Raw genomic sequence first — 144,179 nt, 5'->3', positions numbered from 1 at the left:
AAGGCTGGAATAGTTCCTGCATCAAATGAAGGTCTGCCTTCTGAAATATGAAATGTGCTGTGATTGGTTAGCTGGGCCAGTGTGTGCTGTGGTTGGTTAGCTGGGCCAGTGTGTGCTGTGATTGGTTAGCTGGGCCAGTGTGTGTTGTGATTGGTTAGCTGGGCCAGTGTGTGTTGTGATTGGTTAGCTGGGCCAGTGTGTGTTGTGACTGGTTAGCTGGGCCAGTGTGTGTTGTTATTGGCAGCACTCGGCGCCTGGTCAGGAAATGTCTTGCCCCATACCATAGCCACCTGCAAGCTTCAGTGTAAATATTGCAAATTAATTTGAGCGTGATTTAAACCTGAATGATTGTAACCACTCTTAGCATACGCTACTTTTAAAAAAAACTTAATGAAGGCTCATTAAGGAACATTGTGTATTCCATGCAAAGGGGCGGGACTATCTGTTTGACTGACCAATGGCAGACAGCCATTATTTGAAAGTGAAAGTGACTTGATTATTTCTATCATTATCAAAAAAAGTTAGAGTTTCCTTTGATGACTGTATTGAGAACATTATTGTTTGTGATTTGACAGCCACATTAAATGCTGAGAAGATCTTGGAGTGTGTGAGGATCGTCCTGATTGGAAAAATTGGAGTGGGAAAAAGCGCAACCAGAAACACCATCCTGGGACATGATGTGTTTCAGTCAAGGGCTAGCATGAAATCTGTTACCAAGATGTGCCAAAGAGAGAGAGGAGACTCCTGTGGTGGACACACCAGGACTCTTTGACACAGCCATCAGTAATGAAGAGATCCAGCAAGAGATTATGAGATGCATTGAACTCGCAGCTCCTGGACCGCATGTGTTTCTGCTGGTCATCGCTGTCGGCCCGTTCAGACAAGAAGAGAGAGAAACCCTTCAGCTCATGAAGATGACCTTCGGACAGAAAGCAGAGACCTACAGTATGGTGTCGGTCACAAGAGGAGATAATCTCATAGATCAAAGTATTGAAGACCACACGTGCAACAACTGATCCATGACTGTGGAGAAAGATTTCACGTGTTCAGTAATAAACAGAAGGATGCTGGTCTGGTTGTGAGTCTGTTAAAGAAGATGGATAAGATGATGTGGAATAACAACCCCAGTTTCTAGTGGCAAAATGTTTCAGGAGCTCAGTAAAGAGAGAGAGAAGAAGACCAAAGAACAGATGGAAGCCAATTATGAGTCTGAAATAAAAAATAAAAAAATTAAAGACAAACTAGAAGAGAAAAAAGGTGAACTGATGATTAGAGATCTGCTTATAGAGAAACTGGAGAACAAAGTGAAATATGAGACTGATCAACAAGACAAAACCTTCATGAAACCAAGGGAAGAGACTGACTCAAAGAAAGAGGAAGAAAACATGGACTTGCCACAAACAACTGAAGGTCAGATTGACACAGAGGAAAATAAACTTCTGCAACAGCAAATAGAGGAATAAACACAGAAAATGGAGGCTCTTATTAGGCAGTACACGGAGTTTACAGAGAAAATGAATGAAAGAAATGCTGAAACCCCTTAAAAGAGAAAACGTAAGAAACCCATGTGTGTTTCACTAACAGACATACCTGCACACACTAAGGACATTTGGTAACTAATAATCAGATTTTTATGTTATATGTTGATTAATATCAATATAATTTATTTATTAATAACTACATTTATTAATCTAGTTCTAGTTTAAAACTGCCGGACGGTTTTCTGACACTTTGCTGAGTGGAAATCACTATTGGAGGCAGCTGTGTGTAAAAACAGAATGGCTGCAAGTACTTGGTGCACTTTTAATACCCCAGGGAGTCAGTCCCACAACTCTCTGCTCTTTTTACATCAGGATTTGGCCTATGAGAGAAGGACTAGGCCATTAATATGGACATTAAGGACATTAATATGACAAGCCCAAAGGACGTTAATGTGGCAAGCCCGACAGTTCCGGAGCGCCCTCCAGTGCCCGCTCCTCAAAAGCGCCTTCCAGAGTTTGCTCCTGTGTCAGCCCAGACCATGCCTTTTCCCCCGATCCAGAAGAGGAAACTAGGGGTGAGGATGTCGGCCCAGGCCCCAGAGTTTGCTTCAGTGTCGGCCCAGCCCCAGAGCAAAGCCCAGGAAGGGCTACCGATCCCCAGTCAAGCCCAGGGAGGGCTCCTGATCCCTCGTTAGGCCCAGGGAGGCCTCGGAGGCTGCTCTACCATGGCCTCCCGAGTCCCTAGATCCGCCATGGTGCCCCGAACAGGAGGCCCACTGTCCTGTGTCTGTCCTGAAGGACCTCCGGACCTCCGGAGCGCCCCCCCCCCCCCGTTTGATGTTATACAGTGTGAGGACATGCCTTCCGGAGGGGTGCATTATGTCAGCCTTGTGGACTTGTGCTTCCTTGTTTTACCCCTGTCTTAGTTCCTGTTTTCCTTATTTGGTCATGTTTCCTGTGCCTGTCATTGTTTAGTTGATTCCACCTGTGTGTCCCTTGTTTCCTTGTCATGTTGATTTCATACCAGGTGTTCCCCGTCTGTTCTAATTAATCCCAGGTGTATCTTGTCCCCCCACCCCCCCCACCCCCCATCTTGTCTGGTGTTTAAATAGTGTTTCCTCTCTTTAGTCTAGCATCCGGTATTGTGTTTTCCTGTTTCCTTTGGATTGATTAAAGACTTTGAATTGTACATTCCCTCTCCTCGTTCCTCGCTCCTCACAGTAGCATACCCGTGACACTAACGAAGACCATCCACAGTTTTTCAAGAATATTTTCTCTTTGTTGGTACAGAAAGGTGAGGGAATGTATTTAATTGGTGGAGACATCAAGTGTGTATTAGACAGCAATGTTGATAAGTTACCAGCAGAAAGGGGGCCACAGGCAAAAAAAGTGAAAGTTGTTTTAAGAATAATGAGAGAACTAGGTTTGACAGATGTTTGGCAACACTTGCATCCTAAAGAGAAGGATTTTACTTCTATGTCATGGTGTGTTCATGTGCATGGTAGTTATACTAGACTTCTTTTGTTCATCTACAACAGATCTACATGGTGTCAAAGAATGCCAAATAGATCCCATAACTATATCTGCGCCAGTTAGGTTCAGGAGTATCAAAGTCGTCATCTGATTGGTTGAATTCTACAGAATTTCTGGGAGACATGTGTGTCACGTTCTTTAACGTTCCGCCTGGAAACAAAGATGCCGTGGCACCGATCCCCCTCATGGAAGAAGAAAGCCGCCGTGCTTACAACTGTGACAATGAGCGCTTATCAGGATCTGCTAAATGCTGGATTTTCAAGAATATGTGAAATATTTAAAGTCCGAGGCACAGAATCTTTAAAAGGGATGGTTCACTGTTTTTTTGGCTTGATTATGTTTATGGGGTGCAGTCTAACATGTGTTTTATGCCTAAACAACATATAAGTTGTAATATTAGGCTAATTTTGGATCTCATAAATTATGCAAATTATATTAACTCAGATGCAATCATTCAGTTTCTAGATTTTTACAAAGCGTTTGATACCATTGAACAAAAATTAATATTTTATACTCTAGAGTTGTTTGGTTTTGGAGAGAAATTTATAAAAATGGTTAAAATTATATATAAGGATATTAATAGTTCTCTTACAAATTGATACTTCTAACAGATTTCCTATGAACAGGGGAGTTAGGCAAGGTTGTGGAATCTCCCTTTCTGTTCTCATTAGTCGTGGAATTACTCTCTTTAAATATTAGAAATAATCCTGATATCAAAGGATTGACCATTTTTTGATCGTGAGATTAGAATTTCACAACTTGCGGATGATACAACCCTGTTTTTATAAAACACAAATCAGGTTGCAAAAGTCCTTGAAATCATTAATCATCACCTTTTTTCGGAGGCTTCTGATTTAAAATGAAACACTCCTAAATGTGGAATCTTTTGTTTATTTGATAACCTTGAAACCTCTGTAAATAATATACCTATTAAAGATAATGTGAAATATCTCGGCATATTAATATTAATATAACTAATATTTAACAACTGGGATCTATCCTTCCTTGGTAGAGTTCTTTTAATAAAAGCAGAAGGTCTGTCTCATTTATAAATTCTGTGTCCCCAACAAAGTGAAAGAATTACATTTAAAGATTTTACATAATATCTACCCCACTAATGAGATTACATCCAAATTTGGTAATCCTCAATTGAATTGTAATTTCTGTCATTTCAGTATTGAGTCTATTGATCATCTTTTTTTCAAATGCCCCCTTGTTAAGGAATTTTTGTCTGATGTGTCAAAATGATTTTCTTCAATATTCAATGTAAACATTGATTTAACAATGTGTGATATATTTTGGTATTTTTCTCATTGTAAACATAACACAGAATAAATAGGAAATGTTTTTATTTTATTGGGAAAATATTATATTCATAAATGTAAATTTTCTTCAGCATTCCCAAAACTACATAATTTTCTTGGTGACTTGAACTACCTAATTATAACACTAGAAAATATAAAATAAAAAAAAGTGTGAAATTTCTGAAACTGTATAAAGATCATAAAAATATTTGTGTAATTTGTGACATTTGTGTAATTAAAAGGATGAGAAGTAATTAATAGTCTCTTACTGGCCTCTGTATACAAGCTCGCCAAAAAAAAAAAAAAAAAAATAAATAAAACAAGCCTTCCAAATATAAAATATTTTAAAAATCACGTTATACAGACACTTCATATTTAATGGTATTTTATTATTTTTATTGCATTTAATATATTATACTTTCAATAAAACATTTGCAGTGTTTTTTTTAAAGCTATTTTTATCCATTTTAAGCCTGTTTTTGTTGTACTTACACACTTTTGACCAGCAGGCGTCACCAGCGTGTGGCGCTTCGAGCGCTTCGAAACAGTGAATCATTTTGCGAAACAATTGGTTCAATTGATTCGAAGCTTTGAAAAGCTTCGTTTCTACCATCACTAGTTTGAATCATTACAGCGCTTCTTCTTCCTCTTGTATGGCTTTTTGCAAACATGAATAAATCATTCACCGCCACCTATTGTGCTGTAGCATGAACAGGTTTCATATTATATTATATTATATTATATTATATTATATTATATTATATTATATTATATTATATTATATTATATTATATTATATTATATTATATTATACACTATAACTAAATTCTTTTAAGTTTTTATCTAATTATATTATAATTAATTGCATATTATCTAATTATATTTTATTTTTATTCCAATTATTGAAAACGTTTAATCAGTCAACACATATCTTGTTATATTATGTTATATTTATTATATGTCTAAATAATCTGTGTTGAATCAAACTTGGCTGCAAGGAAGTGGAAATGAAAGGGTTGCTTGGTCTTATTCAACACAAGGGTTTAAGTTAGTTTACATTTTAAAAAAATATGCAATAAGATATAATTAAAATAAAGAAATTAATTAATAATAAAAAATATTTGAAGATGAATAAATAATAAAAAAAAAGATTATACAGTATAATGAGTAGAAAAAAGTAATAAATGTAACAAAAATCCAAATATGATTTTACACATACTTATAAAAACATGTTTTCACCCTTAAATTGGGTCTTTAAACATTAAAATATACAGATGCTGTCTTATATACTTATTATATATAGAGCCTGTGGCATCTAAAAGACTGAAACCCCCTTGCTTAACACATTTGATCCCTTAACTGTGATTAGTATCATCAGTCCTGTTGTTTTTAGCCTCTAAGTCTGAACATCTGAGTACAGAGCAAGGATATTTTTATCTTTAAGGCACTAAAGTCCTTTAATCGTCTGTCTGCTCAAGGCCCAGTATAGGGACAGTTCAACATTCAGAACATGGGATGAAACTATTTAAAATGAGCTCCTGTTCACTGAATTTTGAAAAAGGTTTGTAAAATAACTAATATGACTGATTTCAATATAAAATACATAACATATGTGACCCTGGGGCACAAAACCAGTCATAAATAGCACGGGTATATACTGTACGGGTCAAAATTACAGGTTTTAGTTTTATGCCAGTAATCATTTGGATATAAAGTAAAGATCAAGTTCCATTAAGATATTATTGTGTAAATTTCCTAAATATATTAAAACTTAATTTTTAATTAGTAATATGCATTGACTTCATTTGGATAACTGTAAAGGAGATTTTCTCATTATGTGGATTAATTTTTATTTTTTTTTAGCACCCTCAGATTCCAGATTTTGAGATAGTTGTACAACCAAACATGATGTATAAATAAAAACAATCGATCCTTATTTTGTGGGCTTTACTTTTTGACGGTTTCGTACTCCAGGCTCACATATATTAATCAATGTATTAATATATCAGTTAATGAACCACCCGTAAAACTATCCCCTAAAACGAGATATTTCTGCGCACGCGTGCGAGGCGCGGGTCGTGACGTCATCAGCGCGCGCCCCTGGGCTTCAGTCTGCTGGCCTCCGGAATGGGCAGATATCACCAGCCCACATCAAACCATTGATCTGTAGCACGAGCTCCACCGAGAGTCTGTGTTTTAGCACGTCGTCTACACGATGCCATGCGGAGGTGAGTGTTTCCGTCGCGGCGCGGCTGGAGAAGCGTGTGTTCGCGTCTGTGTGGAGCGCGATTAGCCCGCTAGCGGCGCTCCGCTGGAAACCCCAGCCCCTCGTTTACTCCTGCTTTATTCTCAAACACGCCTCGAACCGCAACATTAGCTCTAACGGACTGAAACGAGCGCACCAAACCTATTTCTACAAACGAGTGATTATAATATGTCCCGTGTGAAATGTCAGGCTCGTGAGGTTTCAGGTTTAACAGCAGCTGGCTAACGCTGAAAACATCTCTAACCTTCGTGTCTCTGCTTTACTCGATTCACTTCAGCGCGATGTCATTACTCACACCCAGAACACACAAATGTGCTTTATTGTGGTTTTAAATGTGTCTCATTAGCGCGTTTGAATGCTTTTTCGCTTTTCTGTGTTCAGTTTGATAGTGTCAGGATAAGGGCGAAGTTTCCGTTTCATAGAAACTTTTCATTTTTGCTGGTATTCAGAGACTTTTGTTTGCTTTGTGAAATTGGCGACTAAAACGAGATATTACTGTATTTATACATTAGGAAATCCATTTCTGTACACTTGGCACTTTTACTTAAGATGCATTTGCACCTGAAATGTGCGATTTTCAAAAATGTTCAGTTTTGTGGGGCATTTTATGGAAGAATATTTTGTCTAATCATATCAAAACCAAATCTGTCGTGTGTTTATATCAGATGCTTTAAATCAAAGCTGCACTAAACCCATAACTAGATACGCTTAGATTAAAATATACCAAATTTGAGATACGCTTAGATTAAAATATATTGGTATTAAAATATACCAATAAAATTGGTATATTTAAAATATAAATAATAAAATATACCATATTAATCTAAGATATGCTTAGATTAAAATATGCCAAATTTGAGATATGCTTAGATTAAAATATGCCAAATTTGAGATACGCGTAGATTGAAATATGCCAAATTTGAGATGCGCTTAGATTAAAATATACCAAATTTGAGATATGCTTAGATTAAAATATATTGGTATTAAAATATACCAATAAAATTGGTATATTTAAAATATAAATAATAAAATATACCATATTAATCTAAGATATGCTTAGATTAAAATATGCCAAATTTGAGATACGCTTAGATTGAAATATGCCAAATTTGAGAGACGCTTAGATTGAAATATGCCAAATTTTAAACAACACACAAAAATGACAAAATAGCTATTTTTTTTATGGTTCTCAGTTTTGGATATTTTCTGATCTGCAAACATGTGGACCCCGGCGTATGAGAATGAGTGTCTGTTTCTTTAAGAGAACATGGACAGAAATGGCACATGCTTTTTCTGTTTTGCACTTGAATGTGCATTTTCTTTCTCTTTATTGAATTTACTGTGTGTTATAAATCACAGAAGCATCACGGGAACAATAGAGTTAGCCTGGAAGAAACGTATTTTGAGTGCTTTATCTTTTTGGCCTAATTCTATTAACTGTTATGGCTGTTTTTATGGTGATTTATTTATTTTTCTCCTGTGAGATACAAGGTTAAATAATATTATTTTATATAAAATGGTTATAGTAAGAAGTTTGCAAAATCCCTCTTTAACTGCATTAACAAAGTGGAATGTTATTTGTCATGTAGATTTAATTTTGTAGTTTATTTATCTTGTTGTCTTGTTTGTGTGGATATATTTAGGCCAAACTGGAAGGCATGTTTGAGGATTTCCTCGGTAGTTTCCAATGGGTTTTTAGAAAAGTGACCTGATTTGATGAGTAAAAAAGGTCTGTGGTTAACGTTACTCTGACTTCCACATTTTGCTCTATAGTATAAACGACACGCAGTCATACCGCAAAAAAAAATATGTTTTCATGTCTTTCAATGGAAAAGTTTGACAGTTTGTAACCAGCTTCGTAATGTTGTGACGTTAAAGTTTATGTGCCACTTTTTGTAAGTTTTTGTTTTTTAAATGTTTTTTAAATTGCTATTAAAAAAAAAAATATATATATATATATATAATTATATATAATTTTTTTTTTTTTTTTTTTTTTCCCAGTTTTAGTCATTTTAATGTAATGTTTATGTTTAATTTGCGAAATAAATAGCTAAATTGGGTTGTAAGTGTATATTGTCCAAATAGTCTGAACGGAATCGAACTCTAATATATCTAAAGGTTTGAGTCAGTGCTGATTGTTGTTATCTAACACAGGTTTTCAAACTAAGAAATAAACTGCGATATCTGGGTGCAGGTAACAAGGAGAAAGATAAGGCTACACAGTGTTCATTATTCACATTTACTACTGACATTGCAATACAGAGCTGGTTGAAAATTGACAGACTTGTCCTTTAAAAATGTGAAATGAAAACTAAATAGCTATATTATACATATTTTTGTATATTGCTGCAAAATTGCTATTAATAAGGTACTTTTTTACACTGTATGTACTCAAAGTTAAAGCAAAATATTTGAAATGTATAGAAAATGTGCAATATCTGTGTGATGGGGGCACGGCTGTCTGCAGAGATTACCCTTTAATACTGTGAAATGCAGTCTAAATTGCTATATAACTTATTTGAAAATGTGTCCTTTTGCACATTGCTGCAAAATTGCTTTAATAAATATGCCACATTTTGCACAATATTTACTAAAAATGTATATATGTGTGTGTATATATATATATATATATATATATATATATATATATATATATATATATATATATATATATATATATATATATATATATATATATATATATATACACACACTTTTTTTTTTTTTTTTTTTTTTCACAATATCTATGTGACAAGGCTGACAGCCAATGCAACAATCTCAAAACCTGCTGTTTTATTGGCCTGGCCTATACATCATTCATTTAAACATATGATAACACTTTAGTATAGGGACCGATTCTCACTATTAACTAGTGTCTTAATAACATGCCTATTATTAACATATTGGCTGTTTATTAGTACTTCTAAATAGGGCTGTGCAAGAAATCGAATACGATTTTCATGCGCATCTCATCAGTAAAGACGCTCCTGTGATTAGTAGTATATCTCCAGCACGTGCGTTAAGATCAGGGTTGTCAGGTTTTCACAACAAATCCTGCCCAGTTGCTTCTCAAAACTAGTCCAAAACTAGCCCAATCGCGTTTCCAGGAGGTTCCCGATAAAAAAATGTATCCCGGGGTTAAAATATACGTTTTTTTGTCAGGGTTGGCTTGGTAAAATTCTCATTTTAGGGGCTAAATATCACGTTATTGGTATTGGGGTCGCTTCAACCCATGAACATGAAAAACAACCACAGACTTGGCAACACTGGTTGGCATTTACTACACAGAGCTGTAATTCACTGACAATCTACACAAAAATCGATTTTAAAATCGCAGGCGATTCTTTGTCGATTTTGAAAGCGATTTTGTGTAGCTTGTCGGTGGACTACGGCTCTGTGTAGTAAATGCCGCTCCACCTGAACCAGTGTTGCCAAGTCTGCGGTTGTTTTTCTTGTCCGTGGGTTGAAGCGACCCCAATACCAATAACGTGATATTTAGCCCCTAAAATTAGAATTTTACCAAGGCAACCCTGCCAAAAAAAACTTATATTTTAACCCCGGGATACAATTTTTATCGGGGAACCTCCTGGAAACGCGATTGGGCTAGTTTTGAGAAGCAACTGGGCAGGATTTGTTGTGAAAACCTGGCAACCCTGATCTTAACTCATGTGCTGGAGATATACTACTAATTACAGGAGCGCCTTTACTGATGAGATGCGCATGAAAATCGTATTTGATTTTTTTGCACAGCCCTACTTATAAAGCACACATTCTGCATGACCATGTTCTGCATCCCTAAGCCTACCCAATACATAAACCTAACAACTAACTTGCTTACTATTAATAAGCAGCAAATTATAAGTGTGACCAAACATATTTAGTTTATACATGATTTCTTTGTGCATTCAGGTAAGGTGATGGAAGAGGCCAGCGGGAGGGTTTCAGAGCTGATTCCAGTGGTGCTATTTCCACGGCTGCCAGGCTTTGTCCCATCCTCTGTTCAGTAACAGCACCCGTTCTCATCCCGGATCACCATGAAGCCAGTCCACGAGCGCAACCAGGAGTGCCTCCCTCCCAAGAAGCGGGACCTCCCTGTTAACAACAACAACAACAACACCTCTACCAACAACAATAACAGCAGTAGCGTCAGCATTGGGAGTGCAGGAGGAGGAGGTGAGGATGCCCCATCTTCACAAAGCTCTGGAGCGAGCGGAGAAGGTAGTGGTGAATGGGTGCGAGCCCAGCCGAGCGTGCATTATGGGGTGGAGGGTGCCGAGGGTCTTGTTGGGCTTCCCATGGATCAGTATAGCATGCTTTATAAAGTAGCTCTGCCCGCCGGCACCTACTCCCCCACCAATCTGCACCCCGTTCTCAGCCACATTTCTCCTGCCTACACCGTTCCCTCCCCCTACCCTCCGCTCTATGCCCAGATCCCTCACTCCTCCTTGCAAGAGTTTCCCTTATACGGTTCCCTTACGGTTCCCTACGCCATGCCTCCGGGATTCGTTCCCAGCACTTTGATGCCACCTCAGTCCGCTATTTCCCAGCCGCACTCCATTTCCCACCTGGTTCCGTATCCATCAGTCATTCAGGAAGGAGTTGGCTCTTCGCAGCAGGTCTCGACCCATGCATACACCAAAATGGGAGTTCCTCTGGTGCAAACGGCGACACAAGCGCCGCTCGGGACTATAGGGATGCTGCCTGCCGGGGAGCTCAGCCCGAGAGCTTTGTACTATCAACCCACCGTCAGGGGCGTCCAACCACAAAGAGACCTGCACAGCAGCTCCATGGAGCAGGAGAGGGAGGTGAATGGAGGGGACAGAGAGCACGGAGGCAGGGAGAGCCATCAAGATGCAGTTTATTTGGCCAGAAGCACACAGCTGCTGCAGGCCACTGAGCCCCAGCAAGACAAGAGCTTGAAAAGCCGCAGGCTGGAGGGCAGAATGTCACCAGGACAGAGCAGCACACCGGACACTGATCTCGAGGTGAGGGAAGGATGGTTTATTATCATAAGCTCACTCAGAGTTTGCTAAAATAGTGGCTAAATAACTATTTGAAACGGGGAAGTGATTTCAGAGCAAGAGCAAGTTATTACAGTATCACCAGGAAAGTAAATAGGGTGATGTTTTGATTTCATGGTGACTTCATTTTCCACATAGCATGACTTTTGAGTGTACATTAGAAAAGCTGAAAAGTGTGTAAAAATGATGGGGAAACTTGAATTCAACAGAATGAAAATCTTTATCTGGCAGTATTTCTGATGTTATTCATTTTGTATCACATTTCTAAATCCATGTATCAAAATCAAATCTTTGTCTGATCTATATATATATATATATATATGAGGAGAGCCCAATTAAACAAATAACAAAATGATTAATTTAAATTGCAGTTTTTAAACGATTAATTATTTTAGAATGAATGTGTTTGCTGGGTACCATGAAAAATCTTTTAATGTTGTTATTTTCCTGTTTAAATCAGATTTTCTGGATTTTGGATCTGACTGTGCCAGTGATATTTTAGCATTATTATAAACTATTATATTTCTTTGAAATATTTTGAATTAGCCATAATTTTTGTATTAAATTTTAGCTCAGGTAATTTTGTTTTTGTTTTTCTTTTGTCATTTTTATTATTATTATTATTTTTTAATACTTCTATTTAGTCTTGCGTTATTTTTAGTTTGGTTTCTGTTTTATTTATTTTATTTTATTTCCCCATCTTTTCGTTTAGGTTTTTTTTTTGTTTGTTTGTTTTTTAACTAAAATTTATATTTTACTTTTTATTTCAGTTTTATTTCAATTACTGACTTTTTAGTTAACAGTAACAACACTACACTGGATCTGGATCATATAGCCTATTAGTTCTGTGAATGTCTCTTACTTCATCACTACTTAATGCATTTTCAGAATTTTGCCTTTTTTAAGTCCGCACCAGTTACACCACTTCCTTCCTTTATTAGCTGTTCTTTGGGTGTGTTAAGGATTGAGTCACTCAGGCTACTGCTTCTTAGAAAAAACAGAGATTGTTTTTCGAATTTATATCAAAATCTCTGAGTCCAGTCGCTTTCGAGCTGGTGCTGCTTTCCAAAAAGCAATTTCCCATCCAAATTCTAAAATAAAATGACTCTTTAAATGTGGTTCCTTTTCAGGTACAGCAGGTGGTCGGACGACTTGCCTCTCCTGTCCACGGCATGAGTCGCAAGGAAGCAGCACATGTCCCTCTGAACCTGTCTCAAAGCTCTCAGAGGGGTCGAGAGACTCAGGGCGAAGTCAGAACACCTTATGCATCAAATCCAGCTGAATCTAGAGCACATCAGCAGCAGATTGTTCAACAAGGCCATGCCGTTATCTTGGCCAATAGGCAGCCTATTCTTGTGCCTCTGGACTACCATCACCACCAACAGCCACAGCAACAGCAGCAGCATTTTCAACCCAACGATGTGGCCTCAGCAGCAATCGCTGCTTCTCCTGCTGCATATACTAAAGCCATGGATGCAGGAGCATGTCTCCCGGAGAAGGTGGTGGTGGATCTGCCTCCCCAACAGGGGCAACAGCCCTCTCAGCAAACTCCTGGAACATTCCCTCAGGCTCCTCTGCTGGAACCCTCCGGCCCATCGCACTTCATGAAGGGCGCCATCATCCAGTTGGCTACCGGAGAGCTCAAGCGTGTAGAAGATCTGCAGACTCAGGACTTCGTGCGGAGCGCAGAAGCAAGCGGTGGGCTGAAGATCGACTCGAGCATGGTGGTGGACATCCGCGCTAGTCAACAGCGGCCTGGTCTAGTGGCGCTGCATTTCAACGTGGGGGAGCAGCAGAACAAAGTGACTATAGATGTTCCCCCCGAACACCCGTTTTTCGTTTTTGGCCAGGGCTGGTCGTCTTGTAGCCCGGAGCAGACTGCCCAACTGTACGGCCTCACCTGCCACCATCTGCAAGTGGGTGACGTCTGCGTGTCTGTGACAATGCAGCAGCAAGCCGCGTCGCAGCAGAAACCACCTCAGCAAGTTCAGGCCCGGACTCCCACCAAAGTCAACTCCACGTCAGGAGCCCCACCTCAACCCATGGGCCCCCCTGCGCCCCAACACACCCCTCGGTCACAAAGCCAATTAAAAATGGAGCGCATCCACCGAGAGAGGGACCGGGAGAAGGAGGAGCCCATGCAGGTCGGGGGTTCGAGACATGTCGACGTGCCCCCAAAACCGAACAGGACTTCAGCAGAGCACACTCGGAGCCAGAGCAACTACTATTTGCACACTGAGGGTCATGCTCCACTGGGAACCGGAGCGGGAGCCTCTTCCGTAGCGGCGTCCCAGAGGCGCTGGTCTGCCCCTGGCTTCCAAAGATACAGCTTCAAGAACGAGGAGGGAGGGAGTTTAGCATCAGCTGCCACCTCTGGCTCCTCTCGGCTGTCGTTTATCCCTCAGGAGGTCAAGCTTTCCATCGAGGGTCGCTCGAACGCCGGGAAGTAGCAGACAAAAGAGATTGTCCATGGGAGCGAAGTGTCAGTCGGGCGAACAGATGCGAAAGAGGGAGCGTGGTCGGAGGGAGAGAGAATGTAGCCTCAGAATGTTTGAGATTTTGCACATATTGGAAGATTCCCGCTGCCGCCCCCTTCTTCGGTTCTGGTCTCGAGCAGAGGACTTTTGTGTCAGGTCATAGTCAGCGTTCACGATGATCTGCATGGGCAGCTTTATCCGGTAAATCACGTACCAAAGCCTGCGTCGTCTGCGTGTTCCTGTGGGTGAACTATCATGTTTGGCAGTGATCACTTGCGTGAAGAGATCTTGCAGTTCCTCAAGTAGATGTTTATTTCAGAAAGGCCAGGGATAAGAATGGGATACAGCCATAGAATCTTGACAAGCCTTTACAATAATAATAAATATATATTTTAAAGAAGGACAAAAGAGGATAGATTGCTCAACAACTTTTTTTTTTTTTCCCCTAAATGACAGGCTCTTTCTCTCTAAACGTTGACTGTTTCCCTTGTTGCGCCGCCAGGCTTTTGTTGGCTAAGACCTTAAAACTTGGACAGTTTTTAATGCGTGTCTCTCTAGAGGTGTGTTTATCCTCACTTTCCTACACTCTCCTCCTCTCCCTGCCTCTTCTCAGGGTGCTTCTGCTGAGGAATCCTTTCTAGTCTGGAGTTTGAGAACAGTTGCCCAGCGTCGTCACATCAATCAACCGATCCAACAATCTTTTTGCAATCAGGAACTATTTCCAGATGAAGTCTAGCATGCATCTTAACAGTTGCATTAACAACTCCTCAGAGGTTTTTAGTTTTGATTCAGCAGTGGTTCTGAATCTGCATTCCAGTTTCAATGTGATATCTCCTCTCCAAACCATTGGAGTTATCATTTCCCAGAAAGGCCGGCCTAGGAAAACCATCTCCGAATAGTACCTCATGGTTGGAAGCATCCTTCAGTCTGATTATTAACATTATTAACTTATATTGTTGTGCTCTTTTCCTGGATGGTGTCAGCCAAAATCAGCCCTGCTTGCGAAGCTGAGACCAAATGCAGAACAGGTTCTAGCTGTTTGCGAATGACCTGATCCTGTGGAAATGGATTATTGCTCTGAAGCATGCAGGTTTAAATGAAGTCGTCCCGTGGAAGCGTAGTGTAGAGTCACTGCTGTTGGGTGTGAACTGACCCTGCTCAGTTATCAAAATCAAAGCAATAGTTGTGTCCGAACACATTTTTCTTGTTTACTTTAATTTTTTTTTAATCCCATACAAGACAGATTACTCCTTGTATTTAAATTTTTCTATATGCGACAGTTGCAGTCTGTATGTAGAAACGTTTTAAACCTTATCCTATGCTTTTCTTGATTTTCTAAGATGATGCAGTTTTACTTTGTGATAATCCTCGTTCTAACAGTTACTACAGGAGTTGATTTAAAGCATGCAATTACCCTTAAAACAACACCTCTTTCATTTAGGTAGGTTTTCTTTCTGACTTTAGTGATGACTAATATGAAGGCACACTTTGAAATGGGGCTTTTCTAAAACACCCACTGATTAGGGTGTTCAGAATCAGCTCTTGTACTTCGTAGAACGATCTTAGCCCCTTATATTGTGTCCCAACCAGGTATAACACAGTAAGACAAGCGATTAAAAGTCATGCTTGAGTTGCAGTGTGTTGCGTCTGCAAAAACACATTTAGCAACAGGACGCTTAGTCTTTTGCATTTGTTGGTTTTTATTTTTGTGGCATTGTGCTCGGTAGCTCCGCCCACTGTTAACCTCAGTGGTCCAAATTCGTTCCATAGGTTTTGACAGGCAGGCATGTTTGGATGGACAAATTCACTGGGAACTTGTCTCGAAACAGCTCTTCTCTGGAAAGAGCCTCATTAATATACACTTTCTAATCTGTACTGAGGTTTCTTCTTTGGTTTTTGTAATTGGTGAACTCTTGTACAGTATTGCGTTCTGCCTCTCTTCTTGGCAATATTACCCACGAGTGATTTTTAAAACTTGTACTGCAGGTCTTGTATTGCACAGATGAGTTCAATTGATTCACGCTGACTCTTTAATGGGAATCAGATATGTTTTATTGTTTTTAATAATGAAGGGAAAATGTTTGTGTTGTTTTGAAGTATTCCGTTTCGTTGGTGGTTTTGGGCTCATGAGAAACTGACAGGCAAGGTAGACACTGTTTACAGATTAGCCAAGAGAAAATGCTGCAGTTTCACTTTTCGTAGTTACTGAACATTTTCAGACGGATGAAATCATGACTTAAGTGCAATTAGACCAAATATTATAAACATTAGGAAACTCATGTGTTATTTCAAAACAGCATTCCAGAAAGAGCCTGACATTCCCACTTTTTGTTAGTTTTATGTTTTTTTTCTTCTTTTTCCCTATCAATATTTTGATGCCACTTACATATTTGTCAGATGCATATTTTTATTTCCATTTCAGCCCAAGTTCTTTCATGAGACCTTTAATATTTCTCTGCGTTGTTGGCTCTTGGCATTGCTGGGCTGTCTGTGTTTGGACCAGGATTTAATTGAACTCTTTTGGCCTCTTCCAATCACTCAAAGCTTAAGGAGTAGATTATTTTTATTTTTTTGTTCTTTTAGGTAAGAAATAAAATTATTTTTTTTATATATAAATGTAGCGCTACGCTAGCATTGGTCCAGTTAGATTTCAACTTCCTCAAAACTGCATCGACCTCAACGATACCACATGTCTGTGAAGTCCTTAGACCTCTAATGTCAAAGAGAAGAAGTTTGGAAGGGGTATAAACAAATTATGACGGCTAGTCCCCATTGATGACGACCCTGGTATAAACCCACCTGGTTTTCCGGCATTACCAACAAGTCTGATTTAAACTAAATGAAGAAGTGGCAGTGTGTGTATCGAGTTTAACAGTATTTGGTTTTGATCACCTTAAATTGGTTCAAATCCATTTGTTGTTTCCATTTCACAAGCATCATCTGTTAGTATTTTGTTTGAAGACATCCTGTTCCTTCTTAAAATGAGTCCCACTTTCATGCTATTTATAATCTGGTCTCAAATCTAGTTCATGTTATTTCTTCCTTCCTCTGTCCCCTTTGTCCCAGAACGATATGGTGGCACTTTGGACCCCTATAAGTTCACAGAGGACATTTTGTTATAGTTCACGTTCAGCCTGGTGCGAACTGTCTAAAAGGGCCACAGTTGCCACCTAAAGCCTTGTAGACAAATTAAATATCATTCCGACCAGGAAAAACAGCTTAAACTGGCCTGAGCTGGTCTTCTGGGCTCAAGCCAGTTGGTCTGCCAGCTTGAGAGGCCAGCTTCAGCTGGTTTAAGTTATTACATTGTTCCTTCACAGCCATGGATAAATGATGTGTATAATGGCTCTGTTATTCAGAATTCAGACCTGCTTCATTATTTTAAGTATTAGAATTGAATTGAAGCAATACTTAGCAGATATGATAATGCTTTAGCATGAGCTATGCAGTAGAGACTCAGTCAGCACCCTAATGCAGTTTCAATACTCAGATCTCACCAGAAGTCAGCTGCACGTTCAATATCGCTGCACAATCTGTGCTTTTCTAGTAACCCACAGGCTCTGTGACCTTTTTGGTAGTGGTAAGTTATCTCACTACCAAGTCACATAACCCGAAGCTTATCTGATGTCGCTTGTTTGGTGCTGTATGTTTTTTTGTATTTGTCAGCAATGGTGCACTGTTCTCGGTCTTCTCAAATGCACTGCCTTACCAGCCGTCTCTTGTCGAGATGAAATCTCCAATCTGCAACCTTCGAGCCGGAGATGGACTGAGTACGCTTTCATTAAGAACTGAGCTACTATCATGTGCACTGTAAACAAGGAGAGTTGATGCTATGTTTGTGCCTTCCCAATGTCTTAACTTAACTCTGGTCTGTCTTATTAAGCTTTGTTCTCTGGGAGAGTTGTGTGTCTCCATTTTAATGTCATCACGTTGTATATATCTCACAGGCTTGAAAACCCTGCTGTGCTGTTGAGGGCCATTTTGATCCTATCTAAACATCAGCGCGAAACTTCACGGCATCATACATACTAGAATTAGAGATATTACAAAATAAATTTTAGTAGTAGAGTGCTGCAGTGATTATTTAATTTTGAAGGTCAACCTGAAAGTTCATCACCTTGGTTCCCTCAACAAAAACCCAATAAGATTTTTCCATTGGATTTTGGATTATTGCAGAAAATAAGCTCTGTGACCGACAACAGTTTATGAATCTTACATGTTTTGTTCATCATAAGCTTCATAAATGAACACGACTTTAATGAATTTTGAAACCTAAATCCAATTGCCAGAAGTATAAAGCTAAACGTAGGCTATAAGCGGACTACACTCATAGCATGACTTCAACTTCACCACCATTAAGCTTCAACATTTTGAAAGTTTGAGTTCGAATAGTTTACAAGAACTCCATTATAAACACACCAAGGCTGTAAAAGCGACTAATGAGTAGATGAGTTTACTTGTTTGGTGTGATGATATTTAATTTATGAAAAACCACTGTAGTCCCATTTAGATACTTGTTAACATCTGACTTTCTTTAAGACAAGTAAAAGCTTAAAAAAAAGTTACTGATTGATATGTCATAGAATAAAACATGAACACATCTTGATCTTGTGTTCACCACAGACCTTATTTCAGGCATTTAACCAAAAACCTATTCAAAAAACCCATTGACTTCAGGACGATGTAACCATGAACCTGCATTTTTAGGTTTTGGTCTACAGAATTGCGTCATCCCTGCAGCACTTTGTAGTTTGGTTAATGACGTAGGATCAATTTTAGGGGGGAAATGTGTAAAATGTGACTATCAAGCTGTGATTTTTATCATTCAGGGTAAATTTGATGTTGTATTTTCAATGGTAACAGCACAGAAGGGTTTAGCACAAGCTACATTCCTATAGATATTTCGTGTCTGCATTTCCTTCCCTCTACGGATGTGTGAAAATTAATCAAATCATGTCCTTTCCTCACCTTTGGGTAAATGTCAAGTAAAGCGTCCTTTTTGAAAGCATTTAATCTCCCTTTAATGATTAGGGCATCTGCATACTAGATAAACACAGGGTTTCATGTGGAAAGAGTTGGATAAGTTGAAATAAATTGGGAATTTATTTTCCAAAAAGCACAAGCAGTCCAGCTTGCAAAAGAGTGCATTGCAGTTCAAATTCAGGTTTTGGTCACATCACATGGCACTTGCATGATGTGATGATTTCCCATTGAAATCAGAGGATATTTCTAGAGTGTGCAGACGCCCTATTCTTTTTTGCATTTAGGGAATCCCGTGTTGTTCTTCCACAGAGCCTCACCTAATCATGTAACATAGATGTTTATCACTTTGATGCAATGAAATGTCCAGCACTTATTTCCCCTCACCTGTAGTGTTACGATAAATGTTTTGCCATCATATTGAATCATTTGAAACCACGTAAAACAATCATCCATTTGTATGCTTGTACAGATATGAAGATAAGTTTTGTATAGTATTAGCTTGTCAGTAACGCCTTAAGATGTGCACCGTTCGTAAACGCTGTGTAGAAGTGACTCCCCGCTCTGCAAGGTCGTACGATTTCACATATGTTGTATTGACTGTGGACTCCTCTGTAAAGGTGGCTCGGGTTGCTCACTGACAACAATTAGTGACGTTGCACTTACTGATTGTAAGACGATATTTTTGGGACTAGCTCATAATGTGTATCTTTGTTGAACACAATGTAAGCTTAACATACGTTCGAAATCTTTAATGTTGTATTTATATTTTGCTCTTGTTAGGAGGGCAGAAGTGAAGTGGTTCGAGGAAGTGGGGGAAAGTTAAATTTATTGGAGTCGGTGTTAGAAGATGCTGCGTATAAAGTGAGATTATCTGCAGTTATTGAGATAGTTTTGGCTGAGAGTCCTGGGAAAGTCCATTTAGTCTCCCTGTTGACTTTCGGCACGAATGGCGAGTTTTGAGCTGACATGTCATAGTTTGTGAAGCGTGAGAACGAATTAACCCACTTGAGGATAACCATCTGGGTTACGGATGAATGTGCAGCTCAGTATCAGTAACATTTCAGTGCGTTATAGTGGTATCATTGCTTCAAATTGATGATTTTTTTTTTTTGAATGTATATATTGTTTTGGAAGGCTTTATGAAGCTAACACAGACAGAACTCAGTGGCACGGCAGGCCAGAGTCAGTAATGTCGGCTGAAATCAGGTTTCTAACGGTTGCAAGGTTTTAAAGGAGTCATTATATACTCTCGAATTTGTCATTGTACTTCTTGGCACTAAGTGACACTGCTTTTTATGTGATGTGTGACCAGTTTTAAAAGAAATGGCATCTTTGTTTAATGCATAAAATCTGCAAAATATATGCAATGATGTAAGTGTAATATTCAATCCTCAAGTATAATCCAGGTTGTATAAACTTTGTATAGTACATTTTAATATCGTATGGCCGTACCAATATGTATTAATTCTTCTCAGAAGCCTTAGAGTCGTCTACCCAAAGTGCTCCCTTAGACTACCCTACACCTACCTGAACTTTACAAAGCATTAATAACTATATTTTGTTGCATTTTTATTTGTACCCTTTTTTGAATAAAATAGATTTGTACTGTATATTTGTACCTCTCTGTGAACTACTTAAGGCTGTTTTGTTTCATTTTTGTTTTCCTGTTTTAATTCTATGTAAGGACACAAAGATATTGTATTTTTATTGTTACAGCTAACTTCTTGGAAACATTGCATTTATCATGTTTAAGTAAACACAATATAATATATATATCTATATAATATTAACATGCTGGCTTGACGTCTGTTTTTTCACATGCGTTCCATTCAATTAGTAATTGTAATGAATTCCAAATAGAGTTGTAAAAATGCATCGATGCACCTGAAGAATACAATGCAGAGTTTAATATTAATTATGATTACAATAATACCCAATGTATATATTAATACAATTATTAAGCCTTGAGTCTGTGTATATACAACTTTGTGTTTTGCCTTTTTTTTTTTTTTTTTTTTTTTTTTTTTTATATTCCGCAAGGGGTTAAATTATTTTTCAGCATGCTTTCGAAAATAATTAAGATAAATGAATCAATGTATTGTGACCAAATTTCAAATGAAATGCATTATATCAACTACAGTGCATCTTTTTATTACAGTGGGGCCTGAAAGTCTGAGACCATTTTAAAAAAATGCTCTGTTGCAAATAATATTATCAGCATGACAATTTTTTATTACCAGATTTTCAGTGTGGTCTCAGATGTTTTAATCTCACTTTACATATGTATAGTTTTTTTTTTTTTTCAAGAGAAAAAGACAAAAACATACTTGTAGCAGTAAAGTCAATGTTTATTCCACATTCTGTTCCTGCTTTTACGATGAGCTTTCAGTCTGTTAACCCAATAACAGAGCATGGCTTTCTGAACAGGACCATTTGGCGTTGTGACCTTGTCACTTTTATTAAGTTTCATTCATTTTGGCCTTTTAGATTTGTAAACATTATCATGAAAATATCTAGATGGACTGACAAAAAAGGCAAGTCATTACTGAACGCCAATCCTTAATGAAAAGCTCGCATAAATGCATTTAGAACATGTAGTTTATAACATGCAAGTTCCATTTCCAGGGGTTTACTGACTCATATGCACAAACATGTAAAAGGAAATGGTTGTTTAATACATAACATGTCACATTGCAATGCATACCACTAAAATTACTAGTTTAGGAATGCAGAGTAAAAAGGGGTTAATGTTTGAAAATACTCTTTTATATTTTATCTTCAAAATAGACAATGCATCCTGCCAACATCTCGATTTCTCATTGCATCAGGATGGGTTTCCACATCTTTGATGCTGCTGTATGAAATAACTCGGTGCTTTATAATGAATTTCAGGGAATTGGTCATAAAAATTGCATTGTTCTTCCTGAATGTGCATACATCAACGTCACCTCGCTCCTTATCAAGGGAGTAACTGAAAACAAAGCTAAGGATGGATCTGGTGGTTGAGGACCAATGGCTTGACTGTCAAGAGTTGCCTGAGGTTTGTGATCTGGAGCATTTGAGTCCATTTACTTTCATACCAACTGCATAGTAGTAATACAAAGTTTCTTGAGTACAGCTCTCAATTGCATAGTGATGCTTCATCACATGTACATTAAATCCTTTCTTTTACTTAAGGAGCCCATCATTAATACGTCACAAGAGCATAAATGCGGGACCAGTATCCGGTTGCCTTCAACTGTGCGGGAAAGCTCAGCTGCTTCACTTTGAGTATTAGAGGTATCTCTAAAGAAGGTTATGACAACATTGTGACTTTAAAACACTGAAATGTGTCATTCACTGTAGTAATAAATAAATACATTGTAATAAGTATTGGAATGAAATATAAGACATACATATCATACACACAAAGTCTACCCTGTTTTTAAGAGGTACTTACAGATGTACAGTGGTCCGTTTTAACATGACTGACCCTTTCGCCTGATATGAAACACTGAGAAGTGAGTAAAGTTTCAAGGTGACGTGTGTAATGTTCTCTCAACTTGTAGAGTGGTTCTCAAACTGTTGTGTGCGAGTTTAGTCAATAAAAAGACTTGAATAAATAAAAGCACCAACACTGAATTAACCAACTAACATAATGAATTGACACTCATTTTATGCTTAAATGTTTGTTTTCAAGTGTACCTAAACGTTCGGTCCAATTTCTTAGCTAGCAAACAGTCGGCTCATCAGTTTATTAGCTAAAAGAAATGATCATTCCTATAAAAAGGAACAAAACAGCCGTATGGAAAATTTACTGTTGCTCATGACAGAATCGGTGAAAAGGGCATTGAATGACCCCGTTGAATATGATTTGGTGGTCTGCTTTTGTTGCTTTACTCTTGAAGTGGTTGACCCAAAATGTTTAAGAACCACTACCATAAACACTGCAGTGCTTTTGTTTTGTAGGTTGGGCGTTCCAACATGTCAACTTCTGAATTGGTAAAATTTTTGGGAGGAGTACCTGTTTGGTGAATAATGGAAGACAGGGGGCAGTGTTTGGGATGCAAGTGTTATTTTGGCCATCAGATGTTAAGCAGAAATTACACACTTCACCTTTAAATTAGTGTGAAACGTTTGCGAATGTGTCTTTACCTTGTCATTTAAATTTTTACATACATATGCAGCGTCATCACTGCTTCATATAGGAGGGATTTCTCTCTGGAAGTGTTCGTCCTGATTGTTTCATTGTACATGCATTCGCTAAACCTTTACATCATTGCACATCTCATAGAATTAGCACACAAATTCATTTAAATCATTAAATATAAAACCAAAGCACAAATTTCCAGTGACAAAGGCAACAGTATAAATTTGTACACTACTTATGTTGCCACAGAGATCGAGCACAAACTAAGTGCCTCACCATTAACAACAAGCATTCCCAGGTCCAGTGCGGGACCACACTGGTTTAAAGAGGTAACATATGCGTTATACAGTACAGTGACAGCAGCAGAGGGTAGAGATTAGTTGGTTAGTTGAGACGTCATGGAGTTGCGTAATATCCATATCAACATTTTGGCTCAGGTGAGGAGTTTGCAGTCTGAACAACAGAAAAAAGGCCAATGTGACCAGTAAAGGTGAGTAAAAGGTAGTATATGATCTGAGCAAGTGGGGATGATAATGAAGAACGAGGAAGAGGAGGTCTCCTGCTCCTCTGTGTTCTCAGGAGGATGCCGGTGATCCACACCATCCCTGAGTTCCTAGACAAATATCAACCCGTGTAGCATTGTTATAAGGTATAAAGCCTTTGGGAGGTCAGAGAAGTGTGTCAAAGGCTGCATTTACACTGCAGGTCTTGATGCCCAAATCCGATTTTCTGACTATATCCGATTTTTTTGATGACCCGCTTACATCATCTTTTAAAAGTGACCCGTATCCGATTTTTGCATTTACACTATACACTGCTGAAACTACCAAACGTAGACGTTCTGACTCGGAAAAGGAAGTAAAACAGCACGAAATACAATGGATGCAAATGCAAATAAAATTATACAGTGTTTTGCTTTCCATAATATATGGAAAAGTCAACAAAAAAAAAAAAAAAAATCAGCAAAACATTGGTCTCGTACGGCGGAGAAAAAAGCGCTTAAACCATGCCCCCCTATATCTCGTGAAATGTCTTCAAACTTATTTATTTCTGTAACAACCCTGCATTTTTGCCTGCACTGTCTCTTCGCCCCAAAGACTTAAAAGACATGAAACCTCCGCATTGCTCCACTGTGTGTATCCTTCGTCCTCTATCACGCCTATAATAAGTCATGTGATCTCAGTTGGTGGTGTCCACCTGAGTTGACGTCACTTTTTTAATGACGTACGACTCGCATTTACTGGGGAATATCCGATTTGTGTGCTTACATGGCACATGCCAAATGCACGTATCCGATTCATATCCGATTTATTACCACATATGAATGAGGCCTGAATCCGATCTGAGAAAATCGGAATCCATGCGTTTTTTTTCCTGCTTACACGTTCACCGGTCATATCCGATCTGTGCCACATGAGCGGAAAAAATCGGAATTGGGTCACTTGAACCATGCAGTGTAAATGGGGCCTAAATGTGCTTTGAAATGGATGCTTTTAGTATTTAACAGTACATCCGCAGAAATGACCTTCCTCTTTTAAAAAAGGACAAAGTCTCCAATTGAGGCCTTGTCCCAAATGGCACCCTTAAGTCTTTCATGGAGTTCACTCTTAAGTAATATAATGCCACACAGACTGTCAGTTAGTAGTCCGTTTTCAAAGTCTGCACCAGGTTGGGCTCAACTAAAGGGTGCATTGAGGGACACAGTGGTTGCAAAGGTGGTATCCTTGTAAATCTTGACAAGTAGGACAACTTATGGTCTATATAAGCAAAAACCACAAGCCCACTTAGATTTCAGCATTTGGGTCAGCGGCTCTTAAATGCCATTTAAATAAAGTGTAGCTGTTTTGGCGAACATGTAGGGCAATGATTATACCAGGGGTGTCCAACAACATGAAGAGTTTACCTCCAATCTACTCCAACACACCTGCCTGGGGGTTTCAAGTAACCCTGAATACCTTGATTAGATGGTTCAGGGGTGAACTCTGGAGGATGAACCCTCCAGGAGCAGGACTAGTGGACCCCTGGACAAGAGTGCGTGATGGCATAGGGAACATTGAGTCAGTATGTAGACCAGCACAACCCGTGTGGTTCTGGTCGAGGCCACAGGTGTGACTAGGCCATGCAAAGATCCCATGGTGAGGTAGTTGGTTCTGTGAGTATGAGCTAGTAGTGACCCAATCTTGGGTTCTGGGAGGTGAGCCATAGTTGCAGGTAAACTCCAACCTTTTAGACTGGCAAATTTGAACAGTAGGCTGAGTGTGGAGTGTGGCTACACGTCTCACTCCTGTCACTGTAGGTCCGTGTGCAAACAGAGAACCTCGTTCTGGAAGGATCTCACTGCTCCGAAGAAAGACGGTTAAAAGTTTGAGCCTTGAAAACAAAGACAAGTCTCCTGAAACATGCTTACTGAGAGGGTTTGCCCTTCAGTGAATGTCAGAATTTCTTATAAAAGTTCAGTTAATTATGTAATATTTTACAGAAATCCATAAAGGGTTGTTCACACTGACAGCAATTAAATCATTGGAGCTTGGCAAGTCGGCATGGTCTTGGTCGCTAGTAGGTGTTCCTACTTGACTGATGGTGATTGTGGGACTCTGGTGCCGCAGGCTTCTCTTTTCTCTTCTGACTACCAGATGGGAACATTATCTGCATGATGCCTACTCTTCATTTGATTTTTCACTGAGATCATAGTTAAAGGGATGAGGCCCCCTAGAGGAGTTCTTTGCCTAGCTTTAGTTTTCAGGATGTTTATTTCTTCTTGCTGTTGACTACTCAAATCCGCCACCCTTAGTGGTTCAAAGCAATTGCCTGGTCTATCCTGTAGGACCACTTCTGTACTCAACTACAATATCCAAGTGTATCAGGCAGCAGAACATGTGAACTTCATTGTCTACACTCCCACTGGTAGTCGCCATTTGTGTTGCTGCCTGTCTGCATCAAGTTGAACTCTGGACAACATTGTTGCATTGCAACCCATGGTCTTTCGTGTTGCCTCAAATCTGTCTTTGAAAGTGAAAGACATCTGGTGCCTGTGTCACTGCAAATCGCTGTCAGGGTGAGCACCTCCTTGAAACTGCAAGACCATAACCATTCTCATCACAACTTTGGTCAAGATGGTTATTCTTCAAGAATGGCAAATTCTTCTCAATTGTTGGGCTGAGAGGTGTTTGGAGCTGTGCTTGTTAGGGAAGCTTCATAAACAGTCCATTGTCCATGGAAGGGACAGACATGGGAAAGGAAAACTGGAATAGACTCATATCAGCAGTGAGCGCAGCCATCGCAGCAGGGTCATGCTCGATCTGGTTTCTCAGCGATGGGTCGATCTTCTCCAAGCGCCGCTTTAGCCTCTTGGCCTCCCTCTCACGGATTAGTCTTGCCTGCCTCTTCTCGGGCGTCTCGTTGGCCCGCTTGAGTCGCATGGCCTCGCGGTCTCGCTGCAGACGGCGTGCCCGCTGTTCATCCGTCTCCTGCATCCTTTGCATACGCTTTGCCTCACGGTCTCGTAAGCGGCGTATCTCCCGCTCATCTGGTGTCTCACATGCCCGCTTGGTCTTCTTGGCCGTTCGTTCCCGTTCAAGCCGCTGCATCCGCACCTCTACGGGTTCATTCTTCCTACGGATTGCCCATTTCCGCATGGATGGCGACTGGGCATCCACAAGCTGCTGGTAGGCTACACAGCTGTTGCAGACCAACAAAACCCCAGCCGGGTACACGGGCATAGGGTTCATAAGGTCTGGAAGAGGCGGAAGTCCCGTACTTTGAGGACTGAGGCTGTCAGGGAATGAGGGAAAAGGAGGTGCAGAAGGGAGAAGACCATCTGGCAATGAGGTCAGTCCAGGACCAGGATTTGTGTTTGGGTTAGTCATAGTGCTTCTGGGTAAAGAGTCGGACATGGCACAGGCCTCGCCCTCACTGTTGATCTCTATACTGCTTGTGTCGAGGAACTCCTTCAACTTTTCCCTACAATTTCAGACCAGGAAACCATTAGAAACAACAATGAAGAACAGCACCCTAGTAAAATCATGTCTTGAGTAAAGAGCTGACCTGTTGAAGTTGTTAGTGTCTGTGAAGCGAGCCCCACATACGGCACAGTTGGACAGTCGGTCCTCTGAATGGATGAGAAGATGGCGACCAAGAGAGCCTGGAGAACTGAGAGCTCTTCCACAAACAGGACAGATATAACTCTTACTGCCACCCACAGCTGTGTGCTGATGAAAGTAAATAAGGTACAAAGAGATTTCATACATTAATTCTTCTCAAATGAAGAGACTTAAAGAAACAGTTCAAAAATTCACTTTTGTTGTTCTAAATCCATCTGAATTTCTATCTTATAATTTTAATTATATGTACCAGTCATTGTTTCCAAGCAATTACAATAGGGACTAGAGCTTTCAAGCTTCAAAAAGGTAAGTAAAAAGTAATCATATCATTTGATAAGTCTCCATTCATTATAATTGGTTTGAAAAGAACAATTAGTACATAATTCATAATTTCTAGGGGTGTAACGATTCCGTCGTTTTCTCGATGCATCGATTACAAACCCTGATGATGCATATGCATCGATCTTGAAACATGGATTTTGAATCATGAATCGATGATTTCAGACGGTAATCAATTTTAGACCCTAAGAATCAAAAGAATCGTGATTTCTATAGTGATTCAGTGCTTTCAAAATATATACACATTAAATTACTACAAGCACAAATTATTGGAGACCTTGAACAGTGTTCGTGCCCTCGCATCTCTCCTTCACTTTCCACGTTCCTTTTCGTCTCACGCACAGCCACGTCCACACAGCTTTCAAGGTATTCTCAACCGCAGATGAGCTCGACACATGTGCAGTACCACCTACTTGACTTGTGCTCTGTCTCAACATTCACCTCGCACATGCGCTATTGTACGTGCACTGTCCGCGAGATGACGAAAATGACGTAATGTGGACGATGCGTGGATACGGATGACCTAAGTATACTTTGGCCTTTAGTAATCGTAGCCGGTAATGCTAAAGTGAAGTAGTTTTATTTTTCTGTAGTTAATGGCTCCTGGTCATACCGACGACATTACCTGAGCAGTCGAAGATTGCACATTTATTGCATGGACGGAGCAGTCTAAAGCATACGCACAGTTCCATTGAATGATAAATGTGTTTTAACAATGTTGTTGAACCTAATGTACGAAGGACACTGTTAAAATAACCACAGCATTAACAACAACCTTGAAATAAGACCGCAAGGTTTATCTGATAATCAGATGCATGAAAGTAGCATTTGGTGCTATAGCAAACAGACATCGGGCGCGTTTTCTTTCAGAATCATCATTTGCTGATGGAAAAGAAAAGTTAAATACTATAGCATTTTATTTTATGAAAAAGAGATCAAGTTTTCGCACTGAAGTGATCTTGCACTCAAAGAACTTAAGAAGTGCCAGGAAATGCCAAATATGGACAAAGGCATCTATTGCTGCAGCTTAGCTAAATAAAAAGCAGAATCAACTGGTAAAACGTTAAGACAATAAACACAATTAATAAATAATTTATGAATGATGCAATGCTAATTGACATATTACAGTACAGAAACTGTCAAGTATATTTTCTACCAAATTTGTTGCAAAAAATGTAAATTTTGTAGTTTATAAAACAATCATAAAATTAGGGGAAAAAAATGATAGATTAAAAATGACTGATTACTGTCCAGCAGTGTATTTGTTTTCTTATAGCAAATTCAAAGTAAGATAAGAACAGAATTCCTTGTAAAAATAAATAAGTAGTAATAATGCATACATAGGCCTACATAAAATTATTGTATTTGACATTTCTGTCACTTCTGAAATAATGGCTACACCCCAGATGTGACAATGTTAGTCTATACATAATACTTCTAAAGCTCTTTTTTTTTTAATCTTGGCTTACATAAATTTCTACATATGCCATGTCATGCCATAGCATCATTAAACTAGCATCTAACAATGCACAAAAGTGTTTCTCTCTCTCTCTCTCTCTCTCTCTCTCTAACCTATGGTTCTCTAACTGTAAAGGCTGCTGTGTAATTTTCCCCCTGACTAAGCCTTTAAGAATCTAAGGTGAGCATTTAAATAATCCTGTGAATGCATTTAAAGAATGCAGAATTGAATCGAATTTAATTTGTGAATCAAATTGAATCATTCTGAATTTGCAAATATCATTCTTGAATCAAATAGAAAACCTATGAATCATAAATTGAATCGATTTGCTGTCTACCCAAAGATTCACAGCCATAATAATTTCCTTGCATGGAAGAAAGAAAGTATTACAGGTTTGGAATGGCATGTGATTGAGTGAATGACGAAATAATTTTTATTTGAACTTAGAATATATTAAGCAACTTTTGGATAGATTTTTGCCCGGTTTGCAGTATCTAGGAGCCGAAAATATAAAACATGTTGTGAGCCGATTTTAGTACGCATACAGTTTATGTGTCACTCTTGCGTGAGTTTGTTGTTCATGACTTTAAAGTCTGTTGTTGTGTGATCTCCAGTTGTTTAGTGTATTATGCCTAGTCTTTGTCAGTAACAGTTTACAAAGTGAGCAACTTTGTCGCCTGTTGTTTTAGTCATATTGTGTATTCCAGCCTTTAGGTGTGCTTCACAATCTGCACATAATTGATGAGCTCTAAATGCAGTTTGAGTGATTTGATCACAAAATGTTTTGGACTCCAGTACACATGTATTTAGCACTGTCCACTTGTGATTGGATCACCCAAGATAAATCTTAATACCAGGTTTAAAAGGAGTATAAAAGATTCAATAGGCTTAGGTAATGGTGTCCTCACCTGGTAGACGTGTGCGATGAGCTGATCTGGGCTACTGAACTCCAGGGAACAAAGAGGACATGCAAAACTGCTCCCCTGGTCTGTCCCCTCCTCGTTCTCCTAACAGACATAATGCACCAACAAACAGTTAAAACGATGAGTAACGAGGCTTATAGTCTGAAATGTAGTGTAATTTTTTTTTTTATATCGTATGATTGCACACAAGTGACTATTCCCTGAAACTGCTTATGACTGTAGCTGTGGATGACTGATGCAGTACTGGTGTGGTATGGCAGACAAATGAATCCATAAGCCCTCGTGACTCATTCCAACTGTCGTGTCAACTGGGTTGCTATAGAGCCATGAGTCACCCAACAAAAATATCTATCGACCCTTAAAGGTGCTGTATGTAAGATTTTGACTCTACTAAAGTATAAACATTATATAAAAGAAGCACTGCATATAAATAAAAACAATACCTACCAACAAAAAAATAAAAACAAAAAATAATTTTTTTTTTTACGAGTTAAACTAAACTGGAAAAATTTTGACAGCACTATATATATATATATATATATATATGTCCAATGATAGCCTCTTCCAAGCTCTCATCTCAATCCAGGGACATATATATATATATATATATATATATATATATATATATATATATATATATATATATATATATATATATATATATATATATGTCCAATGATAGCCTCTTCCAAGCTCTCATCTCAATCCAGGGACCCACTTTATATTAAGTGGCCTTAAAGGGATACTCCACCCCAAAACGAAAATTGTCATTAATCACTTATCCCCCATGACATTCAAATAAGTAAAAAGCTTCAAGTAAAAGCTTAGTTCGTCTTCGGAACGCAATTTAAGATATTTTGGATGAAAACCGGGAGGCCTGTGACTGTCCCATAGACTGCCAAATAAATAACAGTGTCAAGGTCCAGAAAAGGTATGAAGGTCATCATCAGAATACTCTGCCATCAGATGTGCGATCTGGGTTATATATAGCGATGGGGACACTTTTTGTAAGTGAAGAAAACTAAAATAACGACTTTATTCAACAACTCCTTCGTCAAAAGTCTCCTCTGTGTCTCTCCATATCCCAAGGATGCGCTGTTTCTACGTGTATTTAGCTTTGATTTGAAAGAAAACAGAGCATCCTTGTGGCGCGGATGATACAGAAGAGCATACTCAGCATAGGGTGATATGAGAGACACAAAGGAGACTGTTGACAAAGGAATTGTTGAATAAAGTTGTTATTTTTGTTTTCTTCGCTTACAAAAAGTGTTCCCATCGCTTCATATAACCCAGATTGCACATCTGATGGTATATTTATCATTTAAAATACAACTTTCATACCTTTTATGGACCTTGACACTGTTATTTACTTGGCAGTCTATGGGACAGTCACAGGCCTCCCGGTTTTCATCCAAAATATCTTAAATTGTGTTCCGAAGACGAATTAAGCTTTTACAGGTTTGGACAACATGGGGGTAAGTTTTCATTTTGGGGCGGAGTATCCCTTTAACTACTAGGCCTATGTACTTGCATTAAAAAATAAGTGCTTATTGTGTTCATACTGTATTGCAAAATTCTTTTGCTGCTATTGCGTTGGGATTCAGGTAAGGTTAAGGACAGGTTTGGTGGTATGGGTAGGTTTAAGGGTGGGTTAAGGAGCAAGGTGTAACTATAAATGTAATTACAGAAATTCAATACAGATGTAATTACATGCAGGTATTTTTTAAAATGCAAGTACAATGTAAAAATACAATAAGTGCATTGTACCAAATGATTAATTTAAATGCAAGTACATATTAGTTAAGGCCACTTAATACAAAGAGGGACTGAAAAAAAAATGTATTTGTACTTTACGATATAAATATTTTGCATTTCTATAAATGGGCCAAAAATCACATGAAAAGCATGCAAAGCTGGTAAAAAGAAAAACAATTTTCAAAAATATTGTGAAAAACAACATATTAAAATATGGGGAATGTTTTAATGTAATTTCAAACATTTTACAATCTGTTTGTGAGTTATTAAAATTAAAAAACTGGTCAAAGCTCTTTTTTTTTTTCTTTGCAAGTTATTTTACAGTAAAAACAGTTATCTGAGCATTGTCTGTGACCATGCTGTCATGCATATCATGATAAGAGAAGAATGCAAGATAATCACACAACCATCTACTTCTTGCATTAAACCTCCATCGCTCACCTCTTTGACGTCATCATGTAGTATGGGGCCGTGGCTGCTCTTATTACTCGTCATGCTGTCATCAGCAGAGGCATTTGAGTCGTCGTCTTTATCAAAATCACTATCACCGTCGTCTGGCAGCATAGGGGAAAAAAGTTAGTTCATAATGTTATCAATCGCTCCATCACAGGTCACCTTGCCTTTATGTCTCAACACTGCAATCACCAAACAATCTCAGCTCTCTTCCTGATTTTTTTTAAATATATATTTTATGTGCAGTAAGCAAATATATAAATAAAATCATTCATGAGTAGTGTGTGTCTCACCACTTGTGCTATCTTGCTCTTCAGGTTCCTGCGAGTTGTTGCTATGGCATTCCCCGTCCTCAATGAAGTCCTCTCTAGCATCCATCTCAAAAGTGTGCTGCGGGCCGGACAACCCAATCGTGTGAAAAGGCCCTGTGAGTGAAACGACATGGTCACTGAGAATGCCACTATTTTCAAACTAGTTTTTAAAGGCTTTCCTGCTTTGGTTGCTAGAGCATTGCTATGTAGTTTCTAGGGTATTTTGAGAGTTTTTGTGCATTTCTGGGTGATTGCTAGGTTGTTGCATACAGGTCCAACTCAAGTCGCTTCTTAAATATAAGACTTTTTTGTTGTTTGTCGCCAAATATATAGATACGATTTGAGGCATTGTCCATGACTGTTATTACTTCATGCTTTTTAAACTAAAAATTACAATTATTTCATGTTGCTACAAACCTGTGGAACACAAAAGACATTCAGGAGAATGAATCATAAATACATTAAAATTCAGTGGGGGGTCCAGTGCTGTTTAGACCCCAATGTTCTTCAAAATATGAATTTTTTGTGGCTTGCATGAGTGATCATGCAAACATTGTAAATTATTATTTACGCCAAACTGTTAGAGGGAACTAGGCCAAAAGGTGGCTGCAGGAAATACCTGTATTCTCACAACAAATAATGTAACGGGTATCTAGTGTAAATCTGAACTGTGGTTGTTTCTATGAAGAAAAAAACAAGTATCACTTTCTATGAAGGATGTATTTCTAATGCGTTATAAGGGTATGCTTAAGGCATTATAATGCATGCATACTGCCTTCTGTATGATGACTTATAACACACAATGAACACGTTATATCCACTTAAGTAATGTATTATAAGTCTCATATCTATCAAGACAAAGAAAGTCTTGTAAACATCCAAAGGCTTTATAATGTGGCCATAATATGTATATTTGACCTGCTATAAATAAATAAATAAATGGAATCGTCTTTAAACAGCCATGAATGGGTTATATGACAAATTTGCTTTAAACATTTTTATTAAGGCAGGAAAACCACATTACCTTCTTTCAGATGTAAATGAGTTACCAGTAACCTCAAACTTATGCATTCAGATACTTTTTATAAATATAACCAAGCAACTATATTGTGAATAAGATACACACTTGTAACACTCTCCCTTAAATTGCAAGTATTTAAATAATAATAAACTAAACAAAGATTTTTAATTCAACGTTCTGTCATCTATTATTCAATCATTTTTCCAAGTGTTTTAGGTTTTTGCTGTGGTATCCTTTCACTATCTATATCGAGATATTTTAGTTATCGAATCAAAGTCATCATTTTGGTATTGTGACAACACTATGTTACTATTATTTATGAGATAATGCAACATATCATACATTCCATTTGTAACCATTATTTAACTGCATCAGTTAATATGAACCAACAATGAAAATAGCATTAATACATTATTAAAATCAAAAGATGTATTTGTTAATATCATTAAATGGATCCAAGCAGACAAAATAAAAAAAACAATTGCATTTTTTTAACTAACAAGTAAAGTCTTATAAACATTGCAACTAGTGTTTTGCTTGAAATGCGTTAATTTGCGTTATAATGAATACCCTTATAATGCATTATCAGTAGGAAAGTGTCACCACAAAGTATCCTAGCTGTACATCAAAAAGCTCAAATCGGTATATTTCTCACTTAAATATTGAATTTTAAAGAAAAGACGGACCGCATCAACAACAGAGGCATCAGAGGCCAGAGCTGCGGTGGTGTTGTGTGATCAGAACAATAGTTGATGCTGCATTAACACATTACAAACACGCACACCAACCCCCACGATACACGCTCAACTCAACATACACCGCAGTCCCAGAGGAAACCGCCTGCATCTCCTGCCTCTAATGTGAGAATCATCTCCTCCAGAAGCACTCCATACGCCCACACGGAGATGCTTTTCCCTCTGCATGCATCCCATTACTCCAAACACCTTCTGCCAAGCTGCTTTAATCAGTAACATGAACGGCAACCAGCATACGAATAGATCCAGGTTTTATGCTTTAGAGTGCCAGTGCAACACGATACAGTGTTCTGGAAGGTTGATGAGGTGTTGCTATTGTCTTCATAATTGTTGAAAGCGTGTTGCTGTGTGGTTGCTGGAGGGCCAAGTCTCAGATATGACTCTGATTTTTCGACCTGTTTTATCAAGTCTGATCTCTCATAAAAGTAACACCTGATTTGGCAAATTGACCTTCTGATCTCCCAAATCTCTACTCCATTTCAACAGCCGTGTATATTATTTCATACCTTCTCAAAATCTTTGAATGATTCAGAAAAGATGAATCACTCTCTTGCCAATTTTGATATGGAGATCAAGGTTAGAGCCATGATTTAAGGGTATTACTACAGCACACAGTGAGTGTACATTAGTAGTGGTGAAAATAGGTTGTTTCATTAAGATACAACTTGACACTGATTTTCTAAACCAGCGATACAATATTCGCCAACACCTCAAAACTTGCTGCAATATGATTACATTTTGATAACAATCAGGGGCCTCGTCTGATATTAAAATATTATATACCTATTTTACACAACCAGTTACAATTTCTTTAACTCACAAATGCAACCAAAATATAACATGGACATTTAATTAAACTCCTGTATCTAACTGTGACAAACAACAACAACAACAAAAATCAATCCACACAAGGTCATCAATCGTCTGATGACAGCTTGGTGAACAATGACGAGTCTTTCAGGCTTATATGCTCTTGTATCCCTATTAGGACACAGACAACCAAATAAGGTTCTCCAGTTGTTCAAAAAAAAAATACATTTATACAGAAAAAGAAATCTTTTTATGCATTGTATAGTCATTTGATCAATGCATTGTTTTTTTTTTTTTTTTTTTCTAGAATCCTTATGTTCTTAATCCTGATGTTGGTAACCAGACAGGTCTAATGACCCTTAATTTGCATTGTAAACTCCTAAAAATAAAGTTGGGTTTTTTTGCCATCGATGGTTTCATGAAGAGCCTTTAACATCCATGCACTCTTAAATATAAGGCTTTCAAAGGATGTTTTTGCAGCAATGTCACAGAAGAACCATTTTGGGTTCCCGTTTCAGTGAACACATTTTAGAATTACATTTTCTTTCTTTTAATAATCTAAAGAATGTTTTTTGCGATGCAACTTTTGTGCAATGGAAAGGTTCAATAGAATAAAGAACCTTTACTTTTTGAGAGAGTGGAATCTTTCCATTCCACAAAAGGTTCTCTTTAGTGGAAAAAGTTTTTTTAGAACCAAAAGTAGTTCTTTTATGGCACAGCATGTGAAAACTACAACAACGAACCGTTGACTTAAAACGCAACGTTTACATGACAACGTTTTCAGCCAAAAACGGGAAGCTTTCTATGCGTTTGTTTACATGACAACAACGTTTTGGGGACTGAAAACGCATATTTTCGAAAATGGGTTTCAAAGTACAAGTTTTTAAAAATGCCACCATTGTCGTTTCCGTGTAAACACCCAAAACATGAATCTTTGAAAACGGTGACGTCATGTGCATGCGTAGTGTTAGGTGTGTAGACATGTGCGTGTCAATTTTAAAGTCAAGTGCGAACATCGGTTGTGTGTAAACGTGGATCATTTTGAAAACGTTGTCGTGTATACGTGAAACTTTTTAAAAACACAATGGAAAAACTTTTGCATTTTTGACTACATCGTTGTCATGTAAATGTAGATTAAGAGTGTATGTACAAAAAAAATCTGAGACATTGCTCAAAAGAAAAAAAAAATAATGGAACGACACGAAGGTGAGTAAATAATTACCAAATTTTCATTTTTGGATGAACTATCCCATAACCCTACAATCTGATTTTATAATTATATTGTGAAGAACTTCAGCAAGCTTTAGTCTACATGCCTTTCCATCTGAAAAACAGCAGCCGACGGATGTAATATTTTAAATCAACTACTAATCACCAAAGCTTGTGAAGAGTTTGCACCCCATTCTTTCCCAGCATCCTCAGGATGGTGTTTGGGAGCATCTACAAGGACAGAAGACTTGCGTGAGGGATATCGGCGTTAAACTGTTTAACGGATACAACAGAGCGGCTCCGCGGCAGTCAGGCCGTGATTGATGCAAGCGTGTTTCCCATCCCCCTCTGCCAGTTCTGTCTGTACATCTGTCTCTCTCCACCCTCCCTCCGTCTTCTCCTCGCTCCCCCCTCTGTGTGCCACTGTGATGTTATCTCAGAGTCTGTGTGTCTGTAGGCAGGAGGTGACGCAGTGTCTGTCTGAATCCAGACAAAGAGACAAACTCATCAGCCAACAGACGCGGGAGAAAGGCTGAAGTCATCGGAGGGGGGTGGGAACAAAACAGACAAAAAGAGACAAACTTAACTCGGATGACAAACAATGAGAGCGCTCCTGAATTCAAACCATCCCACAAGCTTTACAAACCCACCAACCCGACAGAAAACAGTACAAATCCTGAGAACAGGCCGGGGACGGGGCCCTCGCACGCTGTCTAGTTTGGTGGGCTGGAAGAATAGTCATAGACAGACATCAGATAAACCCAGACAAGCAACTCAGGCCTCACTTTGCCTAATTGAGAAAAGCCAGGCATGATGGAAGAACAGATCAGTCATAAACGTTCCCATGGAGTAACATTTCCCAAAGTGCGCCCCACTGTGTCTGCTAGAGTCCCAATTCAATAACAGTTTAAGAATAGATTCAGTAACATTTAAGTGCCGTCAAACGATTAATCGCATCCAAAATAAAAGTTTTTGTTCATGCAATATAGGTGTGTACCGTGTATATTTATTATGCATATATAAATACACATTTATTTTGAAAATATTTCATTTAATTAATCATTTATTTTATATATAAATTTTTAATATATAAACAACTTTTTTTTTCTTAAAATTAAAGTAATCCAAAATAAAAGTTTTTGTTCACGCAATATAGGTGTGTACTGTGTATATTTATTATGCATATATTTTAAAAATATTTAATATAATTAATAATTTATTTTATATATAAATATTTTTAATATATAAACAAATTTTTTTACTTAAATACATGCATGTGTGTGTGTTTATATATACAAAACAAATATAAACAATGCACTCGTGTGTTAAGTAAACAAAAACTTTTATTTTGGATGCGATTAATCGCTTGACGGCACTGTAACATTTACAGTACTGTCTCTTTTACTTCCATCAGCTTTGAAAATCTTTAAATCATTAATATGAGACTCACAGTAGATCCTGGAAACTACAAAAAAATGGTGTCGGATTTACTTTGAAACTATTTTTGCTAGTTAATTTCACAAAATATTACAAATAAACTGCAAGTAACTCATTTTTACAGTGTAATGTGTGTATATATGATCAAATATATATATTTTATATTATACATATATAACTTTCTTTGGTCCAATCATGTGACCCCTTAATAAATGATCAGTTTTATACACCGCAGATTGCTATGAAACAAGCATGACCTTTCAATAACACTGTCTGCATCGTAGCCAACACACAACTTTCAAAACATCTCTGAAGATCTGCAGATCAACCTGAATAAAAGATTAACGTTGACAGTAGCATTGCAATATATCATGGAGTATGTGTCTCCCAATAAAGAGACAATCACAAACAAATATATGCTGATAATGTTTAATAACATGAAGTTACTGGGTTTGGATGAGAGCCTCAACAAATCTGAAGCTGAACTGAATCAATGAGGTTTTGGTGATCATAACCAAATGCACTTTGGAATATTTAATGGTGATTTATTAAAAGTGAAATTCAATAACATTTCTAAATAATAATAATAATAATAATGTCAGGAAGGGTGCAAGTCAGTTTACTCAATCAGGAAACCGGTTAATTAATTTTAATTAGTAATATGCATTGCTAAAAACCTCATTTGGACAACTTTAAAGGCGATTTTCTCAATGTTTTAATTTTTTTTTTTTTTGCATCCTCAGATTCCAGATTTTCAAATAGTTGCATCTCAGCCAAATATTGTCCTCCTAACAAACCATACATCAATGGAAAGAATGGGAAGACTTAAAGAAAGCAAACAACCCAGTGCCACACTGTATCACGATTACGTAAATGAGAAGTGTTTACGATACCTGGGATACCTACAATTCACTTTGAAAGGGTTGGTCTGTTTGCGTCTGGACATATTACCCCCCGCTCCAGGAGGAAAGCAAGCCGAATCTCTTCTTTGATCCGACCGATGTGGAGACGCTTTCAGACAACAATCCCGCAAACAAGACGCAGAAGTGAGCAGCAGACGGCTACATTGGCCGGCGCGGTTCGGTTCATTTGATTAAAAGAGAATGAAAGATCACTTCTGCGCAAACAGACATCGCGCGCGCGTTCATGTCGAGAGAGCTCGGTTTCCAAACACGAGAGAAAGATGAGCGGAGCTGATGTGAAAGCCGGAAAAAAATGCACTGCAGAGACTCTTCACCTACGTGCATTTTTTTTTCAAGCGATGAGCTGAGAAGAATGACTAATGTTATCACACACCTCCCACTGTGTCCTTCAGCGAAACACGAGTGTTCCTGTAGGGGGCGCTCCGCGGCTCACGAACCCGCTTCACCGTTTAAATGCATTCAACTCTCATGACGTGTTTTGTTTATTTAGAAACGTGTAAACGTGGTCATTTATATATATTTTAATTTGAATGGTTTTTTACTTGATATACAAAGGGAAGTGTGTAATTCCGCAGCGTGTTCTGCAGAAGAATTATTAAATATTTAATTTATCGAGTCAACGCTGTTTGGTTCCCCCTCAACAGCGCGGAGAAAAGTAACACTCGCCACGTGATAGTTTCCACGTTGAGGCAATCGCTTCTGTGCACCGACACACAGCTGAGAAACACTGTGAAAAATAAATGTTATATATTTCTACGTAGTGGCAGCTATATTTAATCTATTTTAAACCTCCTTTGCGCTCCACACAAAATTATTTTATAAACACTGAATCTGTTCGTTGCACGTGTGGTGGATAGCAGTTCGCATAATTCAAGTAAAATAGGTTTTGAGGAGTCAAACAGGTTTGTCTGCCTTCGCATCGCCGCATTTGACCAATTAGCGATCACTTCCCAGCCGTTTTTCTCCACCCCTCTTTTAACTACAGGTTGTGCAGATTACCTTTCTAGCAGTTTTTCAGTTTCTATGATTGGAAGCCTGTTTGGTTTGTAAAGGAAACAACGAGATGCATTGTGGGATACACATACGTGGATGTGGAGGACAATGTCGTTTTTTCTTCAGTTATATGTATTAAAACAACAAATTTATCCATCCATCCGTCCGTCCGTCCGTCTGTCTGTCTGTCTATCTATCTGTATCTATCTGTCTATCATCTATCTATCTATCTATCTATCTATCTATCTATCTATCTATCTATCTATCTATCTGTCTGTCTGTCTGTCTGTCTATCTATCTATCTGTATCTATCTATCTGTCTGTCTATCTATCTATCTGTCTATCATCTATCTATCCATCTATCTATCTATCTACATACATAAATACATACATACATCACCAACATCAAAATAACAATCAAAATAACAATGAGCTATATATCCATCCATCAATACACACACCAATATATCTTCTATCTATCCATCTATCCATCCATCCATCAATCTATCTTCTATCTATCCATACATCCATCTATCTTCTATCATCCATCTATCCATCCATCCATCCATCTATCCATCCATCCATCCATCTATCCATCCATCCATCCATCCATCCATCCATCCATCCATCTATCATCCATCCATCTATTCATCTATCTATCTATCTATCTATCTATCTATCTATCTATCTATCTATCTATCTATCTATCTATCTATCTATCTATCTATTCATCTATCATCCATCCATCCATCTATTCATCTATCCATCTATCCATCCATCATCTATCCATCCATCTATCCATCTATCCATCCATCTATCTATCCATCTATCCATCTATCCATCCATCTATCCATCTATCCATCCATCTATCCATCTATCATCCATCCATCCATCCATCTATCCATCCATCTATCCATCTATCCATCCATCCATCCATCCATCCATCCATCCATCCATCTATCCATCTATCTATCCATCCATCCATCCATCTATCCATCCATCTATCTATCCATCTATCTATCCATCTACCTATCTGATTTAGAAATGTAGGTACACGTAGTTACATGCTTTAGTAATACTAAACTACCATAAGATTAGATGTTGCCTAGTATTCATTCAAATTAAAATAAAATTAAACTTTTTTTTATATGTGACTACTTCTCAGTCAACCAAATGCAATAATTAGGGGTATAAGAATATGTTTGGTAGGCTTACTATATAAACAGAATGCGTTTTTGTTACTGTATGGCAAACTATTGTTGTGAAGAGTACAAGCAATTCTTGATTTTTTTCTTTCTTTTAGATTCTGCAGAGGTATATTTTAGGCTACACTGAAAACAATAAGATAACTGAAACAATGAGGACAGACGTTTACATGAAATCTGCAGTCAAGAAAAAAAAAAAGATGTCCCGTTTACTGTTGACACGGACAACTTACTATAAAAAGAATGTGCACAAAACACGAGTAATTTGCTTAAATGAATAAGAAATTTAAAATGAAAAATAATTGTTCAGAGACGTAAACAATTAGAATGAAGAAAAACTAATCATTGCTGATAATTCATAATTTAATTATTTATAGGCTAATTAAATCTAATAAAATGTTATTATAATTATTATTATTATATTGAAAGATGCTATAATAAACAAACTCAGTTCAGTTGATTCTCTTCACATACAAACCCGATTCCAAAAAATTTGGGACTTGGGACACTGTACAAATTTTGAATAAAAACAAAATGCAATGTGGAAGTTTCAAATTTCAATATTTTATTCAGAATACAACATAGATGACATATCAAATGTTTAAACTGAGAAAATGTATAATTTTAAGGGAAAAATAAGTTGATTTTAAATTTCATGGCATCAACACATCTCAAAAAAGTTGGGACGACCATGTTTACCACTGTGTGGCACCCCCTCTTCTTTTTATAACAGTCTGCAAACGTCTGGGGACTGAGGAGACAAGTTGCTCAAGTTTAGGAATAGGAATGTTGTCCCATTCTTGTCTAATACAGGCTTCTAGTTGCTCAACTGTCTTAGATCTTCTTTGTCGCATCTTCCTCTTGATGATGCACCAAATGTGTTCTATGGGTGAAAGATCTGGACTGCAGGCTGGCCATTTCAGTACCCGGATCCTTCTTCTACACAGCCATGATGTTGTAATTGATGCAGTATGTGTACTGGCATTGTCAAGTTGGAAAATGCAAGGTCTTCCCTGAAAGAGACGACATCTGTATGGGAGCATATGTTGTTCTAGAACTTGGATATACCTTTCAGCATTGATGGTGCCTTTCCAGATGTGTAAGCTGCCCATGCCACACGCACTCATGCTACCCCATACCATCAGAGATGCAGGCTTCTGAACTGAGCGTTGATAACAACTTGGGTTGTCCTTGTCCTCTTAAGTCTGGATGACATGGTGTCCCAGTTTTCCAAAAAGAACTTCAAATTTTGATTCGTCTGACCACAGAACAGTTTTCCACTTTGCCACAGTCCATTTTAAATGAGCCTTGGCCCAGAGAAAACGCCTGCGCTTCTGGATCATGTTTAGATATGGCTTCTTTTTTGACCTATAGAGTTTTAGCCAGCAACAGCGAATGGCACGGTGGATTGTGTTCACTGACAATGTTTTCTGGAAGTATTCCTGAGCCCATGTTGTGATTTCCATTACAGTAGCATTCCTGTATGTGATGCAGTGCCGTCTAAGGGCCTGAAGATCACAGGCATCCAGTATGGTTTTCCGGCCTTGACCCTTACGTACAGAGATTGTTCCAGATTCTCTGAATCTTTGGATGATATTATGCACTGTAGATGATGATAACTTCAAACTCTTTGCAATTTCTCTCTGAGAAACTCCTTTCTGATATTGCTCCACTATTTTTCACCGCAGCATTGGGGGAATTGGTGATCCTCTGCCCATCTTGACTTCTGAGAGACACTGCCACTCTGAGAGGCTCTTTTTATACCCAATCATGTCGCCAATTGAACTAAGAAGTTGCAAAATAGTCCTCCAGCTGTTCCTTATATGTACATTTAACTTTTCCGGCCTCTTATTCCAACTTTTTTGGAATGTGTAGCTCTCATGAAATCCAAAATGAGCCAATATTTGGCATGACATTTCAAAATGTCTCACTTTCAACATTTGATATGTTATCTATATCCTATTGTGAATAAAATATAAAAGTATAAAAAAAGTTTATGAGATTTGTATGTAGCAGGGTGAAGTGTTACCTGTGTTGATTATTGGAATGGGAGAGTCATCCTGTGGAAACGTTGAGCCTATCAGCGTTCTGCTGTCATGATATAAAAAGAGGACGTTTTTGTCACTTGGGATGCGTTGTCACCCGAACCGCCCCTTTACGGAAGTTGGCACTTAACGAATGGGAGAGTATCTGGAGTGCCGCCTCTGCGTTCTGCTGCTGTGTAGGCTGCCCCTGGCTTTGAGCTCGTCAATGAACTTTGTTGTTTTATTAGCGACTGTGCTGTACCGTGTTCGAACAGATTTGAGTGACAGGATCAAGGGTTTCACCTTTATATTATGAGACAAGATGCGCGTCTATTGATTGTAACGCACTGCTGCCTTGCTTGGGCTGATTCCGGTCGTCTTTTTGTTGGAGTGAACTTTTTTTTTTTTCTTTTTTAGCGAGCCTGGACGATTCCTCGCCAAAGAGTGAAAGTAAAAGCGTGGCTGTTTCTCGTTTGCCCTGTGAGTGTGCGGGCGATCGTGGCCTCACTTATTTTTGTGAACTGACTGTGTACTTTTTTGTTCTCTTATTTTACTTTTTTTTTTATTTCTGTCCTAAGGAAGGTGTATAGAGGAGGGGTTAGCCGCTGTTTAACGGGGTTCACGTTGAGTGTTGTGCTTATTGTGTGACCTTACTTCACCAGAGTGGGTGTGTGTGTGGGTATTAAGCGTGTTGTGTGTGTGTGTGTGTGAATTGAGGGTCACAGCAGGCCATCTCCCTCCCTTAAGCTTTCTTGTGTATTTGTATTATGTTGTATTCATTTTTTTTTTATCATTGAAGTGTTGTAAAGTGTTTATTTTTCTTTTCTTTTGTTGACACGTGAATATTTAGCCCTTGATGGTAATGTATTGATGATTTTAAATTTTGTATTGAATAAAGCTGCTTCATCTTTTTGTGTACTCCCAGGCCCTATGTCTCTCTGCTCACCCATTTTTCGGTAACGAACCTGTGCGCCCCCCTGTCTTGGGGCTGGCAGTTCCCGGTATATATACCGGGTGGCGTAGTTGAACGTTGTATAATTGTTGTTGCTTTATACAGTTCCTTCCAGTACCTGACGCCACTGGCCACATTTGGCGTAGTCGGCAGGGTCTCCATATTTTGGGTGAGCTTGTATTTTGAGAAGTGAGTCTGGGAGTGCTTTTGAGGCAGTATATTTTCTGTTGGTATTGTATGGTTGAAAAATTATATACATGTACATTTCTCCCCCCCTCTTTTTCTTTTCTCTTTCTTTCCTAAAGGCAAGGCAGCGGTGTGTTATTTGTGTAAAATCTCCTCGGTGTTGTGGTGAGTAGTGATGGAAGGGGAGTTACAAGAATTAAGGGAATTGGTAGCACAACTAAAGGCTGATAATGAGAAATTGCGCCAAGAACGTGTATGTGCTCCATTGTTGTCAAATAATGGTGTTTCTAGTGTTGCAGAGGCTCCCGCCACCGTGTCCCAACCCGTGAGTGCTGGTGCCACCTCAGCTGAGAGGTTTGTGTTTGTACCTCGTGATCGGCGATGTCCAAAATTTAACGGCCGGGCTGGCATCAGCATTGACGAATGGGTTGAGGAAGTTCAGGCGTGTATGCAGGTGCGCCATCTTTCTATTGCTGATCGAGCGTTTTTTGTATTTGACCATTTGGAGGGGGAAGCACGGGAGGAGATTAGGCATCGACCTAGTGTTGAACGAGGGGATTGCGATAAAATTATTTCCGCATTGAGGGAATTGTATGGCTGTTCTCAGTCATATGTGGCTCTGCAGGAGGCATTTTTTTCTCGTAAACAACGTGAGGGGGAGACCCTATTAGAGTTTTCTTTAGCTTTGATGGGCCTTTGGAAGTCTGTTGAAGAAAAGTCCCCTTATGCTATGCCAAATTCAGAAACCCTTGTGCGTGACCAATTTGTAGAACATGTGATAGATAGCGCCTTACGTCGTGAGTTGAAACAATTGGTACGTCGCTTACCCTCCTCCAGTTTGTTAGAGGTCCGTAGTGAGGCTCTTAGGTGGGAGAGAGAGGGGTTGCCGGGGGGTGATCGCCGTCGAAGCCAGTCGGTTCCTTTGGTTCCCGTTATGCAGTATGGGGTACAGGGGGGATCATCGTTAGATGCCCGTGGTGCCTCAATGGTTGAGCTAAGTGAGTTAAGGGATCTGTTGAAATCACAGCAAGCCCAATTAAATCAGCTCTCTAAAAGTGTGACTCGGCTCCAGATGGTGGCTGAGTGTAGTCAAGCCCCTCGTGCACGTAGTCAATCTCCACACCCACGGAATCACTCTTCTCGCGGCAATACCATAATTTGTCGACGGTGTCAGCGACCTGGCCATTTTGCCAGGGAGTGTGACGGGGAACGTGTTCCTCCTCACCCTCCATCTTCTCGTATGGTCCCTCCTGTGGCTGGAGGTGGGCAGCCTTTTGCACAGCAGTTGTCGGAAAACTAGCACCCGCCGGGCTGCAGAGTCACAGCTCGGTTGGGGTAGATGGTGGCTCAAAGATTCTTCAGGGTTCTCGTTCAGTATCATCTTTAATGTCGTCATGTCCCCATTTGGTAGTTTGCATTGGTGGGGTTCAGGTGCCCTGCCTTATAGACACTGGCTCCATGGTTTCTACAATAACGGAGAGTTGTTTCTTACAAAATTTTGAACCGTGGGGTCAGGATCGTCTTCGGTCATGCCAGTGGTTGCAACTTCGTTCTGCCAACGGGTTGGACATCCCCTACATTGGTTATATGGAGTTGGATGTCGAACTCTGTGGCAGGTTAGTGCCAGGATGCGGGGTGCTGGTTGTCCGAGATCCTCCTGGGGGCTTGTGTTCCCAGGCACCGGGAGTTCTGGGAATGAATGTTCTCAGCCGATGTTACCAGGAGCTCTTTGGGCAGCATGGCTCTTCTCTTTTTGAATCTCCCTCATTGGTTAAGGTACCCAGTATTGTAACAGAGGCATTTCAATATTGTCATAAGGTATGCTCCCAGTCTTATTCTACTCGTGCGGGGTCAGTTAGGGTACGCGGTCGTAGGGTACAACGCATCCCAGGTGGCATGTTACAACTAGTTACAGCAACTTGTTCAGAGCAGTTCTTGCATGACACTGTGCTTTTTGAGCCCCCTGAATCTGGCCTGCCAGCTGGATTGTTGGCTTCACCATCGTTGGTGCAGGTAAATCGAGGTATTGTTTCGGTGCCAGTGGTGAATGTGGGAACCACTGACATTGTGCTTTACCCACGCACTCATTTAGGAACTTTAACTAGTGTTTATGTTGTCAGTTTACCATCAGGGGTTACGGAGGTTAAAACTATCTCTGCTACCGTTAAAGTGCAGGTCTCTCATGAGTTGCCTACGGTTGAAGAGCAGATAAAGGCTACTGATTTGTCTGTGTTGTCACTGGAGGATCAAGAACGTGTTCAGGCTCTGCTCTGGCAGTACCAGTCGGTGTTTTCTGTACATGAGGGGGATTTGGGGTGTACTACCCTGTTGTCGCATGAGATCCCACTGATGGATGATACCCCAGTTCGGCAGCGGTACTGTCGAATACCCCCATCGGAGTATGAGGTGGTAAAGGCCCATATCAATATGTTGTTGGAGGCTAAGGTGATACGCGAGAGTTGTAGCCCTTACGCATCCCCTATAGTTCTTGTCAAGAATAAGGACGGTAGTCTGCGGATGTGCGTAGACTACCGTCAGTTGAATGCGAGAACTAGAAAGGATGCGTTTCCTCTTCCTCGTATTGAGGAGTCATTAGATTCACTGACAGGGGCCCGTTGGTTTTCCACCATGGATTTAGCTAGCGGATACAATCAGGTCCCTGTCAGTGAACAAGATCGGCCTAAGACTGCATTTTGTACGCCATTCGGCTTATTTGAATGGAATCGCATGCCTTTTGGCCTTTGCAACGCACTTAGTACATTTCAGCGTTTAATGCAGCGTTTATTCGGTGATCAACAGTGTCAGTCATTGTTACTGTATCTGGATGATATTGTAATTTTTTCATCTTCAGTCAAACAACATCTGGAACGACTGGAGCTTGTTTTGAGTAGGTTGCAGTGCGAAGGTCTTAAGGCAAAGTTAGAGAAATGCGCTTTCTTTCGTTCGGAAGTCCCATATTTGGGTCATGTGATTTCAGCCGATGGTGTTTTCCACCGACCCCAAGAAGATTGAGGCTGTGGCCCAGTGGCCACAACCTACTAGTGTGTCAGAGCTTCGCTCCTTCTTGGGCTTTGCGAGTTATTACCGCCGTTTTGTGGAGGGGTTTGCTAAATTGGCAGCCCCTCTACATCGGCTGGTTGCAGAGTTTGGTGGCACAAAGTCTCGGAAGAGAGCAGAGCCAGGTTTTGCAAGTGGCTGGACTACCCACTGTCAGAGAAGTTTTGAGAGTTTGAAGGGTAAGCTCATTTCTGCTCCGGTGCTCTGTTATGCAGATTTTTCCCTCCCTTTTATTTTGGAGGTGGACGCTAGCCTGGGTGGGTTAGGTGCAGTCCTTTCCCAGGAGCAGGGTGGCAAAGTAAGACCTGTGGCATATGCAAGCCGTGGCCTAAGACCCACAGAACGTAATATGTCAAACTATAGTTCTATGAAACTAGAGTTTCTGGCATTAAAGTGGGCCATGGCTGAGAAATTTAGAGAATATCTATTAGGCCATAAATGTGTGGTGTATACTGATAACAATCCTCTCAGCCATCTGACCTCAGCTAAATTGGGGGCTACAGAGCAGCGCTGGGCATCACAGCTTGCTTGCTTTGATTTTGAAGTTAAGTATCGGCCTGGGAGGTGTAATAAGAATGCAGACGCCTTGTCTCGTCAGAATCCACCCGTACTGGAAGTGGCAGGTAGCCTGTTCCCAGGTACAGGGGTTCCCGCTTCGGTACGTCAGGCTGTCGCTGTACCATTGGCTCCTGTTGCTTGTCAGGCCATGGTGACTGCCTTACCGGGTCATTCACTTGATCATATCGGGGGCTTACAAGAGGCTGACCCAGTAATCGGTGAGATTCTGGGGTTTTGGAGAAAGCAAGAGTTCCCTGGGCCTCTTGAGCAGCGGCAGCTTTCACAGGCTGCTCTAATTCTTCTTCGGCAGTGGGACCGCCTGGTGGAAAAGCAGGGAGTGATTTATCGTCGAATTTTTCGTCCTGATGGTGGGGATGAGATTTTGCAAGTAGTTCTACCTTCTGTACTGCAGCGTGACGTGTTGCAAGGGTTGCATCAAGAACACGGGCACCAGGGCATTGAACGCACTACTGAGTTAGTGCGTCAGCGGTGTTATTGGCCTGGTATGACAGCCAAGGTGGCACGATGGGTTCAGGAGTTTGAACGATGTCAAGTGGCCAAAGACACTGAACCGGCTGCCCGTAGTTTTATGGGACATTTGCTAGCGTCCCGGCCAAATGAAATCTTGGCCATCGATTTCACGTTGCTTGAAGCCTCTCGTTCAGGCTTGGAGAATGTTCTTGTAATGACGGATGTGTTTACGAAGTTCACTCTTGCTGTCCCTACTAGGGATCAACGGGCCGAGACTGTAGCACAAGTGCTGGTGTGTGAATGGTTCTATAAGTTTGGGGTACCTGTACGAATTCATTCTGATCAGGGCCGAAACTTTGAGTCCCTTCTGATCCATTAATTGTGTAAGCTTTATGGGGTTGAGAAGTCTCGCACTACACCATACCACCCAGCTGGTAATGGTCAGTGTGAGCGCTTCAATAGAACATTGCATAACTTATTGCGCACCTTACCAGTTTCAAGGAAAAGAGACTGGGTGTCATGCCTCCCTCAGGTGCTCTTTTCATATAATACCACTCCACACCAGGCCACAGGTGAGTCCCCACACTTCCTTATGTTTGGTCAGGAGCCGCGGCTCCCCATCGATTTCCTGTTGGGCAGAGTGTCTGAGCCAGTGGCAGGTGAGGTGCATGAGTGGATTATGGAGCACCAGACACACTTACAAGTAGCCTTTGATGGGGCAAGAGATCGTTTAAAGGTAGCCGCTGATCGTCGGAAAACATATTTTGATCTGCGGGTCCATGACGCACCACTTGAGCAAGGGCAGCTGGTTTATCTCCGGGAATGTGGAAGGCAGGGCCGACACAAGATTCAGGACTTGTGGAGCTCTGTGGTGTATAGGGTGATAGAAGCGCCTAGGGTAGGTGGCTCGGTTTATACTATTGCACCGGTGGATGACGGGGGTAAGATCAAGCGGGTTCACCGGTCATTGTTAAAAGTTCAGGTTCAAGGGAGCCCTGTTCAAATACCCCGTGTCGCTCATGTGGTTGAACCAGAACAGAGTTTACAGGATAGTTTGGATGAGGTGGACTTGTGGGTAGCCTTGCCAGAGTCATCTCAGGCAACTTGCGTTCCTGTCCCTTTTGAAGGGTCAGTTGTGTGTGAGGGAGCTGTGGCTATAAATGGGCCAGGTCCTCCTTGCGAGGTGGAAATAAGTCAAGGTTCAGCACTAGACTTGTCAGTTCTGAGTCAGCCGCAAGAGGCTGAGGTTTTGCCTCGTAAGTCAAGGAGGCCAACAGCTGGCCAACATTCAAATGTTCATCATTTGCCCAGAGCAGTTGGAGAAGCTGCAGAATGCATTAGGGTGCCCTCTGGTGCAATGTCTAGTGCAGTTTTAGCTGTTTTTAGGCCATGGGATTGACTCCAGGTTTGGGATTTATCGTCGGGACCACTATTCATAAATTATATAAAAAGATGTAGCAGGGTGAAGTGTTACCTGTGTTGATTATTGGCTAGTGTCATGTGAAAACGTTGAGCCTATCAGCAGTCTGCTGTCATGATATAAAAAGAGGACGTTTTTGTCACTTGGGATGCGTTGTCACCCGTACCGCCCCTTTACGGAAGTTGGCACTTATGAATGGGAGAGTATCTGGAGTGCCGCCTCTGCGTTCTGCTGCTGTGTAGGCTGCCCCTGGCTTTGAGCTCGTCAATGAACAAACTACTGCATGTTATCGTTAGCGACTGTGCATAGTACCGTGTTATGAACATCTTCAAGATGCGCGTCACATCTTCCGATTGAGTGACAGGATCAAGGGTTTCACCTTTATATTATGAGACAAGATGCGCGTCTATTGATGTAACGCACTGCTGCCTTGCCTGGGCTGATTCCGGTCGTCTTTTTGTTGGAGTGAACTTTTTTTCTTTTTTGGCGAGCCTGGACGATTCCTCGCCAAAGAGTGAAAGTAAAAGCGTGGCTGTTTCTCGTTTGCCCTGTGAGTGTGCGGGCGATTGTGGCCTCACTTATTTTTGTGAGCTGACTGTGTACTTTTTTTGTTCTCTCTTTATTTTTTTTTTTTTTTTTTTTTGTCCTAAGGAAGGTGTATAGAGGAGGGGTTAGCCGCTGTTTAACGGGGTTCACGTTGAGTGTTGTGCTTATTGTGTGACCTTACTTCACCAGAGTGGGTGTGTGTGTGGGTATTAAGCGTGTTGTGTGTGTGTGTGTGAATTGAGGGTCACAGCAGGCCATCTCCCTCCCTTAAGCTTTCTTGTGTATTTGTATTATGTTGTTTTTTTTTTTTTTTTTTTTTTATTGAAGTGCTGTAAAGTGTTTATTTTTTTTCTTTTGTTGACACGTGAATATTTAGCCCTTGATGGTAATGTATTGATGATTTTAAATTTTGTATTGAATAAAGCTGCTTCATTTTTTTGTACTCCCAGGCCTATGTCTCTCTGCTCACCCATTTTTCGGTAACGAACCTGGGCGCCCCCCTGTCTTGGGGCTGGCAGTTCCCGGTATATATACCGGGTGGCGTAGTTGAACGTTATATAATTGTTGTTGCTTTCTACAGTTCCTTCCAGTACCTGACGCCACTGGCCACATGTAAATTATTTCATTCCTTTTTTACTCACAATTTGTTCAGTGTCCCAACTTTTTTGGAATCGGGTTTGTCAACTTAATACTTACAGAAGATAATAGATATCAACTGAATAATTTGCCTTGGCTTCAGAGCAGTGACAATATTAGGCTATTACAAGATTATCTATTTTACAATATGAAAGCAATTATTTGACTTCGGAAACAACACGCTGTCTTTATAATATCATTGTAAATTTTCTCCCACAATGTAAATGTTTTTTTTTTTTTTCTTTATAAATGGAAATAGCTGCTTTTATATATTAGGAAGATGGCTAGGTCATTATATTTGGGGGTCCTTGGCATCAGATGCTGTTCTATGGGGACTGATCATTGCGACACTTGTTAGAAACCTCTGTAGTGGTAAACCTCGCCGCAGATTTACTCCTCAGCTCGACCGAAGGACCCCTGGTTTACTCAAGAGCCCCAGCTCGGTGACTCCCAGAGGAAGAGCCTCAGCACTGCGCGGAGTGAGCGAGCCGCGGACCGAAGCACGGCTCTTTAGGCAACTCATCCGCCGAAATGACACGTAGCCTAGTGCTAAAACCCAACTATACTCCACTGACATAACACGAGTAAAAACATACTCGTGCATAGTATCACGAGTTTCCCCGCGAACATAGCTCGGGATTTACACAGAGAGGTGGCTAGAGCCTCTTGTTATATGTGACCCTGGAGTCATATAAGTAGCACGGGTATTTAGACCAGTGTTTGCAAACAGTGATGACGTGTTTGTGGGCGGAGCCTATCTATATGGTGGCAGAAAATTACCGTCTTTATTTTAAGCAAAAAATCATTAGGTACAGATCATGTTCCATGAAGATGTTTGGTAGAATTCCTACCGTAAATATATCAAAACGTCATTTCTGATCAGTAATATGCATTGCTAAGAACTTAATTTGGACAAGATTTTTTTGCACCCTCAGATTCTCAAGTAGTTATATCTCAGCCAAATGTTGTCCTGTCCTAACAGAGCGTATTTATTCAGCTTTCAGACGACTTTTCTGAATGCACCCTTATGACTGGCTTTGTGCTCCAGGGTCACATATTACTTTATAATAAACCACGTCTGTACAAGCCACCTGACCGCATGTTTAAACCCATTCTCTCTTTTTGATGCACGAACACGGTAATAAATGTTGGCGGTGCTCACATCATCATTCTCTCGCGCTGCTGTCTGGAGCAGGGCGCACCTTCTCACATCCGCATTTGAAGATCTGACCATCAGTCATGTATCCCTCCGCCTGCGGTAGAAGTGCTGAGGCTGGGGCCGCCGCCATTTTGAATGTCTGGTCCGTTCCTCCTTCCGTCGAGTGAGAAGGCTGCACTTGTTTTCTGGTATCGTAACGGCTGGTGAGTGTGAGCTCGATTTAACCGACTGAACGACTTCGTACATGACCGTTGAGCTCGGCGCGGTCAAGCCGCTCGGGTTTATTCGCGTTTGCGCGGGTTGACTCTGGGCTGGATAGGAAGTGGAGCGCACAGGCTAATGCTAATGCTAACGCTAACGCCTGTGCACCGGGACGCTGTCATAAGCTGAGGCGCTAACGGTCGCTCAACAAAGCTGAACTTCCACAAGCGGCGTGAGATCCCAGTTACACTGTAGTTTATAAACGTTTCAGTGTGTTTAAGATAGAGGTGTGTGTTCAATCCTCCGTTAAATCGACGCTCGATTCGAGGCCCGACTAGACTCCAGGCAGTTAGCAACGGACACACGCAGCACTTCATTCACCGACATCACGGAGGAGTGACACAGGTATTCATTGCTAGTTAAAACGCTTAGAAACGAGTATCAATACTCGTGGAGAGAACTGAAACGTACCTGTGTTTTAGGACAGCCGAACGCCCCCCAATCTCACTGTTTATCATTGAGCTTAGCACTAATGACGCGACAGCGCCAGGGGACGGGTCCAGAAACAGCACACCTTCATCAGTCTCTCTTCATGTCCCGGAACACACGGTCCAGGTGCTGTGTGAGGACACGGTGAGGTGGTGGAGGTGTACGGTGTCAGTCTTGTGTGTTTGAGGATGTTTGGTCACCGGGTGGTTTCGAGGGAGATGTTGAATCGTTCTCTGTTTAGTGCTTTATACATCAGTGCTGGCGCGTCTGTGCAGCCGTTGGTTTGTGGTGAACACATGAAAGGCGAGTTGGCATCGCTTCCTTGTGATTGTGGAGTAAGGTTACAGAAATAAAGGAAGTGATCGTCTGTAAACGTGTCCTCCCGCTCCCTGCTGCACACTGTGTGATTCCCTCCGGCCTTAGATCTGCACCCTGTCCTCTCCAAGAGCTGTAACTAACAGTCTTTTTCTCTATCTATCTATCTATCTATCTATCTATCTAATTGTTTTTTTGATTAGTTGACTCATCTAGCAATGTCTTACAGTTAATATATGTGACCCTGGAGCTCAAAACCAGTCATAAATCGCACGTTTATATTTGTAGCGATAGCCAAAAATACATTGAATGGGTCAAAATTATAGATTTGTGTTTTTTTGCCAAATCTTGAAACGTTTTGTTCCTTCGGCAGATCAAAGTAGCTGCTTGAATATCTGTATTTGAATTAAAAACCGTATTGTAAACTCTGATAGCTGTAGCGACAGCATCATAATGATTTATGATTTATTAAATAAATTAGGCCAATCGTGGCACAAGTTTATCAGCTAGATATTTGAACCGTAACTTTAAATGTGGAGGTCACCCATGGCAGCTCCAGTAGATCTTCAGATGATTTCTCCATCATACGTCGACACCTAATAACACCTGAATTATTTCTTTATGCCCAGACTTCTCAGTATCTACGAACCGTTGCTCCTAAAACATCCCACTATATGATGAAATTCTCAGTTATGCTGTTGGCAGGTCATTTACTGTGAATAATGTTTTAACAGTTCTTTACACCTAAACAGTCTCTTTCTCAAATTTTGTTCCACTCTCTTTAACTTTTTATTCCCCTGCTGCTTTTCTTCATCACTTTATTGTGCACTTTGATGCAGAGCAGTACTAATTGCTGCGACTGTCCTCCAATATCCATATATTACTAGTATTGATTCTACTAGTACTTTTGTTATTGTCTCTGCAAAGTGATCCGATAGTGAGCCGTCTGTTTTTGGTTGTGGTTTTACTACTCATTATTTGTGATGCACTGAAATTCCAGGAAATTAAGATATTCGACCAAAGCAGCGAAAATATGGATTTTCAGTTTCAGCTGAAATGGTTTTGGAGGGCAGAAATCACTGTCTGAGACGGTTAGCACTTTTCCGATGATGCTCTGACTCGTCTGTTTCGTGCACATGGTGTGGATGAGCTACGAGAAGCGAGCGTCAGCAGCGTGGACGCACTTCGCTGTGAACAAACATTAGGGTAGTGCGGCAATATGTAAAATTTGTTTGGCTGAAATATCGTGAGGCTATGACTGGGAACACGTCACTCTGAGCAGCATACAGTGTTCAGTTCCCTTTATTTGACTTTGGTGTTGACTTTATTATATGAATACTTTAATTTTGGTTTTATAAAAAAAAAAATGGTGCATTACTACTAGTAAACATTCATCTTCTAATAATACTTATTAGATTAGAGGCCTGTATCCTATTCTCTGATCTCATTTGGTGAGAGTTTTTCTATTTAGTTTGCAAGTGAAGCTTGTTCTCCAGGTCATCTCCTTGAGGGGGTTGTGCCATTGTTTTGGTTTTCTCCGAGTTTCGAAGCACTGCTTCCATGTGATCAGACGTGACTCTCTGGAGGCAGGTGTGAGAGAGATCCTCGCTATGTGTCGATATTGTCTTTTAATACCTGAATGTAACTCTCTCAGGCCCGCAGTTTAAATCTATTAAGAAAAATTGTTTCGTTTTCCATTATCGCAACCTATTAGTGTTTATTTACATAGTGATTTGATTATCATGCTACTGTCAAATACCACCTTCTGATTTTAAACCAGTAATTAATTTATATATAACTAATAAGTGGCAGAAAGAATGGGATGGAAATAAAAATAATAAGCTGTATGAAATAAACCCTAGTATAAAAAGAAGTAGCTTCTATAATTTTAAATCAATGATCAAGTTGTGTTCACTAGGTGTAGACTGGGGCATTTAAGACTTACCCATGGGTTTTTATTAATAGGCGAATTTCCTCCTTTGTCTTTCATGTAAAGTTCCTTTGACTATTAAGCATATTTTGTTGAATTGTAATTTTTATGATGCTGCTAGAAAACGCTTTTATTCAGAAACATGCTTGCATGGAATATTTGAAAATGTACCACTTAAATGTATTTTAGATTTTTTTATCTTATGTTAAGTTGAAATGTTTTATATAATGTAAATCTTATGGATGATACTGAACTTTTTTGCCATGTAAATAGCCATGATGCTAACATGGCGTAAAAAACTTAATAAACAAACAATCATGCTACTGTCCCAGATAGGGTGAAATATTATTATACAACAGCCACTTTTGTAGTTTTAGTCCATTCTGGTGTCTTTGAGCTAAAAAGATTCAATTGTAGAGTCAGATTGTATCAGCAGACTCTTCTTTTAAACTCTCTATTCAAAGCAGAATAGCTTCCCCGGTGCAACAGATCTCCTTAAATCACCCGTTTACCAGAGTCTCCCCGAAGTTTGCAGTTATATGCCTTTGGCAGGAGACCCACAGTGCAACAGAGCTCTTATTATCTAGGAACGAGACGTATGGAACGTAAAGCTGACCTTGGAGAAACTATTCTTGCTGCCCCACCTAAGGTCACCTTAATCCCTCTATTGTACCTCTTCTGTCTTCTAAGCAGTGAGCTATAAGTGGAAGAGCGTGTGTATGAAAAGCAGTCCGGCTTCTTTCTGAACGTTGTAGTTGAATAGCGTGCTTCCCTTCACTGTCAAGGTGGATCATGTGGCCTCGCGTGATTCAGTGGCTAGGTGTGTGTAGTCATGCTTTCGTAATGTCGTAAAGGGGAGTTCCTCATTCATTCATCTGTAAAGGTTATGGCAGTACTGATGTCTCAATATTGGATGCTGAATCACAAGCCGTCATGAAGCTGATGATCTGCTTATACACGGCCATGATTCACAGTGTTCGGCTGCCAAGCTCGTTGGAGGTGGAAACCCATCGTCTTGAACGCAGACTGCCATTACATTTTAAAACCAGCGAGAGTAGCTGGGAGCCGTACCGGGAATAGCAAGCACTTTCTTGTCTCGCACTTGTTCCCTTGATTGAGCCGTCTAAGCAGCAGCGTCATATCCAGGAGTAGGCCTTAATTTAATCTTCTCTGTGCTGTGCGAACTAGTATAGAGGAGAGAAGGTCTTGGGGGAGGAAAAATGCAGCCAATTCAGTGTAGATCTATCATAGTTCTGCAATGCATATTTTGATAAGAGTCCCACTCTTAAACTTTCGGATGGTTTATTCTACTACTTTTATCTTCATAGCTTTACAGTACACTTTTTATCCAAAGCAGCACTAATTATTGGGGAGGTCCACCAGGAGCGATACGTCCTTATGTGCTGCTAAGCGTACAAAGCAGTAGGGTTTTCTGAGTAACTGTAGTTGTGAGATTTCGTACTGCGGTAGCAATCTACTACATTGACTTAAAGTGTTAGTGCGCTCAGAATTAACAAATGCAGTCGTTTACTCACCCTCATGTTGTTTCAAGCCTGTTTGCATTTTGTCAGTGAGAAATAAAAGATATTTTGAAGGTTTTGGACCCCATTGACTTTCATTGTGTTGACAAAGAAAATAATTAGATGTTTTCCAAAATATCATCTCCTGTGCTCCACATCTATACAGGTTTGAAACTACATGAGGGCAAGTCGGTTTATTTATTTTTGAGTGACCTACAGCTTGATTGATCATCTTGACTGTCAAATCACTACCTGTGTTATACAATCTGTAGTTCTGGTAAATGTAACGTACCAGCAGAACAACACCCTTTAGCTGTGACTGACTATTTTTTTAACAGTATAGCAAACCTGTTCAGTGTGGACTATGTATATATTTTTTTTTATTTGGCTGAGCAAATGATATACCAATTATTTCACTGCAATTTTTGCTTTCCTTTTTTATTGTGATTGTATGCATGCTGTCTGTGCAGAAATCCCACCCCAACCAGAAGTTTATAAGAACTCTTGTTTGCAGCTTAACTTAAGCCAGGGCCACTAATTGCCCTTAGCCTGCATGTCATCTGCATGGAGAGGTTTGCTAATGCTAACATAGTGCTAAGTAAGCTGAAGAGGCACTTAGAAATGAAGTATCCTTTCCTCAAAGAAAGAAGACTTGGCTTTCATCGAACTGGCGGAAGACCAAGGACTGTGTGCAGGCATCCGACACACAACAAGAGGCTAGTTACTTATTGCTGGAGCTTATTGCACTGGAAAAAATCTGAGAGCCGAGATGCTGGTTTGAGTGTCGTTATGTGTGCGTCAAAAAAACAGTATTTCTGAACCTTTCTGGGTTTATTTGCTTCTTGCGTTTATACAATTTTGTGACTAATATCTAATTTAATAAATGATTGTAAGTGCTCATTTTAACAGACTCAAAACTCTTTGACGGCCAGTTGTTGCTTTTTTAAATTTCAAATATCAAATTACATTGACTTCTCAAGCCCTAATTTCTAATGCTTATTTCTATACAGATTTTATGACCTCATATTAATTGAGACAAAATGGAATTTTTGTACTTCAAATCACACAAAAGTGCCATTTAGAATTCACTAGTGAAGACAAAGAGGTTTAAAAACGGGGAAAATGTATGTATCAAAAGACCCAAAGATATATACTTTAGGTTCATATCGGTTATAAACCGCAGTATTGATATTAAAAAACTTGGAATATGCCCATTTATTATAGTTTCTGAAAACAAATCATTCTGGTGCATTTTATAGAGTCTGTCCTATATATTTTTATATTTATGTATTTATTTTACAAACTGGTTTTGCAGTCATAACAGTAAAGAGTAATATTAATGATAGCAAGAATATTACTTTAGCTGTCGTCCTTTGAATTTCGCTTTTTAAAACCATAAGAATGAAAATGTGTTTTTGGCAAAATTGTGAACTTGAGATAAAGGCCACTGCATGTTTTATATCTTGGAATAACACTTTGCTTTTATCACTGTGACACTGCATATTTGTCATTAAACAATCTTCTTTGCACTATCCGTTCATTTGCGACTGTAACTTTTGTCCTGCTGGGAGATGCTGAGAATGTCTTTGTTTAGCAAGTAATTACTGTAGTTCCTTTCTGGTTCGAGCAGCTTAATTAGGTGCTGCATGCTAACAGATTTAAGTGCAGGCTCCTCTGTGATGGAGAGCCAAAGCAGCTCTCATCTCTGCATGGAGGAAGGGAGCAGTATTAACTTTGCGTTGCGTCTTGGCGCTGTATGTATGTGTGTGTGTGAGATGGATCTCCTGGTGTGATTAATGTGCGTTCTCAGAGCAGTAAACCACTTGTAGTGCTCCGTCTTTACAGTGCCACTGATTACTTTCTTTTGCAACTTACATTTAATTACAAGGTGACCTCACACTATCCATGCACTCCATTACGGCATTGCGACGATCTTCTCTTTGTGTGGGGTGAAAGTACTGTACTGTTTGAACTTGAATGCCATGTCCATTCAACCTCAGTCTGCAGGATGAGTCATTTTCTGTTCAGTCTGTATATATGCTCCACGTTCATATATTTAACTGCTCTTTTTGCCGCAAAGCTGTCCCTGCACATCCTACGACACCTTCCTACAACAATCCAGAGAGGGTTTTTGATAGATGAGCCTTCTCTTTCTATTTGCAGCCCCATTTCACTCCTTCCATGGTAATAACCATCTAATTCTCACTGTTTATGAGCTGAAGATCGTTTTTCTCATGTGTGGCAGGTGTTAGTCTGACCTCTACTTCCTGTGCTCTCTTTACCTGTATATCTGCATTGTTATTTGCCTTAATTTGGGATGCTAATATATGTTTATTGGGTTTCTCTTTTGATTAGATGTCAGGTATAATTTTTGGAAAGCAAAAGATAACCAAATTAACTTCAACATCTTTATTGCATAACGTCCCTCCTACTGTGAAGTCAAAGTTTCTTTCAAGTGCCCTTTTCCATATTGGTTGCTCCAGATGTTTGTGTTAGCGCTGGATTCATGTTGAATGTTGTAGAAATGGGCTCACGCAGCTGGGCATAAATAGGCAGTCATGTAATCTTACCACTTTATTTGTTCTCACTTTTAATTTTTAATCAGCCTCCAGTGGATTGAAACCTGATTCTGTTGAAGGAATGTTATTCCACCTGCTTGTCACATTGGCTGATAGAGCTGATTATGGCAATACCCTGATGTCTGCCTTTTCCAGACTGTCCTCATAGAAAAGATGCCCACATGTGCTAGTCAGTTATGAGATGCTCGGCGTCCTTTGGGATTCTTAGAGCTCTGCAGAACGACTGATCAAGAGAGCGCTCTGGGGTGTTGTGCTTAAATCATCTCACAGAGCAAGAACAATTACCCTATTTACATCATTAACATGGCAACGCTTCATTTAGATTTGACAACTGGTTGCTGTTATGGACTGTAAACACTAAGTTATTAGTTAATGTCATGAGAAAAGCATGCTTTATACAAACAGAGATATCATTCATTAAGCTTAATGTCTAAAGGTCTGAAAAGATTTTTTTTCATTATTAAATGGGGGATGTACAAAATGCATAATTGTGCAAAATGCATAATTAAAAAAATCAGCTAGTGTGTTGCTTGAATGTCTAGTCAACTAATTGGCCTTAAGGTGAGCCTATATAATTAGGCAGGTTTCAGATTCATCTGTCCCTATTTGGATGCATTTCTTAGGGAGCGTTTATATAAGACCAGCTGAGCCCAGTGAACTGTAGATGCATTTTTAAAATTATGTTAACTGGAAAATGTTTTAAAAACAAAGCACTCGTGTTGAGATGGTCCCCAAAAAATGTCTGAGATGCAACACAATGAAAGTTGTTCTGAAAGAATATGGATGTCGATATGGTGCATTTAAAGAGGATTTAAAGGTGCAAAGGGGTTTAGTGTGAAAACTGTATTGCAGGCATTGCATCCTGTCAACATCTTAAACATGCATTACACATCATATTATTATTATTATTATTATTATTATTATTATTATTATTATTATTATATAAAATATACTAGGGCTGGGCAATAAACGATATTGTATTGTATAAATTGTAGAATTTATGCCTAGTAACGATGAAGCTCTGATTATTTTTAGTCGATATAGATTAATCTAACAACGGATCTCACAGCAGAAATAAACACGTCAACAGCCCAGTCAGTGCATGTCATTAATAAGTCTACATGTTCTGCTTATCTCTGTGTGAATGAGTGGTGTTATTTTGTCTACTTCACGAACACTGTTTTCAGTGTCTGAGGATGTGAACACATGAACATCATCTCCAGAGCTGCTCTGAAAGTCACTTCACAAGTTTTTCACAGGTTCATTTGAGAAAAACTACCACTTAAAACTGTGAATTTGTTTCATGTTCACTTGATCTTATGTTGCTCTGGCAAACGCAAGCATTGTGTGAATCATCATTTGTCTTGGCAGATATATTGGCACTGCTGTGACACTCCACTGGCTGACACTGTGCTTCCATTACAGAGGATGCCAGCTCCGATCAGACTGCGGGAGCTGATCCGGACAATCCGGACGGCTCGAACCCAGGCCGAGGAGCGGGAGATGATCCAGAAAGAGTGTGCTGCCATTAGGTCATCCTTTAGAGAAGAGGACAACACATACCGCTGTAGAAATGTGGCTAAGCTGCTTTATATGCACATGTTGGGCTACCCGGCACACTTTGGCCAGGTGAGAAAACAGTATTTCTGAAATGATAGGAATCTTTAAAAGGGCTGCAGGAAGCGCCCACTTTAAACAGACAGAATTTTGCAGTGTTTGATGGACAAAATCTCCTTTTCAGCTGGAGTGCCTGAAGCTGATTGCATCACAGAAATTTACAGACAAACGGATAGGATACCTGGGAGCCATGCTACTTCTGGACGAGAGGCAGGACGTCCATCTGTTAATGACAAACTGCATCAAGAAGTGAGTGAGCCAGGGATCTCATCTTGTTTCAGCACTTCCATGAATCACAGCTGGCTGTGTGATCGGTGGGAGTTTAATGTGACCGTTGTAGGTGGAGAGTGTAAAGTGCAGGTTGATGGGGATTTGCTTCCTGAGTGTGAGGGCATCTTAAATTGCTCCATCTTTGTTCCATTTAGTATCTCTCGAACATCTTATTGCACATCTCCATTTCTTAAAAAAACCCAAACCAGTGCCCCACGTTGATGTAATTGCCTCTTGATTTTTCTTGAGGACTCATACCAAAATTATGACTGAACAGGAAACAATTGTGGTGTCTTAAGCATCGCTTAAATTTGATTGTTTCATGCTCTCAACAACCAGTAATTCACAACAAACTGTGGTCAGAACAAACCATATTTTATGCATTTTAAGCAACTTGCATTGCATTCGGTATATACATTTTTATCAGTTTTTATCAGGAAGCTTCCTCAATTTTTTTCCATTTCAAAAGTAGAGTATTTTCTTTTTTTTGTCCGAACTATTGAAATGCATTTAATTTTAGCACAGTTCTCCCCCGCAACCCACCCATTGAGAACCATTGCCTTAAATGATCGTATGCATTGCTGTGCATCCTCATCTAATCTTCTCTCTGCAGTGACTTGAACCACAGTACACAGTATGTGCAAGGACTAGCCTTGTGCACCCTGGGCTGCATGGGCTCATCCGAAATGTGCCGTGACTTAGCTGGAGAAGTGGAGAAACTCCTCAAAACGTCAAACTCCTATCTGAGGAAAAAGGTATTTCACACTCCTTCACAGCTGAACGTGGACTTCATGTCCAGTTGGATGTTGAGCTCTGAATGTGTGAACGGTTTTGACATGAGCTCTTCGCCCTCAGGCAGCTCTGTGTGCGGTTCACGTCATCCGCAAAGTCCCGGAGCTGATGGAGATGTTCCTGCCAGCAACAAAAAACCTGCTCAGCGAGAAAAATCATGGTGAGAGCTGCACTCTTTAACCTTTCCCATAGGTCTCATTTTATTGGCATTAAAAATGAATAAACAGATGCATCGTTCTTACTTGGCAGAACATTTTCATCGTATATGCCTTAACATTATTGAAAAATGAGTGCCTGTTAAATAAAAATGTAACTAACTTAAAGAGTTTAGTAAAATTTTGCCAGGAAAATTTGTTAATGTTAAAAATCTTGTGTGATATAACCACAATGAATGCCAAGACAGTGCAAAACTATACACACACACACGCACACACAAACTATACAAACAATACACACATACAATGTAAGAAACATAATAAAAACTATGCTGCAGTAGTAATAGGAATGTGGACTATGAAAATAGAAGTATAGACTACTGTATGTATATCGTAGACTATGTATAATAAAGACTATGTATATCTATATATGCAAGGATAGAGTAGGAATATAGAATGTGAAAAATAGAAATATAGACTATGTATATATCTATACATGCAAATGTACAGTAATAACTTGCGTGCAAAAAACAGTAGTGCAGTAACGTGCAAATTGAGTGCAACTACATAACAATAGCAGCAGTAACAGTAACAAATGTGCAAATTGAGATGAGGCTACAGGAGTAATATTAACAAATATACAATGGTAGTAATAACAGCAATAACATTACAAATGTTCAATGAGATGAAACAATTTGAACTGACTGTTCTCTGAGATGGATAAGATTGTGTGTGTTTGTTTGCTGGTTTTTATTGTATTTGTTATACTGGTATTTTTCTTTTATAGTTTTTGCCATGAAAATAGCCTTTGATGCTGACATGACATTAAATAAATATATACTATACTAAATAAAAAATTTCAACTTGGAGGTTTGATTTACGGTTGATGCTGCCAACTTCTTAAATAGGAAATATTTTCAAGAAAGGTTTTTTTTCTAATGTATTGTTCTAAGCAAAACATGTTTTCTTGGGAATATTGTTTAAATTGCTTATGGACAAAAATGTGAAGTTGACACTTTCATGTAAAATTACTGTCAGTCCCTCGTTAAGCATTAGCAAACTTCAGCTTTTTTAATATGTTCCGATTTAAGTCAGTCTTTCACGTTCAGCAACAACAGGAGAATTTTTTATTTTTTTTTCATTTCCCTAATGTAAACTAACTTGCTCATGAGTTATATAATGAAATCTGAAAAGGAAATCTGTGTATTGTTCTGTGTTTTGTGCAGGAGTTCTCCACACGTCTGTTGTTCTGCTCACTGAAATGTGTGAGCGAAGTCCTGACATGCTCTCTCACTTCAGGAAGGTACGTAGCCAAGCGTTCATGCCTTGACCTTCAGCAGTCACCTCTAAAGCTGTTTATGCACCACGTTAGCCACTCTGAGACAAAAGCACTCTTATCTGCTGCTGATAGCGTTGACATGACTACTGAAATGAGATTGTAGTCCTTACTGAAATCTGGATGCTTGTCCTGGATTTAGCTGCTGTTGTGTTTATCTCACTGGGAGATGAATACAGGTTCTTCCTCTCTGTATATCTGCTTCTCCTCTTCCCACCCCCAGCCTGATCTACTGTGCCAGCACGCCCACCTCTCATGCTCATAACCGTAGCATTATGTTAAGCTATTCTCTGAAAGTGACTCTTTTTTCCAATTCCCCCCTAACATCTACTTCATATTTTTTCTGTCATTTGTCTTCGTTACAATTCCTGCATTGTGTTAGAATGAGAAGGTAAGAGGACATTCTGGTTTCATAGCTGGTGCATGCTTAAAGAAAACAAACCAACAACAAAAAAAAAGTCCCATCATCATGGTCACTGTAGATGTAGTCCAATATTTTGTTTTGATGTACTGTTTATTTTGCAGTTGTTGTCATTTAAGTGTTTTCTTTTGTGTTTATTCAGGATTACGTAGGCCTCATATACATTTTCACTTGTCCTGCGTTTACCTTTAGATTAATTTCTCTTTCATACGGTCATTATTGGGTTGTGGTTTTTCCAATATGTACATTAAAGTGGGGGCACATATGAAATGGAGACTTTTGCCAAATTAATAAGGATCATATTAATACACAGAAAAAGTACCAAACAATTAAAATAAACACTGACATGCTCTCCATGTCTTAATGTGTAGTAAAAACCAATCTATTGGAAGATGATCAACTCGGGGTGCCTACGTGTGTTTACACTTACTGACCCTTTTTATGTGCTGTCCTGTTTTGAAATCTCTACGACCCTGCTGTAACCTTGCTGATAGTCTTTAATTTCTTCTCCCATTGTTTTGTTTCTAGCTGGTTCCACAACTTGTACGAATCCTGAAGAACCTGATCATGTCAGGCTACTCCCCTGAGCACGATGTGTCTGGCATCAGTGACCCTTTCCTGCAGGTAAAGACACATCATCTCCTGTCAGTGTTGCTCGATTTGAAAGTCCCCTAGGTGATGTTGGCTCTTCTGTTTTGTTATTGAATTAGACACGCTTCCTTTTTCTAAAACCAGGGCTGCAAAGATAACGTTTATTCCAGTTGTAGTTTTGCAATGGTAGCAAAATTGCACTCTCCCATGACAACTCAAAATTGCTCTGCGCTTTACTTAAATGATTCATCTCAACGTGCGATCAACTTCCTGCTTCCCTTATATGGGCTGATCTGTGAACATGCAAAATGAGGCAGAAAGTGCCTTTCATTTTTTCTTTTGATTGGCTCAATCCCTTTTACCACACTTAGGGTTGTCACAGAGACATTATTTTAGGACACCGTTTTCAATATGTCATGCAATAGAGATTTTCTGAGTGCCATTCCATACAATAAAATCTCTTACAACATTATTAATGTTGCAGTAATTTTATAATGTACCTCATGCCAGCAAGTTTGCAATTTTTTTTTTTTTTTTTTTTTTTTTGGTCCGATGCAAGATTTTGATTACATATGAGGTGATAAAGTTTGCAATCCTTTGTGCACATATGAGGTGATATAACTGTTCTTTATACCCTAAAGCAATCTGATGAGCTCCTCTGGGCCACACTGTGTCTCTTGGCATTTTTAAGTGCGGATATTGAGGCTACTGAGAATTCTGGGAAAGGGTGATGATGATTCTAGTGAAGCTATGAATGACATTCTTGCACAGGTAAGCAGTCCGATTAGATCCACTTCATAACCACGTAACTTTCCTTTGTACCTTCTAAAGATTTCCCATCAAATTATTTTTAATAGGTTGCAACAAACACAGAGACGAGTAAAAATGTAGGCAATGCTATCCTCTACGAAACGGTTCTTACTATCATGGACATCAAATCAGAGAGTGGACTTCGGGTGAGTGTTGTTTAGGTTAGCAGTGCTGTGTGAGTGGTTCAAAGGTGTGTGCAGAAAGTGGTTGAAGATGCTGTTGTTTATGTTATTACAGGTTTTAGCAATTAACATTCTGGGACGTTTTCTTCTCAACAATGACAAAAACATCAGGTATGTGACGTTCATGAAGTGGTCAGCGAGAAGCAGTTTAATGCTGTTCAGTGATGAAGACCTTGAGTGATCCATCGACTGAGTGTTTCAAATGTTGATCTCATTGTTTCTGACATCAGCTTTACTGTGGACTGTAGCTCATATCATGTGCTGTCCACTCTAGACTTGATTGTCAAAATTATAGGGCTTTGACATTATTACTCTTCCTGAATCAGATATGTGGCATTGACCTCTCTACTGAAGACCGTGCAGACAGACCACAATGCTGTGCAGAGACATCGAAGCACTATCGTGGACTGCTTGAAAGACCTTGATGTGTCCATTAAAAGGTAATTTATGTGCATGGATTTATACATCACATACAGCATAAAAGGACGAGTCCCACTGATTACGCTTGTCCTTTTCACAGGCGTGCGATGGAGCTGAGCTTTGCCCTGGTTAACGGCAACAACATCCGGGGCATGATGAAAGAGCTTCTGTATTTCCTGGACTCCTGTGACCCTGACTTCAAAGCGGACTGCGCATCAGGGATCTTCCTGGCTGCTGAGAAGTAAGGCTGTTTATTGTGAAATCATGCAAATCATGTTGTGCACAAATCATGCGAGAGGAAGCACCAATGATTTCCATATTCACAGCAGTCATGTTTTACGTCCTTGCAGCCCTTTTGAAAGCCTCCAGTCACTTATTAAGAGTTAAAATAGTGTAAAAGCCTAGTTAAGTGAATCTGATCAAATTCAATAAGCAAGCCCTTGAAAAAATAAAGAGCTGTTCAAGTAGAGCAACTCCTGGCTGTGTGATGATAAAATGAGTGATCCATCGGCAGAAGCTCATTCTGTTGACACTTTTATATCTGACAGCACTAAAAGGGATTTGGTTAAGAGTGTTTTAAAGAGTTTTACTTCATTTTATGCTTTTTGCCTTGGTGGCTTGGTTTTATATTTAGTAAGCTTTAGACTGCTGGTTTGCACACATATCTAACACTTTTTTTATTTTTATTTATCGCAGGTATGCACCCTCCAAAAGATGGCACATAGACACCATTATGAGGGTTTTGACCACGGTAAATGTCTTGCTTTCATTCTTTCTCACTAATAATCTGCTTTACTCCAACTATTAAATTAGAACACATTCATGATTATTTGAGTTTATCACGTGATGTAAATTTAAAGTACACTTTTGAATAGACTGTGTTTTGTAACGGTTGCTGATGAACTCTTGATATTGAGTATAGAATGTGAAGAATGATCCTCTGAGAACATTTCTTAATCTTAGTCTTGGTGATGTGTGTTTTGAGTTCTGTATGTCATTTAATGCCCTTGTTCCACCAAAATGGTGCTTTATTCGGCTCATGCCGAAGCCAGTTCTTTGCAAGACATCTTTCTGTTTGCATTTCTACTAACTTGAGCCAAATGATGATATAACCTTCCCACAAATAAACACAAGTCTTGAGGACATTTTAACATCCTTTCCAGATTGAGTAGCAGTTTAAAATTGGTTTAAAAAGCCCTTCTGATTTACTTTTTTTGTTGTATCTGCTCTTGTAGAAAATTGGTTTAAAAAGCCCTTCTGATGTACTTGTTTTGTTGTATCTGCTCTTGTAGGCAGGGAGTTATGTCCGAGATGACTCTGTGCCCAACCTCATCCAGCTCATCACAAATAGTGTAGAGATGCATGCCTACACTGTACAGAGACTCTACAAAGCCCTCCTGGATGACATCTCTCAGGTTAGAATCATCTTAACACTGTTTGCTCTCTTCACTGAACTTTAAACTTGTAAACCCAAAGTGCAAAACTTGTCATCTGTTTAGTTTCATACAAGAAATGAATCAGCCAAAACTGAAAATTAGTATGTTGTTGTTCCAAACCCGTGTGACAGACTGGGCTTTGTTCAAATGCAAAGGGAGTTTTTTGAAAAGAATGTTCATTCTGCTCTTGTTACATTCACTGTATGAAAGCAAATAGTGACAGACGCTGATCTCCAGTTCGATGATAATGACAGAGAACTGCTGAAACAAGTTCATGCAACTTGTGTGCCTACATTCCTCCAAGTCTTCTGCAGTCATAAAATAGCTTTGTGGAAGCAACAGAGTAGAACGTATACTATATTTGGACCCTGAATGCGTCATACCCCATTCAAAAATTTTGATGACAGAATTATGTCAAACTTTTCTCCCTGTAGCAACCTCTAGTACAGGTGGCATCCTGGTGCATAGGAGAGTATGGAGACCTGTTGGTTTCAGGCCAGTGTGAGGAGGAGGAACCCATTCAGGTAAATGACCTGTATGCCCTTCAAACCACACACACTCTTATTTTAAAGGCAGAATAATCTGATTGTGTATCTGATTTCATGTCACAGGTTTCTGAAGATGAGGTCCTGGATGTTTTAGAAGGTCTTCTCGTTTCTAACTTGTCCACCCCTGTAACGAGAGGTTATTCCCTGACTGCTATCATGAAGCTGTCCACCCGTTTCAGCAGCCTGAAGTAAGCAAACCTGTTCTGAGTCACATGAGGATGTATTTTCTTCAAATGAGCCCTGATGTGGCCCTGATCTTTCATTTATTTTCATTTGCTCTGCAGTCGAATCAAAAAAGTGGTGTCGATATACGGCAGCAGCATAGATGTGGAGCTGCAGCAGAGAGCTGTGGAGTATAACGCACTTTTCAAAAAATATGATCACATGAGGTAAGAGCTCACCTACTGTTCCAGACTCATGTTTGTCACACTTAATTTTAACATTTAATGTCCCCCCCTAGGTTCAGTTTATTATGCTCACTCTCTTTCTCCCTCTTTCCCATGAAGACCTGCATTACTAGAGCGAATGCCTATTATGGAGAAAACTGCCACTAACGGCCCATCAGAGACTGTCCAGACCAATGGAGAAACAGATTCAACCATCCTGGACACAAAACATCTGCCCAGCATCAGTCAACCAGCCAGTCAGGTGGGTTTTCTAAAGCATGGTTTCTCAATCCAAACCTGTGCACATTTTAGGCATCTCAATAATATTCAGCCTCTAAATGTAAGTATTTCCCTCACAGACATTATGCAAAAAACAGGGTGTCAAATATCCAGTATACAGCATGACACATCATTACTTTGCTAGAAGTACACTGTGTTCTAAGGATTGTACTATCATTTAACAACACCGATTGATCCACTCATGTAACGACTTTCCCAAATATTTCCATAGACAAATATTCCCTAAAGTTTGAAAGTTGTCACTTGTGAAAATTACTTAGGCAGACTATTTTCATGGTGATTAGCACGTTATGGGTCAAAGAACATGCGGTCAGAAGGCTGTCAATATGGTGAACATAGTGTCTGGGAATGCATTTATTCTGCATACCTCATCTAGTCAAATGATGTACATTTTTATGCTACAGTAGCAGTTTAGTGCAGTGAGCGCTCTACTAATGGATCTGATCTTATGAGCTGATTCAGGTGTACTAGGTAAGGGAGACGCCCGAAATATATGGTGCGTTGGAGTTTGTAATAATAGATTGAGAACCTCTGTATGGTTGAGCAGATATTTAGCGGTGATGGAATATTTACTGTATGCTTATGGTCTGTGTTTCCTGTTTTACAGGCAAATGATTTATTAGACCTACTCGGAGGTAATGATGTGGTACCTATTATCCAAACAACGGTTCCCACAAAGCCTGCGTCAGCTGGAGGAGAACTGCTGGATCTGCTGGGAGACCTTTCTCTGACAGGTCAGCCTGCTGCACACCTCTGCTGCTCTGTAGCAAATTCACATCCTGCCATTCCTGTGTCCCCATGTTTTGAGCACTGACCAATATTACTGCAGCTAAGTTTACATGCACCTAAATAACCTGTTTAAAATGGGATCAGGTAATGCACATGCAAACAAATACGTGAATCGTATTGCAGTGTTTTAGGGTTCATATAACAGAACTTTCAGAATCTGAAATTGGATTAGATTTGTTCCAGTCAGTGCATCTTAACACATCTACTGTTTTAAAAGTAGTTCACCCAAAAACAAAAATACTGTTATTTACTCCTCTTATTTCAGTCCAAACCTGAATGACTTCTGGTTATTTTGATTTTTGGGTGAAGCCCTGCTCATACCATTGTGCCTCCTCCCTCCTTAGGTGGTCCGACCCCCACCCCTGCTTCCTCTGTGCCCATGTCCCAGCCCCCTTTCCTTTTGGACGGTCTCACCTCGCAACCCCTCTTCAATGACATTGCAGCGGGTGAGCTTGCACTGAATTTCATCATAGTGGTTAATGCAAAATAGGACAGTGCAATTAACATATGCTTCTTCTTGCAGTCATTCCGCCAATGACGGCGTACAACAAAAACGGTCTGATAATTGAGTTCACATTTGAGAGGTCCAACCCCAACCCCAATATTGCAGTTATTACCATCCACGCCACCAACTCCACTGAGGCTGACATGACAGAATTTGTGTTCCAGGCTGCAGTACCAAAGGTTTGTTCTTTCCCATCTTGTAGTACTGTTTAAGGAGAACCATAGTTGGTTAACCTGGCTAATGATTTAAAACGCAAGCATTTTTTTTTTCTCCCTTTACTGATCATTTAAATGCACCTATATTAGAGCTTTTGGTTACATAATCCACTGCTATTAGAGTATCCCTGCATATGTTTAATAAGAATATTATGAATAAATGTAGACATGCACATTCTGTTACTGTGGATATGGAGCATAAAGTGTTCTGATCAAATTTAAGGTCATCAAAAGTCTTAAATATATCAAAAGTGGTATAATAAATGTTCCAATTGTCATTTTAAGAGGTATTAAATTTGGGGATAGAAAAACAGGAATTGTGAGTCTAATGAGATTATTAAACTTCAAAAGGCTATGATTTCATTAAATAAATGTGAGTGCTGCAAGTCAAAAGGCAGCACTGTTATGTTGTAGAAGGTTATAAGAAAGCATATTTTTATCTCCCTCATCTTTTTGAAGGAGCAGCTGGAGGCAATAAAGCATAGACATTTCAAAATAAGAGTCCCAGTGTATTTCAGGCAGGGTTTATTAAAGTCCTACATTATGCATAAAATCTTTTTCTTTTCTGGGTATTGCTGGCATTTAATTTAGTGGCTTCTCTCTGCTGCCTGTCACAGGAAGAAAATGCTTATGCCATTAACACAATCATTAAATTGATTTTGCTAGCATTGGCACAATAATCTTTTTTTATTTGTCCTTTTTGAGCACATTATTATTGTATAAGAAAAATCCAGTCTTGGTCAACCTGTTATTCATGTCTTGGTGTATTGGCACATAAACCAATTTTAATATTGGTTATATAATATATGTCTGTATTGAATAAAACATGTCTTGAGTGTTTTAAACTCGCTGTCGCCCTGGTTTGCAGTTGTGTTTCACAGCCTGTTTAATGAAGTTAAAGAATCTGAGATATGATTTATTTTAAGATTGTATGGGTTTGTCGGCACTGATAGCCTCATGGTTAGTTTGCTGACATATATAGCGCAATTGTGCTCACAGCAACCCGAGATAGATTCCGGTCACTAAAGCCTTGGTAGATCCTGTCCACCTCTGTCTGCTCTCTACTGTCCTATCAAATAAAGAAAAAAGCCCACAAGTATAAGTAAAAAAAAGATTGTATGGTTTTGTTCCATATGGACATAGTGTTAATTGTATTTGTGCAGATCTTAGGAAGTATTTTTTTTTTTTTATTAACTGTGGAATCAGGTTAATGCATTCATGTGATGCATACACAATCAGAATATGACCAAATTTCTTTTAAAATTGGAATATTAATGTGCATGCAAACACTATATAAGCATAATTTCTTCTGCAGTCATATGATTAATTGTTTGTTTGTGTTTTAAGACATTCCAGCTGCAGCTTCTGTCCCCCAGCAGTAATGTAGTTCCAGCATTCAACCAGGGAAGCGTCACGCAGGTCATCAGGGTGCTCAACCCTCAGAAGGTGAGATGTTACTGTGAGCCCAGGACACACTCTGCTTCGTATCGCAGTAGATCTTCAGAGATCAGTCCATTCGTCCTGAAACACCTTCAGAAGTCTGATGAGTGTTTGAGCGGAGCGAAGCTGAATATTGCTAAACTGAAGTTGAGGGCAGCGTCTCACTAGCTGACTCCAAATCAACTCAGTCAAAGCTGTCACGGCTACTGTTTTTCTGAAATCGCACCATCACTAAGATCTCCGATCGCTTGTCTTAACTTGACAGAAGATGAGGTGCACAATAGAAATTGAATTAGGATTAGTTCATGGAGTTACTTTACCCTTTGAATGTATAATTTTAGTATAGGAGCATCCTATAAAAACACTCAGCTACACAACCAAAAGCATTTGCTATATGTGGTTTTGCATTTACAGAGGAAAAGTTCTGATCAAATCCGAGCAGGACAGTTGTTTTCAGCATGAGAAGAAGCTCACTGGTCGCAGCTTTTCCTAGTGGCTGAACTGAACTTGTCTGCCAAGCTCCCTCTGATTGTCCAACAGCAATGTAAATAAAGTTTACTGCTGAAAAATCAGCTAGCAAGCTGCTGGCCTTTAGTTTTTAAAAACAAATGCATGAGGACAATCTGAAGCTGATTAGACTGGTTTTGCTCTGAAGTCGAAGCTTGTCAGAGCGCTGCACAATTAATTGAAAAAATAAAAACCTTGATTTACATATATGCACTGCGTGAATGAAGAAATTAAGATAACCATACATTTTATTGTCATTTAGTGTTACATTGAAATAATAATAATTTATTTGACTTTATATTCTTGATTTTATTTTGCATATATTACAATAGTAATTTACTTATTTTAAATCTTCAATATTTTTAATAATAATTTTATTATTATCATTATTATTATATGGTCATATCACATTATATTGAATATAATATATAAATGTAATGTGTTATATTTTAAAATTAAATTTATGCATTTTACTCATTACTTGGTCCTGTGGCCAAAACAAGCTTTGTTTCTCCACATCAGTGCTTAGTCATGTGTTCCCGGGGAATCGAACCCCCAACCTTGCGCTTCGTAACGCAATGCTCTACCACTTGAGCTACAGGAACACTATATATATATATATAGGCCCTACAAACATGCACGGCAAACCTTTCACATTTTAAATCTGAGAAATCTCAAACTAGGTTATCCATCCCAAGTTATGTAGCCCTAGTTTGCCACCAGTAACACTTACATTTATAGCAATTAATGATTCAGTTTTATGGAGAAACATCTTAACACATACTTTAAGCAATTTTGTCTTAAGCATGTACCTGACCTCCTCTTTTATTACAGCAACAGTTGCGAATGCGGATCAAGCTGACATACACTCACAAAGGCTCTCCTGTACAAGACCTGGCCGAGGTCAACAATTTCCCCCCTCAGTCCTGGCAGTGATTCGCCTCCCTTCTGAATCTTAAAGACCCCCAGCAAGGGAACTATGGGAAAGATGTCCCCTCCCCATTCCCAAATGATCCCCCGTGACATCACCACAGACCGCTGCCCTGGGGTTGCATGGGAAGCAGTGGAATCTTCCTGACACAGTCAAGAGTTGATGGTATGAAGACTGATGATGATGACGATTACAGTGACAATGATGAAGAAAAATCACAAATATCTCAGTACATATCTTTTCATTTGTTTCTTTTCCCGTCTGTCTTTCTCTCTGCTTCGGGGTTAGTGCAGAATGTCCATACTCACACTTGCACTTAGCGTTGTGCACTCTCACTTAATCTGTCCCTGTAGTACACTCCGGCTCACCCTGCCGCCCAGGGCCCTCACATGGGCAAACATCACTCGTGGCCACTATACGAAGGAGCTACTTGTCTGTTTTGTTTGATTTTGTCCATGTTTTTAATCTTGTTAATGGGTTTGGTGTATTTTAAGAAAAACAAAAACAACAACATAACTGAATTTAATTGCAAAGTCTGAACATTTGCACCTTTAAGCATTTCAGAATCAAGAGGAAAATGGGTTGTGATGGTGGCGCCTTAAATCATCGTTGTACATGACATTTCGTAATTTTCGTGTAAGGTTGATCTAATGTCCTGTAATAAAGTATATCAGATGAATGCTCCGGATACAAGCTATGTTGTGGCTGCACCGTATTTCACATGAAAGCGTAATGTACACACTAACAGATCTGTCCAGAAGTGCTTGACCTTCATCACATGTATCATCATGAACAGGCAACAGCTCATACCTTGATTTTCTTGATTTTTGAGCAGGACAGCGTCTAAATGACACTGGAGCATCTCTTCTTGAGGTGACTGAGAGAGAAGGTGTTGCTCGTTACTGTTTGCGTAGCTTACATCACCCAATAGTTTTGCATCATCAAAGCTGCACACTTGTCCCCAAAACCCTTAATTTGGCATATAGTTGTTTTGTTTGCCTCTACTCATCAAAGATGGTGTGTTCTTGTATTGTTTTTTTAAATCTTAAAATACATTTATATAGATTGAAAATAGCCTACACTAAAGAAGTTTTCAGTTTTAAGATTTTTTTTAGCTCAATCCTTAAGCATTGAAATCTATTAAAAATGTAGTTGAAGAGCGTGATCTTAATTCAAATTGATTTCTCACTAAATTAACACAACTAGAGGCCCGGCGACGTGTAATGAGGTTATGGTCAGCGTAGATGCTGTTAATATAGACTATTAATATAAGGCCTTCATGAATGTAGTTATATGCACTGAATGGACTTTTTTCTTTTTGACTTTGTGCAGTGATTTGAAGTATGGAAATATTGCCTGAACTAAAGCAATGTGCCTTTGTCATAACCAGTTAAAAAGAAAGCCCTGAGAGATGAACGGTTATCGTTACATGACGTCTGAAGAGTAGAGGACCTTTTTGGTTTGCTGTCATTTCACTCGATTTCTCGTTCAGAGGGCGTCTTAAGTGCGTACTGTCTGCGTGCGTTAGTGTCTCTTCTTGCAGCTTCCAAAGGCAGTTCGCTACATTAACCTGAATATACCTCACATTGTCTTCTTGTTTTGTCTTTGTATGCTCGGAAGAGCACTATGATTGTTTCATCAAGTCATCGAAATCCTCACTTCGCATCCGTACCCTCACGTCATCTCGCGCTGCTCTGTTTCCTTCATCACTTTGCGTGATTACATTCGCTATGCCACACTGAAGTCTGGTGACCAAATCAAGAGATGTTCTTTGGGCTTGGGAAAAATTTTAACAATGTTATGTATATGGAGAAAAAAAAAAAGACTTCTCATTCTATTAGCCTCTTTGTTTTTTGTTTGCGATTCTTTCGATTTCTTGGCTTTTTCTGTACATACCGAGGGCTTTTAAGATGCATCAGCTGTTTCTTTTCATCCCTTTTTAAGATCCCGTTTTCTAAGACTTCCTTCCAGTGCTGCACAGTGTATAATGTTTGAAGCTGTCCCTCAGAAAATAGTCTAATTTAACAACTTACCTGTTTGATTGATTGTTTATTGGAAAGAAACTGTACTATGTGCTGCCTGTATATTGTATATAATTGTAAAACGCATCAACCAGATCAAATCAAATAAAAATCCCATTTGAAGATCAATGACGTTCAGCTAGGGGTGTAATGTGCACATGATCTTGAGTTGGCTTTGTTTTAACTAGATGTGCAGTGGATCGCAGTCATTTACTACTGAAAAAATTAAATGCTGCTTATGGGCATATTATTTGATGGCCTCCAGCTGACCCCCCCCCCCCCCATGTACTCCCAGTTTTACATAATGCAATTTAAAGGGATAATTTAGTTCACCCAAAAAATAAGTCCTTTACTCACCCTCATATCACTCTAAACTTACATGAATGACTTTCTTCTGTGGAACACAATAGAATATATTTTGAAGAATGTGTAAACTGTCCATATCAAGACTAGACTCCATTGATTTCCATTATATGGAGACGTTTTTAAGTTTCAGCATCATTTGTGTTCTACAGAAGAAAGTCATACAGGTTTGAAGTGACATGAACTGCACTCTTAAAAACAAAGGTGCATCATGACGCCGTAGAAGAACATTTTTTGTCTAAATGGTTCCATGAACCTTTAACATCTGAAGAACCTTTTGGTTTCGTAAAAAGTGGCTAAAGAAGGTTCTTCAGATTATAAAAAGATAAGAAAGAGATGACCTTTGACTGAATGCTTCTTTGAGGAACCAAAAATGGTTCTTCTGTGGCATCGCTGTGAAGAACCTTTAAAGCACCTTTATTTTTAAGAGTGTATCTTCAGACCCCTGCTACATTGAGGAAAGCTTAAAAACCAAAGTCTCTAGTTACAGTTTTCCCATAAACCACCTCTACTGATGTTTCCATGCAGTTTAGGCTCATGCATATTCCCAAAAAGGTTTTTCTTTTTTTGAAGCACTTGGAGTTGAGGCAAAACTTCATATAAAATGCTGTCGGGTAAAAGCGAAATATCCCTGATGTGAAAACATGGTCTCGTCCCTGAATGTTTCGATGCCTCTCGAATGAACTTGCATTACATTAACTGGCCGCCTGCGGTTGAGAGGTGCGTAACAATAGTAAATGGCGATGAAATGGCACCGTGTGAGAGCAGTTTAAAAATCCGACTTTCTGAATCTTCTGCTTTTTACACCAAGACCTTTGTGCGTTGAAGAGGGCAAAACGACCGTCTGTGAACTTGCCGAATCTCTCAGCAGGTTTCCCAACACCAAACGATGATTTTTTTTTTTTCAGCCGCATGTGAAAAAAGCAATGTAAATATTGTCACTTCTACTCTTTATGTAAACATCCTGAAGTAATGCAAGCTAAGTTCGAATTCTCAAGTCACCACTATTCACTATATCTTGCGATACATGCACAGACCTTTGTACATTTGGAAATATACTGTTGATTCTTTAATTAATCTTCATTAAGAAGCAGTCGGGGGGACTGGGTGTAACTGCTTGACCAGGTGGACTTTGTATCACATGCTTGGACGATTGCCTTCTCCATCAGAATCCCTTTGTAATCTGTAAAGGTATCGGTTGTTTTTGAAGTGTATCTATACATGTGCCCCCTACTCAGATATTTTACACTTGCTGTTGAACACATCTGAACTCGTGCAGGAGGGGAGGACGACCCCAGTGAGTCTGACATGATGAACGATCCTCGAGGAGCGAGTGCTGGACTGAGTTCATGATGATGGATGAAAATGACATGGGATATTTTAGACTTATGCTGTGTATTATTGTCTTTGGGTTGGAGAAAATGATCAAATGAAATAAAACGGTCAAACTTGATGTTTGTTGTGTTGTGTTTTGGAGATACCTTTTTTTTCTCTCTCTCTTTCTTACTGGGAAACACTTCTGAATGATCTGGATTGAGTTTCATTTCAGCAGACAGAGTAATCTGCTGTCACCCTCTTGTGTTAAACTTTGAAACTGCAATGACATGGAAGCCAATGTCTGAATTATGCATTAGCTATTAATATCCTATTCTAATAATTTTCATCATAACCCTCTGTTCAGTTGACTCCAGTGTTGTCTTTGTAGAAGTCGTAAAAAACAAAATCAACCTGTTATTTTCCCCTTTAAATTCTTTTGTTCCCAAGACCATTTTTGACAGGTTTATATAGTTTTAATGTGACTGTCATAAAACAAAAATAGACGTCAATCCTCGGAATATAAAAGTGTTTACAGCTGAGAAAACGGCTATGAATTCATAACAGTCTGACAAAAATATTACATAAAACAGGTTAAGTCCTCATTTCTTCCTCTTCCTGATGTTACTCGGCTACCTTGACATGTTTACAGTCATGGACTTTATGCTTTATATTCACTAAAACGTCAAATTTATCTCAGTATGGCTGTGATTTACAGCGTGCTACAACATGTATGTTCAGGTTAAAGTTTAACTGCTTCAAAACACATTGCACAAGAAGAGCTAATCATTCCAGTTTGGGTGCCAGAGGTCAGTGATTCTTGATAAGAGTGAATGACTCCAAATATCTCTAGATTTACAGACCTGATGTTCTTTCAACAGTGCTGACTGATGGAGGAAGTGTCGTTTATCAGAAACACTTACAATAGGAGCAAAACGGACATTGATTAACTAAAAGATTTTTTATTTTTTTTGCCTCTTCTGGAGAGCTGCGTACTCAGTAAATGTTCAACCTGTGTTGAATACCAAATTAAATGTGTGTTTAAAAAAAAAATAAAAAAATGAAACCATTTCTAATCACCAGGGGACAGTTGTTCAAAAAGTTTAATTTGGCATTTAATCTTTGCATTGCATGTACACAAATAACTACTTCTAAATGGTCCATTTGTGATGATTGTGCCAATGTAGTTTACCATCATTGGTAAAAAAAAAAAACTTTAAATATTTTATTTTTGTGTTTGATATTGACAGCTGTTTGGGGATATATTACATGTTACAAATGTATTTTTTGGACCAGTTTGAAAGTTTTATTACATTTTTGTTCCTGAAACCCACCCTTCTGCTGGGATCAGAATAATCCAGTTTTTTTTTTTATCAAAAGTATCCCAATCTTATTAAAACGTTTTGAACAAGACAAACTGAGGATTTAATTCAAATCAAAACCAAGACTGCATTTCGTGATCTAATCCGAAATCAGAATCTTTGTTTTTTTTTTTGAACAACCTATTTTCAAGATTTGATCCAATCCGATGGCCCAAATCCGATCAGATTACTCTTGCACAACTGGCCCCAGGTTTAAGTATTCTCATGAATAATTCAGCAGCGGAAGTTCAGGAATGGGCGGAGTTCTATGAATAATAAGAAGCGCCGCCCCCTTATGTTTATTGATTGGGTTTATTTGACAGCCGTGCGCTTCAGTCCCACTATGGCGTCTCATCAAATCAGGATGGGCTTTTTCTGCCGCCTTCTGTACTGGAATTTATCTGTCGCCGATTGGTATCTCACATCTGGATTTCTGTGCTGAAAGACATCAAATGTAGGCGAAATGAAGGAAGAGAAAAGCACAGCGCGGTCGCTCCAGAGCGCCGACACGGAGCGGAGAAATGCAGCCGATGTGGAGGATGGCCAGGCGGGCAGCGGAGCGCCGCTGATCCCGCTGCTGCATGAAGCACCGACAGTCCGAGCAGGAACGGGAATACGCGTTTTAAAGGTACCAGTTTAGGTCTCAGGGTTGCTGTTAAGCAGCAGGGCCAAAGTACGTGTGAATCCGTGAACTGCATCAGCAATTATCTGTAGAGCACTTCCACACGCCGCCGTGTCTCAAAACCTAGCGAGCTCCCTAGCTAGACAGCATCGCGTCCGCGTCTCGGATGCCCGATATTGCTGTCTGTGTAGGCGGTTCACTGGGCTTTGCAACACATGCTGTGAGAGTGGATGGTCTAGATCTCAATGCCGTCTCGACTGAAAGAGATTGTTCTCACTTTATGTCGCTTCTCCTTTTTAGTTTATGAGCTGTGTCAGAATAGTTCCAGTTTAACGCCTGTAACCTGTTAGGGGGCGTTCTGGGCATTTTGTAATTGCTATTTCTGTCTCTGTACACCGGCGTCAGATGGACGTCTGTGGTCATTGCGTCGCGTCTTGCTGTTTTTTAGCAACTCACTCCCTTAGCCCTGTTGACATGACAATGTCAACTGAAAAAGTAGTCTAGTTGTAGTTTTAAAATCGCGTCTTGAATATGGCAAGCTGTTTTAACATGTATTCCTTTAAAAGTATAGGCCTACATTTAAAACCACTCTGATTCTGAGTCATTCATTCAACCGCAAACTGGTACATTACTGCTTTTAAAACTGTACTTGCAGATAATATAATATTGATGACATGAAAGGCCACATAAGTGTACTTGGAGCACAGATTCATGACTTTGTTTCTTAACACATGTAAGTACGCTTAAGACTTTAAAGAACATATTACATCATGTTTTAATTAGGGCTGTCAGTCGATTAAAATTTGTAATCTAATTAATTACAAGGTGCTGCGATTAATTAATTAATCGCAAACTAAATTTTGCCGTGAAAATACCCACAAAAGATTATTTGAAGCTATTATTGTGTTAAATGAGAAAGTCGCAAGTAGACATTACAAATAGTAGCTTTACAAAGAAATATTTTATTTGATTAAAAAAAAAATGTATTACACAAATGTTTTGGCTACAACGGCCTAACGTAAACTATGGAACATAAAAGAAGATAATTTGAGAAGCATCTAAGTATTTTTTGTTCATGTAGTCAACATCACTGGTAACCAAAGCAGCTTTGTTACCAACAGTCTTCAAAATATCTTTTGTTGCGTGAAAATAAAGTCATTCAGGTTTGAAAAAACATGAGGGTAAGTAAATGACAGATTTGAAAAAGAATTGCTGAGTATTAAGTAGTTATAACAAAAATCTGACTCTTTACTGTACCAAAATCCTATTGATATATCACTTGCATAATAAATTGGAACGCAGTGTACATTTAAAGTTAGTATTTTAAGTGTATACATTTTTTCATTACAAATGCTCAATTACAGATATATTTAAAAAAACATGACAAACAAGTTTCAATAAAAATGACATTAAAATATATTTTAGTTTACCATAAATGCTGGTAAGTACATTGAGAAGTACACACATTACATAATAATACATATTTTTATTAATTTTATTAAATTTTAATATTTTTAATTAAATAAAATAATATATGTATTTATATTATCATATTTATTTGAACTTTACTTTTATTATTCATATCTAAAATTCTAATAACATACTCAATATATAAAAATATATAAAATATAGAAATATTAATTTATATAAAATGTTAATAAAATTATTAATTAAAATATTATAAATTATTATACTATATATATATGTATGTATATGTGTGTGTATATATGTATATGTGTGTGTGTGTGTGTGTATCATGCACACACACACACACATTTTAACAATGTATGACCAAAAGAAAACAATATAAAATACAAAAATTTAAAATACTTGAAAAAGACAAAATAACAATGTTTTTTTTTTTTTCGCATGGCTGAAAGCAGAAATTGAAAAAAGATATTAGTCATGAATAGATTGCTTAGTAGTAATACAAAAACAAATACTAAAAACATGCATTAAATTCGATAGTTCTTTTAATTAAATACATATTAAAACAGCTTGCCATATATTGAAACACCTGTGTTCTGTTCCATTCCACTACATCTAGCTGTTTATGAACGCAGGAATGCGTTGTGTGTGAACGGCACCTCTGTGTGTGTGTGTGTGTGTGTGTGTGTGTGTGTGTGACGTGATAATGCCACGGCCGTTATGCTCACAATACACCTCACATAATACGCCTACAGGAAATATGCCCATCATTATATTCAGGCATTGTAATAGATTATCTAAACAAAATTAGATGTCAGTTGCTTCCTCCTGCCTGTGAGTGAATAAGCAGAGTTTCCTTGTTGAGCTTACAATGCTTTTTTTCCTCTATTATTAGAGCACTGTGTTCTTATAGTCATGCCATCTTATCTAGTTGCTCTTATCTTTATCTTTAAAAAAAAAAAAAAAAAAAAAAAAAACCTTTCGTTATTCACAGCATTAGGATCCAATGCAGTGTTCTCATTCATCAATATTAATGTATGTCATATGTCATTTATTATTGTTTGTCACACTTACAGTAAACCTAACTTGACAGATAAGAGCAGATAGAGACTGGTAATAATGCTGACGCATTTGATTAGAAAGAAGATTGATGGTAAGTCAGCTGTGAAATATTGCTCATTATTATTATTATGACCACATCATTTAAATGAGTGAAACAAACAAAGACAATATAAGACAGCATGTATGAGAAATTGATCAAATCTGATCAGAAATCAGAAGTGATTTAGCAATGACCTTTTGTGGATAGATATTATTCAAAAATATTATTCAAGAATAGGTAAACAAATGCACAAAAAGGTTTATAAATAGTAGAAATGGGTCATAAGCTCTCTGTTCAGTTGAGTATGTGATTAGAAAGGTTAATTGTGTTGAGTCAGTGAGGATCTTTTGATCTTTAGATCAAACCATTGATTGCACCAAATGGATTATGCAATAAATGTGATTTATTCTTTCATAAAAAGTAGCAGATGGTATTAATGTGTTTTAATAATTTCATGTTATGTTATGCTTCACTGAAGAAAGAATGAGGTTTGGAACAACAACTATTATAAATATTATTATTATTATTATTATTATTATTATTATTATTATTATTATTATTTTATGGTTCTTATTATTAACATTAAACCAGTTGTTCCAAACCAATATTATTTTCTTTCTTTCTTTTTCTAAATAAATATTCTGTGGAATGTAGTAGTAGTAATAATAATAATTAATAATTATTAATTATTATTATTATTATTATTATTATTATTTTTTTTTTTAACAGGTTGTTCTAAACCTGTTTTACTTTCTTACTTTATTCTGTGGAACCCAAAAGAAGTTCAATATTTTTTTTTTTTTTTTTTTTTTTTGTCCTTACAATGAAAGGTCGACTGTTATTTTAGACACCCAGAGCTGCTGATGCCAGTGTGTAGTGGTCTGAGCATCATCAGAAAATGATTTCACCAGCCTAACTAATGACATGTCGTCTCCGAAGTGGTCTCGACTCGCACATCTCTGCAGGGCGTTTGTGCCCTGGGTAAATATTTGTGCTGGCGTTGTTTTCTGCAAGCAAAAACAAAGCCTGGTGTCTCTCAGACAGGCTCTGTGTTGCAGGGTGGAGTCCCGACAGCCACCAACTTGTGGTTACCAAGGCATGATTTCCTACGACTGATTTGGACTGGAAAACACTGTTTTTGGCCTTATTTCTAGAAGGCCATAATTTCTCTAAAGAGCGCAAGCAGCATCTAATCTAGACTCTTCTCCGCAGCGTAACATGAAGAGGAATGGCAGTCGAGGGTGCGTGACCCGGAAGACGCGCTTCGGCTCTCGAGAGCGAGACTGGCTGAAGGGCGACGCTCAGCGGGGCTGTGTGTGTCTCTACGGGGCCTCGGAGCCTCAGCCTCCAGCCTCGGGCCCCCAGACCTCCACCAGCACCCAGCCGGACCTGAAGCTGGTGCTCTGCTCCACCAACACCACCGCCGAGGAGCTGTGTGCTCAGAGAGACGTGCAGGGTCTCTATCTGCAGCTGCACGGAGACCTAATCAGGTAACACAGACGCAGAGATGGATGCTCAGTCACCCAGCTGTAATTTTCTGGCTAGACGAGGTCTTGTTTTGGTAATAATCCTTATCAGACTCGCGCTGTGGAGCAGTTGTGCCAAACACACACAGGTCAGGGTGTTTATCAGAAATGATAAGGTGAATATCAGACGCTTATTGGTTATAAATGACTGGTTATGTGAGTTGCAGGGTTGGTCCTTCATTTGCACCTCATGATATGTGATCCTGGAGCACAAAACCAGTCATATAAGGGTCAATTTTGTGAAATTGAGATTTATACATTATTTGAAAGCTGAGTAAATAAGCCTTCCATTGATGTGTGGTTTGTTATGATAGTTGATAAGATAATCTCTTGGCTGAGAGACAACTATTTGAAAATCTGGAATCTGAGGGTGCAAAAAAAATCTAAATATTGAGAAAATCGCCTTTAAAGTTGTTCAGATTAAGTCCTTAGCAATGCATATTACCAATTAAATTTTTTTTTTTGATATATTTACGGTAGGAAATTTACAAAATATCTTCATGGAACATGATCTTAATATCCTAATGATTTTTGGCATGAAAATAAAATGGATAATTTTGACTCATGCAATGTGTTGTTGGCTATTGCAACAAATATACCTGTGCGACTTAAGACTTTGGTTTTGTGAGGTTTTGTGCTCCAGGGTCACATATTTTGAATGTTAATGATCCTCCAGGATATTGTCATCATGATCATGTTCATCTTGTCTCAGGGTTCGACAGCAAGGATGATCTGACCGGAGTGTGAAAAGCACACAAAATTATATAAAACACTCTTTCACAGTACACCAAAAAAAAAAATATATTTAAAAAAAGTCTCTTTCAGCAAATAAAATAAAAAAAAAAAAAAAAAATAAATGACATAAAAGACCAATTGAGTGTACTTGAAGTTTTACTTTAAAGTACAATTCTCTACACGTCATTGTTTTAAAAATCTTTTTTTATGCTTTAAACTTATTTCGATGTGTTTACTTACATACTAAAGCTAAAATGTGATGCAATGTGTATGCATGTATTTTTTTATTTACTTATTAGTTGTTGGATTTATTTTTTAACTCCAGGTTTGCTTTACATTTTTTGTAGGGTTGCACAATTTGGCTTTTTGTGTGTGTGTGTGTGTGAATATCAATATGTGATTATTTTTTGTTAAATCTAAAATATTTTTGAATTCAAAAAACTATTTTCACATTATTTCAGTTTTTTTTTTAATCAAGCATTTAGAAATGTTTTATTTTTTTTACAGTGCAACTGTAATACTGTCTTAATTTTCTGAACAAATGATGACAGAATTTTAACTTAAGTGACCTGTCCCTTTAAAGTCATGACTTCCAGATTTTGAAAACAGTATAAACATTAGTAATAGTGTCTAAGCACCACTAACGATAAGTGCACAAGAGCAAAACACCAGAATATGCGGGCGTTTGCAACACTCCCTGTGCTCTCGAGGCGGGTTTGTGCTTTCCTCTGTGTGTGTGTCTGTGTGTGTGTGTGTGTGTGTGTGTCTAGTGTCCGCTGTCTGCAGTGTCTGTGGTGGTTTTGAAGGTGTGTCTGACAAAGTGAGAGAAGCAAGTCATGCTTTCCCCTCTCTCTGCCCTTCTGGGAATGACTGGGCTGCAGCTGAGATGGCTGAAATCACATTATTTCGCAGGAAGCAGTCCAGCTCTGAGCCGAGGTAAAGCCAGACAGCTAAGCTGAATTAGCTGTGAGGAGGCTGCACATTAGAGCAGCTCGCAGGGACATCTGCTGGTGTGTGTGTGTGTGTGTGCGCGTGTGCGCACTTTCTGTCCTTGTCTACTATTTATTTCACTTCAGGTAAGCAGCAAGAAACCATTAAATCCCTAAAGTGTCCTTGTCAGTTGCACTCTGCTTCTCAAAGCAAAGAGCAAAGCCGGGGCGACTACAGAGTCGGGCTGCATGATTAGTCAAAATAAAACCAAAAGCAAATTATGGCTTAATGCAATTATCAGCTGCAAAGACAACTGGAATAAATAAATAAATGCACTGCGTGTTTCAGAGTGAAGCGCAGCACTGTGTTCATACACACGTGAGCAGCTCATTATCCACCAGCAGCTTGGTTGTTTCTTTTTTTTTCTTTCTACTAGGCTTGATTTTGTTTATGGGTTGCAGTCTTGCATGTATTCATGCTTCGTTTTTAAAAAAACGCATTATTTTTCACATAATTTACCTTTATTCTACACCGCTCTGTCCCTTCTCTGATGAACGGTCTTATGATTTCCTGGTTCTATGAAGGCCCTCCCTCAGAAATACGCGATGGGCTCTGATTGGTTTGCTGGCCTAGTGTGTTGTGATTGGCTAAACCGCCTCTAGTGCACATCTAAACGTCCCGCCCCTCAGCTCAGAATGCGCTCTGATTGTATTGTAAACAATGACATCAACTATATTGCTTATTATATTGATCCCGATTGAGACACAGAGGATATTAGTGAAGAGAATCGTGCAGAACCTGTGCAAGCACGGCTCTTAATGTTATGTTTTTTTGTTTGTTGTCTCATACTTTTAGATACGCTGTTATTTGTAAATGCTACTGCTTCTGTGTAAATGCAAAATGGCGCCGCCCCCTTTGTTGCATGTTCCTGGGGGCGGAGTTTATGTACATTTCTGATTTTGTGACGTCACAAACCCGGGAAGTAGCTTGTTGTAGTCCCTACCAGCCGTATTCGTAGGCATTAAACTGCCGTAATTAAAAAAAAAAAAAATGATATCTCTGTTAGCATTGAACTTTTAGCATCGTAACTTTGCAGAAATTGTTTAAGCTCAAATGGCAATATTACACACTAACCAACGTTAAAAAAAAAGTGAAATCACAATCAACCACCCCTTTAATGTGCTTTTAGGAATTTAGCATGCACTAACCATCTTCCCATACTTTTAATGAGGAGCGCTCATAAACAAAAGAGAAGTTTTGAGGGCAAAATAAAAGTTCAGTGGTTTAATGTTTGAAATGGAAGAAATTAAGACATCCATAAATATAAGTATTTTGATATTTATAGTTTCAATGTGAAATACAAGTATTATGTTATTTCTTATTTGTTTTATTTAGTAATGTTTGTGTTGGTATAAATGAAAAAAATGTTATATAATTATATTATGATAATGTTTATTATTATTATTATTATTATTTATTTTTTATTATTAGGAATATTGTATTATGTATCTTAAATACTTTTGAGAAATTACAAAAATATTTCTCATTTTGTTTTAGTAATTTCTATTATTTATATATTAATTTACTACTACTTGTAAATGTTTTTCTTAATTTTTTTAATTTTGTTTTTCTTAATTTTTTTAATTTTAATGCAAAATTACAATCTATTATTTTTTATTTATTTTGAGTATTAATAATAAAAATAAAAATAATACAGATTTTTTTCTTTTACAGTAAAATTACAAAATTAAAATAATTTATTTTTTTGTTTTTATTTAGTATTTGTTATATTGTTGTATTTCATTTATTTATAATAATAATAATAATAATAATAATAATAATAATAATAATAATAATTTTTTAACCAAAAAAATATTTTTTTTAACCAAAAATATTAATAATATTTATTAATAATATTAATAAAAATATTTTTTTAACCAAATCTCCGTCTGCTGAATTGGGCTTCTGCTGTGAAGGTACGGTGCGGCCGACCCCTGCTCCGCTTCAACACGAGGACACCTGACAGGTCTGTCTGTGAGCGTGTGATCGGAGCAGCTGCCAGGCTCTGGGTCACAGATTGCAGTGTTCACCGGCCTGTCTGCTTCAGAGCGCCGCGAGGATCCGTTAACAGGATTAGAGCGCTGGAATGAGATGACGATTTAATCAGGGAGAGAAAGGCGGCGGCGCTGCACGAGGTGGACGATTATGAGGCTGGACAGTTTTAATAAAAAGCAGGATGCCGTCATGTCACGAACAGATGATGGAGTCAGATCAACAGACTGATTATTTGCTTTGTTTAAAGGGAATATTGTCAGACGTCATGAGCTCGGTGTGCTTTTGCTTTCAGCGCTTTAATGAATGTTGAGATATTGAGTTGGACGAGACGTGATCCCTGTGGATTGGGATATATTATCTGTCTGGCGTGCTGGGAAAACACCCAACTCTGAGGGAGAGGCACTGCTGGAGGATGTTAGGACAGAGTCTGATCTTAAATCGAAACACCTGTGTGTTGTCACGCTTGTTCAGAGCTGGGATACTTGCGTAGGGTCGTGTGTATGAAGAAAAATAATGACAAATGTCTTTGAAACAAAAAAATATATTATGCACTGAAACTGAAAAAAAATAATGCGTTGCCTCAACAGTTTTTGTTTCTCAGTGCCCTGAAAATACAAGGCATTAAAATGCAAGCACTGTTAATGCAATGTATTATTTTTTGCTTTTTTGTTTCAAAGACATTTGTCGTCATTTTTCTTCCATACGCATCCATACACTATTAATGACTTATTGTTTGTGTACAAATACATTATGGGGACTAAATGTCCCCACAAGTATAGTAATACTAGTAAATGTTGACCTTGTGGGAACATTTTTTTGTTCCCCATGAGGAAACGGATTAGAAGTACATTGCAATGGCATTTGTGTATTTCACAAGGGTTACATGAGGTTTGGAAACTGAAATTGAAAAATTAATGGCAGTATTTATTTATTAAATGTCATTATAAATCTGATAGTTCCCTGATTGCTCAATAATGTGCCCCAGTCAGTCAAAAATACACAAATATACCGATTTTAAAAATGAGTATCACCATGTTGTACTCATTTGATTATTTGGTAAAAACAAACACGCATGGCAACAAGTAAGGAATATTTCCTGTTCATATAATCTTTCATCTTCTGAAGACATTTAGAAATTTCTTAAAGGAATAATTCACCCAAAAATGCTGAAAATTCACTCACCCTCAGGCCATCCAAAATGTAGTTTTTTTTTTTTTTTTTTTTTTTTTTTTTTTTTATCAGATTTCAAGAAATTTATTATTTCATCTCTTGCTCAGCAATGGATTCTCTGCAGTGAATGGGTGCCGTCAGAATGCGAGTCCAAACATCTGATAAAAACATCACAATAATCCACACCGCTCCAGTCCAGCTGCGTGTTTGTAAGAAACAAAACCATCAAGACGTTTTTAAGTTCTTACTAAAATATGCATTCATAATCCATAATTCTTAATGCTTCCTCCAGTGAAAAAATCAATCCCTTTTGTCCTCTCACATCAAAATCCACTGATAAATTGGTTTAGAACTGTTTTAACTCGTGATCTGTGCAGATTTCTCTCCTGATTCAGATGAGACAATTTTTTTTGTTTTTACTGGAGAATGCGGTATTAATAATAAAGGACTTATTTTAGCTAGAATGCAATGGTTTAGAGTAAAAAAAAAAAAAAAAAAAAAAAACGTCTTGATGGATTTGTTTCTTACAAACATTCAGGTTTTCTCTTCTCAAGACGTTAACTGATGGACTGGAGTGGTGTGGATTACTTGTGGATTATTGTGATGTTTTTATTAGCTGTTTGGACTCAATCTGACGGCACCCATTCACTGCAGAGCATCCTTTGGTGAGCAAGTGTTGCAATGCTGCATTTCTCCAAATCTGTTCTTCATCTTGTCCTAAGGGAGAATACATTTTCAGCAATTTCATTTTTGAGTGAACGATTTCTTTACAATGTTTTGTGAATCTGACACCTGGTTTTGTATGACATGCGTCTCTAAAGTGTATTTGTCATTTGTTTATGATTCAGAGCGCTGTATTTGAGTTTGTTCTCAGCTCTGACTCTGGTCTCCTCCTGTTTGTAGGAGGCTGGACCCCTCCGAGCGTCCTCTTCAGATGCTCTACGACTACCTGACTGCCATGGGCTACGAAGACCCACTCCGTGTCCAGCAGGAAGCCGCCAACTCCGACCTCAGCTGCATGATCCGCTTCTACAGTGGTGAGTTGTGGGCCGTGGGATGCCGCTTTCTGCTCTGTTGACTGAGCCAGAATCCCAGAGCTCTGTGAACACTTTGTTGGCTTTACAGAGCAAACTCTTTGAGTCCACCAGAGCTGTTGTGTTGTTTAGTATCCGCTCGAGAGGGAAGCTCATGCACCATTTCTGCGACTTGGTGTAGTCAAATACTACTGCACGGGTGCAAATCTGTTTTTGTATACAACGCCTTTTCCTTGTTCTCTCTTTGGCCTGACAGCTGTGGAATGAATAATGGGCTTTTTCTCGAGTCATGCATCAGTGTGTGTCTGATTCTAGCTCGTTCTCTTCAGTCACACAAAGGATGCCAATTAAGCTTTTGTTCCAGCATCCAACATGTACAAACCTCTTCCTGATGATGTGATTGGCTGCTTTTTTTTTTTTGAGATTGGAAAAAAAACAACAATAAAATGTTTTTCCTCCTTCGATCAAAAAAGTACTGTGTCAGTACCACAACACAGTTGTATCAGATGGTAATGCTATGGCATTAAATGATACCATGGCATGTCCATATTAAGGTATTACCATAGTATCATTTCCAGATAAGCATGGCACCATCATGCTTTCTTTGCTGGCCATTTCTATATGTATAAATACTGAGATGTTTATTTTCACAAAGAATGGGAACTTAATGTTGTATAAATATGGAATGATTTTTTAAAAATAGGTTTAAGAAATGTTTTAATTTATTGAATTCATGAAAAATCATGTGGTGTGACCATAATGGAAATGGAAAATTTATTTATTTATTTATTTTTTGTAGCGTTGCACCACATAAAAATTAGCTTACCTTGCCTTGTCATAAATTGGCAGAGTTATGATGCATGTAGGAGGCTTGTTGAACATGGCACACAATCGTGTGGGTCTACATAGACCTCTCTGTCGTATCATTTCCTGTTTCTTGTTTCCTGTGGCTTTAATGTGACATTCACTATGCATTGAATGTTGAATGAGTAAGCAACTGAGCGGTTTTGGCCGCAGCTTCTGCATAAATGTGTAAATCCTAAAGCAATGTCTGAGGTATGATGAATTCAGCTCAGTGTCGATATGAATAGATTTGATTACGTTCAGCATTTTCCACAGTTTTGTCATAAATTTGAATATTGTGCAGTGTGAACATAACCAAAGATATTCTGGTCCCTAGCTATGTTTGTGTAACTAAAACTATTAAAAAATGTTTTTCAGTAATTGAAATAAAACTGAAATTTCTCATTGGTGAATGAGACATGAGGAAGTCTGACAGTGCTGTATTCATCCCTCCACCAATGCCGCCTCTCGTCCTGTCACTGGTTAGCCTCTCGTCTGTTTTGGAGGAGGCGTGACTTTGGAAAGTCATTTGCAGGGAGGATGGGATCTTATGCTTTCAAAGCTAGCTTGCTATTATGAGTCTCTCCGAAATTGCCTACCCTATCTTTAAGCAATAATGATGCAATATTACATAATGGAAAGCTTTCATGAACTGTAATAAAATTCCCTGCATATGGATGCATCCTCCATACTGTCCTTCCTGATTGCATTTAAGCAGCTGCTGTTAGATGCAGACTATCTCTGGGCCTGAGTAACCCACGGCTCCTCTTGGTCCGGGGCAGTGAGTAAATGCCCATCTGTCAGGGGAACGGAGACGTACCATTCCTCATCCTCAGGTCCTGTCAGGGCTGTGGCGGTGAGGTACAGTCCCGCATGTCCGCATGATATATGGCCACGGAGACTGAACTGATGACCTGCATCCTTCTCATTTGTACACTCTGACTGTGGGGACAGGTGAGACTTAGTGAAATAGAGTGCTGTGTGTTTGCTGTCCTAAAACGGTCCCACCATCTCAGGTGAGGAAGACAATCAATATCGTATAGATTGGTAATGTTACTTTATTACAATGCTGCATCGATCTACTGAAACCAGCTATTGATTTTTTTTTTTTCTAAATTGATTTAAGGCCTCGTAATTTACAGATTTTGGGCCCAGATGAAATTTATGGATGCATTTTCTTAGCTGATTTGGTTGGAAATCTGTGGAAATCTGGTGCAGTTTGGATTTGAACTGGAACGATATATACTACAGTGTTATTGGTAGCTAAAAAACATATGAAATTAAACAAAATATTAATAAACAAGCATGCATTGACCAAGGAAAGACTGACGGAATGTGAGCAAATGTAAGTTTACATTTTTATCAAAAATACTTTTAATTTCTTAACACTTATATTTTTTTTTCTAAATAAGTGTTTAATTAGGTTAATTGTGCACTTGTAGTGTACTTCAAATCTTAAGGTGTTTTTTTTTTTTTTTTTTTAACTGTACTTGCAGGTAATGTAATATTAATAAAATAAAAGACCACTTAAGTGTACTTTAGTTAGAGAGTACACATTCATAGCAATTCCTTAACTAATTTAAGTACACTTGTATGTGATTGGTAATGAAAGAATTTGCAACTTAAGTGTACTTAAAGAGAGTGCATTTTCTTGATTGTTTCTTAACACACTTAGGTACACAAGTGTTATTCAGTATTACTTTTTGAAAGAACTTAAATAAACTTAAATAAATATAAATCATTAAAAATAAAAAACAATAAAAACAGTTTAATTAATGTTTCAATATATTTTATTTGACCATAAATGCCTGTCAGTACATTCAGCAGTACACTTTAACAGTATTTCAGAGACAACAGAAGTAATTATGACATTACATATAAAGATGAACTTAAGTTCTACTTAAGAAAAAAAGTTCAACTTGTTATATGTAATGTAAATTTACACTATAATACATTTTCATTTAATTGCAATTAACATGCACTTAGACATCATGAAATCAAAAATTACAATTCTAATATTTTTACACAGTGTTAAAATATTTATTATATTGAATTCATCCATGCACATAATTATGTATTAAAAAAAAAAAATTTTATTTGCACTTTTAATTTTTAATCAAAACATTAACTTCCCTCCCTCCTTTATTGACATCTCTTCTCTTCATGATGTAAGACTTGAAAAAGGAGTTGGACTATACTGACCGTCCAGTGACCAGGTTTTTAGCACCCTTCACCGGCAAACAAGCAATCGACAAACAAACCAGACAGGAGAGTAGATTAACGTCAGTAGAGTCAAACTTGAAAATGGGGTATTGACATCCTTCTGCTGTTGAGACAACATACCATCTGATGTTCGATTATGTCTTATGTTTTATGCTATAACTAGCAGGAAGAGATCGATTAAATTTTTGAACCGCTAGAACTGAGGCGCTACAGTGATCCGTCAACTTGAGCTCCAAAAAAACAATTTTTGAATTTCTTTAACAAAATTACAAAATTTAAAAGCTGAGACTTGCTAAATGGCTCTGTCTTGTCTGTCGGTACGTTGTCAGTGTCCTCTTTGACCTGCAGTGTATTTTTTCACTGATTTGACTAAGTGTAGCTTTAGAAGAAATCACCTCAGTTCAAGCAGCACGTGAACCGATCATCTCTTCCTCTTTACTACTAGTTATAGCATGAAATAAACATGAATGAACATTATAGTTATGTTGTCTCAACCGCAGAAAACCAACAAGACACCATAGTCCACCGACGTTAATCTAACTCTCTTGTTTGGGTTGCTTGTCGGACAAAATGGCAGATTTGGCTTTATGATTGGTCAGATCGCCTGTCAATCAAACTCCCAGCGATGGCTGAAATCCCGCCCTACGTTCCAGAAGCCATTTCACTCAGATGTACGTCACAATAAGGAAGAAAAAACTATCCAGGTTGTGTTTCATGCTGACTGTGTTGAATATGATTTGCATCATGTTATGTACCAGAATAAATAGTGAGAGAACGGATGAAAGCTGCAGCCTTGGCAAAACTTTGTTTCTGTTTGTTTTTATACCTCCAAATCTCATCTTGTAAGATGATAGACAGTCAAAGATGCAGAGCAGAGTGACTTTAAGTTGTCAGTCATGATCCAGCCTGACCAGTTTCATAAAAGAGTCATAAATGCTAATTTTATCTCTTTGTTTAGGCAACAACATAAAATAGATGTTATTATGTTGACGTTAGCAACAAATTAGTGTGCATGTTTTGCGTTCATCTCTTTCACTGTGTCACTGTGTCCCAGCGACGGTTCAAGGTACAGTGCAGCTGTAAACAAATGGAAAGCTCCTTACAATATATTAATATTATTGATATTTTTAATGTATGCTGGGATCTGTTATGATTTCCTCTAATACACTAGACAGCTTCAGTGATTTATTTAAAATGATATAGTGACATGTTATATATGCATGCATATTTTGTGTGTTAATTGGTAGAGTGAGCAAGTGTAAGCTAGTGTAAGCCCTTAGCTGTAAAGCATTTCAGTCCTGATCGCGTCACATCCTATCTGTGATGTTGTAAATTGTCTTACTGTAGATGATGCCATAAATTTTAAAGCTATGCCTCTTTATCTAGGGGATGTCTGATTTCAGGAATGGTGTTTGATGGCTTGTTAAATTAAACAACAGTATTGTATTCTGTGCACATTTGGACTCAATTTTGCTAAGATTGATCAAGGAAAAAAAGGAAAGTGAGCGAGATTTGCTGTCCTCACAGTGAGTTCAGGCTGGTGGCTTATATGCTGGCCAGAGCCTGTGAGATTTGGCCGCTTGTTTTGTTAACTTGTGGGAAAAACACACGTCCAGAGTCAGAGCCAGCTCAGAGTGTGTGAAGTGCTACGGACAAACACTCAGTCATTGGAGTAAAAGAAGCCGTGTCTCTGATAATCAGGACAAGAGTTGCTCAAAATAAAGCTTCAGAAAGGGCTTTTTACAGCAATGCCAAAGAACCACCATTTTGGGTTCCACAAAGAATGAACAAGTTGTTAAAACCCCCCCTTTTTTTCTTTTTTTATGCATTTTATATAATCTGAAGAACCTTTTTCCAAACTAAAGAGCCTTTTGCATCTCTCCATGGATGTTAAAAAACTATAAAGCTCATTGTTCTGAAAAGCGAGGTGTGCTCTGATTGGCCAGCTATCCAGTGCGTTGTGATTGGCCGAATGCCTCAAGTGTGTGACGGAAATGTTACACCCCTTAACACTATGATGCCGTGTGTGCCTGACGGGTAGGACAAAATGTCAGGACATCAGCATGATGAGACAAAACCAATAAAACCCATTACAAATGAGGCATTTGTTGCATCCAGTGGGGACCTAATTACTGATTATAATGACCTATACTGTCTTTTTTGCGCTTTGCGTTGCGTAAACATAAAACCATATCTGCATTTGTGATCGGAGAAACGATAAACAACAAGCGCTACTCTACACTTCTCAAAACTCACGTTTGAATCATCATTGGCAAATTCTTTAATATGAAAACGTACTTACAGGCTGTGTGTCAGAAGCGCCAGACTGTCCTTGCAAAGTTGGAATTGCCTACTTTATAGAAACAGACATTTCTTTTCTTTGCGTGAACGTTTGGGAAGTGTCATGCAAATCTTCCCACATAGTGATGTAGACATGTGGGGGCGTGTTAGAACGAGCCGTTTCAGGGGGGCGTGGACAAGTCTTAACTTTTATAAAGAATATCACTTTTGATTTGAGACTTTAGTCTTTGCAACTTTACAGATCTTCTTTATGCACCAAAAGCTTGTAACACTCCAAAGAGAAAGGAAAACTTGAAATCGCATCATATGACCCCTTTAAGAGAGTAGGGCTGGGTGGAAAATAGAGGTGGCGATTTCTTGTCAGTGTTTACAATTTGATTACTTTGAAAACATACTTAAACATATTAGTGGGGCGTTAGCATATCAGACGAAACGGATGAGTAAGATATGCAAATTAACCACCAATTTGCCAAAATGTTAAATACATACGAATCGTCAAGTGTGTTGAAAAAATAAAAATCCCCTTTTTAAAAAACAACCACCATAAAAAAGACATCAACTAAAAAAATAACCACTTTTTTTGCATTTAGTTTCTAGCATGTCTGCCAGCTCAGAAAAGTTGTAAAAAAAAAAAAAATACACGCAGCCAGTTTGCTGTGGACTGTCTGAGTCTGAAACTGTCATCCAGCGAGCTGTTTCAGTTTGCAGCTTGTTGCTAATGTAGATGGTTGGCTATTTGAATAAGACAACCTCAGAGCCATATACGGATATGCATGCATCTTGTTAACCTGCATCCCATTCAATAATCACAATAAGTTTTGTGCTGTTACTTTTGATAAGAAACAGACTCAGATTTCAAATTCTGTCAGTTTTATCACAAACGTCAAGTAATACATGTGGTTTTGATGCTTTTTAATGTGGTATGACCGATTGCTGTAGTGCCTCAATTCAAGTGGCACGTGAACCGATAATTTCTTCCTCTTTACTACTAGTTATAGTGCGAAATAAACATGAATGAATGAATATACATCAGAAGATATGTTGAAAGATAACGTTTAGCTTACTCAAGTTATCTCATTGTGTTTTAACAGCTTTGGTCACAGAATGTTACATTTTCCTCACAAAAGACATTTCAAGGAACTCTTAGAGAGGTGACTTTGGCTAATAATATATTCTATATTTATATTTTTACTTGTTAATGATGCTGAAATGCATGTTTGAATTAATCTCATCAAAATAAGTTACAAAATTGCAGTCTAGCTTGATTTTTTTCAAGTAGGTTTAATGTAATTCAAGATTAAATTACTTGTATAACCAAGTTGATTATACTTAAAACTTGAGTTGAAATAGGATTTCTTTTTCTTTTTCTTTTTCTTTTTCTTTTTCTTTTTCTTTTTCTTTTTCTTTTTCTTTTTCTTTTTTTTTGTGATCATCAGTTAATTTTAATAGTTCAGGTTGTTAATTTTAACCTTTTATAATTTACAGTTTCTTTTGTTTTTGTTTTTTTTTTTTTAAAGAAAAATTCACATGTACCTGAAATATTTCTGAATGAATCAGTATCATATCGATTCAAATTGAGAGCTTTTGAATCAGAATTTAATCGAATCATGAAATCTGTCCCCATACCCAGCCCTTGCACATTATATACATATTCTAGCATCTGCACTATTTCATTCTTATTACTTCACTATGAATGGACGGAAAGTTACTTCATAAAGTTATTTGTCATGAGACTTGAAGATTAATTCAAACTCGAAAATGATACTTTTCAATTTCACCTTTAAAATGCTGTATTCTTCTGCACAGATGTTCTTAAAATTCTTCTGAAGAGCTTATTTATAGTGTTTGATTACAGTATATTTTTCCTCGTCAGAACACATTAGCCAGTTTCCTCCGTCCTCTCCCACTGTTAAGAAATCCTGCTGTGGTCATGGAACAATCTGAGAGGGTGAACATCACTAAATGCTGACTCAAGAGACACTGAAGGCAAAAATAGGCCCTGAGGTCTGGACTGGTTCTGCATGCTCGGGTGTTTCTGTGCAGTCGTTACTGCTTTTTTTTGCTGTAATGTCCCTCTTGAAATGGAATCCACTGGCTGTTTCTGTGGCTTTGCAAAAATAAATCATCTGCGGTCCTGGATTTAGCCACTAATGAAGTATTGATCTGCAAGGAGCCTTAACTTTTCAGGGGAAAGTAGAAGGAGAAACTGAGAGCTGAGACCTGTCTGGAGGACATGCAAACATATTTAGTGTTTTGCTGAATTAAAAGTCTTCACATATATTTGAAATAGAAAATATTCAGGTAAATAAATACCGAAACTGTCTGCACAGTTGTGATCTGTAAAGCTGTGAGAGCTGGTTGGGAATTTGAAAACGTTTGGCATGGTGACAAGAACTTGAGAGTAATTATATTCCAGTCACAGATGTGAAACTTTTTCTGTTTGACAGGTTTGTCATCTCTATAACTCAGGGCTATTCAATTGGCGGCCCACCAATCATCTTCATTCTGCCCGTGAGAAGAGTAGTGCAGATTGCACATATGCCTCGAATTGTGTTTGCACTAATTAAGTTAGTTTGTCCACAAGGTGGTAACACTGGCTCGGGCCAGTCAGAAAAAGAAAAGGAAGAGACGCAGTGTTGCCAAGTCCGCGGTTTTCTCGCGGAATTGGGCTACATTAATACTGTTGCCGCCGATTGTTTTTCATGTACGCGGGTTGAAGCGACTCCAATAACATGAAATTTATCCCCTGGAATGCGAATTTAAGCAAGGGGAACCCTGCCAAAAAACTTGATTTTTAACTGGGGACCCCCTCCAAATGCAATTGGGCTAATTTTGGGCTTGTTTTGAGTAGCGATTGGGCTGATTTTCTTGTGAAAACCTGGCAACCCTGAAGAGATGCAAAAACAATCTACCGGAGACCGCAACATCAATAGACGGCAGCGTTGACAAATGCTTGTGTGAGGGAGTTAACTTTAGTTTAAAGGAATATAAACACAGCTTTATCGGTCATATCATCACTAAAAAAATAACCAAAACCATAATAATTTGAAAATCAAATCCATCATACTTAACAAATTCTGCACAACCGCTTAAATAACAAAAAAACACGTATGCTGGCTAGCCGCTTCGGACAAGCACGCCAGTAGCACTTAAATGACAAAAAAACACGCAATTATGTCAAAATGCACGGTTTTGGCGAGCGATTTTGTAAACACGGCCTTAAATGAGTTATAAAGTCCAAAATAATCATAAAGAGTTGCGAGAAAACCGTATATGTGTCAGATATGCATCATGATATGCATCAGATTTTAAAGAGACAGCGCTGCTTTGAAAGTGAAACTTGCTGAAGTCTGTCAAATCACAGAAATGAAATGGAGAAACCACTCGACTGTTCTAGTCGCTGATTAACTTTTGTAGCTTAAATAAAAATTCTTCTATATGGTTTATGCATATACAAATTTATAGTTTATGTGAAGATTTTTACGTTCACTTAAATTAAAAGTTGTTATACTTTTTCAGAGCCTAGATAAAGGTTAAAAAAAAACTATTTTCAATTATACTGTAATGTTGAATGGCTATAATTAATGGCTAAAATTGAGAGGAAGATGCATTTAATAGAGACATCATCAGCAGTATTATCAAAAATTTGTTAGTAATAAAGAGACTTGGTCAAGAGATGTCATTAAACGTATATATTTAAAATATACCAACTTTATGTTGTTTCTATTAATTTGGAGGTTCTATGTGAAATTATGACAATATATTAATAATCAATTAGTCATGATTAATTACAGAAAATGTGTGAATAATTAGTAATTTTTTTGATTGACAGACAACACAAATGTTAACCTTTCATAGACGTTGCTGTTGGTAGTATTAATTCATTTTAGTGCCGAATAAGCATTTAATTTTAATTAATTATTTTAATTTTAATTTTGTTTTTGCTTTTTTAAATTTCTTTATTTACTTTTCAGCTTTAATACATTTAATAATTAGCTTTAATTTATTCAGATTTTTCACTTCTCAAAAACAATAGTTTATAGTAGTGCTGTCAAACGATTAATCACGATTAATCGCATTCAAAAAAGTTTTTGTTTGCATAATGTGTGTGTTTTGTGTATATTTATTATGTAAATATAAATACATACAAATGCATGCATGTACTTTGAAAATATTTACATGTATTCACATCTATATTTATATGCATATAATGTATATTATAAATAAATATATAATATATAAACAACATATTTTTCTGAAATGTACACATGCATGTGTGTGTGTGTTCATGTATACATAATAACTATGAACAGTACACACATACTATGCAAACAAAAACTTTTATTTTGGATGTGATTAATCGCGATTAATCGTTTGAAAGCACTAGTTTATAAATAGATAATTGTTTATAGATGGTTAACAATAACAACAAAAATCTTCTGCCATTTAGTTTGATGTTGGTTTGATTGGAGGAGACATTTGATAGAATAAAAATTAAGGACATTTCTTAAAAAATTTTTTAATGTCATAGTTGCTGTTTTAATAAAAGGAAAATTAAATCTTTCAGAGTAAAGTGCATGTACCACATATTACTATGTTCATGATATTTTCATAATGTTCTGTATGTGCAAAAACCTATTATGATAGTATATTATGGCGCTTTTTGTTAGTTAAGTCTGTGGTCTGATGAGTGATCGGAGTAGTGCGTGTGTATTTTTAACTTGAGACTTTATAGTAACGTGTGATAGTATTTGTCACATTTTAGTTGCATGTATTTGCATCATGACATTAATTAGTTGGATGACTCATAAAAAGGGGAAAAAGAAATGGATGTGTCCCATTATTCATAACAAGAGCGGTCATGGGGGTATTAGTTTTAGTTTGAGTCTTCATATTCAAGATCACTGTGCTTTTTTGCTTAAACATGAAAATGCCTCTCAAAGTCCGTCACTTGTGTTACAGTATGTGTTTATTATTAGTGGGGCTTCACGCTGAGTCCTGTAAACCTGTACTTCCGCCCCTACTGGTCTCTCTGTGAGCCGGCTCAATCTATGCGATGTTATATGGGTTACACAAGCACACCTATTTATCTTTGCTCTATACGGGGGAAGTTATTTCTGAGCTCTGCAGGAGTCTGATCATTTCAAGACTTTGTTCTTTGATGGAGGCCAAATTCTTTGAAGCCGGTCCATGCTGAACCTCAGTGAAGAGTGTTGGGTTTTTTTTTCTCAGAATTTTGCAATGAGAAAGTGAGTTAAAAGTTGATTTGCTTCATGAAAACATAGAACACATTTTTTGAGGTGATAACACACATGCTGTATTTAGTTCATAATGGAAGACAATATATTGGCATGTATTACTTTTAATTTTAGAGTAGGGCTGCACGATTAATCATATTTTAATCTCGATAACGATATCCACCTTTCTCGATTAATTAAGAGATTAAGATTAATTTTTTTTTTTTTTTTTTATTGATTTTTCTGAACATTTCTGCTATATGCACATGAACTGACAGTCACCACTGATAAGCTACTACGAAATATTGTAGAAACTTAATTTTCTGTAAAGTTGCTTTGTAATGATTTGTATCGTAAAAAGCGATATACAAATAAACTTGAATTGAATTGAATTGAATTAAAAATAATCGTCATGATATTGTCCGGCTCGTTATTTATCCTGAAACATGTTTTTAATTTTTAATCTTGCATCGCTAACAAGTCTTTTCTCTTGCGTTCATGCTTGTGGTTGCCAGATGTGAAGAGCTTTAAGCCACAAAACAGAGCTTTTCTCCTTTAAGGATACACTTTCTGCCTGGTGTTTTATTTAATTTGTGCAATCTGGCAACCCTCTGCACGCTCACTGATGCCGGAGCAAGCACTGATGATGATATGAAAACATACGAGTTTAGCGATCTCTCCACAGCGATATTCTGCTCACATGAAAGTGTCATATAGACAATGTGTGTTTCTCCACGAGCCATCTGTACTGTTTGTGTTACCAAATGTGCCATGATCAAACTTTCACTGAGCTTCAGTAATAGATCTATTGTGTTTGAGGAATCAATGTGCTTTTCCTACCTGTGGCAATACAATGGGGAAAAATGTACATAAATTGGAATTGTTGGAATTTATATTAAGAGTTTCTAAAGTTTTTACCAGTTTTCGTGTTGGAAATGGCATGGCAGTGTTAGTTTTCAGTGTGTATTAACGATCTTAGAGCAAATTTACTGTGCGATCTGAGTGGCTTTTTCTCGCTTTTTGTCACTTAGAAAATCTAATGTGAATACAGATTACAAAACACTAACCAAACCATGAGTTTGTATTATCATAGTTGGTTAAATGAAGTCAGTGTATAGTCAGTGGAGGTTGGTTAAAGGACACATGAAATGTTATTGCATTTCCCTGACCACTTCCTTAGCTGGTCAGGCTGGGAGACCAGCTAAAACCAGCTACTTCCAGTCTAAACCAGCTAAGTTTAGGCTGGTTTTAGCAGTTTTTTTTTTTTTCCAGCAGTATAGAATAATCGTTATTAATAATCGTGATTATCAGTTTAGGCATTATCATGCAGCCCTATTTTAAGGTATAATTTATTTAATCTTGGAATTAATTTTAGACTTCTTATGGGTTGGAATGTGACGTAGATGTCGGATTCAAACTAGATTTCAACATGTTCACAAGATGTTACTTTTTCTGCCAATCAGAAGTTTTGATGCGAATAATAATTTGCATGGTCTGAAAGAAGGGTTGCATTTGTTCCCTGGTGTCATGCTTGCAATAAAATGCTATGCAATAGAGTAAAATGTATTATTATTATTATTATTATTATTATTATTATTATTATTATTATTATTATTATTAATAATTTAAGTGATAATGTATGGTCCTGTTGCACATAATGGAAGACAATTATAGCACACATTTTTAATTTCATTAATATTTTTATTTCTGTCTATTTTGTACTTTTTTTTTTAAATAAAAACTAAAGCCATAAAAAGTGTTTTTGTTGCTTGAAATTTTATTTACTGAAATAAATGGAAATACAAAAAATACATTTATTTTATTTTAGGTAGTTACCAAGTCAGCAATTCTTGTCATTCTTAGTTGAAGTTGAAGTAATACAATAATTAAAACTAATTACACAAAAACCCAAAACTCAAAACTATTTTGACATTAACAAAACTAATAAACATGACAAAAAGCACACAGAAAACTTGCTTAAAATAATGTAAACTTAAAATTAAATCTAAATCAAAACTATAATAATATATCAATGATACTAAAATAACAGATTTCAACACACATACTGTGACTTTTCCAGCCAATCAGTATTCGCTGCAAACAATAATTGGTTTATTAATTGGTTAAATAATAAAAGTACGAAAGAAATTCAATAAATAAACAACAAACATTTTTAACAAACAATCAATTTACTTAAGATATATCATACAGATTCATGGATAAATAAGTTAAAAGAAGACAACTGATACTGTGATCTGACACTGAAAATATCATTACATCCTTACTAAACGTAAAACCATCACAATATGACTATAAAATACCAAAAACCATAAACAATATATGAATTGCTCTGTACAAATATGTTAAATGCCCACTACATTTATGGTTTAGGGCCACATAGTCACTTTGCACATTCTGTTTATATATATATATAGATATGCTATATATAACTCTGATGTGCCACTCCTGTGCTATATGCAAATATAACTTCCCTGATAATACTGATGTTGTGCTGTGCTTGGCTCGTAAAAACAGAAAACAGGAGGCAGTGCAAAACGCAACATGTGTTAAACTGTAAAAAAAATATTTTAAAAGTAAATAAAACATATTATTAGAATGTTTTACAAGAAAATACAATTTGTCAGATTTAATTCAGTGTCACTTGCAGTTTCTTTGTAATGCTTTGTGAAATTTACTAGCAAATTCTGAATAAAAATGAATTTAAAGTCAAAGTGACGTTGCTTCGGCGATGTGGTGCAAAAGACAACGTCTGTTAAACTAAAAAATGATTTTCTGAAGATTATTGGAGATTATATGAAGATTACATATGTTGTGAAACAAAAAATACCATTTCAGTCTTTCTACTTAGAATCACATTTAATTTAAAGGTTCTTGCAGTTTCTTTGTAATTTATGAGATTTACAAGCAATTTCTGAGTGACAGTAAATTTAAAGTCAGACATAAATAGCTTCATTGTTTGTGGTGTAAAAGTCAACAGCTGTTAAACTGTGCAAAAATGTTTTAAAAACATTTGTTTTAAAAACAAAGTAAATAAAACAAAGAATCTTTCGTCCATCATAAAAAAAAAAAAAAATCAGATCGGGTTCGATTTTCTGTTTTTGCATCCGTGGCAAGCATTTAGATAGGAAATGATTACGAATGGGAAAAACGGAAAAACGCATATGAAAATTTCAGACTCTGTGTGCAGGGAGGACTGAAGTCTGCAAATGTGGCCTGAACGCTCAGATGCATTTACGCTTGGTGAAGCGTCTGAAATGAAGGGTTTCATGGCTGTCGTCACTCTTTCTCTCATGGCAGCACTTGTAACAGCATCATCAAGTGTAATATCTGCTGGAGGCCTGAAGGCCAGGACTAGCATGAATGGGTTTACCGTGGGCTTTTCTCATGTGGGCGAGCCACATCTCTGCTGTCTGGCAGCCACTGTACAGCTGAAGATCGACTTCCAGGATTGACTGATTGGAGGACTTTTAGGCGTCCTCCACTACCGAAGGCTTTCATCTGCTCTCAGACAGTCTCTTCTCCTGCAATTACAGAGGATTCCTGCGTGTAATTGAGTGCTGGCTTGTTTACCACCGGGAAAGCGTATCGTGTTGGCCTCTAATGTATCTCAGTGCATTATCGCTCAGTCACAGTGTTGTTCTATTAGCGGAGATTCAGGAGGAAAGTGTATTTCGTTTCTGTTCTTGTGGCTTGTACAGTTTCAGTCTCTGTCTGTGTTTTTCAGATCGCTCGCTATGATGTCAGACAGCTGAGCTCACTGAGATTTAGCACGCTAGGATAGACTCATCTTTACAGTCACTGGTATGTCATGGGGCATGTGATTTCTAGCACCTCCGGTTGAATGATGGGAATGCAATCATATGATGTTACAGTTATTGTCAGGTGATATATGCCCATTCTTACATATCCACGTTAGATTTCCATGATAATACAGAAGTAAATGCATCCTTGCTGACACCCTTCTTTCAGTGTTTCTGTGTAGGTTTTTTTTTCTTTTCAGTTTTATTCATTTTAGTACTTCAACTTAACAATTAGAAATGTATGGAAGCCTGTTTCCAGCACTGAATAAATCATGAAAAGGTACTTTCTGACTTTTTTTTCCTCACAATTGTGAGATATAACCATGCAAATCAGATAAATAAAGAGAAACAAAGTGTTTATATTTTGCAAACTTGACTTTATTTCTCAGATTTGCGAATTTATATCATGCAATTCTAACTTGAAATTGTGAGTTTATATCTCGCAACTCTGAGAAAAAACAAGTCAGAATTGTGAGTAAGTCACAGATACATTTTTAATTAATTTATTTTTTTTTAATGAAAAAGTGGAAATGGGCTTCCATAGAAATGGCAACAGGCTGAAGTAGAATAAGTTTAAGTATAAATATAAATATTAGATGTTTTCATCTAGTATTTTATTTCATTTCAGCTCCATTTGAATTTGAATTGCAGTTTTAAATTTTTCCATTAATTAAATTCAATTAATAGTTATAAATAACTAAATTATTTTTCATTTTAGTTTCGGGTTATCAATAATAGCACTGTTCACAATGCACTCAGTAAATAGATAAATAATTATTTCTTTGATATTTTCTGTGATTAATATGTTCACATGTTTACAGAGATTTACCCTAGAAAGAGTAAGCTGCCATTGTTCAGCCTTCAGTCATTTGAAAGCATGGTTTGCCCACAAAGCTGTTTTTAAAGTCTGGATTCAGCCCAGCCACAATCAGCTGTCTTTTCTCTTAACACAGAGTATTTGAAGTTAGCACTTTTAGCTGTCTTTCTCAGAGCAATGACTCCTGAATGAATCCATTGTGAGTTTCCTCTGTGTCTGTTTTGGGCTGGATCTTGTGTTGGACATCCAGTGTCTTCTCCCACAGGCCTGGCTGTTATTGCTTGGTCCGTGCGGTGTGTGTTTTGTGGTGTGTTTTGTTTGGCGTCAGCACTTTGGCGTCGGTGTGCGATGAGCTCTCGTGTCTCTGGTTCCCATGACTCATTGAGGTGGTCATCCAGCAGAATGAGCAGAGACGTGCGGTCAGATCTCTGCTGACTAGGCAGGCTCGTACTTTTCTTAGATGTTGGATGGAAATGGGTTTGGTGACGTAGTGCTCATTCAGTGCTATTGCACGTGTATGTGTCAGTGCATGTGAGGTGAGGAAGCTGGAAAGTCCATCACTGTATTTTTTTCAAGGCTTTTGCTAAAATTTAAAAACGGTTTATTTATGTATTTGCTTTGAAAAAGCCATGTTCCCAAGTAAATGTAAATTATTTAAAGCAAGAAAAATACAGTCAGACTCTAGTTTAGAACAATCAAGACTTTGTTTTCACTAAATTAACAAGGAAACTCTTAGTTTAAAATGCATTTGCATATGCAATTTGTTTTTTTGTTTTTTTACATTTTAATAGGGATGCAGCAATATTAAAATTCTGGCTGATACAATAAGCAGACTTTAAAATGTTTAAAGCAAGATGAAATATTCAGTCAAAATCTAGTGTAAAATAATAAAGGCGTGTTTTTCACAGTAAACAAGGAGGAAATTATAATAAAAAATATAAATGCTAAAAATAGCATATTTTTTATTTATATGCAATTTTAAGTATTTATATTTTTACTAAGACTTTTTTATATATATTTGGGGATGCAGCAATAAAATGGGTGATATTTAGGCATCACAAAATTATATACAGCAATAGACAGTATGAAAAATGGATATTCATTTAGAAGTTCTAAGTGTTATTAAATTATTTATTTTTCCGTTAGATGACAGAAAAGGTTAAAAAAAAAATTGTGAAATTTATGGTAAAACACCATTAAATATACGGTAGTCACCTTTTCCGTTACACTGATCTTAAATTTGCAGTAAAAAATGTGTATATTTCATTACCTAAAATAATGTTAAGATACCGAATTACTAAACTTAATATTTTTTTTTTAACCAGACAACAACACAATTAAAATTCCCATTACAGTTTTCCACTGTATACAGTGAACTTACTGTCATATGATGTTGCTAAAAAGAACATTTATTTTGTGTATTTGGTGTAATGAAATGTTTTTATGCCGTTTAAGGTTAAAAAAAACACATTATTTTCCACATACTGTACATTATTGTTGCTCCTCTATGCCCCGCCTTCTGAAACGCATCGTTTTTTACAAGGTTCGTCTCTCTGAAAAGGGAGATGCGTTGTGATTGGCCGAATACCTCAAGCGTGTGACGGAAATGTTACGACCCTTAACATACTGTGATGTGTGTCCCGGTCAGAACACCAGCGAGACAAGATGATAACATTAATACCCATTACAAACGAGGCATTTGTTGCATCCAGTGGGGGCATAACACAACATGGTGCCGGCGGCAACAACGAGAATCAAAGGTTACGCCTTCTATCTTTGCGTGAACATTTGGGCGGTAAACAAATCTTCCCACACAGTGACGTAGAGATGTGGGGGCGTGTTTAAACGAGGCGTTAGTGGGGCGTGGACAAGTCTTCACTTTTATAAAGAATATCTCTTTGGGTATGAGACTTTAGTCTTTGCAACTTTAGGGATCTTATCTATTCACAAACAGCTTGCAACACTCCAAAGAGAAAGGAAAACTTGAAATCACATCATGACCCCTTTAAATATAACACAGCACAGTACAAAAATATGCTTTGTGATAGCGCTATACAAATAAACTTGACTTGAGCTAAACTGAATTTATAATAGTGTATGTGGCAGATATAAACCTTCCAAAGGCTGACCACTTTTTTTTTTCTTACATTCAATTTTTTTTTCTGAGATGATTACTTGTAACATGCAGTGTAAGGAGGTCATGTGCCATATTTTTTTGAAAAGTTAAAGCATGTAGAATGCAAATAATATGATAGAATAGGAAGTACCCAATGCACAGTGTGCAGAGTATGCATTAAACGTCTAGTTCCTCCTCGAAGTGCTTTATTACAGGCGTTCCCACCCAAACTCGCGCCAGCACTCGAGTCAGAAGTTGACATGTCAGAAAACTCAAACAAACAGAACTGTGTTTTGAAAGCAGCACAGTGCCAAATCTCTTTTACACTCTTCAGAAGGTCAACCTACGCATGCTTTACTTACAGCTGCTCTCTGCATATGAGGCTAGAATATTTTAACATCCAGAATATTGCAGACTTCACCAATAAATCCAAAGATTGGTGAAGCTTCCACTCAGTTTAAGAGATACTCTTATTTTGGTTAATAACTAGTGCAAAATGTATGTTTTTGTATTGCTCTGAAATTCTCCAGCCTTTGAGCTGATCTACAGTTACAAGATATATTGGTTAATGATTGAGCTGTACATGATGCATGACATTACTTTTTCTGTTTCTGCTCCATACTTGCCCACAGAGTGTGTGTGTGTGCGTGCGTGTGTGCATGCATACATATGTATCACTATGAGCTGACCAATACATGTGACACGGTTTACTGGCAGCCCTATTCACCCATGAGCTCACACTTCACACTACATATGGACTTCATTAGCACATCAGTCTGTCTGTGTGTGTGTGTGTGCGTGCGATGTACAGACCGTTGTTCCTTAGGCAGCTCTGTCCTCTCCATACACTAGCATGCTAATTACTTCAGATCCTGCAACCAATGTGTGTTATTTTAGTATAATTAATATATTACACTATATTATTAATATTTTGAATGACCTTTTTATTTATATTTATATTTCTGTTTTATTTTTAATTTATTTTATATATTTTTTTTATTATTATTTGTTTATTATTATTTGATTTCAGCTTTATTTTAGTTGCTGAAAATGATATTAGCTTCAGCTTTAGTTGGTAAAAAACATGTTGTCGGTGTTGTATATCAGCAACAGGATATGATGTCACACACCAGGGCTGCTAATAAATATAAAATATATATATATTAAAAATGTTACCAAAATACCATCTACTCCACTTTCCACTAAATTAAAGATTAATTATTTATAATTTCCTCTTTAAAAATGGAAAATATTAATTTATTAAAACAATACAATTCATACATACGCAGGCCCCTATCAAATCCATTTTTTCTCCCCCCAAATTACATTTTATTTTTCTGGATTTCCATTTTTTTTTTTTTTTTTTTTTTTTTTTTTTTTTTTTACTCTTTTTATGGTTGCACCACATGACATTTTTGGACTCATTAAATTGAAACTTTTCATTAAACTTTGGTATAACCGTTTTCTAAAATTTTACAAAACCAACATGAATACAGAGAGTACTTGACAATGTTTTGAAATTGACATTTATACATAAGCATTTCATTGATGTATGGTTTGTTAGGATAGGAAAATATTTGGCTGAGATGCAAATTTTTGATAATCTGGAATCTAAGGGTGCAAAAAATTCTAAATACTGAGAAAATCACCTTTAAAGTTGTCCAGATGAAGTTCTTAGCAATGCATATTACTAATCAAAAATTACGTTTCGATTTATTTATGGTAGGAAGTTTACAAAATATCTTCATTGAACATGATCTTTACTTAATATCATTACTTAATGATTTTGGCATAAAAGAAAAATCAATAATTTTGATCCATGCAATGTATTGTTGGCTATTGCTACAAATACACCCATGCCTTTTATTACTGGTTTTGGGTCACATATATATTGTAAATGGCAGTTGGTTGACTGTTGTGTGTGTGTTTGCACAGAGAAACCGGTGAACGCAGACCAGCAGGAGCGGACTCTTCTGAAGGGCGTGTTCAGCGTCAGGAAGGGAAAGACGCAGCTCCATAAATGGGCCGAGCGGCAGGTCATTCTGTGCGGGACGAGTCTCATCGTTGCCTCTGTCAAGGACAGCCTGACCGGCAAAATGCACATCCTACCCCTGGTCGGTGGGAAGGTAGGGGTCCACAGACACCACACACACACACACACACACGCCCCGGGCTCCAGGAACAGATAACAGAGAACAGATGCATCAACACAGCTGTGAGTGAATGAGGATGAGGAAGGAAGAGAGGGAGACATGACAATCAGACCTTTCTCTCCAGTGTGTGTTAAAGGAACATTCTGGGTTGTTTTCCACTTTATGTCTGTGGACAGTATGTGTGGCATGCTGTCGATTACCACACACAGTACTTTCAGCTCCGAATCATTTCAGCTTCAATCTATAGTAATACACTTCAAGTGGACGTCTAGCAGTCATTAGTTGTGATGGAGAAAGGAAATGCACTTGCATATAAGCTCAAAAAAGCACTTATTTTAATTGCAATTAACATGAAATCAAGTTTCAAAGCATATTACATTCAGTTCACACTTAAAGGAATAGTTCACCCAAAAATTAAAATTTTTACCTACCCTCAGTTCATTCAAGATATAGATGAGTTTGTTCCTTCATCAGAACGGATTTGGAGAAATGTAGCATTGCATCACTTGTTCACCAATGGATGCTCTGCAGTGAATGGGTGCCGTCAGAATGAGAGTCCAAACAGCTGATAAAAACATCACAATAATCCACACCACTCCAGTCCATCAGTTAATGTCTTGTGGAGAGAAAAGCTGCATGTTTGTAAGAAACAAATCCAAGCAGAGAACATGCTAGTTTCACAAGATCCAAGCTTTCCAAGGAAAACCAGTCTCCTCTTGGCTAATAGCAAAATCCTCCATTTTTCTTTCCAAATCCTTAGTTTGTATTTCTAATTCGTGACTGGTGTTTTTCATCACTTCTCACCAGAGCTTATGCTACATCTACATCCTTCATCATCCACTGAACACCACTCTCTCATGAACGTCGTGCCACAATCAGTGGAAGCTAGAGATTACGATTATAAAGTTTTAAATATGGATATTCTTCTTACACAAACACATCGCTTCAGAAGGCCTTTATTAAGCTCCTGGTGCCATGTGGAGCACTTTTTATGATGTAGTGATGTTTTTTTGGGGGGGGGCCTTCAAAACCTCAACCACCGTTCACTGCCATTATAAAGCTTGGAAGAGCCAGGACATTTTTTATATAAAACCCTACCCTTAGGATGGCTAAATCATGGGGTAATTTTCATTTTTGGGTGAACTATCCCTTTAAGACATTTTTAACTTCAAACTTGTTTCAAGCCTCTATGCATAATATTGGTTTCTCCAGTGAAAAAGTCATCTGGTCTGAATCCGGAGAGAAATATGCACAGAAGCACCATTTATGAAGCCAAAACAGTTCTAAACAAAATACACTATATGGACAAAAGTATTGGGGCATCCCCTTCTAATGAACAGGTTTGACTACTTGAGTAATTTCCATAACTGCAAATCTTAATGTTAAAGCATATAATGATATTCTAGGGAATTGTGTGCTTCTAATTTTACAGCAACAGTTTGGACAGGACCCTCTTCTATTTTAACATGACAATGCCCCTGTGTATAAGGCAAGGTTCAAAAAGAAATGATTGATTCAGTCAGTGTGGAAGAACCTCTAGTGTGACTTTAAATGAAGACCAAACACCATTGACTTGTACAAACACTGTATAGACAAAAGTATTGGGACACCCTCTTCTTTAGAACAGAAAAAGACACTTCCAAAACTGTGGCAACAAAGATTGAATCATAATTCATGCATTCAGAAATTGTATTTCCATCTCTGTTGCAACAGTTTTGGAAGTGTCTAAAAAGACTGTACCCGTATGTACAAGTCACTGGTGTCCCAATACTTTTGTCCATACATAGTGTATGTGTCTGGATTTTAATTTGAGAGGACAACAGAGGATGAACTTTTTCACTGGAAGCAGACTCATATGTGACCCTGGATCACAAAACCAGTCATAAGAGCGAAATTTTGATTTACACATCATCTGAAAGCTGAATAAATTAGCTTTCCGTTGATGTATGGTTTGTTATGATAGGACAATATTTGTCCGAGATGCAACTAATTGAAAATCTGGATTCTGGGGGTGCCAAAAAAATCAAAATATTGAGAAAATCGCCTTTAAAGTTGTCTAAATGAAGTCAAGTGCAATGCATATTACCAATCAGAAATTAAGTTTTAATATATTTACAGTGGGAAATTTACAAAATATCATCATGGAACATGATCTTTACTTAATATCCTAATGATTTTTGGTATAAAAGAAAAATCAATTATTTTGACCCATACAATGTATTGTTGGCTATTGCTACAAATATACCCGTGTGACTTTAAGATTGCTTTTGTGCTCCAGGGTCACATTTTATGGACTTGTATTTTAGTCAGAATCGATGGTTTATAATTAAAATGAAAACATCTTTATGATGGATTTGTTTCTTCCAAACACTCAGCTTTTCACTTCAGAAGAAGTTAATTGATGGACTGGAGTTGTGTGGATTACTTTAAAGCATATGATTTGCATACAAATATTTAGGAGAATAGCTGCTTCTGAGGAAGAGCTAAAAGTTTTTTCAAAGCATGTAGTGTCTCCAGGTGAAACCTTGCTTTCTTGGCTCAGGTGGAGGAGGTGAAGCGGAGGCAGCACTATCTGATGTTCAGCTCCGCCGGACCGCAGGCTCAGACCTACTACGTTAACTTTGACACGCTGGCCGACTACCAGCGCTGGCACCGGCAGGCTTCTAAAGTGAGTGAACCTGCTTTATCTAATCTAGACATGCATTAAGATTTCATTAGCAGACCCACAGTGATTCAACAGCCGATCAGTGTTTTCTCTTCTTTCAATTTTGCAATAAAAAACCCCTCAAAGACTGTATGTGTTTGTATTTTCCATCCCCGCCGCCTGCAGTGAACAGCTTTGATGAAACAGCTGTCTGTGTTTTGAACACGCACATTTATTGTCCTGAACTTGTATGTTTGCTTCTTTGTTTCTCGGTTGGTCCTCATTTGTCTTAATCACCTAATTAATTGGCGTTCCAAACTCCGGTTGCGTCTCTGGAGTCTAATGAGGTCTGACCATCTCTGAATAATGCAAAATGCATTCTGAACAATTGTGTGCGAGGGTGATCCTGCGGTAAAGGGCTGTTTGAGGTGGCATGATGGATGAGAAAGAGAGCGTTTGTTTGTGTTTTGTGTCTAATGTGCGTCGCTACAGCCGTTGTGCTGCGAGGTCTGATTGACTTCATAATAAAAGAGCCTTTCAATTCAGTTCAAGTCATTGTTGACTAAATCTAAAATGATTCCAAATCATCAAAATATAGCTGAAATAAAACCTAAATATTAGATGAAAAACCTAAACCTAAAACCTAAGTTTGAGTTGAGTTTAAGCTAAAGCTGAAATAAAAATAAATGTAAATAGAATATTAATTTTTTTTTAAGAAACAATATAGTAAACGCATAAAAAAATTGCTAAAACTGAAAATATAAAAATAAAAGCTAAATCAAAACATTAATATTATAATAGTATATAATTTAGTATAATATAAATAATACTGAAATAACAGTGGTACAAGTCAGACATTTAGGGATCGGAGGCAATTATTATTGTTTATTTATTTATTTAAAGGGGTCATATGATGTTGCTAAAAAGAACAATATTTTGTGTATTTGGTGTAATGAAATGTTTATGCCGTTTAAGGTTAAAAAAACACATTATTTTCCACATACTGTACATTATTGTTTCTCCTCTATGCCTTGCCTTCTGAAATGCTGAAAAGCGAGGTGTGCTCTGATTGGCCAGCTATATAGCGCGTTGTGATTGGCCGAATGCCTCAAGCATGGGACGGAAATGATACGCCTCTTAACATATTGTGATGCCCTGTCCGACCGGAGAGACAAAAACATAAAACCCATTATAAGCGTGATCTAAACATGATTTCTAGTCATGTTTTTTTTTTTGGAGGCAAAAACAAAGTAGTTTCGCTTTCTCAATGAAACAGCGTCATGCCTTGAGTGAGCAGAGGCCAGAGGCCTAGAGTGAGCCGCGGTCGGCTTGAGAACGGTGCATCCTGCGGATTCTACGAAGGAGCATACCTTGGTCTTGCAGCAACCACATGTGATGACCCCGGGCTGGACTCTGCTTCATCCACGGTGAAAGCCGATTTGTCGATCCAGAGTGCAAAGCTGATGTATTTCCTCAGCGACCAGCACGGATCAGCCCCAGGCATGAAGAAGCGGATATGGCCTCTTTTGGAAGGCCAAACAAAGTAGTTTGGCTTTCACAGTGAAACACACAGCGTCTATACGACATGATGGCGGCAACAACAACACTACAACGAGAATTAAAGGTATGCCTTTTTTTGCGTGAACATCTGGGCGGCGTTATGCAAATCTTCCCACATACTGACGTAGATATGTGGGGGCGTGTTAGAACGAGTCGTTTCAGGGGGGAGTGGACGAGTGTTAACTTTTTTATAAAAATATCTCTTTGGATTTGAGACTTTAGTCTTTGCAACTTTACAGATCTTCTTTATTCACCAAGAGCTTGTTACACTCCAAAGAGAAAGGAAAAATTTAAATCGCATCATATGACCCCTTTAATATTGTACCATGTACAAAAGTTATGATTTAGTAACACGAAGCAAAACATTAATAACATTTTCCATGAATATATTTTCAAAAGTAAAAATGTTATTATTACTATTATTATTATTATTATTTACAAACCTATAATAGTAATATTTTTAACTTTAACCCTTTTTTATAAATAATTATAGAAATTAATAAAGATTATCGGTATCATATTAAGACTTTATTTCATTATAATTAACATTTTTGACATTTTGACTGAATGATGATGTCACCGCTGAGATCCTCAGCAACTCTCAAGCAATGATTTTTGCAGCTTAAAAATCTGATTGGATGGAACCGCATTTTAATGTAGCTGAAATAAGTAAAAAAAAAATGGTTTATTGAACTGATAGACTAACTAACAAAATAATAAATACATGTTTGCATAACATTGGTTGTCTTTTACCATTGGTCCAAGCAATAAAGCATTCAAGCCAAGGCCTTGCAGTACACTGATTTTCTCATGTTTAGGCTTTGCGTCATGCATAACCTTATTTTGATATTAGCCGTATCATAAGGGTGTGTAAAGAGCGGGATGTTGATGAGCTGTGTGTTTCGTAGGTGGTGTCTCAGACTATCAGTCTGGTGGATTTATCCTGCTACAGTCTGGAGGAAGTGCCCGAGTATCTCTTCTACTGCCAGGACATCACACACCTCAACCTACGGCACAACTTCATGAGTCTGGACGGCCCTGGAGGACTCGTCAACTTCAGCAGGTGAATTCAGCATTAGATACAATCTTTATGCTGCTTATTTTACTGTTCAGTGGTGGTTTGTCTGCTGTATGTAAATTGTGGACAGAAAGACAGCGAACGGAGCTAATGTTTTCCTGCTAGGTGCACTTTACAAAAACCTTTCTTGAATGCTCTTTGCATAATCACAAACTTGTGCATCAGTTCAGGCTGTAGTTTCTCGCTGCGCTGCTGTGCACACAGACTCAATGTAAATGGTAGAAGAGTTATTTATTCTATACATGCACTTATGTCAATGACGGCCGCTTCTGTGCAAACACAAGCAATAAGTGCATCACTAAATGGGAGCTTACTGACGAGATGATGCTATCACACGTTAATCATCAACTATGATTAGTGGTGTTTAAAATGGTTCGGTTATCATAAGACGACGACCGAGCAGTAAACAGGCCATGTGTATTTCTCAATGCAAAAGAAATGTCATGTTTCACCCTAAAATCAAGAGAACAAAAATGTATAAGAAGCCTAAATTGTCCCTAATTTTTAAAATCAATCTTTTATTTATATATATATATATATTAGTAGAAACCAATTCAAAATCTCTCTCTCTCTCTCTCTCTCTCTCTATTTATTTACTTATTTATGTACTTACTATAATAGCATATCAGTGGTACTAAAAAAACATTAAACTGCAATATTCCATAAAAAGACGAACCTTGGAAAAAATGCAGCAGCCAAATTTAAATTGTTACATATTATGAAATTAAAATTGTTCACATGAAATCTAGAAATATTGCCTTGGCAACTAACTGAAGTAAAATGAGTATAAGTACTAAAAATAAACATGAAATAAAAATAAAGCAAAAAAAAAAAAATGACAAAAGCACGATAAGATCACGAAAACTAAAACTAAAAGGAGAACTGAAAATATAAAAATAAAACATCATTGCCATTAATTCCAGATTAGGCATCTTATTTTATTTGTGTTGATTTTGGAGTGAAGCATACCCCATACATTTTTGTCTCATGAAAGAAGCTTCTCTGTCATGTTAATACTTGAGAAAACTATAAAATTCAGAAAGCTTAGCTCCCTTGCTGCTTCTTTCTGGTCTTCTCTCTCTCTCCCCCTCTCTCTGTCTTTCTCTCTCTCTCCCCCTCTCTCTCTCTCTCTCTCTCTCTCTCTCTCTCTCTCTCTCTGCTCTCTCTCTCTCTCTCTCTCTCTCTCTCTCTCTCTCTCTCTCAATTTTCAATTCAATATTCAATTCAATATGTGCTTTATTGGCATGACAATTGTTACAATGTATTGCCAAAGCATAGTGTTTACATTGAATCTATATACATGCATGTATATACATTTAAAAAATAGAACAAATAACATTTTTTAAAATTCTTCAAACAATTTATAATTCAATGTGGTGTGCGTGTGTGGTGTATGTTTGTGTGTTTATGGTGTGTGTGTGTGTGTGTGTGTGTAGGCGCATCACTGATTTGTTGACTCCTCCCTCTTTTTGTGACAGGCATCAATGTATCTTGCTGCTAGTAAGATACAGTCTTGTTTTTCACCTAATAAATACTGAAGTTGTGTTTTCTTGTTCAACATTTTGAAGTCAGGGTAAAGTATTTCAAATTTGGGATAAAATTTATTTCTAATTTCTTCATAGTTAGAGCAGCTGGTGAGGAAGTGTTGCTCTGTCTCCACTTCCCCATGATTACAGTAAGGGCAGATACGGCTCTCTCTGGGCAGCCAGTGCTGTCGATATCTGCCCGTCTCTATAGTCAGAGTATGACTGCTCAGTCTGTACCTCGTCATCTGTCTTCTTAATTTACAGTCTTTAACTGTACTCAGATATTCTGCAGTTGTGTAATCTCTATTTAGGGCCAAATAACATTCAAGTTTACTTTGTTTTTCTGTTGTTTCAGTCCAATAAGTTAGATAATTTTCTTTTTTGTGCTTTTATTATTTGGTTGGGCCAAATTGTGTGGATGGATATTTCAGAGTCCTGATGCTGGCTGTTGTTAGTCGTGTTAGTTTGCTTCTGCAGCTTCAGGATCATCTGAATCAGGGGACTATTTTTCAGGGTTCACTTCATGGTTTTTAAGGGCTTTAAAATGGTAAGGGTTGGGGTCGCTCATTTTTAGGTGTTTCCAAAACTCTATCTCTCTCTCTCCAACTCTCACTCTCTCTCTCTCTCGCCCTAATTCTGCCCTGCATGCGTTGTTCGTAGTGTTCCTCTGGACTCTGAGGATACTCTTACAGAACTCAGCATGCAGGGCTTCAATCGGATTTTTGTCCCATTTTTCAAATTCGTGATTCAGGAGAGGACCCCACACTTCACTGCCATATAATGCAATAGGTTCAATGACTCTCTCTCTCTCTCTCTCTCTCTCTCTCTCTCTCTCTCTCTCTCTCTCTCTCTCTGCTCGTCTCAGCTGTGTCATATATTTAGTAACTGTGTGTGGTGGGCGGTGCAGGATGCGTAGGCTGATGGTGGGGTGAGAGAGAGAGAGCCGAGAGCTCAGCGTATGTTCTGAGTCAAGCTGCCACCTCCACGGCTGTGTCATTGCCTTTCCTCCCATCCACTTCATTCGCTGCAGACTCTCATCTTCATGTTTGGTGCTCTAGTGGTTTTTGTGGTGTCGGGCGGTTGCTCTGGGCTGGATGAGCACTCTTTGGCAGTCATCCGTCCATGAAGAGCCCGGTCTGACAGCATCCTTTGCCTGTGGTAACAAGGACACAAAGGCCTTTGAGCCAGTCACCGGAAACAGGAGTGTGGGAAATCGGGCAGGAGAGACCGGGACAGGCTTGTGATGGTGTCACTCGACTTGAAACAAGAGACTTTGGGAGTTAGTCATTTATACAGCAAGTGGTTATTTTATTAGTGCTCTATGCTAAGCCATCATTGTTTCTGTTGCTCATATTTATAGATTTGAGCAAAGCCATAACCCTCAGTGTTAAACTTCAGCACAGCTCGTCCTACGCTGTGTGTGCTACAGACATGAATGAGATTTAAAAACAAGCCGCTTGTTGAGGAGAGCTGTGCTGTTACTTTTCTAAGAGAATAGACTTGAAGATGCACAACCATTCAAACGTTTGGGGTCATTTGTTATTATTATTATTTGAAGTAAAGAAAGAAATGAATACTCTTATTCAGCAAGGACAATTTTATTGATCAAAAGTGACAGCAAGACATTTATAATGTTGCAAAAGATTTCTATTTCAAATAAATGCACAAATAATCCTAATATCTCCTATCTATCTATCTATCTATCTATCTATCTATCTATCTATCTATCTATCTATCTATCTATCTATCTATCTATCTATCTATCTATCTATCTATCTATCTATCTATCTGTCTATCTAGATATATTTGACCAAATATATTTAAAATATGTAAAATGACTTAAATGAAAAATAATAATAATATTACTTAAACTTAAAAATGAAATCTAAAAAGAGAACTGATGATAAAAAAAAACAAAATAACAATTGTCCGACATTTAGGTCAGTTGCATTTTTTACATTTATTTTGGCAAATGAGGATTTATTTATTTTATTTATTTTATTATTTTATTATTTGATTTGCAAACATTCATTTTGTTCATACAAAGGTAAAAATTCAATTTCTAGATATTGCTGTTGAATCCACATAATTTTTGTTGAAAACAGTTTTTTTTTCTGTTTTAAATATTTGTATGTTTTTATGTATGTTTTAACCTTTTTTTTGGACTCGTTGATGAATAGAAAGTATAGAACAGCTTTTTTTTAATAATATTTTGTAACATTATAAATGACTTTAGTGTCACCTTTCATCAATTTAATGCATCATTGCTGAATAAGAGTATTAATTTCTTTAAAAAATACACACATGTATTCTACCTTGAATGTTACTTTTGGACTTGAATATGTTAAAATGGAGAGATACAGTTTACAGTATATGGCAGATTGATTAATTAATTTTTATTTTAAATATTTATAGAATGTGTTTGATGTTTTTCTTCTCCTTTAGTCGATTGTCATACCAGCAAAATTTAGTGAAAGAAAATCTCCCCATGGGATATTAAATATGCTCTCCCAGAAGAAATATTGTCTACATTTGGATCAAAACTGTCTCCAGTGAACATCTTTCTTAATTTGTCTCCAGGACACGTCTTTACAGAAATGTACCAGAGTTTTATGCTAAGATTCTACTGACTGATTGAGATCCAGTATGGTTGTGTGTTGGCTGTATTTTTCATAATTTCTGGTGGTATATATGTAGAGAAACAGCTTGCTTGCTCTCTAAATGCATTTGATGTAAATCCATTATGCGTAAGTGTTTCTCGTGTCTCATGATAGTCATATCATCAGGAAACAAGCATGTCCATTAAGAGCACTGCATATTTCCGCAGATTTGCCCAGCTGAGGAGCTTGAATCTTTCTCACAATGGGCTGGGCGTCTTCCCGGAGTCTCTGTGTGAGATCCAGACTCTGACGGAGCTCTATCTGTCCTGCAACGGCCTCAGTGCCGTCCCGGCCCGCCTGGAAAACCTCCAGAGGTCAGCACACATCACACCACCTCACTGTGCACAACACACCGTCTGCGCCTGCTCTTTCGCCAGACTTTAACTGGATAATAATATACTGTTGTTTGTTTGTTGCTGTAGCTGATCTGAAACCGAAAACATGTGCTGGTATAGTTGAACGTTTTTGGGTTGATCCTTTTTTGTTCCTGCCAAAGTGACCTCTCTCTTTGTGTAATCAGCTTGAAGTGCACAAATGTGCCGTGTAGGTCATTTAAAAAACATTGCACAGCATAATGAGAGCGATTATGGGTTATAATAGAAATAATCCTTTGATTTGCATGATTGTTTAAAATATTCAGTGCTTTATAGCACCGCTGCTCCTGCAATTACAGTCCGCTATATTCAAGTGCGCTGCCAAAGAGCCTGTCGAACGAACTTCTTTCTTTCACCTAAATGAGGCAGTGAAGTGCATGAAGCTCAGCCGTGCATATTACGCTAGCAGATTACATCAAGCATAAAAATCAGCCTAGTTTCACTGCCCTCAGCTCAGCTTTATATATGAGGTGCTCTGAACATGACGGAGGCATGCAGTGTCTTACTGAATGAACAGGATAGTGCCTATTATATTATGTTATGTTATATGTTATGTTATTTTATGTTATATTATTCAAAATGAATGAAATCTCTAATTATGTCGCTTTAAGGTAAAATTATATTATATTATATTATATTATATTATATTATATTATATTATATTATATTATATTATATTATATTATATTATATTATATTATATTATATTATATTATATTATATTATATCATATCTCTGTTGCTTTAATACGTTAACCATTATAAAATGTATGTTATATTATATTATTCAAAATGAATGAAATCTTTAATTATGTTGCTTTAAGTTAACTATTATATTATATTATATTATATTATTTACGTTATGACGTTAAGTTATTCAAAATTAATGAAATCCCTAATTATGTTGCTTTAAGGTAACTATTATATTATATTATATTATATTATATTATATTATATTATATTATATTATATTATATATATATATTATATTATATTATATTATATTATATTATATTATATTATATTATATTATATTATATTATATCTCTGTTGCTTTAATACGTGAACCATTATAAAATTTATATTATATTATTCAAAATGAATGAAATCTCTAATTATGTTGCTTTAAGTTAACTATTATATTATATTATATTATATTATATTATATTATATTATATTATATTATATTATATTATATTATATTATATTATATTATATTATATTATATTATATTATATATATATATTATATTATATATATTATATTATATTATATTAATTATATTATATTTTATTATAAAATAGCCATGGCTATAAATATAAACAGTATTGACAACAATGTAAAAACTAGCATCTTTAATATCATAGAACCTGCTTTATAATTTTCCATATTTTAAAGCGTGTTGATGTGTGGCTGTGATCTGCTCAGTTTACAGACACTGTGTTTGGATGGAAATCGGCTGGATTCTCTTCCGGAGGAGCTGGGCAAGCTCTCGCAGCTCTGCAGCTTGGGACTGTCCTTCAATGACTTCCCTCTCATACCCGGTGTGGTGGAGCGCCTCTGTGCCCTGGACAAGCTGGCGATGGCGGGGAACAGGGTGGAGACTCTGGATCTGTTCAGCCTGCTACGAATGACTCACATTAAGAGTATTGATTTACGGTGAGCCTCTGGAAACATCTTCCTCTTATCTATCTATCTCTGTGTGTCATGCTGTCCGCTTTACCTGCCTCCATCTCCTTCTGTTCCTCGTCTCTCTCTCTTCTGTCTGTGTGTTATTACAGTCTCAGCTCAGACTTTATGCATAATGCAGGATCAATATACAATAGTAATGTAATAAGATCAGCTGTCAGTAAATCACAGAGGTGACAGCAGCACAGCTCTGTTCCGTGGCTCTGTCACATGCAGCCAGACTACAGCACTCTTTTTAACACATTATTCTGACCAAAAATGCCCATTTCTGGCCGGAAAAGACCATCTGTCTGACATAGACAACATAGCAAACTGTGGCTGGATGCTTTACATGTCGTATATGGGCAGTGAAATAGATCATACCATGATATTAGATTGATGTAAAAAAAAAAAAAAAGTAATTAAATAATAACATGATTATCTAACAGAAAATGTTTATAGATACTGATTGTTCACAGACCTTACTCAGAAAACAAAGCAGAATTTACAGTTCGGATCAGATACTTCCAAGTTTTCCTACTAGTTTATTTTTTTGTTTAATTATTATTTATATATTTGAAGAAATTAATACTTTTATTCAGCAAGGATGCATTAAATTGGTCAACGGTGACCGTAAAAACATTTATAATGTTACAAAAATACTTCTATTTCAAATAAATGCTGTATTTTTTTTTTTTTTCACTTTCTTTTCTTTAAAGAATCCTGAATGTTTATGTGTGTGTGTGTGTGTGTGTGTATATATATGTGTATATATATGTGTGCGTGTGTGTGTCAAAAATATAGCAGCAAAACTGTTTTCAACATTGATAATAATGATAATAATAAGAAATAATTATTGAGCAGCAAATCAGCATATTATTATGATTTCTGAAGGATGATGTGACACTGAAGACTGGAGTAATGATTCTAAAAATTACATCAATAACATCAATTTAAAATTATACAAATAAAAATATATTCAAATAGAAAATAGTGATTTTAATTTTTTAATAATATTTCACAGTATTACTATTTTTACTGTATTTTTAATCCTGTGTGTGTGTATATATATATATATATATATATGTCATATATATATATATATATATATATATATATATATATAGATATATATATATATATATATATATATATATGTATATATATATATATATATATATATATATATATATATATATGTATATATGTGTGTGTATATATATATAAGCTTTTGAACAGTAGTTTAAGTTCTTCTGACTAAAATCTGAATATCTTTCAAAGATTTTATTACTAAGACAATTTAATCTTATTTGATGTTTAAAAGCACTTATAAACAAAACTTAACATAACACAAATCATAAGCTGTATGGCTTTACTTCCAGCTTCATAAAACCAGATGATCAGGATGGAAATGGTGATTTCGCTCCGTGTTTGGCATTTCTGAGTGCAGTATGCATCAGACGGTTAGTAAACGTGCCGTGGGCGTTCTGTGGACCGACCGTCTGATGTTACGGCTGCCCTGTCACTAACAGTCACGATTCTCTCCTCATAAAGTCTGTGACTCACCTGAGAGAGGGAATGAGTCAAAACAGACTGAGGTTGGTGGATTTCTGGGTCCTGACTGCACCTGCTGTGGATTAGAAATATAGGCAGGCTCGTAACGCAGAGCGGAGCTGTCGTGGGAGCTCGCGCCGGGCCTCAGAGAGACCGAGGCGTCTGTCACCTGAACAAGCTTTGAGTTTTTCTGCTGGATTATCCCACCGCTCCTGACACGCTCGGATTCCTCACACACTCACCCATCTCACGGGCAAACAACAGATGTGAGCGGGAATTTGAGTTCATGGGGGGCTTTGAATAAACAAGAGAGGTTTAATGCGCCCATTATTTGGCATTGATCATCATTAGCCAACTGTGGCGTCTCATAACGGGAAGCTGTTCGGTTCAGTGCAGGAGAAAACCCAGATGAACCCTTGTGAAGGTCATTGCTGGTTTTTCAGTCAAGTCAGTATGCATGTAATATCTGGAAGAATGTTCAGTGCATTTCTGGTTATTATATATAATCTAAAAATATTAGCTAATAGATTGGGGTGAGTAATATTTTTTTGTTTTTGACAAAGTCTCTTACGCTCATTAACACTGTATATATTTAATTAAAAATACAGTAAAAACAATAAAATTGTGAATTGTTTTTGCAATTTAAAATAGCGGTTTTCTATTTTAATATGTATTAAAACATAATTTATTCTTGTGATGCAAAGCTGAATTTTCAGCGTCATTACTCAAGTCTTCAGTGTCTTTAGAAATCATTCTAATATGCTGATTTGCTGCTCAAGAAACATTATTATTTCTAATGCTGAAAACAGTTGTGCTGCTTAATATGTATAAAAAATGTATGTGTAACATTTTTATGTTTATATTCACTATTAGTAACATATGTAAAAGATCTGTCAATATGCTCTCGTTCCCTGTAAGCAGTTTATTTATTATTTATGAATGCATTTTAAATTCTAGAAATTATATTTAGCACATGTCTGTACACACTTGTTTTTATTTTTATTTTTTTGACGTTATAAGTACCATCATTCTGGATTTCTGATATGTAAAATCTTATTTTTATCAGACTGGTAAACTGGAAACTGGATTTTTATGATATCTCTGATTTCTCTGACCTTCATGACTCGGATGAATCAGTGAATCATTTGTTGAACTTGTTCATTTACATTTAATTAATATTTCAATATTTAACAATAGTGAGTTATTTAATATAATTAAGTATTTAAAAAAACAGCAATGTAGCATTTAGTTTTTTTGGTTGCACGAGCAAAATCTACAGTAGACCTATTTTCTTAGCTTAAAATAAATATAAAAAGACAAAAGGACTCAGTCCTTGGTGTCCCAGAGCTCCATTCTGTTTTGATCATTTTCTGTCCATATATTCTTTTATTCATTTCTTTGTCCTCCAACATGATTTTTGCCGTTTGGATTGGGTTGATCTTCAGTATATTTGCAGCTGACATTAGGCCTGTGTTTGTAGGTTAAATGGCCTCCGCTGTGTTAAAAGTGAAACTCTGGAGCCGGTAAAACATCTCACCCAGCTGGACCTGAGAGACAACCAGCTGACGTCTCTGGACCTGAGCTCGGCCTGCAGTCTGGAGACCCTGCAGTGTCAGAGGAACCAGCTGGGAGCCCTGACGCTCAGCGGCTTCACCCTGCGCACACTCCACGCCAGAGACAACCGTGAGTACAGACCTCCACAGCATCGTTTATGAACCACAAGATTCAATTCTCAGGCCTCACCCCGTGTAATCACTGTAATATCTTTGATAGGTCTGACCACAGTCAACATCTACCCTGTTCCCAACCAACTCACACACATGGACCTATCAAGGTAACACACATTCGTTTTGTGCATATTTGTGTTCTTGCAGCAAATGAGTTTTTCTGTCCAAACTAAAAGCAAAAATGCTACACAGTGCCCCAAAATCTCAGCCAGACGAAGCATGCATGATGTTTAATGCACAAATTTGCATGTAATGGTTCAGCTGGTTAATAAATGTTAATTGAAATGAAATGCATAAGTCATCACAACACTTTACACAAAATGAGCAATATTACAAGTAATAATGTCTAATCGCCAAAAAACTAAGTATATATTATTGTTTACATATTGAGAGTGCAAGTGTTAGAGGGTCAAGTCAACAAATAGATAAAATAGAATTAGAATAGAGAGTGCTAGAGTTAGAGGGTCAAGTCAACAAATAGATAAAATAGAATTAGAATAGAGAGTGCTGGAGTTAGAGAGTCAAACTAAGATGGAAAAGATGTGTTTTTAGCCGATCCTTGAAGATGGCTAAGGACTCAGCTGCTCAGATTGAGTTCCTTCCACCAGGAGGGAACAGTTAATGTAAAAGTCCGTGAAATTGATTTTGTGCCTCTTTGGGATAGGGTGACCAGATGAGATTGGCTGAAATTCGGGACGGGACCGGGGGTGGGGGGTGGGGGGTGGTTCTATGATATTAGACTGCGTAGCCTATAATAAAAGATAATGAATTTCAAACCTGAACCAAACATATTTTTATTCAAAGATCAACAGTCTGTCATTAGTCTTTAGTCCGCCACAAAAAAAAAAAAAACATTAAAATCATGAACTCAAATGTCATTGTGAAAAGAAAAAAACAATGACTATTGTAAGTAACAGTGCATAAATCAGACCTTTCTGTATAGGCTAATGCTAATAAGCTTAAACGAAAATAACGAAATAATTGTGAAGTATTTTTTTGTACACATGCTGCGAACAATCAGTCACTCCTTTACGCGTGCATCACTGTCCTACTCGCGGCTGCAGCAACATGTGTTCTTTTCATCGTTTTTGCTTTTTAGCAGCGTGTTGGGGTTCCGGTACACCAGCCATGCCAACGGAATGAATGAAAATTAGCTTATCTATGCATATCTAAATTCGCGCCTAGCCGCCTACGGTATTTTTTTAGAACTTAGAAAAAAGATGCTGCAGCCAATGAGCAGACGGCGGGGGGACTGTTGCAGGACGACTCAACCTCCACAGACAGTTTTTTAATGTTTATCAGACAATAACTACTCAAGATTTTGCTTTTAGTATAATTTTCGAGACAATTAGGGCCAGATTCGGGATTCGGGACAACAGTTTAGATTTCGGGACTGTCCCGAATTTTTCGGGACGTCTGGTCACCCTACTTTGGGATAATTTCTTTCATTAACTAAATATGACCTTTTTGCTCATTTAAAAATATTAAATTACTCTTAACTAAAGCTAAAATAAAAATAAGTTGCATTTAAAACTTTTTATTTATTTTTTTTTTTAATCCGAAACTAATAAAAAAATGACGAAAGTGCATAACAAAATTATTAAAACGTATGAAACCTGAAAATATTCAAATAAAAGCTACTTCAAAATATTAATAAAAATTTTATATAAATATTGTATGGATATAAATAATACTAAAATAACACCGCTCTGTACTTACTAGTGTACTTGCACTATACAGTAACATGAACATTGTAATGCAAATGTGAGCGGATGTTGCTCGGCTCATTTACAAGAGGCTCGGCGCGCTCCAGCCGTGTCCTTTACCCTGCTCACTCCTGTACAATGCTAATGCTCTGATGTAATTAGCCTGGAGTTAATTCCCATCCCTCCTGCAGGAATCTCCTGGAATACCTGCCAGACTGGGTCTGTGACAGCAGGAAGATTGAGGTGCTGGACGTCTCCCATAATCTGCTGTCTGAGCTCCCGGCCAGGTGTGTGTGTGTGTGTGTGTGTGTGTGTGTACTGGTGTACATGTTTTTAGAGGACACAAATGTGTATAATGACGTAAACATGGTTTATGAGAACACTTCCTGTGTCCCTGTAAGCCAGAAAGGTTTAAAAACATACTAAATGGTGTTTTATGAAATTAAAAAAAATGCCAGTAGTTTTCTGTGAGGCTTAGGTGTTGGGTGATAGAAAATACAGTTTATACAATATAAAAACATTACACCTATAGAGAGTCCCTGTAAACCACAAATGCAAGTGTGTGTATGTTTAGCATTTGCATCTTCCCCAGTTTCCAAAAAGAAACTGTCCTCCTGTTCCCCCATTCCAGAATCTTAATGTCAGCATTTTGTACTTATTTATTCAACAAAAATTGCCCATTTGATATGACTAATGTGGGTTAAAGCGACTGTCTGGCCAGACGGTGGATGTGAATAGAAGCGGGCCGGCGTTCATCAGCAGACGCTTGATGAGGCCACTCTGCTGTCTCAAAGCAAAGTGATGTAAACGCCAAGCAGATGAAAGCACCATTTCCAGCTAATTCCACATTAACATTCAGTCATTTGCATCTGAAAGAGCTAAAAGCCGTGCACAAATGAGATAATATGCGGCCTGAAGTTTGTGTCCCATTTGAGAGTGCTGTGAGTGCTGCATGAAAATGCTGTGTTGCTGTTTTGAAGGAATGGTTCACCAAAAAAAAGAGAATCCTGTCTTTATTTACTCAACCTCATGTCATTCCAAACCCATAGTGCTGTTATATTTTCCCTGAGAAGAGGGTTTTTTTTTTCAGTTTTTTTCCTGAAGAGACTTCATGCAGCTCTTGTCTGTGCAGCTACATTATTGACCATGTCTGTCAAGCTCCAAAAAGAAGAAGAATTAAAAAAGGATGTAAAACGTGTTATTCACTGAAAATCTTCATTTGTGAGCTTCACATGCCATTCTTCATAAGATAGTCAATCTAGTGTGCTTGCTTTTGGTTACAACACGTACAAGAACCAGCTACTAATGCAAATTGTTTCTTTTTCAGGTGTAAATATGTTAGATTATATTAAATAATATTTTATTTATAGATATTTTATAATAATTTTATATTCTTATTATATATTGTTATAATGTTTTATTATAAATATAAAGGTGTAAATAATATTTTCAATTATATTTTATTGAAATGCCACTTAAATTTGTCTCTATAATATATGACTATTACTATCATTGATGTTGTTGTTGTTGTTGTTATTGTTATTATATTCTAATATGCTTGGCTTCCTGAAAACACTAGTGTGAATGTAATTTAGACTGAGATGGTATATCACAAATAGAATAAGGGTTAAGTCCACTTTATTTTCAGCTACAAGTCAATTCACTGACTTCTTTCTGACTTAAGTGTTCTTAGATAAGAACACGGGTTGGAGCTCTTGATTTTGAACTTCCAAAGTGCATTAGATGGAATAATTTAACTTTTAAAATGTACAAAAGTAATTAATTTTTTTTCCCAATTCTTCATTCGTCCTTTTTAAATATCGCAATATTACCGTGTCATGAGATTTTGATATCGTTACATCCCTAGAGTCTAGGCACTGATGGTTTCAATTCTGAATTTCTGTGTGTTTTCTCTTTCTTTCTCTGTCCCTCCTTGCTGTCAGACTTCTCAGCAGTCTGAGTCTGCGTAAACTGCTGTCTGGTAACAACAGGCTGGAGAGCCTGGCTGACCTGCTCGACCACATCCCACTGGAAACACTCGACCTGCAGCACAACAAGTTGCGGGAACTTCCAGAGAGCTTCTTCTACAAAGCCTTAAAGTAGGTCACTCCCTCCTTCTGCCCTCTCTCTGTTCATCTTGCTCTCCGGACTCTGCTTTCTTTCTTTATTCCTTGTGTCTTTCCTCTCTGTTTCCTGCGATTTTCTGCGTGTGACAGGTGCAGCTGTGTGTCTGTGGACCTTTAGCCCTGCTGCTTGAGCTCTTCATCAGACCTCCTAGCCTTTACAGGAACTTAGCAAACTAAAGTTTAATATTTGGTTTTAACTAAACGGCAACATAACTGCATACCTGACGCACTGTGAGGATGACAAAAGATAAGGCTATTTGCTACTTAATTAAAGTGTCTTAAAAAAGGTATTTTAAAACGGGTCTATTATACAATTCATTATAGGCCTATAATTAAAATATTAACACTGCAGTCATCAATACAAATCAATGAAATAAAAAGCTTTATTCAGCCTACTGACTTTCAAAAACAACCTGTTTAACACCAAATAAGCTTCTTCTCATTTTGTTTTACTGTGTACGGGCCACAAGAGAAACAATACGGGAATAAATGAGAACAGTTAGCAGTATACCGTTATCAGCATATGTTGAAGTAGATTGGTCTCTCATCATCTGTTCGAGAGAATATGTGGCGTTAGATGCCAAAAGCTCCATCATTACTCAGTCATTCTGCTTTACCTTTCACTTTCTAGTGATACCCATTGGCTTCGCCTTCATGGTTTAAAACATAAATATTTACAACATTGCGACGAAAGCAGTTACCCAACCCAATAATCAAAATGACAAAATTACTAAAACTTTGAGTTTTAACTTGACGAACTGATGAATGTTCTAAGCTCCGCCCCCCTTAGTTACTGTTGCTCGCTCGGACAAACAAGGCTTTAACATTAGTTTATGCCAGAGATACCTTGCTGAAACGCAAGATGACATTAACATTCTGCTTGAGCAGATGAAAATTGTAACTTAATGAGAGTAGGACAACAAGAAAATGAACATTTTTGTCTTCATTGGGATTGGGGGTGAATGCTTAGGGACATTTTGCTCCGTTTTGTTTGGGTTTAGGAAATGTGATGAAATTAATTCTATAGCCCATCCTCTCAGGATACCTGAAATCAGTGTTACAAGTACCACAGGCACATGGATTTCCATTTTTGTAGCGTAAACACCATCAAACCAATGTTCCTCTATGGCACTGAAAACTAAAGATGTCTGAGTTCCGCTCCCTGTGCAGCTGATACTTGACTGCCATTGGCTCATCTGCGTTCGAGGGGAGGGGCTTACTGATAGGTCAGTTATTTTCAGGGAATCGCATGGTGAACATAGTTCCAGGCAGGTCTTGACCACATTACATGTTCATATCACTTCACCAGATGATTTCAGTTATTTCAAAGGTCTTACCAAAGCAAAATAAACAAAACCCACAAGGACACTGACCAAACATATAAATAGAGTAAACAACAGGATAAGAAATGACAGATCATTTCCATGCTTTTGCCACAAAATGACAGTTTATTATGTACAGAAAGCGCATTTTGGAATTGGCAGCGATGAGGTGCGTAAGAAATTAATCCTACTCGCAATAGTATTTTAAGTACAAAAAGCAGACAGATGCCGTGAAATATATCATCTGATCGTAGTATAAGTGGAATAATTGACTTCGGTCCATTGAATTCTCATAAAATAATAAAATAATATATTTTCTGAGAATTCAATGGACCGAAGTTAATAATTCCTTATATATAATAGTATCTTAATGATATTAAAATATCTAATTAAATATATTTAACAAAAAAAAAAAAAAGTGCATGAGCATGTTTAATTGTTGTATTAGCTGCTTGCACAGCAATGTGACACTAAAATTATTTATATTTGAATTTTTGATTAAATTTTTACACACATTTTTAAAATATACAGTATATAAAAAAATGTATAAACATGTTTTAAATATTTATAAAACTATAAACAGCTGAACAACTGTCAGGCTACTGGGAAATGTAGTTTTGGTTAGTTGGTTGCCTGATTCTCAACACTGGATCCACAGCAGCACAGAGGAAGTGACGTGCTTCTCCAGAGCCTCTCCTGGATGTGTACAGGAGGATACGGCTCAGTGAGGCACAGTAATATGAGCCAGAACTGCTCGCAGCTCTTCCATTTCCTGTGGCTTAGTTTCCTTGTCATCCATTAAGCATCTCTAATGCTGAAAGATGTGCTGCAGCTCTGAGGCTTTGGTTGTATCCGAGATGATTTTGGCTTTATTAACATGCATTTTTATTTTTTTTATTTTTCATTTAAACGACATTACTTGTACTGTGTGTAAACTTACCAACTTGTCTTCCCTTGTTCTTCTCGTCTACTAGTTTAAAGTATTTGAATGTGTCTGCCAATGCGCTGGAGACGATCCCGCCGAGCAGCCAATCAGAGGAGAGCCTCAGCACCCTGCAGGAGCTCTATCTCACAGGAAACAAGCTGAATGAGAACTGCGCTGCTCTGCTGGTGGGGCACCAGAACCTGCGGGTCTTGCATATGGCTTATAACCAACTGCAGTCCTTCCCTGCTAGGTACGGGACTTTGAACTAGTGTGCTTCCATCGACCGGGTGGGAGGAGCCTATTATTCAAATGACATGTGACCCTGGAGCACAAAACCAGTCATGAGTAACACGGGTATATTTGTAGCAAAAGTCAACAATACATTGTATGTACAAATAAAAATGACTCATTTTTAAAAATTTTGTCAGTACAGGTCACATTTATTCAGCTTTTTAGATGATGTATTAATCTCAGTTTCAAACAGTTGACCTTTATGACTGGTTTTATGGTCCAGGGTCACATATACCAAAAAGATCAGAGATTATACCAGTGTATATGACAATGAATCGTGCTATTGTTCTTTTCTAAATGAGCTCCCTTGTTATGTTTTCAGCAAGCTCAGTAAGCTGGAGGTCCTGGAGGAACTGAATCTGAGTGGGAACAAGCTGAAAACGATCCCCTCCACCGTGTCCAGCTGCAAGAGACTGCACACGCTCATCGCCCACTCCAACCATATCAGCGTGTTCCCCGAGGTCCTCAGCCTCCCCGAGATCAAGGTCTGTGACGTGTCACACACTGCCCGTAAATATCAGAAGGATCTTAAGGGTCAACCAGAGAGTCATCAAGTGGCAGGAACAAATGAATATCTAAAAATGTAGTATATGTTTGGATTACAGTTGCAGTAATTCAAGTTACAAAAAAAAAAAAAGGTTTACTAGTTATCAACGTTCATAGACATGATTTGAATAAAAATGTTTGAATAAAACATTCTGATCAGCAATTTGAAAGACTGGAGTAATGGATGAAAAATTCTGTGTTTTTAATCAAATAAATGCAGTCTTGGTGAGCATAAGAGACTTCTTTTTAAAAAAACATAAAATCTCAATTATTCCAGAATGCTATTTGAATTATATTGAATGCTAACTCTAAATAGAAATGGTGAGAACATGCAAATTAGTGACACTTCATTCAGATTTAAAGCTAAATTTCTCTAAATTGACTTTAATTTAGATGTAACGTTTGTGTATATATTATAATATTTATAATATTTTTTTATTGTGTATATATTATAATATTTAAAAGAAAAAAAAAAAAGACTGTAAAAACTGAATAGTTTTTGTCCCCCTCTAAGTTTTAGTTAAAATATATAATATATATATATATATAATATATATATATATATCTATATATATATATATATATATATATATATATATATATATATATATATATATTTTATTTCAGTTATTATTTTACAATGCATATTTTTTTGTTTAAATGTATTTATTATATTCTACGTTATTTTAAATTTACAAGTTTATTTAGTTATGTCTGGCAGAACTGAATTGTTTTTGCCGCAGATCCAACAAAATTGAGTAGTTGTTTGTTATACAATTAATTTTATTTCACATAGTTTTTTTTTTACCTTATTTTGTTTACTTTATTTACTGTGTTGTACATTATTTTACATTTTTACAGTCTGCCAAAATTAAATGATTTTTCTCTCAAAATCCAACAAAATTGGACTGTTGTTTGTTACTCACTTTATTTTAGAACAATTTTTATTTTACATAATTGATTGACTTTATTTTACATTTATCAAGCTTATTTAGTCAACTCTGGTGAAATTGAATCACTTTTGTCCCCAAAGCCAACAAAATTGTGCTGTTGTTTGTTAGTTTATTTTCATGAAGAATGTTGTATTTCCTCTGCTGTTTGTGTAGCTAGTAGATGTGAGCTGTAATGAGCTGACAGAAATCCTGTTGCCGGAATCTCTGCCTTCAACCCTACAAGAGCTGGATCTGTCCGGCAACAGCAGCCTCATGTTAGAGCACAAAACACTCAACCTCTTCAGGTGAGATGCTACAAACACACAGCACACTATGCAGCTGATGAATATTAATACGTTCTGATACTCTCTCAGACCCAGGTGGTTAATTGCTTTTTGTGTTTTTTTTTTTTTTTTTTTTTTGTCTTTTATCTCTCACACCTCTGTGGGTTCTCCTCTCTTCCAGTCACATCAGCACTTTGAAGCTGGACCAGAAGCCAGCCGTGACCGCAGGAGACGCACAGGGCACGTCCACCCTGTGGGATCATGGCTACGCTGAGATGTGTGGGCAAAGAAACAAGTGAGCAAAATCTGAGATTCACAGATCAGGAAACGATGAGTGTGGCAGAAGGAAGCCCCAATCAAAAAAATCTAGTTGTTTTCCAGATTACCATCCACAACCTACAATTCTCTATTATATAGAGAGGATGTACTGAAGAAAAAAAAACAATCAAATGCTAGCAGAAATGACCAGGTTCAATCAATTTCAATTCAGTTTTTCAACGCGGTCAAATCAGTTTCTGATTAACCCATCACTATACATCACGCAAAAAGTAAATAAATAAATGGATTAATTAAAAAATGTAAAAAAAATTGGATTGGTTGTTTTTCATGTCATTCAGACAGACCCTTCCTGTCCAATTGACCGATCAGGGCCGGATTCATGAAACGTTTGCAAGAATAAATTTTTCTTAATGGGTTAGTTCACCCAAAATTGAACTTTGCTGTCTATGGGAGGGTCAGACAGCTCTCAGATTTCATCAAAAATATCTTAATTTGTGTTCTGAAGATGAACGAAGGTTTTACGGGTTTGGAACGACATGAGGGTGAGTAATTAATGATAGAATTTTCATTTCCGGGTGAACTGTCCCTTTAAGTGCTGTTTTCTTAAGAAATTCGGATTCTTGAGTATGTTTGAATTCCAAAAAATACTTATTAAAAATGTATACTCAAGTTTGTTCTTCAACCAATACAAAATAATTCAAATTCTTAAAAATAACTTCTTAAAGTTACGATAACCTCCAACTAGTCTTAAATCCCAAAACTTAAGATGTTTGAATTTATTGGGTTATTTCAGATATTAAGCATTACAACATAACACTTGCTTGGTCACATTTGTTGGCCATATACAACGTATAGGTTTCCTTAATTATGAAAAGTTACCTTTATAATATTGACTATTTGATAATGGCCGAATCACTATGATTTCATACTTTTTTTGGAATGTAAAGGTTACTTTTTTGAAGTGATTGATAAGTGATCAATTGCCCAATGATTGATAATGTAAACAATGATCGGTCAAGATTATGCATGACAGGACTTCTGAATTTGAAATTCAGTAACAACTCTATAAAAAAAAAAAAAATAGTTAAATCGGAAGGCAGAGTGCTGAAGTCCCATCAGGCCAGTCTCAGTAGTGTGTGCACATATTATAATGTGTGACCCTGGAGCACAAAACCAGTCTTAAGTCGCTGGGGTATATTTGTAGCGATAGCCAAAAATACATTGTATGGGTCAAAATTCTCGATTTTTCTTTTATGCCAAAAATCATTAGGATATTAAGTAATTTTTTTTTTTTTTTTTTTTGCACCCTCAGATTCCAGATTTTCAAATAGTTGCATCTCAGCAAAATATTGTCCTCTCCTAACAAACCATCCATCAACGGAGAGCTTATTTATTCAAAAATTGACCCTTATGACTTGTTTTGTGGTCTAGGTTCACAAATTCGTAATCTCAGTTTAAAAAAAGACAGTTTTAGTTAGTTGATCAGAAAGTCTTCTGCAACAGCTGTTAATCACATAACACTAACAATATTGTCTTCTTAAGAGGTTCTTAAGAAAAAATGTGAAAGTATTTTTCAAGAATTTCACTTAAGAAAACTTCCAAGAAGTTTGTAATCATTTTCCTAAGAAGTCCTTAAGAAGATTTTTGTGAATTCAGCCCCAGATGTTTTGCCGATCTGGCCCTGAGATACCAAGGCCAAGCTGCAGCAGGGGGGCCGGTTTGAATGCCGAAAGCACCCCATAGGCTTAAACGTCTTGTTTCTACATGTTTAATGTGACCTCCGTGTGCTTGGCTCCCCCTGCGAAGGGCATTACCTCCACAGTTTCAAAGCAGTCCGTCTCAAATATCGCATCCTCCCTCGGTACCCGTCATCCACCGAGGGGGCCACTTTTGTGTGTTTGTCAGAGTGTGTATGTACCTATATAGGTGTATCCATTACCATTCAATGAAATGTATTTGTAATGTGATATTGTACACTTTGTAACACTTTGCTGTTTTACCTGGGTTCAGGTTGTGTGTGTCTGTGTTGGCTGTGGATCGCTTCGGAGACAGTCCAGAGGCTGCTTATGGGATTTTTGATGGTGATCGTAATGAGGAAGTGTCCAGGTTACTGCAGTGCACCATGGGAGATGTATTAGCAGAGGAGATCCAGCACTCCAGTGTGGACAGTGTATACATGAGCAACACTTTCCTTACCTCTCATAGGTGTGTTTTGCACACACACACACACACACACACACACTTGTTGATTTGATTAAGCTTTTTTTTCTATAAATCATGTATGCTTCAGTTTGCTTGTACAATCACTGGTAACTGTATGAATTTATAACACATTTTATTACAGCGTTCTCTGGAATACTTGATTCAGTCATGACATTCTGTCAATATATTTGTGTAATGAATGTCTATTTATACACCGGTCTACTTTTTAGTGTCACTCTGCATTCTCTTTTTTGTCACATACGTAATTTAAATTTCATATCCATTTATTTATTTGGTAAGTAGTCATATAATGAATGGGATCATGTATAGTCAGTTGGTCATTACTTATGTAATGCTCAGCAGAAAGTAGTTAATGTACATTTAAATGTATGATACAGTATATATGATAATATGATTCACAGTTTCATGACATTTCTAACTGTTGACTTTTTAAGTGATGCACCTAATAATGTTTATGTAAAAGTTTATTTTTTATCAATAGAGTATCACCAAATAATCTGTATGCAAAGTATATTATAATGTGTAATATCAAAGGAAAATGTCTTTAAATAATAACCAGTTGTGTATTGCAACCATGATGCATTCAAGTGCTCGTGAAAAAATGTTATTTACAATTTGGGAAGTCGAAATTAAAACATCAGGTGCATTTAAATTTGTATTTGGTCGGAGCAAGATGGCAGTTCAGCAGGATTTTTTTACTCCTACAAAATGATGATGAATGCATATCAAGTGCATTTTGCTTTTTTTTTTTTTTTTTTTCATGAAGATTTTTTTTTACAAAGTCATGAAGATTTTTGATCATAGGTTACATACTCTATCATAGGTGAACTATCCCTTAAAGGGATATATCACACAAAAAAAAAAAAAATCCAAAAATGACAATTTTCATTTTTGGGTGAACTATCCCTTTAAAGGAGCTAGTTTTATTGAAAAAGAAAACCATTATTGCATCCACCATATTTTGTCAATGACGCCCACAACTCTGAAACTTGGGCTCAAAGAAAACCCACTGGCAATTACAACTTACCGTTCAACTTCTGAATCTGACTTGAATGTACCATAGTTCAGACATAGCTTTGAATTTAGATTCTTAGCTATATGAATAACAAATGCATTTCTCATATTGCGTTGTGCATTTTTGCAGGAAACTTGGCATGGCAGGCCAGAAGCTCGGTGCCTCTGCTCTGCTCTGTTACATCCATCACGAGTCCTCCGAGCCTGGCCGATACTTCAGCCTCACTGTGGCCAACGTAGGTACCTGCCAGGCTGTACTGTGTCGTGATGGGCAACCTCTTGCCCTCTCAAAGGTTTTCAGCCTAGAACAGAGCGCTGAGGAGATGGAGCGCGTCAAACTGGCAAAAGCTATTATCACTGAGGTATTGACTCATTCTCAGGTCATCCCATAGACCTTAGTTAGATGCCATATTGAATTGTACGTAGAAGAAAACCAGGCTGTGAGCGATAGACTTGCAGTCATGCTGGATAAAGTTCCTAGATCTCTCAAAACTCTTTTATGGAGTTTTGACTACTGATTTTTTTATTTTTAGGAGATGTTTTGTCAGCTGAATAATTGATATGTTAAACGGCATTCATTGCAATCCATTGAAAGCACTTTATCCCTCACCTCTTAGTCTTGTGTTCATTCCTGTCAGAAATTAAATATGGCTCTACCCTGACTAAGGTCTATAAGCAGGGGTGCACATAAGTGGTATGCAGGTGCGCATGTGTGACCAAAATAAAAAATGCGCTGTGTAAATAAGTTCAGCTCACTCATTTGTCCATAAATCTAAGCTATTCATGACGCGCATCAAATCACAATCCAAAAACTCACATACCATCAACTAACTAGCATGCACTCAGCTAAACCTGCTAAAATAAAAGCTTGCAGAGTTTGAAAATGCTGAAAATTAATATTAAAAAAAAGCATGTTTAAGTTTACAATTTTTTTTAATACTCCCTTTTTATTCTAAAATATAATAGTATTATCACACATTTAATTTAAAAAACTAAATAAAGTGAAATAATATTATCACTATTATTAATTTATTATTTTAATAGTTATATTTAATATTTAAAGTCAGGACCAAACCAAGTCTCCAGGTGCTCTTATGAGAACCAGGCTGAAAAACTAATGCGCACCCCTGTCTATAAGCTAACTGGCTGATGCAGCATGTTGTTTATTGTAAATAAGCCCATGAATCAGAAGTAGCAGCTTATTTGTGACTCTAATCATTTGACTCTTGTGCTGTAGGATAACAAGGTGAGTGGGGTGACATGCTGCTCACGGTTACTTGGCTGTTCCTACCTGTTTCCTTGGGTGCTTCCCAAACCCTGGGTGCACACAGAGCCTCTGTGTTCCCAGGATGAGTTCCTGATCCTAGGAAACAAAGCACTCTTCCAGAAGGTTTCCTATCAGGAGGCAGTGAGCACTGTGCTGGCTGTCAGAGACCCCCGTGCTGCTGCCAAAAAGCTCTGCACTCTGGCACAAAGCTATGGGTGCCGGGATAACGTGGGAGCAGTGGTGGTAGCTTTGCATATTGGAGAAGACAGCTGTACGTGTGAGCCTCCTCTCTCGACCACAGAAGCCCGAGGACCACCTTTACCGATCTCCGTGTCCCCTTGCGACCCAGCCACGCCGTCATCTAGCAGTGGCATCGCCTCGGAGTTCAACAGTGAGATGTCCGCTTCGGAAGTGGGCAGCGAGGCTGGGTCCACAGCTTCGGACGAGCACCCCTCTTTGGGACCAATGGCTCGTCCGGAGCGCCGCTGCAGTTTGCATCCCACTGCTACCTTGTGCAACACAGGGCCAGTGGTGAGCTTGGGGCCAGGGGTGTACCCGGCTCTATTCCAGCGGCAGCCTTCCAGCGCAACCTTTTCAAGCAACCAGTCAGACAACGGACTGGACAGCGACGACGAGGCTCCTTTAGAAGGCGTCATCTCAAACGGGAGTAAGCTTGAGGTGGAAGTGGACATCCATTGCTGTGCTTTTCAACTGCGCTCCGGACCACCGGAAAGTCCCAAGGACCTGGATGGCCGGCATGATTCAAGGGGCTCGGATTATCCCAACAGCAAAATGCGGCGGCAAAACAGTGTGGTGGTTTCTGCCACCAACGGCTGCCTGCTGGCCGTATGCGGCCGAGAGATCTCGGATCTGAAGAAGTCTCCTTCAACCTCTAGTCTCTTTGGGAAGAAGCTGTCTAATGGCTCTGTAGTGGCTCTCGAGGACAGCCACAATATTATTGAGGTAGCACTGGAGGCCCCAAAAAAGAAGTCGGGATATTTCGCCGCACCAGCCCAGCAAGACCCGGAAGACCAGTTAATTATTCCACCCAGTCTGGAGCAAGATGTGCGGGAGCAGCTTAGAGGCCAGAGCCCTGTGGTTCCCGGGCCGCCGTCCTCAGCGAGAGACCCCAACTGGGACCATCCCCAGCCCACCGTCCCTGGTCTGCACCCAACCACGGTCCTGCAACAGGACGTCTACGACACCGCTCTATAGTTGGTGCAAGAGGACCGCACCATTGGAGCATCTCCGCATCATAGTGCCACATCAAAGAGGCTAGCACGCTCGAGATAATCCAGTTCTTATTTAGCGCCTTCATCACGTGTGGGTCCCTGCATGTGCATTCTTGTGCTGATCCGAGTCAAGAACGAATGGGTGGAAATGTCAGAACTGAAGAAATCTTGAAGATTGTGGAAATACATGGGCTATTCCTGACCAAATACCACGGCATGGAGCTGGAGTACCTCATACATCACTATGCGCGAGTTCATTTCGACATTCGCCCTTAATATCAAAGGTCACAGGCTTACGTAGGCTTCATTGATCACATTTGCCTTCTGGAGGAAAGATACTATCAAGCTAAACAGAGACCAAAAGATGAGAAAAGTGCCTCTTGAAGATGGTTGAGGCTCAGAGAGCCTTTACTGTTCTGGTGTAAATGCAGTGTTGTTCTCCTACCTTCCCATAGTGGCGACTAGTCGGTAATCTGCACTTTTGAAGTCTGTGAGGAATATTTCGGACGGATCTCTTCGCCATCTGATCTGCTGGAAACATCCCGCTCCATTTCATGGAAAGGAGTAGTGGTTGTTGTGGAAACGTGTTGTTGCGTTCTCCACCGCTCCTGATCTTCTCTCTTGTATGCATACAGGATCTCCCGGACAAAGCCACAGGGGTCTCTGGGACCCTCTGCACAATAGAAGAGTACAATGATCCCAACATAACATTCAAACTCTGGAGAGGGAATCAGTCAAGTGATGGAGGTCAGAGTGAGATGAAGACAGAAACTACATCCCATGCTCAGTGGAAGCATCGCCACACCTTTAAGGTCATTTGGGGAGCAGGAAGATCTCAAAACCTTGTCTGAAATCATAACTTGAGCTGTCTCGGGTTGTTTAGAGTACTTGAAGTTTCGAGTGTGCCATGACTACGTGACAGAGCCCATGCTACACAGCCTTGGGCCGTGAATACGTCATCGGGTCTTTGTAGTAGTGCGGTTTTGCTGTTGATCTGAGTGAGGTTGGGATATTTTCTCATTATCTCATAATCAAGGGAAAAAATGATCAGCCAACATTTAGATTTATTTTTTATTTTATTTTTTGTATGAGAGGTACTGGGTATATGATATATGTATTGTGCAGTGTGTGTGTGTATGTATGCTCTATTTTAGCCACGCATGGTACGTATAAGGAAACAGGCCGGTTTGAGTTTTTTATTTGAATCAGGAGACTATATTGGGTCATTTGAGTTTGTCATTGCCACAATCACAGTATCAGGGAGTTCTGAGCAGTAAAACACTGTGCTCATGGTTTGAGGAGACATCTAGTGGTGTTTATTGGAAACAACAATGTTGTTGAGTTTTCCCTGGAATGAAGTTCTTTTTACACAACTCGCTATTAAATTTCAAACTTTTTTTTTTTAAATAAAATAAATAAAGAATTAGAGAATTAAAATTAGGGACAATCAAGTGCAAAGCCCATTGTTAATTGTTAGATACTCAATTTAAATTATATTATTAAAAGCCCCTTTTTCTTTCTTTTGCCAATTGTAGGGCATCGGTTGTATTAACTTTGTTGTATTAATATTTATTAGGTGCACTCTCATAATTCATTAGATTCAATTCATAGTCTTTAGAAAGGAAGCAACAGTTCACATTTACACTGATGCACTTCAAATATAGAAATTGAATCTCATAGACGCCTCAACATTGGCATGTTTAAAAAATATCAGTATTTGAATTTGAAACTGAGCTTAAGCCTGTTGCATGCTCAGATATTACATTTAAGCCATTTCACCTCAAGATTAGTTTTGTGAATTATAACCTTTATAAGTGGACATTTTGAGTCTTTTTTTTTTTTTTTTTATGATATTCTCCATGGTCAGATGGCAATGTTCGTTGTGCCAAACTTGCATACAGATTTGTGTTTGCTATGTAGGAGAAAAAGCTGCCATGTAACTAATCTGGATCCCCGTATTTAACATCCAGGAAGGTTTTAAATTGAACTTTTACTGCCATTAACTTCAAGCATTAGTGTTAGTTATAATTGCCTACAGACCTGATACTGTAGCTCTTGTGCCAAAAGATAAGTAGTAGTGCTACTTGAAGGCAAGGTAGGTTATTTTGAGTATTTTGTTCGTCCCTCGGGTGCTACTGAGAGCTGAAGCCAGTGGCATGGATGCAGCAGCCCTGCATGACTCATTGTTTTTATGGGTTTTTTTCTTTCTATCATGGCCTTAAAGCAGGTTTTCCACAGTCTTTAGTGTTTATAGTCCAATTCTCTTTTTTGCACTCAAAAATGTGAAGTACAATTTTCTAGAAATTGATCTCTAGATTCCCTAAACCATTTAGAGCTGTATGCTTAAGTGCATCAAGTATTGTTGTACAATCTTATAAAGTAAAAGGGTTTTACACTGTATAAGCACTTTGTACATAGCTCAGAGAATCTATATCCATAGACATATTTAGGAATTGCATTTTAGCTTTTGTTGAAATGCATTTAAAATCATCAGTAGGCTTTGATCTGTGGCCTCTTTTACCCCTGAAAAATGTTATTTCTTATGTTTGGTTGAAAGGCGAGATGTGGTTATTGAGGCACAACATGCTGATTCATACTGTGCTAAGAGGCAGAGTACAAGCATTTGATGGCTTGCTTTGTTTGCAAGATGTAATCCAAGTCTGTTATTAGCTATAGAAGCGTTCATCCCTCGCAGTGCTTTAACATTGAAAGGAACCCGAAATGGGAAGTAATAAATTTGAACCGACATCACTGATACAGCCACTTTATTACCACTTCGAGAGCACCTTCTATAGACCTACAACATGGTGCATATCTGCAACATACTTAAAAATGATATATGCAAAACAATCATACGTGTCTGATTTGGTCAATATTAATCTGAAAATTGAAGAACAGGACTGGGAAAAATACATAAATTTGTGCATGTCTGTGGGTGTCAGGTGCAGTGCTCTGTTGTGGAGATGGTGTCTATTGTTTCTCCAGGCAACTATACAAGTTGCTTTGCCACGTGGACAAATATTGTATTTTAGATCCCTTAAACATTTGTGCTCTGTGCTTTCCTGGCCAAAACATGAGATTAAATTCACATTCCTGAAAATGTTGGCCAAATGCAGTTTTCCTTGGTGTATTATTCAAATAGCCATTCATTTGTTAATGGCACAGCGGAGGTGATTCTTAAAGGAACAGCTGACCCCAAAATTAACAACATTGTTATTATTTCCAAACTTGCCTTCTGCGAAACAAAAATAAACATATTTTGGAGAATGTTGATAACCAAACTGTTTTGGTTCCCACCTTTTCTCAAAATTGTCTTCTATGTTCCACGTAAGAAAGTTGAGTCATAGAGGTTTGGAATCCACATGAGAGTAAGCAAATGACAGAAATGTAAATTTTGGGTGAATTATCCCTTTAATTATATACTTAAAGCATAGTTATACAAATATTCCTGCTCACATTAAATTTTAGATTTTTTTAAATTATAGTTTAGTAAACATTTATAGGGCATTTTGGGGGGTCTAATATTCTATCATGGAGCATGAAGTATTTTTGGTAACAGTTAACTTGTATGCATAATGCATTATAAAGGTATCCATGATGTACATTGTAATGCATTATAACTTTTAATAAATAATTGTAACCAGAGTTTAAATGCATTATAATTTTTGAAAGTTTGTTTTTCCTTTCTTTTAATGCATTGTGCAACAATGAATAGATACATTGTTATTATAAACATTTTTTTTTTTTGATGTAACATCTCTCCAAACTTAACTACTAGCAAGCCATTCATAGGTTTCATTCCTGAAAAGAGGTAAACTTTCTGGTTTCATCAAAACATCTGGGTGTGCTTTTGTTAACCTGGCAACCACTCGGGGCGGGGCTTACTGTTTGTCTGACCAATGACAGATAAGGGAAGTTTCATAAAACACAACTGACTTTTTTCTTTTTTTTATTCGACTGAACAAGGAAACATTGTGTTAAGTCTCTTTGTACATCTGCACAGTGTGAGAGTTGCTGTTAGCGTATGATTGTGGTTTGACCCTGAGAGAGATGAAACCTGCTTTTGAATGCAAAAACGCATCTTTATCTGGCGTATTCGTTGACATTTTTGCACATAATCACGGCTCGGTTCTGGACAGATGTGGATTGGGATGAAGTTCATGTTGCTGACATGTGGACCAAAGCTTGGAGTCTTTTTTTTTTTTTTTTTTTGATATTCTCCATGGTCAGATGGCAATGTTCGTTGGTGCACAACTTGCATACAGATTTGGTTTGCTATGTAGAGAAAAAGCTGCCATGGTAACTAATCTGGATCCGTATTTAACATCCAGGAAGGTTTGTATAATTGAACTTTACTGCCATTAACTTCAAGCATTAGTGTTAGTTATAAATTGCCGACAGACCTGATACTGTAGCTCTTGTGCCAAAAGATAAAGTAGTAGTGCTACTTGAAGGCAAGGTAGTTTTTTTGAGTATTTTGTTCGTCCCTCGGGTGCTACTGAGAGCTGAAGCCAGTGGCATGGATGCAGCAGCCCTGCATGACTCATTGTTTTTATGGGTTTTTTTCTTTCTATCATGGCCTTAAAGCAGGTTTTCCACAGTCTTTAAGTGTTGATAGTCCATTCTCTTTTTTTTTGCACTCAAAAATGTGAAGTACAATTTTTTTAGAAATTGATCTCTAGATTCCCTAAACCATTTAGAGCTGTATGCTTAAGTGCATCAAGTATTGTTGTACAATCTTATAAAGTAAAAGGGTTTTACACTGTATAAGCACTTTGTACATAGCTCAGAGAATCTATATCCATAGACGTATTTAAGAATTGCATTTTAGCTTTTGTTGAAATGCATTTCAAATCATCATTAGGCTTTGATCTGTGGCCCCTTTTACCCCTGAAAAATTTTATTTCTTATGTTTGGTTGAAAGGCGAGATGTGGTTATTGAGGCACAACATGCTGATTCATACTGTGCTAAGAGGCAGAGTACAAGCATTTGATGGCTTGCTTTGTTTGCAAGATGTAATCCAAGTCTGTTATTAGCTATAGAAGCGTTTCATCCCTCGCAGTGCTTTAACATTGAAAGGAAACCGAAATGGGAAGTAATATTTTGAACCGACATCACTGATACAGCCACTTTATTACCACTTCGAGAGCACCTTCTATAGACCTACAACATGGTGCATATCTGCAACATACTTAAAAATGATATATGCAACAATCATACGTGTCTGATTTGGTCAATATTAATCTGAAAATTGATGAACAGGACTGGGGAAAATCCATAAATGTGTGTTTGTCTGTGGGTGTCAAGTGCAGTGCTCTGTTGTGGAAATAGTGTCTATTGTTTCTTCAGCCTAGGCAACTATACTAGTTGCTTTGCCACGTAGACAAATATTGTATTTTAGATCCCTTAAACATTTGTGCTCTGTGCTTTCCTGGCCAAAACATGAGATGAAACTCACATTCCTGAAAATGTTGGCCAAATGCAGTTTTCCTTGGTGTATTATTCAAATAGCCATTCATTTGTTAATGGCACAGCGGAGGTGATTCTTAAAGGAACAGCTGACCCCAAAATTAACATTGTTATTATTTCCAAACTTGCCTTCTGCGAACACAAAATAACATATTTTGAAGAATGTTGATAACCAAACTGTTTTGGTTCCCAACTTTTCTCAAAATGTCTTCTATGTTCCACGTAAGAAAGTTGAGTCATAGAGGTTTGGAATCACATGAGAGTAAGCAAATGACAGAAATGTAAATTTTGGGTGAATTATCCCTTTAATTATATACTTAAAGCATAGTTATACAAATATTCCTGCTCACATTAAATTTTAGATTTTTTAAATTATAGTTTAACATTTATAGGGCATTTTGGGGGGTCTAATATTCTATCATGGAGCATGAAGTATTTTTGGTAACAGTTAACTTGTATGCATAATGCATTATAAAGGTATTCATGATTGTACATTGTAAATGCATTATAACTTTTAATAAATAATTGTAACCAGAGTTTAAATGCATTATAATTTTTGAAAGTTTGTTTTTTTGCCTTTCTTTTAATGCATTGTGCAACAATGAATAGATACATTGTTATTATAAACATTTTTTTTTTTTGATGTAACATCTCTCCAAACTTAACTACTAGCAAGCCATTCATAGGTTCATTCCTGAAAAGAGTAAACTTTCTGGTTTCATCAAAACATCTGTGTGTGCTTTTGTTTAACATGGCAACCACTTCGGGGCGGGGCTTACTGTTTGTCTGACCAATGACAGATAAGGGAAGTGTTCAATAAACACAACTGACTTTTTTCTTTTTTTTAATTTGACTGAACAAGGAAAGCATTTGTGTTAAGTCTCTTTGTACATCTGCACAGTGTGAGAGTTGCTGTTAGCGTATGATTGTGGTTTGACCCTGAGAGAGATGAAACCTGCTTTTGAATGCAAAAACGCATCTTTATCTGGCGTATTCGTTGACATTTTTGCACATAATCACGGCTCGTTCTGGACAGATGTGGATTGGGATGAAGTTCATGTTGCTGACATGTGACCAAAGCTTGATCTTGTCATCATTTATGTGCATTTTGTTTTTAAGAGATGCTTTAATATTTCCTCTCGATGCCAAGAAGCTGAGGTTTATTTTTGTACTTCATAGTTTCATGCAGATTTATAGGTCCTCCAGTGCAGAATCTAGGATTTAAGGGTTCAGAGGTAAACCGTCACCCATCAAGGTACTCTCTTTGAAGATACTAACTATTCATGTATTTAATGTGAGAAGCATGCCCTATATAAATGAATATAAAGATATATAAAGAATATATTATCATGTGATTATTTGTATAAATATGAACTTTTCTGTTTATAAGAAATTGTTTTAATATCTGAAGCATAATGTATATTATATTTTTAAGTTTCTAATTTAGCATGCAGTAAACTGCTGAATATTTTCATTGTGTTAAATTATTGAATTGTTTTTAGTTTAGGAGATCATTTGAGTTGTTTTACTGATTTAGTAAAAAGGACTAAATGCGAGCACTTTTGCTGTCTGTCAGCTAGGACTGTACTTTTTAGAGTGGATGCTGGCTCAGCGTTTCATTTCAGATGCTGCTATGCTTAGTTTTGAGCAGAAAGCTGTATTTTTAATTCACTTTTCAGCCAAGTAGCAATAAATTTTTTTACTGTGAAACACGTGTCTTTGATGTCTCAGAAGTCCTTTATGTGATGTATTTGCGCATAACTGATGTGCATGTCTCATCTATAATTGCGTAACAGACGCACACATAAAGAGAAGGAAATGATCTTGCTTAATGTTAAATTACAAACTGAACTAGGCTCAGCGGCACCAAAGATAATACAGACATAATTACATGAGTATGTACGTTATGTAATATATACAAGGTTTCTGCAGGTTTTCATGATGGTAAATTTTAGACCAAAGCGAAAGTTTAGAAAATCAATTGAAGGCAACTAAAGGTGAGTATGTTCTCTGAATGTA

General features: G+C 37.8%; 4 protein-coding genes across 9 annotated transcripts; 3 read left to right on the top strand and 1 right to left on the bottom strand.

The window, feature by feature from the left end:
• Positions 1–6,382: 6,382 nt before the first annotated feature.
• On the top strand, positions 6,383–20,675 carry atxn1l (ataxin 1-like). Of its 2 annotated transcripts, XM_042728672.1 has the most exons (4): positions 6,383–6,546; positions 8,228–8,313; positions 10,494–11,569; positions 12,736–20,675. In XM_042728672.1, the coding sequence occupies exons 3-4, from the start codon at positions 10,619–10,621 to the stop codon at positions 14,053–14,055; spliced, it is 2,271 nt and encodes a 756-aa protein (XP_042584606.1). In that variant the 5' UTR covers positions 6,383–6,546; positions 8,228–8,313; positions 10,494–10,618; the 3' UTR covers positions 14,056–20,675. The 2 variants fall into 2 exon arrangements, with proteins under 2 accessions (XP_042584606.1, XP_018957139.2); XM_019101594.2 differs by lacking the exon at positions 8,228–8,313.
• Positions 20,676–24,662: 3,987 nt separating this feature from the next.
• Positions 24,663–52,703, bottom strand: LOC109087376 (zinc finger protein 821-like). 3 transcript variants are annotated; one of them, XM_042728675.1, is made up of 6 exons: positions 52,569–52,703; positions 32,517–32,648; positions 32,212–32,324; positions 30,001–30,099; positions 27,239–27,402; positions 24,663–27,154 (listed from the first exon to the last, which is right to left on the bottom strand). In XM_042728675.1, the coding sequence occupies exons 2-6, from the start codon at positions 32,599–32,601 to the stop codon at positions 26,377–26,379; spliced, it is 1,239 nt and encodes a 412-aa protein (XP_042584609.1). In that variant the 5' UTR covers positions 32,602–32,648; positions 52,569–52,703; the 3' UTR covers positions 24,663–26,376. The 3 variants fall into 3 exon arrangements, with proteins under 3 accessions (XP_042584609.1, XP_042584608.1, XP_042584607.1); XM_042728674.1 differs by lacking the exon at positions 52,569–52,703 and adding an exon at positions 38,660–39,045; XM_042728673.1 differs by lacking the exon at positions 52,569–52,703 and adding an exon at positions 38,673–39,045.
• Positions 51,942–76,418, top strand: LOC109094338 (adaptor related protein complex 1 subunit gamma 1). 3 transcript variants are annotated; one of them, XM_042728669.1, is made up of 24 exons: positions 51,942–52,099; positions 60,356–60,559; positions 60,672–60,796; positions 61,431–61,572; positions 61,673–61,769; positions 62,991–63,067; positions 63,483–63,491; positions 64,050–64,145; positions 64,803–64,883; positions 64,970–65,068; positions 65,160–65,215; positions 65,431–65,544; positions 65,625–65,765; positions 66,221–66,275; positions 66,817–66,939; positions 67,395–67,484; positions 67,572–67,696; positions 67,793–67,897; positions 68,015–68,156; positions 68,802–68,928; positions 69,328–69,429; positions 69,507–69,667; positions 71,051–71,149; positions 72,485–76,418. In XM_042728669.1, the coding sequence occupies exons 2-24, from the start codon at positions 60,359–60,361 to the stop codon at positions 72,584–72,586; spliced, it is 2,469 nt and encodes an 822-aa protein (XP_042584603.1). In that variant the 5' UTR covers positions 51,942–52,099; positions 60,356–60,358; the 3' UTR covers positions 72,587–76,418. The 3 variants fall into 3 exon arrangements, with proteins under 3 accessions (XP_042584603.1, XP_042584605.1, XP_042584604.1); XM_042728670.1 differs by having other exon boundaries at positions 52,025–52,502; XM_042728671.1 differs by lacking the exon at positions 63,483–63,491.
• A 1,522-nt stretch (positions 76,419–77,940) lies between these two features.
• On the top strand, positions 77,941–139,385 carry LOC109078968 (PH domain leucine-rich repeat-containing protein phosphatase 2-like). The gene is made up of 19 exons (XM_042728668.1): positions 77,941–78,268; positions 82,005–82,282; positions 88,112–88,245; positions 107,536–107,726; positions 110,296–110,421; positions 112,866–113,020; positions 117,389–117,535; positions 119,023–119,253; positions 122,297–122,499; positions 122,590–122,650; positions 124,441–124,536; positions 126,193–126,348; positions 128,672–128,872; positions 129,236–129,398; positions 130,566–130,696; positions 130,857–130,970; positions 132,965–133,159; positions 134,322–134,553; positions 135,429–139,385. Exons 1-19 carry the CDS (start codon positions 78,104–78,106, stop codon positions 136,671–136,673), a joined length of 4,224 nt encoding a protein of 1,407 aa, XP_042584602.1. The 5' UTR covers positions 77,941–78,103; the 3' UTR covers positions 136,674–139,385.
• Positions 139,386–144,179: the final 4,794 nt, after the last annotated feature.

Source organism: Cyprinus carpio, chromosome B7 (assembly GCF_018340385.1).
Source record: "Cyprinus carpio isolate SPL01 chromosome B7, ASM1834038v1, whole genome shotgun sequence".
NCBI classification, from domain to species: domain Eukaryota; kingdom Metazoa; phylum Chordata; class Actinopteri; order Cypriniformes; family Cyprinidae; genus Cyprinus; species Cyprinus carpio.
Note: the sequence above shows the minus strand (reverse complement) of the source record. Positions and strands in the feature narration are given on the sequence as shown.

Coding starts and splice junctions, on each gene's coding strand:
- LOC109094338 (XM_042728669.1), top strand. CDS start 60,359: ATGCCAGCTCCGATCAGACTGCGGGAGCTGATCCGGACAATCCGGACG. Junction 60,797..61,430: donor ATGACAAACTGCATCAAGAA/GTGAGTGAGCCA, acceptor TTCTCTCTGCAG/TGACTTGAACCACAGTACAC. Junction 67,898..68,014: donor AAAAAATATGATCACATGAG/GTAAGAGCTCAC, acceptor TTTCCCATGAAG/ACCTGCATTACTAGAGCGAA.
- LOC109078968 (XM_042728668.1), top strand. CDS start 78,104: ATGAAGGAAGAGAAAAGCACAGCGCGGTCGCTCCAGAGCGCCGACACG. Junction 130,971..132,964: donor ATGTGTGGGCAAAGAAACAA/GTGAGCAAAATC, acceptor ACCTGGGTTCAG/GTTGTGTGTGTCTGTGTTGG. Junction 134,554..135,428: donor CAAAAGCTATTATCACTGAG/GTATTGACTCAT, acceptor CTTGTGCTGTAG/GATAACAAGGTGAGTGGGGT.
- LOC109087376 (XM_042728673.1), bottom strand. CDS start 38,712: ATGTCCAGACGCAAACAGACCAACCCTTTCAAAGTGAATT. Junction 30,100..32,211: donor TACATGATGACGTCAAAGAG/GTGAGCGATGGA, acceptor TATGTCTGTTAG/GAGAACGAGGAGGGGACAGA. Junction 27,403..30,000: donor TCATCGCACACGTCTACCAG/GTGAGGACACCA, acceptor TACTTTCATCAG/CACACAGCTGTGGGTGGCAG.
- atxn1l (XM_019101594.2), top strand. CDS start 10,619: ATGAAGCCAGTCCACGAGCGCAACCAGGAGTGCCTCCCTCCCAAGAAG. Junction 11,570..12,735: donor CACCGGACACTGATCTCGAG/GTGAGGGAAGGA, acceptor GTTCCTTTTCAG/GTACAGCAGGTGGTCGGACG.